Raw genomic sequence first — 144,179 nt, forward strand, 5'->3', positions numbered from 1 at the left:
CAGGAAACTGGACAATGAATCGTTTCGCGCCTTCTGAATTTGAAAATATTACCGTTAATATCGTCTTTCTGTGAGTGAGGCGGCTGACTGTGAGCTGCTGCTCGTTGTAACTGTTTGGTCGGTCCCACATTATTTTATATTTGCCTGTAATTTATTTAATTTTACTTATTTATTTTGAGCGAATTTGAATCATGATATGTCAATGGAGAACAAAAACTGTAATGTGAACACAAGAAGGGTCAGATGTGTTCTGCGAGGTGCTGCAAACATACTGGCAAAATGAGGTAAGAAAATCGGAATCTTTATTATCTTTTGAAAATAGTAAAGTATAACCAGAGTTTACAAATGGGTAGCTTAAAGGACCTGTAACTGCAGAAGATAAATAAATACTATAAAATATATTTTTGTATTGCTTTATCACAGATGATCAAGTTACACTGTAAAAAAGTGAGCATGGGTCTAAGATGGATTACTAGAACTATTTGAGTCTATTTACTTCATTTTTCTGCATTACTAATCGTAATTGATTATTGTACTCTCATTCAACTTGAGCGCATAGAAATTCACAGATACTCAAATATCTCACTTTCACCCAAAGTATAATTTCCCTTTAAAATTATCTCCTGTCACGAGCCCGATTTCAACTTCTGTTGCTCAACTGACAACCGGCATTTTTTCTCTCCGGACTTGGATGAAAAAGGTATGTTGAAAGTTTATTTTAAGTAATATACTCGAAAATTAAACTTTTGGACATGTGTTTTAGTTATTTATGAGTTTATTGATGTTGTTTGTGAACATGAATACTAACAAAATCATAATTAACCGAATTTTTTAACGTACGTTTGCGATATAGCGTTACTGAACATGTTCTATGTATACAATATGTTGCATTTACTCATTTGTTTGATAAAAATGTGTTCAGTTTGGATCTTGGGAGTGTGTGTATAAAATTATTTTTTAAATTGAGGCCTCCTTAAGTTAACCTTAACCATCTGTGCGCGCGAGATATTAGAAATGCGTTGGGTGGGAAGTGCTCGGAGAGCGGGATAAAATGCTCGAATTTGATTTCCTGCAGTAAAGTATTGAGTATGCTTTTAATGTAATGTTTGTCTGTTTTTTTATTTGTCTTTGAAAACGTTAGCTCTGATTTATTCATCGATAAATTTTTTCGCCCAGAAATATGATGATGATGAAAGTCATTGGGTTAGGGTGACCATACGGAACACGTCCCAGCCATTATTTTAATAATGCCTAAAACATCCAGAGCAGTTTGACCAATAACATGCAGGTATTGTACATAATCGACGAATCGTAGGGCTGCGTGTGTGAGAAGGTGAAATCTAGAGGGAACAATCAAAGTGATTAAAATATGCGTTTGTTCGTTCGATTTTTTTTTTGTAGTTATGAATGAAAAATGTTAAAATAATAATAATGTACACTACTCTAGGAGAACCAGCAGATGATTGCGAGGGTGAGTTGGAGCAGCTCACCATGGCGGTGTATGTTATTCGGAAGGAGGGGGGAGAACATCATGAACCACAGGCTGACATAGGTGTTATCATCAAGGGTGTTAAAGTTCTGAATGAGCTGCCTTCGTCCACATCAGCTTGTGCCTTGCTTATCGGGATGATATACATCAGTCTGGCTTATCCAAAACCACTTCAGTTTACATTCGAGGTATTCCAGAAAGTTCTCTTGCAGCTCGATCAGAACAAGTTGACACCAAAAGTTCAAAGTCTTTTCGGTAGACTACAGTGAACTTGCAATAATGTTTGAATGTGCATGTGTTTGAAAGAATGTCTCTGTTTTAGTTGAACGGTTCATGTGTTCTTATTGTAAGACAATCTATTTGTTCAGTCAAATGTATAGTGTGTATTTGTTCGGATCTGTAGTTGATTTGTTCCTTTTACATTGGTGAAAGGGTAATTAACTAGCTGTCAAAAACATTTTCCATGAGCTGTTTAAGGTTTATATATATATATATATATATATATATATATATATATATATATATATATATATATATATATATATATTATATTTAAACATGGCTCAGTTTAGGGCATTATATATAAATATATATATATATATATATATATATATATATATATATTATATTTAAACATGGCTCAGTTTAGGGCATTAACTGTAAGCTGTTCTAAAGCACTTATAAATGCACTTATGTGGTTCTATTTTAAGAATATTAAAGGGATAATTCACCCAAAAATGGTTCAAGTTGTTCCAAACCCATTGACCCATTGACTTTCAATCTTTTTTTTCCTGCTGGAAGTTGATGGGTACGGTTAGGCAGTAAATAAAATCTCATTGGCACAACAAATATGAACAGTTTGTAATGATTTCTCAAAGTTTGTAATATGGAAAACACTGTTAGCGTATACATGAATTAATGGTAATAAATATCTCTAAAGCATTTTTAGTCTTGTGTGATTGACCTAGTGAAATTAAGTTGAGAAAATAGAATTATTTAAGTTGAGGAAACATAATTTTTTTAAGGTGTTACCAACTGAAGTTTTTTTTTTTTTTTTTTAAGTAGATCTAACTGTAGTACAAATTAATATATTTAAGTTGGAATGCAGTGAAATTAAGTTTGACTAATTTCAATAATAGGATTGAATGACTCAAATAATATAAGTGTGATTAACCTAGTGAAATGAAGTTGATAAAAGGTGATAATTTAAGTTGAGAAAACTTAATTTCTTTTGGTGTTACCAATTGAAGTAATTTTTTTACGTTGATCCAACCGTTCACTTTTTACAGTGTACATGAACGACATGAGGGTGAGTTATTAATGACACAATTTTGATTTTAGGGTGAATTATCCCTTTAAGTAATGACAATTGAGATGTTATGTCAAATTTTTGTACATTTTTGGTATTTAAGTGTTAAAAACAACACTGTAATGGGGAGACATGTAATTATATCCTAGGCTGTAGTCATATGTGCTATATCACAACTGTTGCAAATTTTATAACCGCCCTAACAATCTCAAATTCTCACCACATTCATAAAAAACAAAACAAAGGATTGAGTTACAACCACTGATCTATAATATAGAGTCATATAGTTATATATAGATCAGTGGGAACAACGCAGATCCTACTCGTGTTTGGCATTTTGTATCACATGAATGCGTTTAACTATCCTACAGATGGCGCTGCAAGCTCGTACAGCGTCCTCAGGAGCACTCCGTCCAATATGTTTTAGAAAACAATATTTTGGTAGTTTATTTAAGAAAATAGCTTAAGACCATTTGCACGGTTTCAATTATCATGCAGTAACCAACCGAACCATTGTAATATATTTTGCTGTCAAGCTAAAAATAAACTCATAACTAGCAGGGATAAACCGTACATAATCACAGGTCACCTCAATTACACACATATAACGTTTATATATATATATATATATATATATATATATATATATATATATATCTCCCCTCCACACACATAAATGCCCAAATTCTCAAAACAAAAACTATCAAAATCAGATTGTGAAATAGCAGATTTGACGTCAGTTAAAATCTAACAACTACCCAGATAGCCACTGGACGCTGTAACGGAACAGGGCCGCAACCGCAAAACGATAGAGCCGGGTCTGGCACGCATCCGCCTCACGGACTCGTTCCTGAGTCCAAACGCACATCGGGCCGAAGCCGTTTCTGGTCTGTTTTTAGGGATTGTTGCGGATATGTGCCAGCGCCGATCCAGCACCGCCTGATCATCCCGTTAAAGATACGTAACAGGTGCGTGAAATGATTCCGCCTACCGGAGCTGTGCCGGATGTGTTACGAATCCGCTTAAATCACCACTGGATTGACCTTTTGCCTTATTTTCGGCATTTGTCATTTGTCATACTAAAACAACGTGAAAAAAGGTAACAAACACAGAATTAATGACCACGAAATCATATATTTAATTATAAAAAACGAACAAAGCCATGAACAAAGTCAACAATTAACACAAAACACAGTCAACAACATACACAGAATTAATGGATAAAAAAAACCGCACAGGCTATAAACACAACGTGGAAGAAAAACATGCACTTAAACAAAATCACTAGGTGGTTGCTGTGGCTGTTGCTGCTCCTGCTGCTGACGCGCCAGTCTCTCCTTGCGCTCTCCTCTCCTGTCCACCGAAAGGGCAAACCACCTTATAGCATGCCTCCATATTTCAGCTTCAGCACCCGGAAAACAGCATTACTGATTAGGATGAATGAGACCTTTTGATCAGTGCTGGTCCTACATGACGACAAAACAGGCAGACGTATATTACATTTGCTCAAAATGAAGATATGCCCATCCTTCTCGGCCTTACTTCTATAACGATTTGTGCATTAGTTGATGGAACTGTAATAAAATAATAGCCTAATAATAAAAAGAATAAGAAGAATAACAGAATGCATTATTGTTGGTCTATGCTGTTTTACGAAGACGTCAAAACTCGAAGAATTAAATCAATGGAAATCAGTGGCGGAAGGATCGATTGTCATCCTCTTTTGTATGTCGTTTATCCTTGTACTTCTTAGCGAGTAAAAGTAGGCTACTTCACTCATCTCCATACTACTAGGTCTGTCACTTTTGTGAAAAAATCATTTTAAGACATAAAAATCGAAAAATCGAAAATCATTTTATATATGATAAACATATGTCTAAAAAAAGACGTTTCCTTTTTCAACATCAAATAACAGACGAACGTAAAGAGAGCGCTGGAAATGCACAAGTCAGCAATAAGCTATTTCTTATTTATTGCCATGAAGTTCCGTGCAGAATAACAGCAACAGTGCAACATTCTCGAAAATATATAGCCTATACTGCCATAACAAAAGAAAAACATCGCTGCAGGCTTATGGCTGCATTTATGATTTAGGCAATTCAAAAATCTCCAAGATTATTTTAAATAATGTTTCAATCCATTTCAAACAAGTTCAAAAAATGAAACTTGGACTTGAGAAACAAGCCATGTGTGGGTTTTTTTTTTTTACGTAACCGACAGTGCGCAATAGGCAAGCATACTATTAAACTGCGCAAAAAGTTTTTTACTCGTCTGGACATCGCTAAGACTAATAATTGTCTATTCTGTGCTACACTCATAGGTTATTTGTATAGCGCAGTAGCGCAGTAGCGCTATAGCAGATGCGGCTTTAACATAACACAGACTGGTGCGCAAATAACAGCCTGTAACTGCTTTCTACAGAGCAAACAGCATTTCATTTGCACGTTTAAGTAATAGACAGTAAATTAGAATAAACGCATAAAAATAGATGTACATAATAAACACGTAGACACATAAAAACTTACGTGTGATAGCCTAGCTGGTCAGATAAATCTCCGTTGACAGCTTGGTTTGATGATATTTTTTATTCTTTTTTGGTGCTTCTGATTGAAGTCCGTAGTACGGATGTGGACCGTATCTGCAAGACGACAGTCAAGCGAGACCCAACGTTCACTTGGCACTTTTGGCGCTGTCGTAAAACGGACCTAAAACGGAGCTCAAACGGACCTGTGCTGTAACGGACCTTATAGCATCACAAAATGTTGCTGTATAATTTTTAAACACTGATACTATTGCTCAGCGTAAAGACAATGCATTTATCTCATGCTCTAGATAGAAAAAAAATGCAGACAGGTAACCATGTTGTTTTGAAAATGTTTATTCCACGGAGTTCTTCACACAGTTTGAGATAAGTATTTCGGATGTGGTCCACATCAGGTAGTCTCTGACAGTCTATGATCAAAAGAGTGTTGGCTCAAATCTGTTTTGCAGATATGGGCCAGAGCAGTTTTGAGCCCTTTTTTAAATGCAGTCGGCTCAGATATGTATCACAGATTCGGGCCACACCAGTGTAGCCTATGTGAAAACAGTATCGGCTCAGATTCATATTGCAGATCTGGACCAAATCAGTGTCAGACACAGCTAATGTCTTTCGGTTACCTATGGGAAAAGTGATCTAGGCCAGATCTGTAAAATGATATAAATACTGAACTGATGGCAGTTAGAATGTTTAAGCTGAAACCTCTATCTGGCACGGATCTGGTTCACAATCAGAAAACGTCTCTAAGATAGAAACGGAGGCAATGGGCTTAAAACGGATCCGGGCCAAATGTAATTGCTATCTGGGTAGCCTTAGCAGTTCTTTTATCTCCTAATAACACTTTTAATACTTAATATAGCAAACTCATTGCAATTGACAATTTAGCAAGATAAAACCACATACCTCATCAATAATAATTAAATTAATCATCAAAACTCACTGTGTCCTTTGTCGTTGTTGTTCTTGATCGCGTTAATGTCAAATAACTTACTTGAAAATGAGCCGTAAAATTTCAGAAGTATCTCCATTTGTGTCATTCTGAATTTGCTGAAAGCAAAAAGGAACATAAAACTAACAGCAATTGACTTTTAACCCATAGTAAGGAGTGTCTTTTAAATTTTAAATTAAGCAAATTAGACATGCCATAAAAAAGAAGGCGGGACATGATGAGAATTCCGAATCTTTTTAGGGAACCGGACCATTTAGCTCTGCTCAATAATAGGATCCGACTCTTTCATCATTCCAAAGGCGATCATTACCACCTCTAGCTTTTTTAAATTAACTCAAATTTAGTAGTGTTTGGCCAAGGATTAATGTGCATATTTCACTTAATTTATTCAGTGTAATATAATATTAAACATGAATTCTTTTTACATGTTAATAAAAAAAAAGCTAATGTAAAATCGAACACCATGTACATGTGTTTTGAATATTACATTTACGGAATATTGAACTATACAAAGTAAATGCCTTATGTTGTCTATTTTATTAAAATGCATCCAAATGCTAGTTCATTTTCTTTTTACTCATCTTCTTTTTTTGAACTGATATTTAGAGTGATCACTGACTATGATAATTAATATATAGTGGCCCGCTGGACTAAAGTTAGATGCGATACATTATCATACAGTCAGTATTTACCCTGCAGTTCAGAAAATAAGACGATTAAGACACAAACGAAGTATCATTTTAATAAAGATGAATTTTAATAAAATAGACAACATAAGGCAGAAGTGTCACGGTTGGTAAACCGTGATCTCGGGTTGTTTACACTCTGTGGTGAATTCTGTGTGTTCTGCGTCTGCACTGATTAGTTGTGGGCGTCTCCGTTAATTGTGTCACGGAGTGACTGTGACGGGGCAGATTAGTTCCGCCCGGACCTTATATCGCAAACACAGTGTTATTGGGAACAGGTGTCTTGTTGAGCGTGGCGATCACTGATTGGGCAATTCGGTGAAGAGGAGACACATAAATAGGGCATCAGAAACACAGGAAGTGGTTGGTGATTCCCAGTAGTTATTGTGGGTGCAACGGAGCGGAGGAGAGAGTCGGAGAGAGTCAGAGAGAGAGTGTATGGTGTACTGTGGAGCTTGGGCAAAGAGAGATACACACACACAGGGCTGAGTATATGAATATCTTTATTGGAGCATTGTGTTCAGATGCATTGTGTGATGTGAAGTTAACACACATTGAAGATCTGCTAGGATTGCAGGAAGGAGATCGTGCTGCCAGTTGTGTCGGATGTCGGTTATCTGGAAGAGAAGTGGAAAGATCCAGTGTTAATGAAAGTGTGAATACACTGAAATATTCATCGAGTCAGTTATTTTGCAAGTGTGGAATATCCATATACCTCTTGTGAGTTGTGACCAGTGTGATCGGCCCCACCGTAATAGGATTGGTGGGTGAGCCGGAATCCGCGAAAAAGGAGTCTGGTGCCTTGTCGTGGCTGTGACGTTTCCTCTGGCCATCTGCTGCATCGGTGCCCCCAACGTCCAGGAACTAATCCCCGGTCCTATGTGGTTTTGACCCTAATTCACTGTGAGTGTGTGGAGTGCAGTGGGTGAGTCCTTTTCTTTGCTGTGTGTACACTTGAAGTCTGCAGTGTCGTGCTGTGTCATGTTGTCAGTAATCACCCTCTAGGATGGGAGAGAAAACCCTGTGGAGAAGAACGTGCACCGGTGTTGTGAGACGACCGTCTTTTATATACATGCCCGCTCGTGGCTTTGGACCCCTACTCCGCCGAGTGGTGACGTGTCAACAATAGCAAGTAAGGAACAGTGTGCATATTGTGGGGGACGACGACTGAGAGAAGTGTTGGCTGCTATATGAACATCCAGCTGTGTAGCCCTTGTGTATGAATACCTGCTTGTGGAGCGCTTTCAGAGGTTCGCCCCTGTCTAGATCTCTGGTCCGTTGTCTGGAAGAGAGGAGAGGGAAGCGTTTGAGTCATTCCTGAGGTACATACCCGGTGGCACAAACCTACCTGAAGTCACCCAGCATGGTGGCCCCAGCTGAGGCCGTGGAAGGCCCAACGTGCAGCAACTTCAATCTGTACTCCTGTCCACTCTTGGTCAAATTCGAGAGGTGGTGTGTCTTTCTCCATATATTCACTGAAGCTAAGTAAATTTGTGAAGGAACTCTGTCTGTCTGTTACCAGTCCTACAGGTCTGAGCTTGAGGCTCTGAGTCGTCGTGGAAGTGTTTCCACGGTTTGAGGTGACCGTGTTGAGTGTTGGTCTGGGAAGTCTGCCCCGGTGAAGAAGACCACAGTTGTCGTGACATATACACCTTCTCTAGACTCCCGAGCTGAAAAGGGCTAAAGCCTGATGTCCACGTCTTCGAGGGTCTGTGAGTTGTATCCATTCAGTATTGTCATTGTATACCCACCTGCATGCCCAGAGCAAAGCTCCAGTTGCTCTTTGTATGCCCACAGCTAAGAGCCAGCATATTGCCCTTGTATACTCATCTGTACGCCCAAAGCTAAGAGCGAGCGTATTGTCCTTGTATACTTACTTGTATGCCCAGAGTCAAGCTCTAGTTGCCCCTGTACGTCCAAAGTAAAGACCCAGTTGTCCTTCTGCATGCATACTTGTACGCCCCGAGGGAAATACCAGTGAATCGCCCTTGCATACTCACCTGCAAACATCATCCGTAGGGTTTACCTGGACGAAAATCGAAGTAAAGGATTGTGTATCTTTCTTGCATACTTACCTATACACCAAAGGCCAAGACCCCAATATATTCACCTGCATACTTACCTGTGGACCTTTTAGGCGTTTCCAACCGTGGACCCAGAATCTCGTGGCGAACGGCGTCAGGTACGCACCCCACCCAATTCATCAGAATTACTTACCTTCTTTACTCTGTGTGCAGGGACTGGAAGGGCCCCACCGACGGTTCTCCTGCAGGAGAAACACAAAGGCACTACTGAGAAAAACCCTGTTGAGTCATGTGAAGGAAAGGACACAAATTACCTACAGGCTTACCTGAGAGTCCCCGTGACAGAGTCAGAAGCGACTCGGACCTATACTCTCTGGCCCCGAGAGTGGATTTTAGATTCCCTTTTTCCTTCCCTTCACACCTTTTAAATAATTTAAATCAAGTTTGTTTTAATTATACTCCCTCTCTCTCTCTCTCATGTGTCTGGTCATTGGGGTGTTCTTGGGACCTCCTCGAGGTGGAAACTAGGGAGGGGCGAGACTCACGACATCTGTGGTCCGCTCCGACCTGTGACATAATTTTAATACTAGAAATTCTAAACAGCAGTCAAGTGTGGTAGGCTACAAAGGCTTTAATTTGTCCTTTCTACAAGATGACAGATAAGTAATATTAACCAATGACATTGCAAGTAAAATTACAGCTAACTTTTAAAAGAGTCACTTTAAATAAGAAACTGGGCTGACATTTTTTGCATGTATTTTTGTCTACGGAGGGATCAAGCAAACAGGTTGTGCATGATCTGCTTCCAAAGAGAGTTCGTGTTTATAGTTATGGTTGTATTTTATTATAAATGCATGTGTCTAGTTGGTCGCGAACAGCGCAATGCAATAAGATAATCGCTGATATCGCCTACACTGGAAGCGGGCGACTTGACAAATCCCCGTCAGAAAAATGATTCCTCGTTATATTTCGGGCACAGCTCTTTGCAACAACGGTCGCGTCTGTGTGACATGGTAGTGCTTTAAAAACTCTAGTTTTCCTCATTTATTTGCTTGCTCTGATCGGCGCTGCGTGGCAGTAATTTCAAATGTTGACTTATATGACATCGTATAGAGGTAAAGACGGCTCATTAACAGCTAAAAACATTCGATCGAATGCGATGTTCACCAGATGCTACGATCTTTCACAGACATCTCCGCGACTTACCTGTGCTATCTGGGAACTGCACAGATGCAGATATTATAACAATCTATCGTCAAACACACCTTAAAAGTTGCACTATTTTGAACTTTCCGCGGTATGTGCGCTTTCGTCGGCGCAGCAACAAAGCCCTCGCACGGCGCAGCCATTGAAATCAATGGGTTTAATAGCGCAGCGCTGTTCGCATCCTGTGTGAAAGCCGCATTATCCTCGGTTTCTCGCTCTGCACTGCCGCGGTCTGCGATTGAAAAAAATCGAACTGCAGTTATTTCTACAACTAGAAATCTCAGTGTCACAGACGCTCAGCTGATTTACTCCAAAACACCTTCGCAGTTTAACAAATCAAAGCTTATTGTAAAAAAACATACTGCGTTTTCAGATACATTTCGGATGGATTTATTTGATGAATGAACAGAGTTTGAGTCTCTTATAACACACATAACACACACACAACACACTTCAACCATCTTCACACATTTGTGATGAGAAGAATTTATAAATCTGTTGAAAACAAACCAGACGCGTTATTAATATTAACTACATATTCAGTTTACTGTTTTTATTATATCAAATCACTAAAATGGAAACTGATGCAATAAACATATAGTACTGTAAATAGATCAGTATAAAATAATAATAAAACTGTTATAATTAATTTTCTTTTATGTTACAATAGTATAATTTCAAATATTTATTATAATTAAAACACTGAATTTTTATTTTACAGTGGAACAGGATTATTGTAATAATTCTTATAATTTAAATAATAAAAATATATAATTCATATTTTGGTTATTATAAAATATAAAATTATAATATATTATAGATAAATATTATTGATATTTATGTTATTATGTCATAGTACAACATAACATTTATTTATTTATTATAATATTTGTTATAATTTCAATTATAGTAATAATCTGGTATAAAATAAAAAGAAATTACATTAATATTTATAGTTATAAAAATAAAAATTCAGTATTTATAAATTAAATAAAATGATTATATCGGTTAAGTGCTGTAAGAAATATTTTATAAACTGGTATAAAATAAAAAATAAATAAATTACATTTATATTTATTCATAATTTTCATTGATAACGACAATACATGCATACACACTTTATTTAAGAGTACAATAGTAGTATTGTAATCATGTTTCTTTTGATTTGTTATAATTTAAATAATTTAAAAATCATATTATTATCAAATCAGCATATTATACACATTTTATCACGTTTACATATTTTAGTAAACAAAAAACAGTAAATAAAATCACCGCTTGAAGAGATCCCATAGTAATTTAATACAGTGTTTCTGTAGTTACAGTATATTTTATGAAATGCTATGATGAATGTTTTATTGTATAATGTCAGAAACTCTCCTGAAGCTCATGTCAGTCTTGTGATGAATCGATTATATTCACGATACAAACATAAATTCAGATCTGATCTCAAGTTCATTTCTCGTCCTGTTTTATTATTTATGCACAAAAACAATAGAGAAATATTAATTACATGTATTGATGTCATGAAGAGACTCTATAACGTCTCACTGTCACTGATTTATCATGCAGCTCAAAGCATTATGGGTAGAATCTCTCGTCAGTCTCTGATTCATCAACACAGTTTCACTGATCCATGAAAAACAGTAAACCCAGGATAGAGCGGCTGAGTGAATGTGGTCTGGACTGTGTGGATGAGGCTCATTGTGTTTTCAGAGACGCTGTAGAAGGACAGAATTCCTGCTCCGTGATCCACATACACACCTATTCTCCAGCTGGTGTACTTCACAGGGAGATAAGTCTGTTTGTTATCGTGCATGAATAAATATCTGCCAGGAAAGAAGATCAAACTCCAGGACTGATCATTATTTCCAAACGCACACTCACCACCCACTCCCTTCCTACTGATGCTCTTATATGACACTGATATACACACACCAAAAACTCCACTGCACTCTATCTCCCAGAAACAGCGTCCACACACACTCTCTCTACACAACACCTGACGCACATCATCAAATCTGTCTGGATGATCAGGATACGACTGAGACTCTTCAACCTGTGTCACCTTTCTGTTCCCCTCAGACAGACTGAGTTGAGTGTGTGCGGTGTTTGGATCCAGTGTGAGAAAACAGCCATCTGAAAACAAGAACAGAGACATTAATGACAACAACAATCACTACTGCTGTGTGTGTGTGTGTGTGTGAGAGCGAGAGAGTGAGAGAGAGATAGAGAGTGTGTGTGTGTGTGTGTGTGTGTGAGTGAGAGAGAGAGAGATAGAGAGTGTGTGTGTGTGTGTGTGTGTGAGTGAGAGAGAGAGAGATAGAGAGTGCGTGTGTGTGTGAGAGAGAGAGAGTGTGAGAGAGTGTGTGTGTGTGAGAGAGAGAAGTGTGTACTTGTTTTTCTATTCTGGTGGGGACTTAAACCTGAATACACACAGACTCATGGGGACTTGTGTCACGGTGGGGACCTAAATTGAGGTCCCCACGGGTAAACAAGCTAATAAATTACACAGAATTAAGTTTCTTGAAAATCTAAACATGCAGAAAGTTTCCTGTGAGGGTTAGGTTTAGGTGTAGGGTTGGTGTAGGGCGATAGAAAATACGGTCTGTACAGTATAAAAACAATTATACCTATGGAGAGTCCCCACAAGGATAGCTGACCAGACGTGTGTGTGTGTGAGAGAGAGAGAGAGAGAGAGAGAGAGAGAGTCTGTGTGTGTGTGTGGAAAGTCATGATCCACTTGAGCTCCTAAATTTTTGGCAATCTTTTATCTCTAGAGTGAAGCGGGCCTTACAAAACATATATCAAAAGAAGAAAAAAGTGAGAGGAATATTAGTGAGGCAGGACTAAAGTTATTTTCGTTACACTGAAATATAATAAAGTATAGATGACTAGCAGCAGTCTGTGAGTGACAGTTAAAAAATGACAGTTACAGAAAAAAACAAAAAACAACAACAATGGAAGCCATTGCAGGAGAGCCCCTCCCCCACTGCATAACTTACCCACAGACTATCAAGAGAGCAAAAGACAAGAAAACCTACAAATACAGTCTGCTAAAGAACAACCCAGACACCCTGATGTTTCTCAAAGAGGGGACAGAGCCATCATCACTAATCTGCTCCTCTACACAACTGACTGCAGTCTTTGGCACACGGTCATCTGTAAACACTACAAAAGCTATAGAAAACTAGGCATCTGTAACGGCAGACAAATCCAAATCTTTGAAGAAAATGACACTAACATGGCATTTCTAACAGTAAATATCGACCATAATGGAGCCATAATGTTCTAGGGGACTGAAGCATGTCTCAACTCTGTCCAGGCAAACTTCCCCATCCTAAAAGCTCTGGCAGAGGCTATGAAACAAGCACAAGCAGCAAACAGTGACAATTTTATCTTATCTTAATTTGACTATCAGACAATTTTCTAGGCAGAATTTATCCTCACAATTGATATGGCATCAATCTAGCTGTGGAGAACATAAGTTATGTATTTAAATATTTGGCCATTTTATCTAACCTCACATTCTCTAAGAAAATCCATAAAACAACCCAAGAAAATGAAAAATGGCTTGATTTAGGCTGTAAAACCATGAGGAAAAATTAAGACAATTGTCAAATCAAAAACACAGACATCCAAACAATGCAGATTTACGCCATCAATATTGTAAAGAACTCAAACAATATAAAAGTACACTCAGAAAAAAGAGAACAGTACATCCAAAATCAACTCAAAACTACTGAAGTATGTCTCAACTCTGTCCAGGCAAACTTCCCCATCCTAAAAGCTCTGGCAGAGGCTGAGAAACAATCACAAGGAGCAAACAGTGACGCTGCAGGAGACTGTGACCCCCAGAGCTCAAGAGAGAGGCTCGAGGAGACTGAGCATAACCCTGATGAACACGATCACCTGGTCTGTTTGTCCAGTGTTATGGCTCTTCAGGATAATTTTACAATTTATATAAGTGCCCACTGGAATTTTAAAATTGTAGAGATACATTTTAAAGATTATAATATTAAATCATTTAGGCAGAGGTGCTTAAAGGGGGGGTGAAATGCTCGTTTTCACTCAATATCCTGTTAATCTTGAGTACCTATGGAGTAGTACTGCATCCTTCATAACTCCAAAAAGTCTTTAGTTTTATTATATTCATAAGAGAAAGATAGTCTGTACCGATTTTTCCCGGAAAAACATGACCGGTTAGAGGCGTGACGTGTGGGCGGAGCTAAAGAATCACGAGCGCCAGTAGGCTTTTGCGTTGAGAGCGTTTGGAAGCTGTGACACCGTGAGGACAAAACCAACCAAAACAAACCATGGCTAACAGTCAGATTCAGCGTATATTTATGATCCAGAATCAGATCCAGAGGCTGAAATTTAACAAAAGCAGCAGCAACAATGACGTCTCTATGTGGTATGTACTGAAACTGTATATATTTGCTTAGCGGTTTTGGAAAATGACTAAGTTTCACTTTGTCGTCTTTTTTTTTTTTTTAAGCTGTACATGTGGAAAGTGCAGTTTGAAGACAACATCGCATGTTGTTTACTTGATGTGCTTACGCGCCGATAGCTAAGTTAACAACACAGAGATATTTTAAGCAGTTTTACTCACCGCCTGTGGTTCCAACACACGATAGTGACCCTTTTTCGTTGGGACTGCATTATCCTTAAGAAATAAACGATATGCAAATCCGGCATCAAACTGGACCTTGTTTGTAAAACAAGCATCTTCGAAATGCAGGGGAACAAACACAAACACTTGCACAACTCCGTTGATGCTCTGTAAAAATAAACTCCATCCACTGGTCCCTTAATGCTGTTTTTTTGGTAATCTGTGCAGGGTTGTCTTGCCCTGGCAACCAAAAACACACTTCTTTTGTGACATTTCGCGACGCTCTCGCTCTGATCAGTGAAGTCTGTTGTGCTCTCAGTGCTCTGCTATACGGGAGCGCGCGCTCTTCCAGCAGAAGTGCCCTTAGGACCCATATAAGGAAATTCCGCTCCATCTAACGTCACACAGAGCCATACTCGGAAAAAACTTTTTTGGAACAGAAATACTCCTTCAAACGTACAACTTAATTTTTGAAACTTTGTCCATGTTTAGCATGGGAATCCAACTCTTTAACAGCGTAAAAAACTCAGTATGCATCAAATAGCATTTCACCCCCCCCTTTAATTGTTTTATTACTTTTGATCTCTGGAAATGTTCAACCTAATCCAGGCCCAGTCTCTGACTCTGTGTCAAGTTTAGAAACCCCTGCAGATTTTAGATCAAGGTGCAGACTTGGTTTTATTCATTTGAATGTTCAGAGTTTAATCTCTTAAATGGATATGGTTCGTATTTGGGCACAGTCCACTGATGCAGATGTAATTGTTCTAACTGAAACCTGGCTAAGCAAATCTGTTTTAGACAAGGATATTTGTATTAATGGTTATAATGTATATAGGTCTGACCGACCAAAAAAGGGTGGGGGCATAGCAATATTTATAAAAAAAAGGTTTTATGTTAAAATACTGCTTTTTAAATCCGTGAGTAAACAATTAGAATTTTTAGCTCTCGATCTTGAGGTTTCTAAATCTCTCAGTATAACAGTTGTTGGTTGCTATAGAGCACCGTCTGCTGATAGAAGTGCGCTGCCTTCTTTATTCCAGCTCTTTTCACCTCTTAACGCTAAAGAATTGGTAGTTCTTGGTGATTTGAATTGGAATTGGTTGCATTCAGCAAGTGATGAATTTAAAACCTATTGCGATGCAATTAATCTTTTTCAGATTTTTGACAAGCCCACTAGACCGAACCTCAAATGTCCAGAAAAATCATCACTAATAGATTTAATCTTAACAAACACTCCCCATAAGTATTCAACTCCATCCATATTTGCGAATGACATCAGTGACCACTGTGTCATCGCAACAGTTAGAAACACAAAAATTCCTAAAACTAAGCCAAACGTCATAACCAAGCATGACATGAAACAAGGGTTTCTACACGATTTGAATAATTTGGAATGGGAACAAATTAATTTAATTCCTGACCTTGAAATAACCCTTTTTTTAATGTAAAATTTTCTGCTTTAGTCAACAAACATGCTCCTCTCAAAAGGTACAGGGTGAAGGGTCGGAATAATGCATGGTCTTCTCTTCCTTTATCAATTATGCTTCATGAGCGCAACCTGGCATGGGCAAAAGGTAGAAAAACTGATTTAAATTCAGACTGGCTTGATTTTAGGCGATTGCGCAATGCATGCACGTTGCAATCAGAAAAGCTAAAACGGAACATTTTCTTATACAAACATCTCAAAATCTAAATAATTCATCCAAATTTTGGAAAAGTGTTAAATCATTAACTGAAAATACTAAAGGTATAGAACTCCCATTATGTATTAATAAGGGCTCTAATACAATCATTAATGAAGTAAACATGTTAAATTGTTTTAATGAACACTTCATAGCTTCTGGTATTTTGTTTGATTCAGTTAACAGTGCTCATGTGAATCCTTTGATTGTTCAATCAGAGAGCTTAGTGTCTGGACAGTCTTTCAACTTTTCACCAATTGCAATCTCTGAGGTTTGCATAGCCCTTAAATCTTTAGATGTTTCGAAATCGGCAGGTCCCGATAATTTAGAACCTTATTTTTTAAAGCTAGCAGCTGATTTAATTGCCCCACCTCTGACTCATATTTTTTACCTTTCACTTGACTTAAATGAAATTCCAATTATATGGAAATCAGCTTTTGTCCTTCCCCTGTTTAAAGGTGGAGATCCCACACACCCAAATAAGCTGTCAGTTTTGGCCAAAGTCCTCGAAACATTTGTCAACAATCAATTGAAAGAATTTCTGTCTGTTAATAATACCCTGTCTGATTTTCAATCTGGTTTCAGAAAACAACATAGCACAACTACGGCAGCCTTAAAGGTACTAAATGATTTTATTGAATCAGTTGATTGTAAGAAACACTGTGCAGCCTTATTCATCGATCTATCAAAAGCATTTGATATGGTTGATCATACTTTACTGATACAACGACTTGTCAGTATTGGATTATCTAAACATACGATTGGTTGGTTTAAAAACTACCTTTCAAACAGAACTCAGTGTGTACAGGCAGAAAGTTTTATCTCTGGTTCACTCAATGTCACTAAAGGTGTGCCACAAGGGTCAGTCCTTGGACCACTCCTATTTACTCTATATATAAATAATATTGATCATAATGTTCAAAATGTAAATTTTCATTATTACGCTGACGATACAGTTATATATAGTTCAGCAGCCACACCCAATCTGGCTCTTTCTCAGTTACAGCTTGCATTTGATATTGTTCAGCGTAACTTATTTGAATTGAAACTAGTTTTAAATGTTGATAAAACAAAATTCATGTTGTTTTCTAAATCAAACTCAATCCCCCATAATAATCTTCTGCCTATTATTACGTCCCAAGGTTCAGAAATTGAATTTGTGTCTCAGTACAGGTATCTGGGGATATTAATTGATGACGCTCTCTCCTTTGGCCCTCATGTTCAGCAACTGGTGAAAAGATTGAAAGTGAAATTGGGTTTTTACTTCAGAATCAAATCGTGTCTTTCCTTTGAGGCAAAAAAGAGGCTTGTTGCAGCCACTTTTATGTCTGTACTGGACTACGGTGATGTTATATATATGCATGCACCTTCAAAGTGTTTACATGCTTTAGACACTGTTTATCATGGTGCACTGAGTTTCATAACAAATCTTAAAACCCTCACTCATCATTGTGTGTTGAATGCTCGGGTTGGCTGGTCTATGTTGTCCATTCGAAGACAAAAACACTGGCATGTTTTTATTTATAAATCTGTTCCATATGGTCTGTTCGAGTGGTACATACAGAGTTGGGGAAACAACATTTAAATTTGCTGCTCCCTCTGCCTGGAATTCTTTGCAAAGTATATTGAAACTGAAGGAACTGATTTCGTTAGACACTTTTAAAGTAGTTTTAAATGATTTGGAGAATGAAACATCGGGTTGTAAATGTTTTAGCTAGTTATGTATTGATATTGAAATTAGATGGATTTGCTTGTGTGTGTGTATATGTGTATGTATTGTTGGATGTTATTTGTTACACTCAAACGTGCTGTGTCTGCCAGTCTTGGCCAGGATGCTCTTGTAAAAGAGATTCTTAATCTCAATGCGCTTCTTTCCTGGTAAAATAAAGGTTATAATAATAATAATTTTATCTAACCTCACATTCTCTAAGAAAATCCATAAAACAACACAAGAAAATGAAAAATGGTTTGATTTACGCTGTAAAACCATGAGGAAAAATTAAGACAATTGTAAAAAAAAAACACAGACATCCAAACATTGCAGATTTACGCCATCAATATTGTGAAGAACTCAAACAATATAAAAGTACACTAAGAAAAAAAAGAGAACAGTACATCCAAAATCAACTCAAAAACTATTGAAGAATCTGTAAATTCTAACCATTTCTGGGACAACTGGAATCATAATTGCAAGCATAAAAAACATCATGAACAAACAGCCATACAAAACGGAGACACCTGGAAAAATCACTTTGAACAACTTTATAGTGACATAACAATGAACCCAAAACAAACCAAAAAATATGAAAAAATTATTCATATGGAACAAACAATTGGTAAATATCAAAACCCATTAGACTACCCAATTGAAGAAAACAAACTGATTGATAAAATCCAGGCCCTAAAAAACAAAAAAGCAAGTGGACTAGATGGCATCCTCAATGAAATGCTCAAGAACGCAGAGCAAAAATCAAGATTGGCCCTACTAAAACTGTTCAACTTGGTTCTGAGTGTTGGTCATTTCCCTGTAGCCTGGAATCAAGGACTCATAACGCCCATATTCAATAGTGGACACAAATCAGACCCAAACAACTACACAGAGGCATCTGTGTGAGCAGTAATCTGGGGAAGCTGTTCTGTAATATCATCAACACAAAACTCGTACACTTCCTCACTGAGCACAATGTTCTCAGCAAAAGTCAGACTGGATTGTTACCAAATTATAGAACATCAGACCACATCTTCACCCTACACACCCTGATTGACAAATACATCAACCAAAACATTTGCTTGCTTTGTAGATTTCCAGAAGGCCTTTGATTCAATTTGGCATGAAGGTCTACTGTCAAAACTTCTAGAATCAGATATTGGTTGGTAAGACTTACAATATTATAAAAACAATGTATTCAAAGAATCATTGCGCAATTAAAATTGGAAATAAACGAACAGAGTTCTTCACTCAAGGGCGGGGTGTGAGGCAGGGCTGTCCACTATCACCGACCCTCTTCAATATCATTAATGAATTGGCAACACTCCTAGAACAATCAGCAGAACCTGGCCTCACACTACATGACTCCAACATAAAGCCCTTGCTGTTTGCAGATGATCTGGTTCTGCTGTCTCCAACAGCAGAACCTAGACATTCTGCACACGTTCTGTCAGACCTGGGACCTGACCATTAATACTAACAAAACTGAAGTACTAACATTCCAGAAAAGACCCAGAAAAGAGTTCAGGGAAAGAGACACAACTTCACCCTTGGAATGACCAAAATTGAAAATGCAGCAAACTACACATACCTCGGGCTGAAGATAAGTGCAACTGGTTAACTAAATTTGGCTGTAAATGAACTGAAAGAGAAAGCGAGAAGGGCCTTTTATGCCATCAAAAAATCTATTTAAATTGAAATACCAATTCGAATCTGGCTCAAAATATTCCAATCAGTTATTGAACCTATTGCATTTTACGGCAGTGAAGTGTGGGGTCCTAAATCACGAATTTGAAAAATGGACGGATTGATCTGTCCACCCACGGTTTCTGGTTTGAGAATGTCCTTATAGTTATTGTATCCGTAGCTTGTTCGGCTAGCGTGTTTACAAAACTTAACGCTACATCCGTGAACTCGCTGACGTCAGATGAACTTGCGCGAAACATGTCCCAGTCTACGTCATCAAGAGCAGCCTGTAACCTTGCTTCTGATTGGTCGGACCATCGAGTCACCACCCTCTGCACCAGGGGGATCTTGAACGAGCCGTTGTTTATATTCCGGTGTGAGGAAAATGGCGGCATGGTCCGATTTGGCGAAAGTGGGTAGTGAGCCTGCTTTGTAGGCATTCTTAAACTGAGTGTAGCAATGATCCAGTGTATTAGGTCCTCTGGTCGGACAGGATACATGTTGATAAAAATTAGGCATGACTTGCCTGAGTTTGGCTTTGTTAAAGTCCCCAGCAATGATAATAGCAGCGTCAGGATGTTTGTTGATGTTGCCGCTGAGTGCATCGTGAAGCTCAGACAAAGCCAAGCCAGTGTCTGCTTGTGGAGGGATGTAAACACCAGGTATGATGATCGATGAAAACTCCCCAGGCAGATAGAATGGGCGGCAAATAATGGATAAATGTTCCAGATGAGGCGAGCAGGAGAGCGACAGAGTGGAGATATTCCTGGGGTCACACCATTTCTTGTTAATCATGAAACAAACTCCTCTGCCTTTGGATTTGCCGGCCTCGGCTGTCCTGTCCATCCGTAAAACAGAGAAGTTTTCAGACGGCGTTACAGCAGCGTCCGGGACCAAGGGCGTGAGCCAAGTTTCAGACAAACAAAGGATGTTACAGTCCCTAATGTCCAGTTGTCCCGTCCCTATTTGGCCCTAAACAGAGACTACACAACTGCAGAATATCTGAGTACAGTGAAAGAGTGTAAATTAGGACGACAGCTTACGAGGTACAGACTGAGAAGTCATACTCTGACTCAGTGGCATAGCCACGGGTGTGCCAGGGTGTGACTGTGCCACCCACAGTGGCATCTGGCACGCCTAAAAATGGATGCAGAATTATTTTTTATAGTCCCAATAAATTTTTTTTACTAAATTTGGGCTATTGTTGTTTACTTAGAAAAAAAAAAAATATATATATATATTTTTTTTTTAAATCAACCCTTTCACACGTAAGTTACAAATATTTTAACTGACCCCTTGTTTCCATGGCGACACGTCATGATTGTCACGTGACACTATAACAGATGTATCGCTATTCGTTTTATTTAGTTTTTCATTTTTTATTAAAAAATATTCACAAATTTGCTTACCATGTCAACTATCTGATATTCAGATTCTTCGTTTAAAAACCTTTATAAATTATCTTGATCGAGATGAGCGCTGCAGTTCGAGCGCTCAAGATGGGTCCTGTCAGCCGGGTTTAACGTACAGGATTTGAATTTCCCAGTTTCTCCCGAAATACATGAAAGTAAGTGGCTGTTGAACTGGACGAAGAATAGAGTTAACTTTATTGTTCTGCTATGTGTGTCTAATATATGAATGAACGTTGGCAAATTACATTTGAATAGATAGATAGTTTTTGCTGCTTCCATAGACATCAGTGTGTATTTTACAAACTACCAATGTATTTTTTTACTAATGATTATGTATATTTAAATGTATGAAACCTAAAATAAACATTGTGTGGTTGAAAACACTGCATATTAATTGTGATATATGACAAGCGCTGAGTCAACGAATCAGTGATGCGCCTACACACACACACACACACACAGACACACACCACACCACACTGAATTATAAATTGTTAGTAGAATTTTAAAATGCATGTTTTTTGTTGTTTTTTGTATATATGTCTGTTTTAAATTGAGTGTAAACTATACTTTGGCGATACATTGTAACAACTGTCATGCCAATAAAGCACATATTGAATAGAATTGAGAGAGAGAGAGAGAGAGAGAGAGAGAGAGTGTGTGTGTGTTTGTGTGAGAGAAAGTGTATGTGAGAGAGAGAGAGAGTGTGTGTGTGTGTGTGTGTGTGTGAGAGAGAGAGAGATTGTGTGTGTATGTGTGTGTGAAAGAGAGAGAGTGTGTGTGTGTGTGAGAGAGAGAGAGTGTATTTGTGTGAGAGAGTGTGTGTGAGAGAGAGAGTGTGTATGTATGTGTGTGTGTGAGATAGAGAGAGAGTCTGCATCTAAAACCCAAAACAAATGTCTCTGCAGAAAATAACTCATCAAAACAATTAAAAAGCCCATTTAAAACCACAAATAAAGGTTCCGACCTGAAACACTGCACAAAAACATAAAACACTGTTTCTCTTTTGGAGCAGAAAGGACATGTAGTACAAACTTCTAGGTATAAAATAGAAATAAAAAAGTTCACTGCAATAAAACCATTAAGTACTTGCCACTATATGTCCCCTATCCTTTTAGATAAATGTGGCTCATATTATTATTATACAAGGATCTCAATTCAGGTTTTACAGTATCATCTAAACCAAGAAAAGATCGCCATGGTGTATCAAATTTATTTTCAAGACTTTTCTTGTTAAAAGCAATAACGCAAGCACTATACAAAGTTTTACCTTTACCTGTAGCATAGACTACAGAGGCTTGAATGACATAACAGTTAAGAACCGGTATCCGTTACCCCTTATGTCATCTGCCTTTGAGATCCTGCAGGGAGCACAAAACTGGACCTCACCTTGTGCGTATCAGGGAGGGTGACGAGTGGAAGACGGTGTTTAATACACCCCTTGGGCACTTTGAATATCATGTTTTCCCGTTCGGGCTAGTTAACGCTCTATCCGTGTTTCAGGCTCTTGACCTTAGTGACATGTTAAACCTGTTCGTGTTCGTTTACCTCGATGATATTTGGATTTTTTTTCAGAATCTCTAAATTCACATGCAACATGTTAGACAGGTCCTCCAACGACTATTAGAGAACCGTCTTTTGTTCAATGTTCAATGTTCAATTTATTTATAAAGCACACAATAATACAACAGAAGTTGACCACAGTGCTGTACATAGAATAAGCTAACAATCATAAAAACACATCCAACTTCTAAACATTGCCGTAGACAACCTTATAATCCAAGCGGCATTAATAATTACCTATTATACCACTAGCACAGCACTCATGAATGATCAAATGCCAAAGTGAAAAAGTAAGCTTTCAGTTGTCGCTTAAACTCTGTAAGAGAGGACCATTCTCTGATATAAGGAGGTAAACTGTTCCACAGCTTGGGAACAGCGGCTGCAAAAGAGTGATCTCCTCTCATTTTCCTATACGTCCGTGGGACTACCAAGAGGTTTAATGACTCAGAGCGCAATGCTCTCTTTGGTTTATTTACCTGGATTAGATCAGCTATATATATCGGAGCATTACCTAGTGCCTGTCAGTAACCTTGCGGCCGCATTTTGGACTAGTTGCATTCTGTTTAAACTTTTATGTGGAATACCATAATACAATGCATTGCCATAGTCCAATCTTGAGAAAATAAATGCATGAACTATCTTTTCCAAGTCCTTCCGTGTTACAAAGGGATTAATTTTAGCAATTAATCTTAACTGGAGAAATCTCATTTTGACTACTTGATTTATCTGTTTATCAAATTTCAGTGCACTATCGCAGATTATACTTAAGCTTTTTCCATGAAGCCTCAGATAGGGGGATAGTGTGTCCAAATTTAATTTTTGATATGTCATTGGACTCTGAGGGACCAAATAAAATCATTTCAGTTTTTAATTAATTTAGACACAAGAAATTTTCAGACATCCACCTTTTAATCTCCCCAAGACACTCTGCCAGCCTTTCAACAGCAGCAGGGCAGTTGGTTTTGAGGGTAGATAGAACTGAGTATCATCTGCATAGCAGTGAAAGGAGACATCATATTTACTCATGATCTGACCTACAGGAAGCATTTAAAGAGAAAAAAAGAGTCTTTTTGTCAAGGCGGAGAAATGCACCTTTCTCGCTCAATCGGTCATGTTTCTCGTTTCCGTTATCTCTTCCCAGGAGATTAGTATGGACCCTGTCAAGGTTCACGCTGTTATTGAATGGCCCAGACCAGAATCTTGTGTCGCTCTTCAATGCTTTCTGGGTTTTCCTAATTTTTACCTACATTTTATCCGAAATTTTAGTCACGTAGCGGCCCCCCTAACTGGGCTAACATCGGTCAAGACCCAATTCTCATGGACGGAGGCTGCCCAGACAGTGTTTGAATGTCTTAAATCACTCTTTTCATCCACTCCTATCCTTATCTCCCCCGACCTAGAGAGACAGTTCATCGCCAAGGTAAATGCTTCAGAGGTGGGTGTTGGGGCAATCCTCTCTCAGCACTCCTGGTCAGATTCATCCCTGTGCCTTTTTTTCGCATCGCCTTACTACTGCTGAACAGAATTATGATGTAGGTGACCGAGAGCTGTTGGCTCCCATTAGGGGAGTGATGGCACTGGTTGGAGGGAGCTGCGGTTCCATTCGTAGTCGGGACTGACCATAAGAATCTCGAATACATTCGGTCAGCCAAGAGACTTAAAGCGCATCAGGCTCGTTGGTCCCTTTTCTTTACTCGTTTTGATTTTACTATCTCCTACCGGCTGGGGTACAATAATCTAAAGCCTGACGCTCTCTCTCGCCAGTTTCCTTGTCTTGAGTCCATACCATCTGCAGAAGGCATCCTTCCTCAGCGGGTCATAGTGGGCGCGGCCGTCTAGGGTATTGAACGCCTGGTTAAACGCGACCTTGTCTTGCACTCGCACGCCTAGATTCTGCCCTAGGGGGCTTTTGTTTGTCCCTCCGTCCGCTCATCGCGCTGTCCTTCAGTGGGGACACTCATCTAAATTATTCGCTCACCTGGAGGTCAGGGGCACCATTGCCGCCATTCGCCAGAGATTTTGGTGGCCCTCCTGTGAACGAGACATCTGCCGCTTTATCGCGCTTTATCTGGTCTGTGCCCAGACAAAGGCCAGTATTAGACCTCCTGCTGGGTATCTAAGACCCTTGCCCTTGCCGTCTCGACCCATGGGCGCATATCGCACTTGATTTCATCACTGGTCTCCCCCCCTCCAGGGGTAACCAGGTTATCCTCACCGATATAGATCGCTTTTCTAATGCTGCGGAAGCCCCATCCTTCCCGAAGGAGGTCTCGGAAGCAAATACACATAGAGCATCTGTTTAGGTGTATATGGAGAAATTTGAGGTGATTAAACCCCCTTGGGAAGGCAGAAGTCTGCCAGGGAAACACGAGTTATGGCATCCACAATCCAGTGGGGCATCTTCTGCTTAGAGAGGGCATTCCCCTTCTGCCGGCCTTCGTAACAGACAAAGAGCTGGTCTGAGGTCCTGAAGCTTTTTGTCCGGTCCACATAGCATCTCAATGCTCGGACGGGACAGAGCAAAGCCAGGGCTGGGTCTACCTCCTCTAGGGGCAGCGCTTGCAGGTTCATCACTTGGTCTTTGAAGGGTGTAGTGGGAACCTGGAACCTCTGCGTCCTGTCCAGGGAATAGACATGGAGTTTCCAAAGGTCCAGACGCAGGTGCCAAACGTTGCCCCGTCTCTGAGTCAGGTGATCCTTCCTCAGAGGAATCGGTCAAGGAGGGGCTGTCGCGAGGAATATATGCCCGTCCTACGAATGTGAACCGCAGAAAAGGTCTGTGGTATGGAAGGATGGATACATGAAAGAACATGTCCTTCAGGTCGATCGCTGCAAACCAATCTTGGGGACGGACGCACCCGAAAATGCGTTTCTGCGTCAACATCTTAAATGGTAGCCGATGAAGGGCCCGATTCAAAACTCACAGATCCAGGATCGGACATAACCCACCCCCTTTCTTGGGTACAATCGGTACATCGGATGCTTTCACTGTAGTAAATCGGATAGCACTGAACTTGGGGGGACGCCGGGCAAACTGAATCGCATAGCCGAGGCTGGTGGTTGGTTTCACCCACAGACGAACGGTTAGGCCGAATGCGCTAATCAAACTATTGGTCGACTGTTGCGTACTCCTGCATTTCGTAACCCCGCGTCTTGGGTAGAACAGCTTCCTTGGGCTGAGTATGCATACAATTCCGCCCCCCGCGTCTGCTACCAGTCTGTCCCCTTTCCTGGGTTGTTTGGGTTACCAGCCCCCCCTCTTTCCCTCTAACACTGAATCCAAGGTGCCTTCCGTACGTGCGTTCATTCAACGTTGCAGACGAACTTGGAGATAGGTCCGATCCACCCTTTGTAGATCGCGCTCTGTTATGTGCCGCTCCGCTAACAAACGCTGTGTCAGAAGCCCCCGTTATGTTCACGGACAGAGAGTTTGGCTCGCTACTACTAACCTTCCCCTTCAGTACCCATCGCATAAACTGGCTCCTAAATTCATTGGACCTTTTTGCATCATTAAGATTCTTAGCCTGGTCTCTGTCAGGCTCCGGTTACTGGCCAATCTCCGACGCGTTCATCCCGTGTTTCATGTCTCTTGTTTGAAGCCTGTTATTGGCGCCCCCCCTCATCCTGTTGTGCCCCTGGTTCGTGTTGAGGGCTCCCACGTCTACAGAGTACATAGGTTGCTCGATGTTCGCTCCAGGGTGAGGGGCCATCAATTTCTGATAGATTGGGAGGGTTATGGTCCTGAGGAGAGATGCTGGATCCCCTCCCGGGACATCTTGGACCGCTCGCTTATCGACGATTTTTACCGCTCCCGTCAGTCCCCATCTTCTAGTGTGCCTGGAGGCGCACCTTGAGGAGGGGGTACTGTCATGATCCTGGCTTTCCTCCCTTTTTCCTTTCCTCCCTCTGCTGGTTGTTTTACGCCCTACTCTCACTCTTACCATTCATTACCACCAGCTGAATTCCATTCTCTTATCAATCACACCTGTTCGCTATCTACCCCTTTGCCTTCGCTATATCTAGCTCTCTTTTTCGTGTCTGTGTTGTCAGATTATTGTTAATACTTGATGTACGGAGCTGTGTGTGATCGTTTTTTTCCATTATAGTCTTGTCTTGTCCTGTCTAAGTCTAGTCCTGCATTGTTTCAGTGTTTATTGTAGAGCCTAAGTTTAGCAGTCGTGCTTTCCTCCTCTGTGCTGTGCCCAGTGGGATTCGTAGAGGGTTGCAGAGAACTGCGCTTCTCACCTGTGTTCCCGATCTCGCCGCTCAAAAAGTCGCTCGGACCTCCGGCTGTATTCCTGAGTTTCCCTTTGAAGAAGTGGTCAAGGACCCTGTTTACTTTGTGTATCCTGTGTATCCTCAGTTCTATTAATCAGCCGTGCGGCGCATCCTTATTTGCTTCATTAAAGAACAAGACTGAACCTGCCTTTGTCTCTGGAGACCTCTCTGTATCACAGAATCCTCTGCTACTAGGCTTTTTGTCTTTTCAACAAACTGTTTGATAATCCAGAACATTAACACCTCTCTTATTTTTTGGCGCTCTGAGGAACAGCTTTATGTCATCAACATCATAACTATGAACAGAAAAATCGCTCTGGGAGAGTGCCAAACTACAATCAGAATCACGGTCACTTTCTGTCTCATGATCCTCACTAAATTTGGAGTAATTTTTTAAGGCTGATTTTATTTCATGATACTTCTCCTTTTTTGCTTTTTTTGAGGCACTTTAAACAAATTCTGTCCTATTTCCTAATCAACACAATCCATCTCGCAAACACTCTGCTATACAGTCAGAATAGAGTTTTCTAAAGTACCACCTACTTTTTTTTTCATTTTTTTTTCCTTAAAACTGCCCTCCATTAACTGAATTCTCAATACCATTGTTAGCAGCGGTCTGTCCCATTTCTGAAGGGTCTTAAACCGCCCCAGTTGAGCTAATCTCAACCAGGCCAGCAGCATTTGGTCTACTACCAGGAGACTCATTCCCAGCCACAGACTCCGCCTCAGCCCGCTCTCACCTAACGGCCTCAAGGCCAGCAGCTCAGGTTCCACTGCGCATGGAGCAATATTGCTTTCAATATTGCTATCACTTTCCCCAGTACTTTCCGCTACTTTCAATTTATCGAGACAATTTTTTATTAGATGTCCCGCTTTCCAACACCCGAAATACTTTGTTCTTGCAGTTGTGACAAAAAGTAACATACTCTGCGTCATCAATACAAAACATAAGTGACAATAATGAGATGATATGTTTCAAAAGAGGGGACTCAGTACTTATCAGGATTTATTTAATTAGCCACATCAGTTTTCCATAACGGGACAGGACCGGAGTTAAAATACCAGCACTCACGAACTGGGGAACATTCGATAAAGTAACCCCATTAGATGCTAATGCGAGGGGAAGTACAGAAATAAACTCGCCTCCAACAGTAACAAAAAATATTTGCTTAGCTCCGTTATTCACCGACAAGGCTGATAAAAAAACCTCTCCAATAATCTTTTTTTTTTTTACTGTTTTTTGTTTTATTTTCCAAAGCACCTAAATGCCAATTCACACTGCCATACTCCAACAGAGTTAACACACCGGCAATCAATGAAAGAAGTCCAGGCATGATATTGTTTTTTTTTATTTTGTTTTTTTAAATGGTGAATAACCAGAAGAAAAAAAGAAAAGATTTTGCTTATTTTCACTTAATTATTTGAAGTGGGTTGGTTAGCTGATGTATTATTGTGGAAGCATGTGATTAGTTGCTGAATTGTGTGCATGGTTACTGATGGCTATTAAATATGTAAATGCAATGTGTTGAGTGCCTACTAAGACTTGCATATTTGTGCATAATATTTTGACCCTGGATGCTTACAGAAGGACCTTTTTTTGTGCCAGAAACATCATGAGCATTCAGAATTTTTGTTGGTTCATGGTGAACCGGTGTTGATAAATGTACTTTTTATATTAATAAATAAATTAAGTTGACATTGTCACTGTTTTTAAGTTGCATTGTCTGAAAATTTTTACTTTTTTTCAGTGTCCAATTTCTGTTTGATTTATTATGAAGAAGAAAATTATAATTTATATAAAATGAAAACATTTACATACAAGTAGATGAAATTTATTTACACTGTTGAGTAAACAGGAATATATTGTAAATATATTGTGTGAAAACATGTTTAGGTTTATTTACTTATATGCAATGTACAGTATAAAGTAGCATTAATTGAATATTTGAAAGTTTTAAAAATATATTTACATTTATAGAAATTTTATATATTTACATTTACATAAATGTAATGTTAATAAATATTAAAAATTACAATACTTATGTTGCAGGTTAATATATTTACATAGTCTGATATCTAAATGTATTTTCATACAAAGGAAATAAATATATATATAAATATTTCCAATAAAAATATATTTACATATGTTTAATATATGTGAAAAATATTAAAAGGCAGCAAAAATCAAATATTTATATATTTTTTGTATATATATATATATATATATATATATATGTGTGTATATATATACATATATATGTATATATATACATATATATGTATATATATATATATATATACATATATATATATACATACATATATATATATATATATATGTATATATATATATATATATATATATATATATGTATATATATACATATATATGTATATATATATATATATACATATATATGAAAATGTATTTATTATTAACATATTTCAATCTATGTGACTTCTGTATGGGGTCCCCAAAATGTCACTTAACAGAGTTTGTGTATCCCAGAGTTTGTGTTTTTGTTGTATTCCGAAACATTTATAATGGAGACACAATAAGTCATTGATAATTGCTATAGAGCGTTTCAAAGAATTTATACTTTTACAGAAAATTATGCCTTAATGTCTTACAGCCTTCAGGGAGCGGAAAAAGTCACCTTTCCTGAGATAATACCTCCACAAGATACTAAATTTAGTATGATGCAGGTAGTGGTCAGTGAAGTGTCATCTGTCATGCAGACACCTGATTTCAAATTACTAGTCTGAAAGAACATAGGTTGCATTATCAGTGATCTTGGAAAAAACATCTCGGTTACATATGGTAACCGTCGTTCCCTGAACGAGGGAACGCAGACGCCACGTCGGTGACCGACGAAAATGGGATATCGCTTTGATAGACCAATCTACTTTGAGTGTAAACTAAACGAGCCAATGCACATTGGCATGCAATTATTGCATCCAGCTGCCGCTGATCACAGCGTGAGTATAAGAAGGCAGCAGGTGAAATGCATACCAGTCGAGCCGGAGACCCGGCAGCTCAGCGGCGGTACAGCAACCATGGCGACAGGACGTGGCTTCTCCATTCCCTCCTTCAGGGAACAAGGGTTACTATACGTAACCGAGACATTCCCTTTCAGTCGGACACTCTCGACGCCACGTTGGTGACCGACGAAAATGGTCTAAGTGCCCTGTGTGAGCCACCTGCGCCCCTATTAGGCAATTGATGTGCCAATGCAGCTGCGGGCCCGTCCAAACCCCTAAAACTGTATGCCCGTCATACATGACCCCCCAGCCGGTGGTAGAGGCCACCGTGTAAACCACAGCATGCCTGGAGATCTGCTCTAGGGCCACCCTTACCCAGAGAAAAGCAAGATCAGACCACGGGGTGAGGGCTTGGCGACAGGCCGGTATAACTTGGACCCAGTGAGTGCCGTGCTTCCACACCAACCTTGGGACTCAGCCATAAATCCAGTGCTGGAGCGGTCTCATATGCAGCAGGCCGAGCGGTGTAAGTGCCGCTGCGGCAGCCATATGTCCCAGGAGCCTCTGATAAATTTTCAGTGGGATCCACTGTCCTCCCCTTGAACGTATTCCAGCAGGCTAGCACCGACCACGCACGTTCCTCACGTTCCTAGTATCAGCCAATCGTCTAGATAGTTGAGAATTGCGAATACCCTACTCTCTGAGGGGAACAAGAGCCGCCTCTTTGACTTTCGTGAAGACACAGGGAGACAGGGACAGCCCGAAGGGCAGGACCTTGTACTGATATGCCCGTCCTACGAACGCAAACCGCAGAAAAGGTCTGGGGTGTGGAAGGATGGATACATGAAAGAACATGTCCTTCAGGTTGATCGCTGCAAACCAGTCTTGGGGACGGACACCCCCGAAAATGCGTTTCTGCGTCATACATCTTAAACATCTTAAATGGTAGCCGATGAAGGGCCCGATTCAAAACTCGCAGATCCAGGATCGGACATGACCCAACCCCTTTCTTGGGTACAATGAATTAAGGGCTGTAAAACCCTGTCCTCAAATCAACTGGAGGGACCGGCTCTATCGCATCTTTCGCCATTACGACTGCAATCTCTTCCCGCAGAACAGGGGTATCGGACGCTTTCACTGTAGTAAATCGGATACCACTGAACTTGAGGGGACGCCGGGAAAACTGAATCGCATAGCCGAGGCTGGTGGTCCGTAGAAGTCAGCGATATGGGCTAGGTAGCACTGACCAGGTGCTTAAAAACCATACAAGCAGGACTAGCGGGACCACTGCCTTGTCCACGGTGGGGCAGCGAGGTGGAACCCAGGGACCCAACTCAGGCGGCTTGTGAGCAGGTCAGAGTGTGGTGTGAGTGTGGGGTGCAGGGCTCACTTGATTCTGATGATTGGCAGAGGGTGCATGAGTAGGGCTTTCGTTGACGCTCTGAACCGCCTGCTGCTGTCATCTGGCGAAGGTGGAGGATGAGTGAGGTCCGGTGCTTGGCTGTCCCCAACTCTCTGTGCCCTCCTGGGACCCAGAGATAGAGAAAACCGCTCTCGTTGAGATTTCTAGATTCTCACCCTGGCCTTCCTCCAGGGGAGGGAGAGGTGCCTTTACCAGGTGACCACTGTAATCCTCAAACCACCTGCGCTACTGCTGGAAGTGGTTATCGTCTGTCAGCCGCCAGAACGAGCCCCAGATTGCGGCAGCTGCAACGGGACTCCGCGCCCCCTGAAGGTAGCAGAGCCTGGTTCGCAACTCCGAGACGGTCATCTTCCCACAGTGGGAACATGACCCATCCACAAAGGCCTCCTCAGCGTGCTCGATGACCAGACACGCGAGGCAGCAATCGTGACCATTACCCGTTGCCAGGTAACGACCCCACCCAGAAACGCATGGGTGAAACGGCATCCTTATAAGGACGATCCTTCGTTTTTACAAAGACGCACCCGTCGAGCTGTTTTAGAGAAATTTGCTCTTAGGGAAATGCTCTTTTAATGGTGAGGCGCACAGGGGAATTGCCCACTTGCAACACGACAGGGGGTAGTGCAGCCTGAAGTGTGCAATCCACTCGACACTGGAACTACCACCGCTGAAGCGCTGTCTCGCAAATACAGAAAGCTTCAGAGACAACCGTAGACACAGTTGAGCAGAACGATACTAACGCTCGGCTCTGAAGCGAAAAGCTGAATTCAATAATTGCATGTCAATGTGCATTGGCTCGTTTAGTTTACACTCTTAGTAGATTTGTCTATCTAAGCGTTATCCCATTTTCGTTGGTCACTGAGGTGCCGTCGAGAGTGACTGACTGAAAGGGAACTAATTATTCTGTGTATTATGCATCTCTGCACTAACTTGTTTTTTGTTTTTTAGAAAATATTGACACTTTAAATTGTTATTCTACTACTTTTTCTTGTTAGGATGGCTCATTTGTAGCAAGACCACAAAGTCCTTATAGCACTCTAAATATTTCTCACTCATTTTGTGTGTAGTTTGTGAATTATTTACACTGTTTGTATTGTTCTTGAGACAATTTGTGCAATTGTTTTTACTTCTTGCTGCATGGTTTGTGTTTATTGCTCATACTCAGATTGAAAATATATTTATATCTAAATTGTAGTAGTTTCTGTTTGAGTACGCAGTAAAAAACAACAACACCCATTTATAGCTAGCGTTTTTCTTAAAATTCTGTAATTTAATTCATTCTTAGAGAAAACAAAAAGACAGTTTGGACTTTAAATTAGTTAGACTTAAATTTCAAGTTCTCCTGTTTATAATGATATATGACACTTGATGCTGACTTCTAGAATAGTTCTGAAAAGCAGAGAAAACTGCAGGTGTGTCAGGCGCCCCAAAAATGTTCTAGGTCTTTAAGGGTTAAAAGAGTAATGGAATACAGTAACAGTATTTTTTGTTATTTGAGCTATAGCCTTTGTTTATTTAGACTACTGTTTTTCATACAAATACCTAGAAGCCATATAGTCATATTTTTAACATGGTATTGAGGTGCTATACAGTATGTGTGATTGCTCATTTAAAACCCCCACAGGTCATGTTTTCAATCTCAAGTTTGCTTTTGATTTGACATAAAGTGTTAATTTCTAAATGGGTGAGTTGTTGTTTAATTTTCTTAAGGTTTATTATTGACATTTTTGTCTTTATTTGAATAGAAAAGTATAGAGCTGACAGGAAGTGAAATGAGAGGGGGGCGAGATCAGGAAAGGTCCTGGTGCTGGAATTTAAACTCAAGATGGCTGTAGCACAAGGGCACTATATGTTGGCGTCGCTACCCACAAGACTATTCGCCGATGGTATCTTTACTTTTTAACTAGTCCTCCTATTAACAACCATAATTTTTTTCATTCAGACTGATTGGTGAATACAGAATGATTTATTGTGTGAATCAGTAATAATCATATCCAATCTTGTGATGGAGGCATTTCCTCCTGTCACGTGACTTTGCCCCATTCATTCTGAATTACCTCCCACCAAACCCAGCACATGCTGTAGGAGTCTGTACAAACTCAATAAACAGAATACAATGTTTATGTAATGAAGGGTTATTGAATTTTTCTTTTACACTCAAAGTAGTGTTTCAACTTGTCCAAAACGCTGCAGCCAGACTTCTTTTAAAGTGTCGTAAACATGAACACATCATTCCAATTCTTAGATCCTTTCACTGGTTGCAGATTTGTCAGAGAATTTACTTTACAATTATCTCCTTCGTATATAAATCCCTACATAACAAAGCTCCTGTCTATTTATCTGAACTTCTTCGTCCTTATACTCCATCTAGAAGCCTACAATCCTGTGACCAGGCTTTGTGGGTGGTCCTTTGCGTCAGACTAAAGCATTGGGGGGAGCGTGCATTTGCAGTGGCAGGGCCATGACTCTGGAATACCCTGCGTTTAGAGATTATTTTTATTTTTCCTTAGTGTACTGACTACTGTGATATGTTACATTTTTAAATGGATGATTTTAAATTTTTCTCTGGTCTGTTTTCCATGTATGTGTAATATTTGGTCAGCCTGGGGGCTGTTGTAAATGTGCTATACAAATAAAATTTTAATTGAAAGTGACATTTTTTTTCCTTTGAACACAAGCATAAAAGAGTTTTAGTTGTTTGTTGATTTGCTGACTAGCTACTAATATATGAGTTTTCAGAAATGGTTTAGATTACAGATGACATGTTTATCAAATGTTCCCTTTCAGTCGGTCACATTCTACATTACGTCAGAAAAAAACTGACGAATGGGGTCTCGCCTGAGAGCCCAATCACCTTCGAGTGCTAACAAAACGAGCCAATGGTACACAATGTACCTTGGTCTGCGGGATTTGGATCTCGAGCTCCGCCCCGCTGAGTGGGTATATAAGGAGCAGTGCAAGCAACTCGCACTCAAGGCTTTTGTTTACATCGCTTGCTGCTTTCACCCTGGAGTGTTTTCAAGCGAGTGAACTGGTGTTGGTGTGACAGCACGATTCTGCAGTTCGTCTGTGTTTCCTGCATTTAGCTCTCGCGTTCCCTTGAGTGCTTCAGCACCACTAAAAGAGCTTTTTCCATCTCTAAAAGAGTAAACGGGTTGAGTTTGCGTCTTTTTAAAGATGTCGTTCCATCCGTGTGTTTCTGGGTGCGGTCGATATAAGGCTCCTAGCGACAGCCATGATCGCGGTGTACACGTTGAGAATGTGTTTGTGGATGACTCAAGTTCTAATTGCGGGGACATGACCATCTCTGTGTTAAGATTGAGACTAGACTACCTTAAAAGGTATAGAGTCCCCTCTGTCACACGCCTTCTCGTAAGAGGTCTACTTCGACTGGTGGCCAAGGTGATCTGAGGGTTACCGTGTGGGCTTTCCCGACAAGCCAGCCTCCTCGGGCCACACCCCCCTCACAAATGCAGCTGCTGGTTGAGTTTCTGGAGTTTCTGGTTTGCTGGACCCTCTCAGGCTCCTGACATCTCATTCAGGGCTCGGGAGGAAGACCTAATGTCGATCGCCGCATCACAAGGCGGGCTTGAGACCTCGGGAGATGCGGATTCAGCTGCGTTGCCTCCCTCGGGAGTGCCAGCATTGCCAGAGTCTGATCACGAGCTGAAGGCTGCTGAGAGCATCGGGCTTGAGTGGAATCCTCCACCCTGTCCCGATTGCTCGAGGCTGGATGATTGGTTCCTGTGGGCTGCTCATGTAGATCGCCAGCTCAAGTCTCCCTGTGTCTTTACTAAGGTTGCGGAGGGAGCCCTGGCTCCTCTCGGGAATGAGGTGTCCGTATCCCCAACTACCTCAGTGACTGGCTGATTCTAGCTCACTCTTGAGCACGGTTGTGTGAGCACAGGGATCTGGTGCTCAGGCACCTCATTCAAAGGGTCCCTCCAGCCATCATGAAGTCCAGCTTTTACAGCCCATACTTCATAGTACCCAAGAAAACAGGTGGGTTACGGCCAATCTTGGACTTGCGTGCGTTGAACCAAGCCCTTCACAGACTTGTCCATTGGATTGGTTTGCAGCTATTGACCTGAAGGATGCATTCTTTCATGTCTCTATTCTTCCTTGACACAGACTGTTTCTTCAGTTTGCTTTCGAGGGGCAGGCATTTCAGTACAAGGTCCTCTCATTCGGGTTGGCCCTGTCTCCCCGTGTCTTTACTAAGGTTGCGGAGGGAGCCCTGGCTCCTCTCGGGAATGAGGTGTCCGTATCCCCAACTACCTCAGTGACTGGCTGATTCTAGCTCACTCTTGAGCGCGGTTGTGTGAGCACAGGGATCTGGTGCTCAGGCACCTCGCCCGTCTGGGTCTTTGGGTCAACTGGGAAAAGAGCAAACTCTACCCTGTGCAGAGGATCTATTTTCTCGGTATGGAAATAGACTCAGTCACCATGTTCATGCAGCTTACGAATGAGCGTGTGCAGTCACTGCTGAATTGCTCAAGACAATTCGATGGCAGGAGATCGGTTCTACTGAAACTGTTTCAGAGGCTCCTGGGGCATAGGGCACTCGCAGCGGCATTCATACCGCTCGGGTTGCTCCATATGAGACTGGATCAGCACTGGCTTCACGACCGAGTTCAGAGATGGGCATGGCAACAAGGGCATGGTCCGAGTTACTGTCACTCTGGACTGCCTCCGAACCTTCACCCCGTGGTTGGACCTCTCGTTTCTAAGGGCTGGCGTTCCCCTAGAACCAGTGTCCAGACATGTCGTGGTGTCAACAGATGCCTCTGCCACGGACTGGGTTGCTATTTGCATCGGGTATGCTGTGTCTGGTTCCTGGACAGGACCCCGACTTCAGCGGCATGTCAATTGCCTCGAGTTGCTAGCAGTTCGGCTTGCTCTGCACCGCTTCCGGGCCCTGCTGAAAGACAAGCATGTTCTGGTTTATATGAACAACACTGCGACCGTAGCGTACATCAACCGTCAGGGTGGTCTACATTCCCGTCGCATGTCGCCACTTGCTCTCCATCTCCTCTTGTGGAGTCAGAAGCATCTAAGGTCGCTTGGTGCCATTCACATCCTGGGCAGGGGACAAGCTTTCACGGCAGCAGTCTTGCCACGGGGAATGTAGACTCCACCCCCAGTCGGTTCATTTGATTTGGGAAAACTTCGGAGATGCTCAGGTAGACCTGTTTGCCTCTCCAGAAAATTCCCAATGCCAGTTGTTTTACTCCCTGAGGACAAGTAGCAGGTCCTCATGGTTGTGCCTTTTTGGCCCAGCCGGACATGGTTCCTCGAACTTGTACTCCTCGCGACAGCCCCTTACTGACCAATTCCTCAGAGGAAGGACCTTCTTTCTCAGAGATGGGGCACCCTCTGGCACCCGTGTCCCGATCTTTGGAACCTACATGTGTGGGTTCTGGACAGGTCACAGAGGGTTTAGGTACCTTGCCACCTCAGATGGTATCTACCATCACTTCAGCTAGAGCCTTGTCTACCAGACATGCCTATGCTTTGAAGTGGAACCTCTTTGTCACTTGGTGTTCTTCACATCGTGAATACCACTGGAGATGCCCAATCAGGCCAGTGCTTTCCTTTCTGGGTTCTTCCTGCTCTGTTGATGTCCAGCACTTGCGTGCATGCCCTAACAGTCAGGCACCTAGTCCCTGTGTGGGACTAGGTGCCTCCATGTGTTGTGATTCCTCTTTCTGGGTAATCCCACGTGTGTATTTCCACAACAAGTCTCCTCGTAGCATGTGTCTCTTCGTAGCATGTGGCAAGCACCTTACCAGCTCTGTCGTTGAAACTTCCACCCTGCGGGCTAGGTACCTCAGAATTAATGTGTATCACCTCCTTCGGTTGATACCTACCTTTGTTAGTCCTCCTACAAGCAGGCAACCTGCTAGCATACATCCAGCTTGTATATGTTACCCAGTGGATTCTGTGTGAGCTATGTGGCGTTCTGTAAGGGACCCCATTCATCAGTCTCTTTCTGACGTAACATAGAAAGTAAACGACCGAAAGGGAACGTCCAGGTTATGTATGTAACCCTCGTTCCCTGAAGAAGGGAACGGAGACGTTACGTCCCTTTGCCGCTGCTCCTTATATACCCACTAAGCAGGGCAGAGCTCACGATGCAAATCCCGCAGACCAAGGTACATTGTGTACCTCATTCCCCACATCGACTATAAACCGGTTGTGTGTTTGGAGGAGCCCAGATATACCCAATACCTGGAATGACCCACAAGTAACCACTGCGTCAGGTTTATAAATATGTAGTGAAATATTTGAAATTTGAAGTGAGGAAAACAGGCTTTGTAGTTTTTGTCACATAATATTGTATAGGTCTGCTGTAGGATCATAGGAAAGGGTGATTCCCGCTATGTAACAATTCTGACATGTGACCCCCACGATGCAGTGTGTGTGTGTGTGAGCGAGAGAGAGAGTGTTTGTGTTTAGGCATACATTTCCTTAGTCCTGCTTTAATCCTGGATTCTCCTCCATGATCCACACTAGAAAACACACAAAGTCACATTCAGTCAGTGAACAAATTGCTGTTGCTATGCAGTTACTATAAAAGGTACTCGGGGTGGTTGCTAGGGAGTTGCTATGTGGTTGCTGAGATATGTGATTTGGTTGATTTGCGGTTGATAATATGTTCAGGGTGGTTTACCACTAGGGTGTTGCTGTGCAGTTGCTAGAGTACATGTGATGGTTGCTAGTAGGGCCGTGTATCACCAGAAAAATTCTTGAATCCAGTTTGTTTGACAATCATCATAAGGATGCAGTTTTCTCGGTTGGTTGTGAATCTTTTTCTTCCACACTTTTTCGTTCCACTCAACTTTCTGTTAACATGCTTGGATACAGCACTCTGTGAACAGCCAGCTTATTGGCAATTAATTTTTGTGACTTACACTATTGTGAAAGCTGTCAACAATTGTCAGAGACCATTTTTAAGGCTCAGGAAACCTTTGCAGCTGTTTTGTGTTGATTAGTTGATTGGCATGTCATCATATTCTAATTTTTTGAGATCGTTAATTTGATGGGGTTTTGTGAAATGTGAGCCAAAATCATCACAATTAAAATAACCAAAGATTTATCCTACTTCAGTCTGTGTGCAATTAATTAGTTTAATACATGAGTTTCCAATTTGAGTTAAATTAATGAAATAAATTTACTTTTCCTCAACATTCTTATATATTGTGAAGCACCTGTATGAAGTATGTAGTACTAAAGAATCATACCAACTTGTGGAAAATGGGCATTTGATGTTTGGGCTTTTTTGTTCCTTCATTTACAATCTGTTAATATTTGCAACATAAGTTATCTTTTTGAATATGTTTATTTCTACCTTTTATGGAAACTGTAGGGAAGAGGCTACTATTTTTATTGTGTTTCCACTGTTTGCTATGGTTTTGTGGTCAGTTAGAGGGTGAATTAAAGTACTGTTTTGTTGTTCATTTGTTTTGTCTGAGCAGCTTAGTTAAAGGGGGGTGAAATGCTCGTTTTCACTCAATATCCTGTTAATCTTGAGTACCTATAGAGTAGTACTGCATCCTTCATAACTCCAAAAAGTCTTTAGTTTTATTATATTCATAAGAGAAAGATAGTCTGTACTGATTTTTCCCAGAAAAACACGAGCTTCTGGAGGCGTGACGTTTGGGCGGAGCTAAGGAATCACGAGCGCGAGTAGGCTTTTGCGTTGAGAGCGTTTGGAAGCTGTGACATTACCCTGAGGAAAAAAACATCCAAAACAAATCACACGATAGTGACCCTTTTTCGTTGACCCTTTTTCTATGTGGTATGTACTGGATCTGTATATATTTGCTTAGCGGTTTTGGAAAATGACTAAGTTCCACTTTATGTTTTTTTTTTTTTAAGCTGTACATGTGGAAAGTGCAGTTTGATGACAACATCGCATGTTGTTTACTTGATGTGCTTACGCGCCGATTGCTAAGTTAACAACACAGAGATATTTGAAGCAGTTTTACTCACCGCCTGTGGTTCCAACACACGATAGTGACCCTTTTTCGTTGGGACTGCATTATCCTTAAGAAATAAACAATGTGCAAATCCGGCTTCAAACTTGGCCTTGTTTGTAAAACAAGCATCTTCGAAATGCAGGGAACAAACAAAAACACTTGCACAACTATGTTAATGTTCTGTAAAAATTAAGTTTATCCACTGGTCCCTTAATGCTGTTTTTTGGGTAATCTGTGCAGGGTTGTTTTGCCCTGGCAACCAAAAACACACTACTTTTGTGACAATTCGGTCTCTCGCTCTGATCAGTGAATGTCTCTGCTCTGCTATACGGGAGCGCACGCTCTTCCGGCAGAAGTGCCCTTAGGACCCATATAAGGAAATTCCGCTCCAACTAACGTCACACAGACCCATACTCGAAAAAACTTTCCGAAACTTGTGACAAACCGGAAGAGGTATTTTTGGAACAAAAATACTCCTTTAAACGTACAACTTAATTTTTGAAACTTTGTCCATGTTTAGCATGGGAATCCAACTCTTTAACAGTGTAAAAAACTCAGTATGCATGAAATAGCATTTCATCCCCTCCTTTAAGATTTTACTCCTCAGACTAGTGGCCTTTAAATTCTAAATATTGTTGAATCCTCTAAAAACATAGACTCATATACATATACCCAGAGATACTGAAAAGTTTAAACAATACAACCTAAAACCTTTTCCTGCTGGACATACTTGATTTTATCCAGTTTTTCTGAATCTCCAGGGTGATTATAGCTGAGATCCAGCTCTCTCAAGTGTGAGGGGTGTGAAGTCAGAACTGAAGACACATAACAACATCCCTCCTCTGTCACCATACAGCCAGACAACCTACAAAAACATACAGCAACAGTCCACATCACATTAATTTGTTTGTTCTGTATATCACATTATGTGTTGTATCCTTTTTGTGTATTGAACTGATTATTCAATAAAAAGTATTGTGCATATTTGATGTTATTCTGATCTTGTCAGTCGGGTTACATGTGTAATACTAACAGAGAAAGAACAGACTTTATGACTATGTGCAATTAGCTTGTTTGTGTACCGACAATTTGATTATTCTATTTTAAAGAAGACCAAGCAATGTGCTGAGGAGGTAGGAGCATAGAAATATGCTATTCACACAAGCTCATATGAGTGCATCCTCAGACCATAGCATTAGTTCTCAGTCATCTTTGATAAACCTTAAAATCACAGATAACCACCTAAAGGGACCCAAAAGCAAACCTTACGTAGGGCCCATTTAATTTTTTCCAAAATTCTGGGGGTTTTTTTTCGTTTAATTTTTCTATACTCTGTTTAATGGTTAAATACATAATTTTAACAATAAAAAACATGTCTAATTGGTAGAAATCATTAAACATAGACAATTTAACAGAAATTTATTACAAGTTTAACAAAAATTTAATTTTTAAGGTCCTATGAGTTTTTGAGTTTTTATTGAAAGGATCTCCATTAGCTACAGCCATGCTGCAGCTATTCTTCCTGGGGTCCTGAAAAATATATACATAAACAAAAAGAAAAATAAATCATTAAAAATACAACAAATAAATGGAAAAAGATAAATACACATACACATACACATACATACATATATACACATACCAAAGTACATATGTACCCTCATACGGGCATGAAAAACACATTCATACACATACGCCTATATATATATATATATATATATATATATATATACCTACACATGTTCACACACGAAAATAAATAAATCTAAACAGTCAAATGTATTATTTTGATAGATGCTGCTTTACAAATAATTTAAATGTATTGACATTGTTAGTAAGTATAATATGAGTTTGTAGTTTATTCCATTCCTTCATACCTCTGAACATAACAATGTTTTTTATGGCATTTGTTCTTGCTATGGGTAAGGTGAAGTTGCCTTTGGTTGCATGTCTGGTACTATACTGATGATTGTCTACACTAAAAGAAAGATACTTAAAACAGAAGGAAATTTTGAAATGGAAATGTTTCTTATGAAAATTAACAGTGAATACAACAGTCTATCTTTGACAAACAACCAGTTAAGATCTTTGTGCATTAATATAATATTTCTCCTATAGCTGCACCTAAGTGCTACACGAGCAGCTCTATTCTGTATAAGTTGTAATTTATTCATATACTCACCAGTGGCATTTGACCAAACTGCTGGGCAATAGTCGAGGTACGTCAATATTAGTGCTTTCATTGCATAATTCATAATATTTGAAGTTAAAAAATGTGCATGTCTTCTCATTATAGATATACCTCTTCTCATTTTTGCAATAATATTCTTAATATGTTCTTTCCATAATAATCTAGAGTCAACTGTTACACCGAGCAGTTTGGTCTCATGCACCTGTTTAATAATTGCGTTATTAATTTTAATATTAATTACAGGATTTTGATTAATGTTATAATTTGAACCTGAAATCATGCAGTTAGTTTTTACTGTGTTTAATGCCAGTTTATTTAATTTGATCCAATCTACTACATATTGTAATTCTATATTTAAAACAGTTTATAGTTCCATTTGTGTACTTTCTCTTTCTGATGTATATATAGTTGAATCATCAGCGTACATGACAATGTTAGCCTTATGTAAAGTGTACGGTAAATCATCAGTAAAAATATTAAATAATAATGGACCCAGACAACTGCCTTGGGGTACACCACATGTGATATTTCTGATACCTGAGAGACTGCCATTAAAAAACACTGTTTGTGTTCTGTTTGACAAATAACTGTACATCCATGTGATTGCTGACTGCTCAAAACCATAACAAGATAATTTTGTTAATAACAGTACGTGATCTATGATGTCAAAGGCAGCAGAAAAATCTAAAAATACAGCACCAATAATATTTCTCTTTTCAGTCTCTCTAAGCCCATCATTAGACATGTGAGTCAGTGCAGTGGCAGTGGAGTGACTTTTTCTGTATGCTTGCTGAAAATCTGTTAATAAATAATTTGTATAAAAATAGTTGTTAATTTGATCATATACCATAGATTCCATTATTTTAGATAATACAGGTAATATACTTATCGGGCGACTGTTGGGACCAGAGAAAGGCAATTTGGGTTAGAACCAGACCTGAAGTAGCACTTGCAACTTGTCCATAGAGGATTTGTTTAAACAAGTGTACAGTACATTGCAAAAGTCAAGACGAGAAGAAATAAAAGTGTGAATAAGCATCTCCATCTCTTTTTTTAGAAACCACAGATCTAATCTTAGCGATGTTCCTGAGATGGAAAAAACAGGAACGAACCACAGATTTTACATGACTGCTAAAACACATAGATTTATCAAAAATGACACCCAAATTTCATAACATTTGAGTCCGAAGATGATAGATCCCCAATTTCCTGCCTAATCCTAGGAATAATGTTATCCGGTGCAAAAATCAGCACCTCAGTATAAACTAAATGATAAACTACAATATGAAATGCTCGTTTTCACTCAATATCCTATTAATCTTGAGTACCTATGGAGTAGTACTGCATCCTTCATAACTCCAAAAAGTCTTTAGTTTTATTATATTCATAAGAGAAAGATAGTCTGTACCGTTTTTTTTTTCCGGAAAAACACGAGCGGCTGGAGGCGTGACGTGTGGGTGGAGCTAAATAAACACGAGCGTGAGTAGGCTTTTGCGTTGAGAGCGTGTGGAAGCTGTGACATTACCGTGAGGAAAAAACATCATCCAAAACAAACCATGGCTAACAGTCAGATTCAGCCGTATATTTATGATCCAGAATCAGATCCCAAGGCTGAAATTGAACAAGAGCAGCAGCAGCAATGACTACAGCAGGACGTCTCTATGTAGTTTGTATTGAAACTGTATATATTTGCTTGGAAAATGACTAAGTTCCACTTTATGTCGTCTTTTTTTTTTTTTTTAAGGTGTACATGTGGAAAGTGCAGTTTGATGCCAACAGCGCATGTTGTTTACTTGATGTCCTTACGCGCCGATAGCTAAGTTAACAACACAGAGATATTTGAAGCAGTTTTACTCACCGCCTGCGGTTCCAACACACGATCGTGACCCTTTTTCATTGGGACTGCATTATCCTTAAGAAATAAACGATATGCAAATCCGGCGTCAAACTGGGCCTTGTTTGTAAAACAAGCATCTTCGAAATGCAGGGAACAAACAAAATACACTTGCACAACTCCGTTGATGCTCTGTAAAAATAAACTCCATCCACTGGTCCCTTAATGCTGTTTTTTTATTTTTGGTAATCTGTGCAGGGTTGTCTTGCCCTGGCAACCAAAAACACTTCTTTTGTGACATTTCGCTCTTGCTCTGATCAGTGAATGTCTCTGCTCTGCTCTACAGGAGCGCACGCTCTTCCGGGAGAAGTGCCCTTAGGACCCATATAAGGAAATTCCGCTCCATCTAACGTCACACAGAGCCATACTCGAAAAAAACTTTCCGAAACTTGTGACAAACCGGAAGGAGTATTTTTGGAACAACTTAATTTTTGAAACTTTGTCCATGTTTAGCATGGGAATCCAACTCTTTAAGTGTAAAAAAACTCAGTATGCATGAAATATCTTTTCACCCCCCATTTAGCATTATCGTGATGGTCACTGATACTAGTAGTACAGTAGAACATTTAGATGTTTGAATGAAACTTCATAATGTTTCACTTGATTATACAATTAGTCTGGAATTATAGTTTGGAAAAAGTCTAACTAGTAAAATGTACACACGTCATGTGAAAACTAATAAAAGTAAATAAAAAAAGACTTTCTCATGTTTATGATCTCTGCTGGATAAAGCGCTTCATTCTTTTTTTCTGAAGGAATCCAAAACTCAAATCCTGAGGTAATCCTCAGCACATCTTCTTGGGGTGATTTATGCCTTATTCCTCTCAGCCTGAAGCAAACAGTAAAATAAAAAATCGAACAGTCTCGCTGCTTTGTTTTCTGTGGTATGGGCGTATACATGCTGCGTACTTCACGTGAAATATTAAAATATCATATATCAATACCGTGTTCAGCGCGTGGGCGTGGTTGCATTAGATATAATGAAGGGAGATGTGAAAGACAGACATCGTGTTGTTTTCATATGGATTACTTTATCACAGAATATTTGTTTTCGGTATCACTTGCTTAGTTTTAAAGTAGACATGTCAAGCATTCTATAGATATGTCTCTCATGTCTCTTCGTTGAGTACAGTTCATTTTAATGGCACGTTTCTAAATGAAGATCACCGCAGACCAAGGCTGCAGACAGTGCACCTTTTTTGTTTTCTTTATTTTCTAAAGGCACAAAGTTTTGGTGTTACTTTGTGTGTATACAAATAAAAGTAGACCCTTTACAGTGTCACATCATCAACTGGTGAATTTAAATCTGCTTTCATCCTTTGGCTGGTGTGGAGCCAGATTGGATGCGTTGAGCACTTGTCATATTATCATAGATATAACACTAATACACACAATATCTAAAGTGTTTAGAACTACCAATTAGATTTACTTGGACATTATCAGAATCAGAGCATCAGATATTTCATACTATAGTGAGCATGTTTGTGAATATTTAGAAGAAAAAAAAAAGAAAAAAAAAAAGTGATCCATGTGTCATACAGATCTATTGTGGCTGCATTGTGTCACATGACAAGCATGATGCGTCACCATGGAAACAATAAGGTGATACATTCTAAAATAACGGTCGCCTAAAAAAAAGGCAAGGCAAGTTTATTTATATAGCACATTTTGTACACAATGGTAATTCAAAGTATTTTACATAATGTCAATGTCCCCCACAAGGTCAGGGGGAATCTTTCCCTGATTATGCATGGAGGTGAGGGACTGGAAAGGGCAAACCAGCTTAACGCCTTCTTCTGTCGTTTTGAGGGTGACAGCGGTGCTGCCCCCTCCATCCTCTGTTTCTGCATCTGCATTAAATATCAGACAATTGGATGTCTTTCACTTTTTTAGATGTTGTAATCCACGAAAAAGCCCTGGCCCTGACAATCTGTTGTAACATCCTGAAGCACTGTGCTTCAGGATGTTGTAATATCCTGAAGCACTTCATCTTCAAGAAGAAGATAAAGAAGAAACATCTTCTTCTAAAATGTCAGTGAACAGTTAGCACCTGTGTTCACTGACATTTTTAATTCTTCTCTTAATCTCTGTAAAGTCCCCATCCTGTGGAAAACATCTACCATTGTACCTGTGCAAAAACTGCCAAGACCCACAGAGTTAAATGATTTCAGACCAATTGCATTGACATCATTAGTTATGAAGTGCCTGGAACGCCTGATTAAGCAGTACATTATATCACAAACTCACCATCTTATGGACCCCTTGCAATTTGCTTATCAGTCTTCCAGGGGGGTGGACGATGCAATTCTGACATTAATGCACCTTTTGCATACTCATCTTTAGAAACCAAAGACCCATGCTAAGATTCTATTTGTGGACTTTTCAGCTGCTTTTAACACCATGCAACCCAAGATACTTGCAGAAATTTTAGCCAGTGAATTCTCTCTTAACACAGGTATTATTTATTGGATCATGGATTTCCTTACCAGTAGAGTCCAGCGTGTTAGAGTGAGTTCGTTTCTGTCTGATGTGAAGATAACATATATAGGCTCCCCACAAGGATGTGTCTTATCTCCTTTATTATTTATTGTATATACAAATTCATGCACTAGCACTTTTCAAAACAGGCATCTTATTAAATATGCGGATGACACAGCTCTTGTGAGTCTGCTACAGGATGGGGAGGTAGATCATGGGCCAGTTTTAGATTTTTTTTTTTGATGGTGCAATAATTCACACTTAATTCTAAATACCACAAAGGCCAAAGAAATGTCCATAGATTTTAGAAAGTCACAGCAAACAATCGATACTTTCATCAATGGGGAGATCATTCAGGTCGTTACAAACTATAAATATCTTGGCATTGTACTGGACAACAAACTTAAATGGGATTCTTTGACTGATCTTTTGCACACTAAGACACAGCAAAGAATGTATTTCCTAAAGAAACTGTTTGTTTTTAATGTCAATAACAAAATGCTTCAGATGTTTTATACTGCTTTTATTGAAAGTATTTTAACGTGCTGTATCATTTGTTGGTTCAGAAATGCCACACAAGCACAGAAAAACATAATTAGAAAAACAGTCACTACTGCTAGAAAGCTACTTGGGATAACATTACCAAGCATCGAACACATTTACAAGGACAGAATGTTGAAAAAAGCCAATAATATTGTATGCTATCACACACACCCATTAGCATCCCATTATAATTTATTACCATCTAGGCGTCGTTTCTGCCACCTCTTATGACCAAGAACAGATCAAAATTTTATTTTGTACCACAAGCCATTAAGGCGTTATATCAATTAAAATAAGCTATCTGTCCAGCTGGCAGGGTTAGACCAATGGTATTTTTATTTGTATGTATGCATTTTAGCGTTTTGTAATGCATCGTATTGTTTTTGTTATATGTTGTCATGTAGTGCCTTGAGACTGTGCCGCAAACCCAATTGCCCCACGGGGACAATAAAGTTCTTCTACTACTACTACTATAAAAGAAAGTAAAATAATCGTGAAGAAAAATAATAACAAAAAATAAAACAAGCAATTTTAAAACTTTGGAAATCATTTAAAAATTTACTTATTTTAAATGAATTTAAAACAGTTAAAAATGTAAAATGATTTTACATAAAATACAGTCAATACGTTAAATACAGTGCAATCAGTTTGGACATCGCACAACTCAATAAATGCACAGCTAAATAGATGGGTTTTGAGTCTAGATTTAAATGTGACTAATGTTTTAGCACATCTGATCTCTTCTGGAAGCTGATTCCAACTGTGGGAACTGAGAACTGGTGTGATATGCTCAGATTTTCTGGTTCTTGTAAGAATCCTGGCAGCAGCATTCTGGATGAGCTGCAGCTGTCTAATGGTCTTTTTGTGAAGGCTGGTGATAAAACCATTACAATAGTCCACCCTGCTGGTCATAAAGGCATGACCAAGTTTCTCAAGTCTTGACTGGAAACAAAACCTCTAATTCTTTAAAAATGTTTTTTAGATGATAGTATGCTGATTTAGTTACTGCTTTGACATGACTACTGAAACTAAGGTCTGTCTCCAGAATCACACCAAGATTCCTGACTTGATTTTTAGTTGTTTGACACCTTGAGTCAAGGTATGCATTCACCTTGAAAACTTCATCTTTGTTTCCAAATGCAATAACTTCATTTTTTTTTCCTTGTTTAACTGAAGAAAGTTCTGGCACATCCAACTATTAATTTAATCAATAGATTGGCAGAGGGAGTCAATGGGGCTGTAGTCATTTGGAGATAAGGCTAGGTAAATCTTTGTATCATCAGCATAGCTGTGAGAGGCAATTTGGTTCTTTCTCATTATTTGACTTAGTGGGAGCATATACAGGCTAAACAGGAGCGATGCAAGAATTGAGCTTTGTGGGACTCCGTATATCATGGACGTCCACTTAGACGTATGCTCTCCTAGACTCACATAATAGCCTCTGTCTTCTAAGTATGACCTGAACCATTTGAGTACTGTACAAGAAAGCCCGACCCAGTTTTCCAGTCTCACTAGTAGTATGTTATGTTTGACAGTGTCAAACGCAGCACTGAGATCTAGCAATACCAGCACCGATATTTTGCCAGAGTCAGAATTTAAGCGAATATCATTTATTATCTTAATGAGTGCTGTCTCTGTGCAGTGATGCAGTCGGAAACCAGATTGAAAGTTGTCCATGTATCCATTTGAGTTTAAGTATTTGTTCAGCTGATTAAAAACTTTTCCATTTCTATAATTTTGCCTATAAAAGGAAGATTAGATATTGGTCTATAATTGCTCAAAATGCTGTTATCAAGATTGCTCTTTTCAGGAGGGGCTTAACAACTGCAATTTTCAGGGAGTTTGGAAATGTCCAAGAAAGAAATGGGGCATTCACCACTTCTAAAACATCTTCTTCTAAACAGTTAAGCATACTTTTGAAAAGATGTGGGAAATGTGTCAAGATAGCAGGTTGATAGAAGGGTGCACTATTTCTTCGAAAATTTTGCTATCTATTGCTTCAAAAATAGACATAGTATCTTTTTGATATTGGGGCCAAATCTGTCTGACCTCTGCATTGCTTGAGGATGTGCTAATCACCTTCCTGACATTGATGATCTTCTCAGAAAAGAAGGAAGCAAACTCATTGCATTTGCTGTCTGAGAGCATTTCACTGGGAATCTGGGGGTTTGTCAGTCTCTCAACAGTGGCAAAAAGAGTATGTGTGTTGTTTAAGTTACTGTTGCTGTTGATCTTCTCCAGACTGATTTCTGTCTGTTTGTTTTCTTACTGACTATTATTGAAGCAATATCATCAATAACATTCTTAACTTTTGAGTTAAAGGAATCAAGGAAAATATCAACAGAGTCTGCAGACATGCTTGGTGTTAAAGATATAGCCTCCATAAACAGCACACTAGTGTTCTCGTTATTGCATCTCCATCTGACAGAGACAGATCTAGATTCAGTGGTAGCAGAGATCAATATATCAAAGAAAATACAGAAGTGATCCGATAGGGCAAACTCCTTAATAACAATGGATGAAATGTTTAGACCCCTACTGATGATTAAATCCAGAGTGTGTCCACCTTTGTGTGTGGGTCCATGCACATGCTGAAACAGGTCAAATGTGTTTAGAACAGTTATCATTTCTTTTGTAGTTTTGTTTTCTACATTATCTATGTGAATATTAAAATCCCCTGCAATAGCAAAACAGTCAAACTCTGAGGAAATCATTGATAACATTTCTGTGACCTCTTCAACAAAGACTGGAGAGTATTTTGGAGGCCTGTAAATAATGATAAACAGAATGCTTGGAGCACTTTTCAGCACAATCCCTAGATATTCAAAAGACAAGTACTGACCAAATGACACTTGCTTGCATTGATAGACATTTAAATAGTGCAGCTACACTCCTAACAGTCCTGTAGACACTCATGAAAGTAAAGTTAGGAGGGGCTGCTTCATTGAGGACTGTTGCACTACAGCTGTCTTCTAGCCATGTTTCGTTTAGAAACATAAATTCTAGACTTTTTGTGGTTATGAAGTCATTGATTAGAAATGATTTATTTTTTAGTGAGCGAATGTTTAAAAATGCTAACTTGATGGCAGTGCTTTGTGCCTTTACATCAATCTTAGTTTGATGCATAATAGGCCGCAGATTAGATGAGTTTGCCCTTCGGCTTGAAAAGGCCTTTCTATTACATGATAAATCTGAAATAGAGAAAGCTACAGGCATACTGGGATCCCGCTTGTTCTGTAAACATTTGTGAATGTTGCTGCTATTATAGCAGGCACCGACACATATCACTGAGAGCTGAAAAAGACACGCTGGGGGCTCAGAATATTTTAAACTCTTGTGCAAAAAGGTTAATTATGGGCCCTAGGTAAGACACTAAGGGTCTGCACATGGCTGCTAGATAGTGCTTCTAGCTTGTTCATTGAGAAACTATATTTAGAAATGCAGCAGGTTTGTAGTTTGTTTAGTACCGTATTTTTCGGACTATAAGTTGCACCTGAGTATAAGTCGCATCAGTCCAAAAATACGTCATGATGAGGTAAAAAACATATAAGTTGCACTGGAATGTAAGTCGCATTTATTTAGAACCAAGAGAAAACACTACCATCTACAGCCACCAGAGGGCACTCTATGTCTTCAGAGTAGACTACAGGAGAACTGAGCAACATAGTGCGCCCTCTCGCGGCTGTAGACGGTAATGTTTTCTATTGGTTCATTTCTCTCGGTTCATGTCATATTAATTTTGATAAATAAGTCGCACCTGACTATAAGTTGCAGGACCAGCCAAACTATGAAAAAAGTCTGGAAAATACGGTAATTGTTTCAGGCCATTTCAATCTTACAGTCCACATTTACAAACATCTGCATAAATATGAAAAAAAAGCCTGAAAATTTAGCTTTTGTCTCTATTCCTGGAATTCCATTGAGAGCATATGCAACATTTGTTGACAAAATTAAACAGCCTAAATGGTAGCATGTGTTAATTATTATATGATAAACCATTTACCTCAGTATCTCCAGCTGACAATTTGGACTCTTCAGTCCATCAGAAAGAAACTTCACTCCAGAATCCTGCAGGTCATTGTTACTCAGGTCCAGCTCTCTCAGGACAGAGTGTGAGCATTGTAGAGCTGATGACAAAATCTCACAAGACTGAGCAGTGAGGCTACAGATGGAAAATCTAAACAAGAAGAACACAGTAATTACATACAGGATAAATCTTAACAGTGTGATTTTTTTTAGTAATGACTTATTTTGCATCATTTTGCAAGTTTTTTTAAGTATTTCAAATTCAAACCTCAATATCTTCAGCTTAGAGTATGGACTCTTCAATCCTTCAGAAAGCAACTTCACTCCTGAATCACGCAGGTCATTGTTATTCAGGTCCAGCACATTTAAATGGGAATTTGAGGATTGTAGAACTGAAGACAAATTCTCACAGGATGAAGCAGTGAGATTACATCCACATAGCCTGTGTAAAGAACAAAACAAACATCTATATTAATGTGAATGTATGATTTTATATAGTTTATAATCTGCAGTGCATGTTTGTGCTAAATACAGTGCAATATGACTTTATTGGTAACATTTTATAATAATTATACAATAACATAGCACTTATAATTCATTTTAAACTATTGTAGTTCATTAGTAATTATTGTAGTTTATAAACTTTAGTTAATACGTTAATAGACTATGTACAAATAGTGAGTTCATCATTGTCACTGTAATTAACCTTCTAAGTGCCAAAGTCACAAAATTGTGACAAGACGTCATACTTAATAAAATAGACTGTAGTTCCTATTATGGTGTAATATCTCATTTTTATTCTGTAGTTCCTATTATGGTGTAATATCTCATTTTTATTCTCTACCACTAGATGGCAGACATGTAGTACTTCGATTCTAGACCAACATTAAGTCATGTTCCTATTCAAAGTGTTTGAGGAAATAGCAGAGCATGTCAGCTATTATGTCATTGATGCAAAAGCAGTTCAGTTCATACCGTGCAAGTAAATGGTGTGATTTGTGAGAAAAAATCGCCAAATGGCTAATAAAAATTTCAACCATGAGGTTGAGTTGCAAATGTTATTCGCTGATTCTGCCTCTGAAGGGGAATATTTGCCTTTTGGAAAAGACGGTAGGTCGTTAAATATTTGCGCTTCCCCCCATACATCTTTGCAGTGTAGTGTTCACAAAGCACAAAAACAAATGATCATTTCGACCCTCTGCCCAACGGGGATGTGGGTGGCAGGGGAGAACGTGGTCATAGTGTCCATAGGAGAGTTGTTGATAACTGCGCACTCTCTAAGGACAGCTGGCACATAGTACAGCAGCAGTCAGTGTGGAGTAGGTGCTCTCTGCGCTGTGCCATGCAATGAGAGGTTGGTACCATACTCTCAAGAACTAGCAATATCAGGATGTTATGTTCTTGGCATACAAAGTTAAATCTTTATTATTTTTCTTAAATTATTCTTATTGTATTTTTCTTGTGCTCAAAAAAATCACTTATATGATGTCTAAGTTTCTGTCTAGTGTTTTATAATTGAAAAAACTATTCAGTGGTATGTTTAATGACTAAAATAGTTTGTAGAAGCCTTCAATACAGTTTTTATATGTGGGGGGTGGGGGACTAGACATAGTCACAGAAAAATATTTGCAGGAATCTCATGGTATCTTCTTCAGATTTGAAATAGAAGCTATGAGACATGTGACATTCAAGCCATTACTTTTTCTAGATTGCTCCAGGACTGATTTCATGTATTTTTATATCAAATAAAAAAAATTCAGTGTGGTAGAACAAAATTCAAGGCACTTCAGTGTCTATAACTTTTAATATTTTTGAGCATTATCAAGTCTGGTTGTTACAAAGTAAAGCCCTGTAACACGGAGTCAGAGACGTTCGGATCCATATGCAGTAGTTTATTAAAGAATGGTCAGACAGGCAGAAATCAAGAACAGCATCAGGTGTGACAAGGGATATCCAAAAACAGCAACAATACCAGGCAGTGGCAGTGACGGGCGGCAGAGAATCACAGGCAGTATAAACAATCCGAAGTCAGACATGGGAGAAACAAACACAAGGAGAAACGCTCAGAATTGACAGACTGGGCTAGAACAAGTCCTAATTGAGAGTCCAAACACAGTATATATAGGGGAGTGGTAATGGGGAACACCTGGTGGTGATTAGCTCTAAGCACGGGATTATGGGAATTGGAGTTGGAAATGGGTCCTGAGTGGGTCCTGAGTGGAATGCCCTCTACTGACGTTCATGGGCACTCCAGCTGATGTTCGTGACATAGACCCCCCCCACCCCAAGGAGCGGCTTCCAGATGCTCTAAACAATCTAGGAGGGAGGTGGAGTGGAGGCGGAACAGGGGGAGGGATGGAGGGCTAGGTCCTTGTTTAAGTGGAGTGGCCAGGGACCGGGCCAGAGCTGGCAGAGCTGGAGTCCTTCCTGGGCCTAACATGGGGAACAGGAGCCCTTCCTGGGCATAACATGGAGAACAGGGGCCCACTGTGGGCTTAACTTGGGAACAGGGGCCCGCAGTGGGCTTAACTCGGGAACAGGGGCCCGCCGTGGGCTTAACTCCGGAACAGGAGCCCGCCGGGGTGGAGCAGGTGGAGCTGGAGCCCACCTGGGCAGAGCAGGTGATGTGGGAGCCCACCAGGGCGGAGCAAGGAAACCCCCACGCCTAAGCAGACAGGATAGAAGTCCACCAGAGAAGAGCAGGTGGAGCTGGAGCCCACCAGGGTGGAGCAGGTGGAGCTGGAGCCCACCAGGGAAAAGCAGGTGGAGCTGGAGCCCACCAGGGTGGAGCAGAGGACCACCACAGTTGAGCAGACGAGACAGTAGCCCTCCAGGGCGGAGCAGAGGATCACCACAGCCGAATCGATGGCACAAAAGAGCAAGTCTGGTTAGATTGGACTGGAACAGATAACTTAGAGAGATTAATGGTGGCCTCTGTGCCATGATAAGGCAGGTAGAAAGTTCACAGATGGCCTCCATAGCCATGACAGGAATGAATGATAGATCATAGACAGCCTCCATAACAATGACGTGACCGGCGGGGAGTTCATGGATGGCCTCCGTAGGCATGAAAGGACAGACAGTGAGTTTGTGGATGGCCTCCATGTCCATGACAGGATAGGATGAGAGTTTATGGATGAATACTACTGACACCTCAGAAGGTTCTGCAGCAGTTGCCGCCACCTCTGGAGATGATCAACAGTCTCCTTGACAGCAACACAACAGGCTGAGAGAACATTACTGGGTGCAACAGACAGGATGTGACGAGGCTCTGGAAGTTCAGCTGATATGTGACAAGGCTCTGGATGATCTGTTGCGGTATGATGAAGCTCTGGAAGATCTGTTGAGACGTGATGAAGTTCTGGAAAATCGAAAACAAACAAGGCGTGTGATCTTCATTTAGAAATGCATCATTAAATGAACTGTAACTCAGTGAATACTCAACGAAGAGACATGAGAGATTTATCTATAGAAAGCTTGACATGTCTACTTTTAAGAAAACAAACAAGGCACGCTGTTTGCAGCCTTTGTCTGCGGTGATCTTCATTTAGAAATGCATCATTAAATGAACTGTAACTCAGTGAATACTCAACGAAGAGACACGAGCGATTTATCTATAGAAAGCTTGACATGTCTACTTTTAAACTAAGCAAGTGCTACCGAAAACAAATATTCTTTGATAAAGTAATCCATATGAAATCAACGCGATGTCCAGTCTTTCACGTCTCCCTTCATTATATCTAATGTGACCACACCCACGCGCTGAACACGCTATTGAGATTGTTTCACTGAAGCTCGCAGCTTGAATACGCCCATACAACAGAAAACAAAGCAGCGAGACTGTTCTTCACGGTTTTTTTATTTTACTGTTTGCTTCGCGCTGAGAGAAATAAGACATAATTCACCCCAAAAAGATGTGATGAAGATTACCTCAGGGTTTGATATTTCCTCAGAAAAAAGGAATGAAGCGATTTATTCAGCAGAGATCATAAACATGAGTAAGTCTTTTTAAATTTATTTACATACTTGTATTAGGTTTCACATAATGTGTAAACATTTTACTAGTTAGACTTTTTCCAAACTATAATTCCTCTGAGTGTATAATTAAGTGAAACATTTATGTTATACCATACTCGCATATGCCCTTTCGAAACAAAAAGTGTCTTAGAAATTTTAAATCAATCTGTTGTTTTCGGTGAACAAGTAAATATGATGATTTTCACATCATTTTGAAGCAAAAACTCTAGGCTACAAGGTCCATGTTTTTAGTCTTGTGAACAAATGTTCTGTATGTGTTTACGATCTTATTTCAGTGACTTCAAAATGGTAGTTTTCCACTAACCAAGCATAAACGTTTTCTCAAAAACACAATTATGTACATACATGCTATTTACATATTATTGTAGCACAGTTTGTACTGAATACAGTGTCTTACATTTATATATTTATAAGCAAATGATAAAGCACTAAAGTCAGGGCATGTCAAAACTTCTCCAGGCCCCCAAAACCCCCTTGGACTTAATAGGGAAATGCTTGATCAGTGTCTTTGTAAACATTTTATGAACACTTATTTATGGAATTAATGTATAATAAAAGTAGGATTAAAGCAATTAAAGGTGCAGTAGGACATCCTGGTAAATGCTAACTTTAGCCTGATAGCACTTAAAGCATACATCTTGCCCTCCCTCCAAATTACCGTCCAAAGCCAACTTTACTCAACTCAAACTTATAATACTTGACGTTGGTTGTTGAGAAGGAAGGTCAGGTTGTTGATGTTTGTCTGCCATTCTCACTCATATGTGAACTCGCTGATGACGTATCCTATCTACGCGAACAGGGTGCAAAGCAGTATGCAAATACATACTGTGGCAGGGGGGTGTGGTTTAGCAAAGTCTGCAGTGGGAGAGAGAATCAGGAGACGAACAATGAGTGAGTGGTTTGAGCGGAAATGGTCACCTCTCGCCGTCCCAACTCACTGATCTAACGAAATTACAGGCAGAATTTGCCGATGTGTTCTATCCCCTACCAGGCCATATGAACCTGATTTAGCATCATATCGAGACGGAGCCCGGCGTGGTAGTTCTCAGCTGGCCATATCGCTTACCTAAGCAAAAGAAAAAGGTAGTTCACGCTGAATTAGGTGCAATGCTTGAAATGGGAGTAATAGAAGAATCCAATAGTAACTGGACGAGCCTGCTCAGTCCGGTTCTGTGTGGATTACCGCAAGGTGAATGCTGTGTCGAAATTCGACGCATATCCAATGCCACAGGTTGACGAGTTGCTTGATCGGCTAGGCACGGCTTGTTTTTATTCGACATTGGACTTAACAAAGGGATATTGGCAGATCCCATTGTCTCCATTATCCAAAGGAAAGACAGCTTTCACAACGCCGTTTGGAGTACACCAGTTTGTTACCCTTCCATTTAGGTTATTCGGGGCACCGGCTACCTTTCAGCGTCTCATGGATAAGATTCTGCGGCCCCAGAGGTCTGTCCTGGGGGCTGTCCTGAAATCGCTGAGGGGGGCTGGACTCAAGGACAACTCAAAGAAGTGTGTGATTGGGCGAGTGGAAATAAGGTATCTGGGCTTCCACTTGGGGCATGGACAGGTACGTCCCCAAATTGACAAGACAGCCACTGTTGTGACCTGCCCACGTCCCAAGACCAAAAAGGAGGTAAGGCAGTTCTTGGGGCTGGTGGGATATTATAGATGGTTTGTTCCTAATTATTCGGACCTCACCAGCCCCTTGACTGACCTTACTAAAAAGGATGTGCCCAATATGGTCCACTGGACGGAGCCATGTCAGCAAGTCTTTACCCTGATTTTTCTCTCCCTTTTCTGTTGCAGACGGACACGTCGGACAGGGGGCTGGGTGCAGTCCTGTCGCAGGAGATAGAGGGGGAGGAGCGGCCGGTGCTGAACGAAGAGAGAGGCTAAGTACAGCACCATAGAGAAAGAGTGTCTTGCCATCAGATGGGCCATCCTCACCCTCCGCTATTATCTCCTGGGACGGGAATTCACCCTCTGTTCGGACCATGCTCCACTGCAGTGGCTCCAATGCATGAAAGATAACAACGCGCTGATCACTTGTTGGTATGCATTTGTATCGGACAAATAGTGTTTTGTTTCATTTTTTCTTCAAGAAATTCAAAACGGTCTTTAATGGGGCATGACAGATCGCTTTATAAACGCCTTGAAGCTGCTTCTGTGACGGTTCAGAAACCGAAAAATCCAAATCCAAATCTAATTGAACATTGTCATTAGTGGCAATTAAATTCTTGATATCAATAATTAAATTGTTGATATCAAGAATAGACGTCTGTACTAGAAACTAGTGATTACTAATATCAAAAATAATGGTTTTTACTAGTAAGAATTTTATTTCTGATATGTGAAATTGGAATTTCAACTAGTAAGAATTAATTCTTGATATCAACAATTAAATTGGAATGGCAGTCTATGTTGACATTTAACTAGTGATAATACAATTACAGATATAAAGAATTATAGTTTTTACTATGTAATTCCTGATATCAAGAATTAGCATTTTAATTTGTGAAAATTGAATTGTTGATATCGAGAAATAACATTGGTACTAGTAGAAATCCAATTCCTGATATCAAGAATTAACATTTTAACTAGTGGAAATTGAATTGCTGATATCAAGTATTCGTATCCTGCAAATTAATAAAAGTCAATACGGCTTGCCTATTGCAATTCCCAGTATATAACTGTTATAAAATCATATATATATAATGTGTAATATGTTGTATAATCATATGAATATTTTTAATGTATTATAATATTTATTTATTAGAGGTTATAGGTTTTAAGAGTGTGATGATTTAAAACACACAATGAAGTTGTTGCATCCACTTAAGTAACAATTAATTACATTTCTCAGTTATAATGTATTATAAGTCATTATTATATCTTGCCATGTTAGTTATGTTACTTTACATAAATCAGACAAAATTCACTTGGTCCACTAAAATAAAAAATGACTATAAGTAAGTTTGTGAGTATGTAAATATTCTACCAACACTTATCTGAAGTTAAGCCTAATAATATTCTAACGGGAGTTAGTTGCTATGTAGTTGTAAAGTTGCTTATAGTCAACACAATATAAGATAGAGATCCTGAAATCTGGACCAAGAAATCCACTTTCCTGCAGAGTTTAGTTCTAACCGTAATCAAACACATTTGAGCATGCTAATCAATGCCAGTTAATGTCTTTGGAATCATTAACACAGACAGGTGACTTTGATCAGGGTTGGAACTAAACTCTGCAGTGCATTGGACCTCCAGGAAAAGATTTGAGGGAGGAAGGGGGCTATAAGAGGACCTGGAGGACATCTTACAACGCCTCGCTGAAGTGAGCATCCGCCAGCAGCAAATAGTGGAACACCTCGCCACTTGCCAGGGCAGGACGGAGGTTGAACTCGCTGCCTTCCGGCCGCCGCAGCCCAGCGCATTCCGTTACCTGAGCCTCGGGCACAAGCCACCGTGCGCTGGCACCCCTCCTCACCGGTGAAGCGCAGAGGGCTTACTTCTTGCTCCCCTTGACGACTGCCGACAATTATGCCGAAGTTAAGCGAGAGATCCTGGCGAAGCTGGGCCTCTCCCCTGTGTGCCCAGCAGTTCCACGAATGGGAGTACAAGCCCCAGGTGCCAGCCCGTGCCCAGGCGGCCGAACTCAGCCTCATCGCCCAGCACTGCTTGTTGGAAGGAGACCCCACCCCAACACAGGTAGCGGAACGAGTGGTGGTTGATCGCCTCCTGCGCGCACTACTTCGCGCCCACTGACAGGCCATTGGCATGAGGAACCCAAGTAACGTCCGGGAACTAGTGGAGACAATAGAGCTAGCAGATGCTGTCCATCACAGTGGGGCAGGGGACCGGCTGCCACCATTCTCCCAGAGGGTGGTCCAGGAGCGACGCCCGCTCGAAGGCACCGCGCGACCAGTCAGCAGGCCAACGGTTCCCCCACTGCGAGATGAGCCCATGCCAAGTGCAGATCCACCATCGCCATCGTCCACCAGCAATCAGAGGTGAAGGTGGATGGAAGACGGTTCCGGGCCCTGTTGGACTCAGGCAGTGCGGTCACCCTCATCCAGTCGCGGCTGTACGCCCCTCGAAGCGGCCGGAGAAAGTTCCTACCGATTACCTGTGTGCACGGAGACACTCGCCAAGTACCGGCCTGTGAGATGGTCATTTCGTCCCCCCAAGGCACCTGGCCGGTGGAGGTAGGCCTGGTGGAGGACCTGCCGGTGGCCGTACTGCTTGGAAGGGATTGGCCCGGCTTCGAGAAGCTGCTTTCCGCCTCTACTCAGCCTGCCAGCCTCAAGGGGAACCGTCGAAGACCGAGATGGCCGCCTGGACCTCCTGTTGGAGTCAAGTGCGAGTCGTAGATGGAGAAGACGTCCTCCCTCGGCCCCACCCTCTCCCAAATTTTGTTTTAGAGAATGGCCTGCTGTATTGTGTTGCCCAGCGGAGGAGGGAGGAGAAAAAGTTAATAGTCGTGCCTCGAGCCAAGACCAAGATCATCCTAGAATTGGCACCTTCCCACCCCAAGGCAGGACACCTCGCCGCAGCCAACACCGCTCAACGCATCCGCGACCGCTTCCACTGGCCGGGCCTGGAGGCCGAAGTAAAGAGGTTCTGCCAAGCCTGCCCGACCTGTCAGGCCACTGACAAGTAGCTGCCCTGAGCCTCACTGAGCCCGTGGTTGTGAATGTCAACCCCCACCTCTCGGCTGCCCAGAAGACGGAGCTGCAGCACCTGGTCAGTCAGTTCCAGGATGTGTTCTCCTCTCAGCCTGGGTAGACCAACGTGCTTCAGCACCACATCCAGACGCCCCCAGGAGTCGTCATTAGGCAACGGCCCTACCGAGTCCCGGATGCTCGTCGGCAGGCTATTGAGGAAGAGGTCCAACAAATGCTAAAGTTGGGGGTAATAGAACCATGCCGGAGTCCATGGTCCAGCCCCATTGTGATGGTCCCAAAGCCGGATGGCACCCTCCGCTTTTGTAACGACTTCCGCCGCCTGAACGAAGTCTCCGAATTTGACGGGTACCCCATGCCTCGGGTTGATGAACTGCTGGACCGCCTAGGAAGGGCCCAGTACATCAGTCTCCTGGACCTCACCAAGGGCTATTGGCAGGTACCGCTCTCCGAAGCCGCCAAGCCGAAGACCGCCTTCTCCACCCCCAGTGGCCATTGGCAGTACTGGACCCTTCCTTTCAGCCTACACGGGGCCCCCGCAACGTTCCAGTGGATGATGGACATCCTCCTGCGGCCCCACCAGGCCTACGTGGCCGCCTACTTAGATGACGTCGTGGTCCACTCCGAGGCATGGGACGAACATCTGGATCATCTGCGGAGGGTGCTCTCGGAGCTCCGGCGGGCTGGACTTACCGCCAACCCCCGAAAATGCCACCTAGCCCTCTCGGAGGCCAAGTCCCTAGGCTTCCAAGTCGGCCGAAGACTCATCCGGCCGCAAGACAAGAAAGTCGAGGCCATCCACACTACCCCAAGACCCCAGACAAAGACCCAGGTACGAGCCTTCTTGGGGTTGGCGGGTTATTACCTTTGTTTTTTCCCCAACTTCTCCTCTTTAGCCGCCCCCCTGACAGACCTGACCAGGAAGGGGCAGCCGGAGAAAGTATGTTGGACCCCGTCTGCGGAAAAGGCCTTCACCCAGGTTAAAGCGGCGCTCACGTCCTCACCCGTACTCCGCGCCCCGGACTTTAGCTGCCCCTTCCTGCTGAAAACGGATGCCTCTGACACAGGACTGGGAGCGGTCCTCTCCCAAATTCAAGAAGGTGAGGAGCACCCGATCATTTACATCAGCAGGAAGCTGTCCCCAGCCGAGAGGAAGGACGTCGCCGTGGAGAGGGAAGCCCTGGCCATCAGGTGGGCAGTCCTGGAGCTCCGGTACTATCTCCTGGGCCACAAGTTCACCCTGGTAACCGACCACACGCCCCTACAATGGATGGCCCGCGCCAAGGACACCAACGCCAGGGTGACTCACTGGTTCCTAGCGCTCCAGGACTTCCACTTTGAAGTTCGCCATCGAGCCGGGGCTGCCAACGCGAACGCCGATGGCCTCTCCCGGATCTGGACAGCTTATGTTGGTCTGTCAGGGGTCATTCCCCACCCACCCCTAACTTCACCCCTACTCTCTACATATGTTCACAGGACCAGAATGACGCTTAGGGGGGGGATGTGACGAGCGCTCCCAGAGGAATCAGCGTTGCCCTGGCAACCGACAGAAAGCACCTGCACCTACTCGTCACCGGCTGATCGGTCACAGCTGCTCCCCATCTGCCTACACACTCTTAAGCAGCACACGCTGCACTCAAACAACGGTCTCGAACCGAATGCAACGCTGGTCTAACCCCTGTCTCATTTCTTCGCAGAAAGCAGCGAGTGTCCGACAGCCCACCTACTTTGGAATACGTCAGGACACCCACTTTCACCTTAACTGGCACTGAAGAGCACAGAGAACACACGGGAAGCACCGGCCACCAGAAAGCGGAGCAGCACACTTCACCAGGCACCCCACACTTTTCAATAAATCCACTCTCCGGGGCATTTGATTTCACACTCCTCTTGTCGAGTGACTCTTCACCCCGTGACAATATTAAGAATTAACATTGTTATTAGTGGAAATGTAATTGCTGATATCAAAAATAGCAATTATCACTAGTAGAAATCTAATTCTAATTTAACCTAAATAGAGAATAATAGAGAGAATCTCAATTAGCCCTTATTTTCCATTTCTGAAGTTAATTGGCAACTCTAATGATGATTTAATTATGAATTGACTCTCCTGACAGCGGCTCCTCCCTCAAAAAAACAAAAACAAAAACCTGGATATTTTCATTTCATTTATTTATTTATTTTACAGGTACAGGCTAATTTTCATCTGTTGTTCCTGGCCAGTTATTATAAAGGCATATGTGAGTGAATAATAGATTTATGTGCTTGGTTTTTGAAATGGAAAACGAATACAGCTCATTAAAACTTATATGATAAACAAGTCATTTCATAGAAAAAAATTAAGCAACTATAACCTTTCTTTATACTAGATTCAACTTGAATTTCAATATTATTAAACTGACTTTGAAATCTCACAGAATTTTTAAATAACCTAAATGAACTTCTATCTTATATAGTATCCGAAGAACTCGATTGCACATAAAACGTACAAATGTAATTAGATTTTTTTTTATGAACAATTCCTGTATAAAATGGGGCAGCAACCTTTATATCAAACATTTTTTAATCGTCCACAGCTGAGCAACGTGGGAGGCATGTGCATTCACAAAGTAATTTTCAGATGCAATGAAAAAAAATGGATAAAAACTTGTAAATAGTTAACAACATAGCCTAGATTAGGCCGAGACTCTGTTCCTAAGTATATAATGTAAATTTTTTAACTCACAGCAACAAATTTCCAGCAAAAATGCAGCAAACTAAAATAGGCGATTAATTGGTTAAATTAATCACCTGTTTTCATTTGCTGCATGTTTTTTAAAAACACGTAAAAAAATAGATCGCATTTTATTACATTCAGAAATAATAACGGCATGCTTAATAATGTTATAATGTACAGTAGGTTGACAGCCTTTTTGGGCACTGCCGCCGTGCTTACTATTAATTGAATTCAGTTGCGTGTTAAAATTATTTGCTTAACTATCGCCAGGTGGCGCAAAGGGACGAATTTTGAACTGACTGTAATAATAAAATGAGGATTTTTAAACGAAGATGAAAGGACAAGTAAAACATCAATAGCATTATATTATAACATTTTAACATCTTAAAAACCATTATAAAATTTAATTAATAAAAGTAAGAGTTAATTTAAAAATGAGGAATAGTTTTAGGCTGCAGTAAAAATGTAAAAGAAAGACCTTTACACAAAGCCTCAAATAATAACGGCATGCTTAATAATGTTATAATGTACAGTAGGTTGACAGCCTTTTTGGGCACTGCCGCCGTGCTTACTATTAATTGAATTCAGTTGCGTGTTAAAATTATTTGCTTAACTATCGCCAGGTGGCGCAAAGGGACGAATTTTGAACTGACTGTAATAATAAAATGAGGATTTTTAAACGAAGATGAAAGGACAAGTAAAACATCAATAGCATTATATTATAACATTTTAACATCTTAAAAACCATTATAAAATTTAATTAATAAAAGTAAGAGTTAATTTAAAAATGAGGAATAGTTTTAGGCTGCAGTAAAAACCTTTAAAAGACCTTTACACAAAGCCTCACTGCATGCTATTGTCATTAAACAGTTATTACTAGGTGCATATATATATATATATATATATATATAGGAACACACGCACAAGGATTAAAAATATATATATTTTTATTCTGGTTTGCTCTTAGTTCCATATGCGGAACGAAATGAGAACGGTCCAGCATTAGCTTTAATAGCAAAACATTCTGGTACATCTGGTATTATTAACTGGTATTGTTCTTGATTTTTCAAACTGTCCCCAATTATGCCTTAACCGTGTAAGCAAAAATTGAGTATGGTATATTTCAGCTGTTTTATGTGTTGGTGCCTCACGTGCACATATTCATTGTAAACAGCGCAGTTCAGCATGAGCAGCGGTCTACTGTGGCATATTTTTGCTCATTTTAATATTTTTCCATCGATACTGAAACACACATGAACCCCAAAGCCTATTTTACCTAATAAATAATAGTTTAGCTGCAAATACGCAACATCATGAATATGGAAACATTTTGATGTGTTCAGAATGAGAGAGGTAAACCCAACAGGTAAGCTATACTGTATATCAATTTATTTTATTTACTTATTTATTTCGTGTTTATCCCATTTTTTTCATGCTTATGAACATTTATGAATAAAAAAATCCTCCTACCCCCTAAAAATTCTCTTCACATTCACTTGTGCGCTCTTGCGCAATACCTTCCTCTGGAGTTGCTCAATTTTGGACAACGTAAAAGTGTTTGATATAAATGTTGCTGTGCCATTTTATACATGAATTGTTCATGTATAAAAAAAATATTCTGTTAGTTTCATTTTAACATGCAATCAAGGTCTTCTGTTATTTAGGCTATATTTAACATTCACTGTGGCATTTTCACCCGTTTAAACTTAAAATTCCATGAGATTTTAAATTCCGTTTAATAGTATTAAAAATTCAGATTTAAACTAGTATAAAAACGCATTTAATTGCTTAAATTATTTCTATAAGTTTAAGTTGCCAACCTTAAAAATTAGTTGTCATGACTTTTTCATTGTATTTTTTACAGTCTGATAACGAGCTGTATTCGATTTCCTTTTTTTATTATTATTTATTATTATTATTTTTGTTTTAGTTTATTGAAAATAAATTGGCTAAAATAGAAGCAGACACGTTTAAATTTAAACAACCACAAAAACATGACTAGGTCTTGAGGGAAATATAGTTTTTTATTTATTTATTTTTTTATAGAAATCGCCAGATAAAATACAACTACTAAAATATAATATTAACAGATTTTTAAATGTATTTAAAAGAAATGTATTTTAAAAGAAAGTGTCTTCAAAAGTGCAGACATCGGTGGGCAACAGAGTTCCTTGGGGAGCGTAGGAATTCGTTGACCCGGTCCTTTACCCGCTTGCTGTCAGTGCTGGACATATGGGGAAACCTCTGGGAGACAGTGCTTGTAACATACTGTCTTATGTTCATGGGCAATGCAAATTTACCTCTCAAACCATCCCAGTTAGTTGTGGTTGCCCATTCTGCATATCGCTGTTCTGGCACAACAGCGCGGAACAACAAGCAACCATACCGATCTGGACGTCCCCGACTCTGCATCATCAGTATGTCAGTATGCTCTAGAGTGGGAGGGCAGAACTGGAAATCTGGATGACAACTTCCAGGTTGAGCACGATTCAGATCCACAGAAGCGATGGAGTAAATGGCTTGTTGTAAATGGAACACAATCGGGGGTTGTTTTTTTTAACATTTCTATTTCTTTGTCTTTCCGGGACATATTATGGCAGTAAATATTCTGTACAGTTATTGTTCTACGTTCTACCAATACGGTGCCATAATGTTAAATATCTTGGTCAATTATTTAGAGCTGGTTTACAGCTTAACCACAGTTTACAACATCATCAGTTATTAAAAAGATCTGAATCAACAGATATGCTGATATAAATAAATAGGCCCAAATAAATAGCATAAATCAAGACTGTGTTTGTACGGTTCATTTGAACTATTATTTAATAATTTGTTATGATGTTATACAGGATCTTAAACTTCCAATGTTAAACATGTTCTCATCATTATGCTCTTAACTGCAGGCAAAATACAAATACAAAATATTCATATGCATTCATTGTGGAGGGGCAGATTAAGCGCAACTATAGCAGAATTTTTTTTATCTTAATAGCCTAGCACTTGTTGAATAACAAAATGGTTTTTTTTTCGTAATTGTATAGCTTATGGCATGAGATCAGATTGTTACATACAATAGCTACTGTATAATTGCACGATATAGTTGAAACATTAACACAACCATATCAACTATATCGTGAAATTATAACTATTTTGTGGTGTGACATCATTAGGATTAGTTTAATGGTAGTACATCGCTTACAAAGGGTTCATGTTAACTACTGTATGATTATCAGATGATTTTAATGTGTTAATGCAGGTTGATAATCATACAGTAGTTAACATGAACCCTTTGTAAGCGATGTACTACCATTAAACTAATCCTAATGATGTCACACCAATGATGTAACATACTGTACTAGAACTGAGCTGTAGCCTATTAATTAATCGCAGAACGTTCTCTATTCAGTAGACTAAGGATCTCCAACTCTTGGAAAGCAGACTTTCGGCAAGACATTTAGCCATGACGAAGATTTCTTTCAAAATGAGCGACAAAATCAGGTCTTTGTGGGGAGCAGGGCACTTTCTTTCTGACATCAGGGCTTTCCTGTTGCAGTCAGGTGTGCATGTCATATACAGGACGATGAGTGGTCGGCAAAAAACATTCAGGACCAACTTCAGTCCAGACTGCAATTACAAGTATCAACCCGCACAATCAGGAGATCTCGGAATGGACATACGGTAAAGCCAGGTAACTTTTCCATATGCAATTCTAGATATGCTACTGTATATTAATTTGAACATTGTTTCTTATTATCTTAATTTGTATAATAGGACGGATCCTATGATTCGTGACAACAACAAGGCCGTGCGTCTTAGTCAAGTTCAGCAGTGGTTATCTGTCCAAGAGACATTTGACAACGTGATCTTTTCTGAAGAAACTACCGTGGCTTTGGAGCGCTTTGCTCTGATGTGCTACATGAAAAGGGGTCATCGGGTTGTGAAACAAAAAGCTAAGCATCCTGTAAAGCTTCACGTTTGGGGAGCCATATCCCGTCAGGGACCGGGACCGATAGTTGTGTTTGATTCATCAGAGGCTGAGTTTGTAAACTTATAATTTAATCTTTGTACGTTTTCAGGAATTATGGACAAGCATTTTTATCAAGATAACATCATAAAATCTAATTTGGCGTCGTACATAAGACAACACTTTAAAGAACCTCATTGCTTATTTACGAATTGTGTTGTGATCTTTTCTTATTTTAATGACTGAAAGTTGAATAAGCACTATATATATATATATATATATATATATATATATATATATATATATACATATATGTATATATATATAAAATTTATAATTTATTTTTATTATTTTTTATTTTTTATTTTTTACAGACAATGACCCGAAACAATTTTGTACATGTATTGTAAACTTGCTATTATTTAATAAACTTTAGACTTACAATAATCTGCTGTCACTTATTTCTAAGCATTTCTCAAGATATCATGTATATGAGACACCGCAATCTAAAATAAATTAATTATCAGGAAATATTCAAGTGATCAATAGGGTGTCTCACTGTCATTAATGTGCATTAATAATTTTCGCACAAACACTTCAATATGAATATTAATACACATTTTGCAAATGCATTACAAATTAAATTATATTAATTATGCAATTATACAAACAAGTAATGAAGATAAAACAAATGAGAATAAATTCTGCACATCGCACTCAGCATCACACGAACCACACACATTTTACACACCTGCATTTAAATGTGGCTGCAATTTATTATTATTGTTATTTTTTAACTTTAATTAAAGCAAGTAGGGCTGGGCAATAAATCTATTTTATTGTTTAAGTAGAATGTGGCATTTACATCGGTTTGTTTGAAGGAAAATCGGTTTTCTTTTTAACATCCACTGATGCACCACTCAGGGCTCCCATTGTTCTGAGTGGCTCAACTCGTGCATCTGACAGAGACGTGAAATGAAATTTCAAACATACTGAACTAACTTTATCCGCAGAGAGAAGGCTGAGTGTGTTTAAGTAAGCGTGCAGCGGAGTGAATATTAAATGCTCTGAGCACAGAGGAGGAGTAGCTGCTGCTTCACTCTGCTCACAGACTCTGCTGCGGAGTGAGAGAGATGATTCACCCGACGAAATGAAGACCAAGGCAGCACAAGCACTACATATCCGTCAAAAAGCAACCTGCAGCAATGCTCGTTGCTCGGATCACAATCCTTACTTTTGTAGGTCGCATGGCATAAATAATAGATGATATGACCACCATAAGACCAGTTTAATCTGTAATCTATAAATTTGACTGCCCTAAAAGCACGTTAAAAAGTCTACCTTTAAAATCAATTAAGTTGTAAGTTAATGAAGCTATTTTTTACGTCATGTGCATTTTGTTGATTATAATGAGAGAACTTGAGTTTAATCATGATGACGTTTTATTTATCAGTCCATTCTTTAGAGTTTCAATTAGTTAAAGGGGGGGTGAAATGCTATTTCATGCATACTGAGTTTTTTAACACTGTTAAAGAGTTGGATTCCCATGCTAAACATGGACAAAGTTTCAAAAATTAAGCTGTACGTTTGAAGGAGTATTTCTGGTCCCACTTTATATTAGGTGGCCTTAACTACTATGTACTTACATAAAAAATAAGTACAATGTACTTATTGTGTTCATATTGTATTGTAAATCACTCTTGCTGCTATTGAGGTGGGATAGGGGTAAGGTTAGGGTAGAGGGTTGGAGGTATGGGTAAGTTTAAGGGTGGGTTAAGGTGTAAAGTATGGGTCAACAGTGTAATTATAAATTTAATTACAGAAATTAAATACAGATGTAATTATATGTAGTTTTTTTTAATATAAGTACAATGTAAAAACATGTATGTACACAATAAGTACACTGTACTAAATTATTAATTAAAATGTAAGTACATAGTAGTTAAGGCCACTTAATATAAAGTAGGTCCGTATTTCTGTTCCAAAAATACTACTTCCGGTTTGTCACAAGTTTCTTAAAGTTTTTTTCGAGTATGGGTCTGTGTGACGTTAGATGGAGCGGAATTTCCTTATATGGGTCCTAAGGGCACTTCTCCCGGAAGAGCGCACGCTCCCGTAGAGCAGAGCAGAGACATTCACTGATCAGAGCAAGACCGAAATGTCACAAAAGAAGTGTGTTTTTGGTTGCCAGGGCAAGACAACCCTGCACAGATTACAAAAAAAAAAAAAACAGCATTAAGGGACCAGTGGATGGAGTTTATTTTTACAGAGCATCAACGGAGTTGTGAAAGTGTTTTTGTTTGTTCCCTGCATTTTGAAGATGCTTGTTTTACAAACAAGGCCCAGTTTGACGCCCTGAAGACGACATAAAGTGGAACTTAGTCATTTTCCAACACCGCTAAGCAAATATATACAGGTTCAATACATACTACATAGAGACGTCCTGCTGTAGTCGTTGCTGCTGCTGCTCTTGTTCAATTTCAGCCTCTGGATCTGATTCTGGATCATAAATATACGGCTGAATCTGACTGTTAGCCATGGTTTGTTTTGGATGATGTTTTTTTCCTCATGGTAATGTCACAGCTTCCAGCTCTCAACGCAAAAGCTTACTCGCGCTCGTGATTCTTTAGCTCCGCCCACACGTCACGCCTCCAGCCGCTCATGTTTTTCCGGGAAAAAACGGTACAGACTATCTTTCTCTTATAAATATTATAAAACTAAAGACTTTTTGGAGATATGTAGGATGCAGTACTACTCTATAGGCACTCAAGATTAACAGAAGATTGAGTGAAAACAAGCATTTCACCCCCTCTTTAAATTGTGTAGGTTTATTTTATTCATTTTTTGTTTTAGTCTAATTAGGCCTAAATAATGGGAACTAAATTGTACGTGCTTCACTTTTACTAAAATAAAGGAAATAATTAATAAAACATGCAAGAATGTCTATATCAGTGTACATACAAAAAATAAAAATTCCCAAGAAGTTATCTGTCAAAATAAAGGACAGGTAACGAATAACAAAAAATCAATGTTGTTTTATTAAATGAATTTTAAAATGTAATGTAAATAATATATATTATAAATAATACTGCACACCTTTCAAATGGGTCAAATCTAAAAATATGATTTAATACTATGTTGCTTAGAAAAAAAATTAAGCACAGGCTCAGGCACAGTCTTGACATTTATCCTGCTTGAATTCGTTCTAAGAAATACACATAACTTCATAAGTACCAAACTCTCGTCTGTGAATATTAAATATATTAAATATTTTAACTACAGTGTTTTTCTTTCATTTTCCCTGATTGAAGCGATCAAATCTAACACATCAGTGAAGCAAAACTGACGTCTATTAGCGAAAATGTGCTTTGATGCGCTTGTTTGTGGTTGAAGCGCCACTCAGCGGTCAAATGCTGCAAATGGACTTTATACCGCCGCCGCAGCGGTACGTGTGGCGGTAAAAGAGGCGTTTTGGATGTCTACTTAGTGTAAAAATATATAATTCTAATGGGATAAATATAATTGCAGTATATAATAATATAGGCTTAGCTATAAACAAACAAACAACACAAAAATTATATTAATTTAAAGCGAAACATAAGGTAATGTTGGGTTCTCTCATTTGGGACAAATCCAAGCGTTTTCATATTCGTGATGTTGCCCATTTGAAGCTGAACTATTATTAATTAGCTAAAATCGGCTTTGTATTTCAAGCATGTTTAAATATCGACGTAAAAAACCATAATAACAAAAAAAAAATGCCAGTGGACCGATGATCACGCCGAATGGCACGGTGAACGGCTGCTGTTTCCAATGAATATGTGCATGTGAGGCACCAGCGCGATCAAACAGCTGAAACAGAAAATACTAAATTTTTAGTCAACAGTAAAGGTGTAATTCGAAAATGCAAAGTGTTAGCAGTTTAAAAAATCAAGAATAATAACAGAGTTAATAAGAATTATTTCTAAATGCTGGACCGTTCTGATTTCGCTCTGCATATGGAACATGAAGATTTTTTAATTTATTTTTTTAACCAAGAATGAACCGAAATGAATACATTTAGCTTTTAATCTTTATATCTATATAAATCTATATATATATATATATATATATATATATATATATATATATATATATATATATATATATATTTATATTTATATAGGCCTATTACAGTGGCATGCGAAAGTTTGGGATCCCCTTGCAGAATCTGTGAAAATGTGAATAATTTGAACAAAATTAGAGAGATCATACTAAATGCATGTTATTTTTTATTTAGTACTGTCCTGGGTAAGAGATTGTACATAAAAGATGTTTACATTTAGTCCACAACACAAAAAATTGCAGAAATTATTAAAATATCCCCATTCAAAAGTTTGGGAACCCTTGGTTCTTAATACTGTGTGTGGTTACCTGGATGATCCACGACTGTCTTTCTGTTTTGTGATGGTTGTGCATGAGTCCCTTGTTTGTTCTCACACCGAGGACAATTTAAGCACTCAAACACAACTATCAAAAAAGATTCAAACATTCACTGATGCTCCAGAAGGAGGGGGGGTTCCCAAACTTTCGCATGCCACTGTATGTAATGACTGTTTAATAACAATAGCATGCAGTAAGTGCCTTTGTGTAAAGGTCTTTCTTTTAACTTAAGCACAAACATCAGGGCCTGTCACATCTTCAAGGCCTGCAAAATGCCTCAGCATGAACTCATGAGGGTTAAATTCATAACTCATCTGAGCATTTCTGCTCAACAATGTAGCAAATCTTTCTTGAATCAAACTGCCAACACGCTTTTGAGTCAGTCACAGCGGTTGTCAAGCTGTCAACACACTGAATCTGTCCTACTGAAATGATGCAGGAACAAAGAGGAATATTATCCCGTGAGCTTAGGATTACACTCATGAAGTGAAAATAAAGCTATTGTAATAATCAAATTTTTAAAGAAATGGAACATGTTTTTTTATTGACACAAAACAGTTAATTGCAACTATACAAAGAAGTCACTTAAAGAAATGTCTGTATTCATGTTTTTGATTAGGTATTGTCTGCCTTGTGTCCTGATACATTCATACTACAAAATAGATAAGGATATGCAATTAGGGGGCTAATGCGCAAATGGCAATTTCATTGGCTGGCGCTCATCTATTACCATCCCTGTTTTGATTTCAGCAAATCAGCTTGACCGAACACAGACAACGTGATTAATATTCTTGAATCCAGCAGTTCATCAATCCATAGTGCATTGTATATTTTTAGTATGGTAGTAGAATTGGAAGTAGTATTATCTTTTAATAATAATTAATATGATATGTTATTTTGTTTTTACGGAAACCCTGAAGGACCAACAATATCTTAAGCATCACCACCAGTCTTAAGTTGATGACAAAATGACAAATATGCATTCATACATGGTTACCAAGTTTTAGTTCTAATCACTAAAGTTCTATCATTAAATTGTGCTTAATTATCATAATATAATGCTTGACTGACTGATTAAGAAGCTAATATTTAAGAAGCTGTGCCATTTTAAAAAGATAAGCTGATTGGAATCATATATGTGTGTGTGTGTGTGTGTGTGTGTGTGTGTGTGTGTGTTTGTAAATTAGTATATCAGTCTGGTGAGTAAACTGAAAAATTTACTAGCCAATGGTGATTATGTTGCCAAGGTGTGCATAGAGGGTTGAAATATACTAGCTATAGTTATTATAACATCTATTCATCCACATATTTGAACATAGTGATTGAGTGAATGTCAAACCTCAGTATGTTCAGTCGACAGTGTGAACTCTTCAGTCCATTAGAAAGCAGCTTCACTCCTGAATCCTGCAGATGATTGCTACTCAGGTCCAGCTCCGTCAGATGACAGTTTGATGATTTTAGAGCAGAAGACACAGTTTCACAGCATGTTTCATCAAAACCACAGCCGTCAAATCTGCCAAAACAGAATGCTTTTATTTTCTGATGTTCAGTGTTTCTGCAGTAATTTATTATACCCTTCATAATCCAAACAGGAACATATTACACATATTATTTTGACATTTAATCGATAAGTGATAAAGAACAAAACATTTAATTAAACAGCAGTCAGTGAAATTACTCACAGTGCTTTTCTGCAGCATCTCACAGCTGGAATAAGTCTCTTGTAGTCTGCTTGTTTTGACGTGAACCTCTTTGGACTGAACTCATCCAGCACCTTCTCTGACATCAGCAGTATGTAGGTCAGCACTGAGCACATTGAAGATGAGAGGTCTCTTCCTGGATGTGCATCTGAACTGAGATAAGTCTGGATTTCCTCATATAATGAATTATCTTTCAGCTCAAGTAAGCAGTAAAATAGGTTGACTGAAGTTTCATCTGAGATGTTCTGTTTTTGTAATTCCTTAATGTGTTCAGTTGTTTGTCTGATGCTCACACTGGTGTCTTTAGTGTGTGTGATCAGGCCTTTGAGTAAGTTCTGACTGGATTCCAGTGAAATGCCCATCAGAAACCGCAGGAACAGGTCCAGGTGTCCTCTCTTACTCTGCATTGCTTTATCAGTGGCCCTCTTTGTTAAGTCATGAAATTTGACATTTCTAAAGAAGATCTGACACTTTTGTCTGGCTGTATTTTGTGAATCTTCAAAGAAAAACTGAAGCTCTCGCTTGTTCTTTTTCAGGTAGCAGATGAACACATGCAATGCAGCCAGGAACTCTTGAACACTCAGATGTACAAAGCAGAAGACCTTTGTCTTATAAAGTCCATCTTCCATCTTGAAAATCTCAGCAATCATTCCTGTGAACTCAGTGTCTTTACTCACATCAATACCACATGCTTTCAGATCCTTCTCATAGAACACAATGTTTTCCTTCTTTAGCTGTTCAAATGCTAACTTGGCTAACTTCAAAATCATTTCTCTATTTATTTTTAAATGGTCTGAATGTTCTCTTTCTTCTTGTTCATCATACTTCTGACTCTTAATGTTCATCTGTATCCGCAGGAAGTGAATGTACATTTCAGTGAGTGTTGTGTTTATGTTCTCTGTATTGCTTTTGATGAGAATATCCTGAAGTACTGTGGCTGTGATCCAGCAGAACACAGGAATGTGGCACATGATGTAGAGACTACGAGACGTCTTAATGTGTGAGATGATTCTGGAGGCCAGACTCTCATCTGTGATTCTCTTTCTGAAGTACTCCTCCTTCTGTTCATCAGTGAATCCTCGCACTTCTGTGAACAAACCCACATGTTCAGGAGGGATCTGATTGGCTGCTGCTGGTCGTGATGTCACCCAGACCAGAGCTGATGGAAGCAGCTTCCTTTTGACCAGACTTGTAAACAGCACATCTACAGATGCTCTTTCCTCAACAGTGTCAGGCGTGTCACTTTTAAAGTTTAATGGCAGTCGACTCTCATCAAGTCCATCAAATATAAATGCTAGCTTACATTCCTTATATAAATTTGATTTCTCTAGGATCTTCAGTTCAGGATAAAATTTCAGCAGAAACTCATGGAGACTGATCTCTTTATCTTTAATCACGTTGATCTCTCTGAATTGAAGCAGGAACACACAGTTTATATCTTGATTGGTGTTTCCTTCTGCCCAGTCCAGGATGAACTTGTGCACAAAGACAGTTTTTCCAATGCCAGCGACTCCCTTGGTCAGCACAATCTTCTCCTCATTTTTTTTTCTCAGTTCAGTAAATATATCATTGCATTTGATTGGTTTGTCCAGTGTTTTGTTGTTCCTGAAAACATCATCAATCTTCAGAATCTCATGTTCATGATTGACATCTTTCATCTCTCCCTCTGTGATGAACAGTTCTGTGTAAACAGTATTGAGATCTGTATCGTTTTCTTTGTTGCCCTCAAAAATATATTTTGCTTTCTTCATCATGTTGTTTTTGTGAGTTTTCAAGAAGTTTTGCAGTTCTATAGTGAAAAAAATCAATCAGATTGATAAAGCATTAAGCAAATTGGAGAAATATTTTTCTTTTCAGCATGATCATTATTATTAAAACTGATGCAGACAGACTAAAGTCATACTGCTAAAAACAGCACAGACCATCTCTAACAGCTTGGTTTCAATTTTAGAATTTCTGAAAGTTTCTTTTTTGATAAATGGTTTCCAACATCATCTAGCACATCAAACAGGATGTGAGACTGTATTTACAACATGCTTTGACCTACTTAAATAAACTTTGCATGTGTGATTTTAATCATGCCTTGATGACATTGAATCAATTTGGTGACAGTGCCACCTACTGGTCAACTTATATAAACAATTGTATCACAATATAAGATGTTCAATTAATTTTTAGACATTTGTGAACTGGATATCACTGGGGACATGCTGTAACACTTTATTTTAAGGACCAGCTCTCACTATTAACTAGTTGCTTATTAGCATGCTTATTAGCATATTGGCTGTTTATTATTACTCATAAAGCACATGTTAATATCTTATTCTGCATGACCACATTTTAGATCCTTTAATCCTACACTAGGGTTGTGCTGATAGACAGAGATATCGATGATAGCAGATGTCTTTGTCGATAGTGAAGACGATATTAGGGCTCATTCTCCTATTAATGTATTAAATTATTATAATTATAATTATTTTTATGTTTATTAGATGGCCTTTTATCATTCGGCTATCAAACTGCCCAGCTATTTCACTTCAGCACCACATTTCACACACACATACGCGTGCGCAAATGAGGATTAGAACCTATAGCTAGAGAAGAAGTCTCTATCCACAAACAGACATACATCGTCTGCAGATATTACTGATTAGGTATTTAATTGCACTTTAACAAGTAATCTGAACGGCCTATATGTATACTAACTTAGTATAATGCCACAGTTATGTTAGAAGTCTCATTGTTTCAGTGGCAGTGCATCAGACTCATCATGAGGAGCATGGCGCAGAGCGATGTATGACTGGTGCATCACTTCAATTCAACTTTATTCCAAATATAGGAACTTGTTTTGAATGCTTTATATTTAACATGTACATTTATGTCCAATATTAGTGTTAAACTGTTGGACTTTATATGAAATCTATTATTGATTTTCACTGTTGACTGATTTTGCAGAACATTTAGACTGATAACTTCCATGCACAGATGCGGCTAATTTGTAACATGACATGCGGTATGACAGTTGCGTCTGACTATATATGAACTAGCTGTTTTATATTTAACGTTAGTTTATCAGTTTGTTTGAAAGTATATATTTTTTTATTATTGGTGATTCCATAGGCTCTTGTGCACACTTGCTAAAACACCAAATAGTTATGGTATGACAAAAACAGAGTCGCTCTCTTGCTCCACCCATGCACAATAATATTATGTATCGTCGATCTCACAGGTTGACAATATGACGATTTGAATAATGAACATATCGCCCAACATTATCCAAAACCTTACCAAAACTTAACAATTACCTTACTAACTTAATAAGCAGCAAATTAGGAGTTTGTTCAGGGAAAACTTAGTTAATAATGAATGTGTTCCTTATTCTAAAGTGTTACTGGACACGCTGTTCTCAGGGGTTAGGGGAAAAAAAATCCTGAGTCTGAGCTTTTTTCCGGGGCGGGGCAGCACATGGAAAGCATGCAATGACTCTGACAACTTTAACATTTGAAAGGATACTAAGGATACTTTTCAGAAATCCCGGTAATTTTGTTCTGGCAATCATATAATTTTTATGGAGATGGCATGATTACTCTGAGCTGTTTACAAAGCTCTGCTGCTTTTTAATAAACGTTAGTTACTCTATATAAATATGCGCTAGATGGCCATCTTTGAGCATTGCGGCTTGCAGCTTGTCAAAGTTGGTGTGACTGGCCCTGTAATGCTTGCAGTTTATCTAGTTTGTATTTACAGACAGTGATTGATATTTACTCAAGATATCTTGTGAATTACCTCCAACAGGGACAGATGTCTTTATATTTCCCTCAGTCTGAGCTGTGAGAGAGAGAAACAGAGAATTAATCACTGGGAAACATTTATCACACATTAATCACATCAGCAAAGCAAAGAGGAAAAGAGGTTTAAGTCAAACCATCACACTTGTATATATTTACTCACATTATAGTCACGGTGAATGAAATGTTACCTTGCTTGTGTTCATTCTCCAGCTGATCAGCCAGATCATTCTGTTTCATCTTTCTCAGGATGTCCACCATGATCTTTACAGCTCCTTCTGGTCCAAAACATGCCACCATCTTTTCCACTGTGTCGAATATATCTGCCTTTTCCATTTCAGACTTTGATATACACTTATGATATGCATTCATTAAGCGCCAATGAAACTCCTTCAGTTCAGCTTCTACCAGCTCCTTCAGTGAGTCCACAAGCAGTTCTTTAACAGACGCCATTGTCCTTCACCAACTCACAGCTGCAGCGTAAAAAGGAAAAGATCTAAAGAACTTTCACTCTTAATGTGGACCTTAGTGCTCAAATGTTATTTGGATTATGAAGCTGTGAATGAAGATTCTGATATGAATCATCAGAAAGTTGTTTAAGCAAATCTAATTAGTAGCATATTGCCTTATTCTGCATAAGCATATTTTAAATCCCAAAATCCTCCCTCATACCTAAACTTGACAACTAGCTTACTATTAATAAGCAGCAAATTAGGAGTTTACTGAGGCAAAAGTCATAGTTAATAGTTAATGGTGAGAATTGTTCCCATTATTTATTTCCTTTATTACATGTCAAACTAGCCTTAAAGTTTAATCAGGATGCAAAGAAAGATATTTCACATTTAGTTTAGGCAGTTTTTTTTCCCTGTTACTTAATAATAATAATAAATTGTCATTTTAATCAGATAGTATAATTTCAAAGATTTATATCAAAAACAGAATTGTCTGACTTCAGCTTTGTGAAATCATGCTATGTAAATCATTCCAGCAAAAAACAAAAGCAGCAGACAGACTGAATGAAGATGCAGATTCACTCTCAGCTTGTAGGTGGCGCTCATGGAATGAAGCATTTCCTTGGTTACCGCTGTAAACAAAGCAGCACTGCGCTTATAAATACTATTTACTAATACTAGTTTAATAATATTGTTTTGGCAATGCCATCCAAAACTTTTCTAAAGACAGTCAGTCCCCTTCAGTGATACATGCAAATTTACATTTTCGTCCTAGAATTCGAGCATCTTGAACAGTGAGATTTAAACCATGAAAATGAGTTTTGTGTTTCAAATATTTCACATGGTTTTAACGTGATTGCAAATTGTTTTCCAGTAGAATCCAAAAATAACAGAAAAATAAGTACAACAAATACAGTACAAAGACTAGAGAATGTCATGTATTTTTGTACTTATTTTCTGTTATATTCGAGAGCTACTGGGACATTGATAAAGATCTACCAGTAGACTAAGATGGACGGGTTGGCAACCATTACTATAGAAGAACATAGCATGAAAGACAACAAGCCATTGGCTTAAAACACAGTCCTGTTCAATAATTAAATAGATTGACACATACGGCCTAATTGAGTTAAATGGAGATGAAAAGTCAATAATAGACTGCCATGACCTTGTTTTGGGGTCTCCAAATGTTGAGCTACTAAGTGCACCAGAGTTGTTACGGCATCTTCAACAGCCCTCTCTGCCCTATATGCAAACTGAAATGGATCTTATCTTAACTAAAACTCATCTCGATTCTCACGATTTTTTCAAGTGTTTTCATCACCAGAGAAGTGAGGACTACTGGTCAAAAATCATTTAACCTTTGGATTCCAGCATTTGCTACAGGAACCACTATAGCATGTTTCAGATTTGTGGGACAATTTGCATTAAAAGAGACATGTTAAAAAATCTGTGTAAATCTGGTCCAGGGCTTTTGTTTATCTTTATCCTTTCAAAACGCCTAGCCACTGCAGGAACAACAATATGAAACATTGTTGCTTTGCCAAAACATTATCATCATTCACATTAAATCTTTTCTTTACATGTTTTATTATTACACAGTCTGATATAAAACACAGAACAATACAGTAAAGAGAACATTGCATTTTTTCCCTTATCCCCATGTTTAACCCTACTGAATTAAGTGAATCCAGATCAAAACTAAAACATTACATAACCTCCCCCAACCCAGAAACCCCTCAGGTGGATTGACAAGAAACTGGATTATCTATAATAATACTATATGGAATAAATATAATAATTATGAAATGTATATAACAAAGTATGTATTCAAATAAGAGAAAAGAAAAAAACTAATAAAACAATTATACAAACAACACACAACCATGCTCTAATGTACAAAAATGTAAACATTTACACACTGAACAAACTCAATCAGAATGGAGTGAGGTCTAAGGGTCAAAGAAATTTAGAATTTGGGGTTCCAAATTTTGTAGAGTTTAGCAGTTTAGCCCTGAATAGTGTACTGCCCTTTTTTTTAAAGGACTGACATGAGATCTTTTAACCTAGAGGTAGTTGGGGGTGGAGTTGGACTCTTCCATTGTAGCAACATACATATTCTAGCAGTCAGGGAGGCAAATGTAATAAAATCTTTTGTTGTATCAAAAGAGTAGAAGAAAACACAGATACACCAAAGATAGCAACCATAGAACTTGGAGGGAGAAAATATGCAAAGCCCTTGAAAGAAAATCAAAAAAGGAAGCCCAGTATGAGGCCAATTCAGGACAACTTAAAAAATGCATGAACATGGTCAGCTGGAGAAGATGAGCATCTGATACAAAAGTCATCTGTTTCTGGGAACAACATTTGAAGGCTTTAGTAAAGTGGGTTCGGTGTAAAACTTTTAACTGAATCAGCATTAACCAGGCACAAGCAGAAGTAGAATTAAATAATTAATTCATTAACAAGAGCCTCGATCATAGCTCTTCAGAAAAGCTGAGCTTGAACTCTTTCTCCCACAATGACTTGAAACATAAGAGAGATGAAGATCTAGATCAGGGGTCAGCAACCTACGTGCCAACAGTGGCATGCAGAGAAATAATCGCTGGCACGCAAGCAATCCCATCAAACATTTGACGTCAGACTGAGACACTATTGGTACGTCCGTGGACATGCAAAACTGGTTCAATATCTGATCATCTGACTGAGACCCTATTGGTAAGTCCATGGAAGTGCAAAACTGGTTCAGTATCTGAACATCTGACTGAGACCCTATTGGTACATGCGTGGACGTGCAAAACTGGTTCGATATCTAAACGTCTAATGGGAACACCTTTTGTATGTCTGTGGATGTGCAAAACTAGTTCAATATCTGAACGTCTCTCTAGGGACCCTCATGGATGTCTGAGGATGTGCACTATAGTAGTAATTCTCATCCAGCACCCATATGCGTGCTCTCCTCACTGCTCTTCTCTCTGTACACCAATGTCTGCACATCTACTGACCTCTCGGTCAAGCTCTAAGTTGATAGATTATATCACACTCAGCCTCATTCTGGACTGTGACAAGTCTGCTTACCAACAGGAGCTCAAAAAGCTTTCTATCTGGTGCAGTCACAACAACCTGGAGTTGAACACACTCAAAACAGTGGAGAGTATTGTGAACTTCAGGAGAACCCTCCCTGCTTTCTTCCAACTCACCATCATGAACAGCACTGTGACTGCAGTGGAGTCATTCAGGTTCCTGTGAACCACCATCTCTCAGGACCTGAAGTGGTACATTCACATTGACTCCATTGTAAAAAAGGCCCAGCAGAGGCTATACTTTCTTCACCATCTGAGGAAGTTCAACCTGCCACAGGAGCTGCTGAAACAAGTCTACTCCGCCATCATTGAATCCATCCTCTGCACTTCTATAACTGTATGGTTCAGCTCAGCTACCAAATCTGACCTCAGAAGACTACAGAGGGTAGTCCGGACTGCTGAGCGAATCATTGGTACAACCCTCCCTTCTCTTCAAGTACTGTATTCATCCAGAGTGAGCAAAAGGGCAGGCAAAATCACTCCGGACCCCTCACATCCAGCACACTTCCTCTTTGAACTGTTGCAGTGTGGTTGACACTACAGAGCTCCGAGCTCCAGAACAACAAGACACAGGTTTCCTCAGGCAATCCATCTGTTAACTTTACAATAAATGTGTAATACACAACACTATTTATAGATTTATGTAACACACATTATTTACATTTCCTTGCATTTGTACTTAACATATCTGTACACAATTTCTTTGTATACAGTATATTGTAATTTTCTATTTACTTACTTTTATTATTTTTGTCTTGTCTTGCCACTTTCAAAAAGTGAAGTGACATTCAGCCAAGTATGGTGACCCATACTCAGAATTTGTGCTCTGCATTTAACCCATCCGAAATGCACACACACAGAGCAGTGAACACACACACACACTGTGAGCACACACCCGGAGCAGTGGGCAGCCATTTATGCTGCGGCGCCCGGGGAGCAGTTGGGGGTTCGATGCCTTGCTCAAGGGCACCTAAGTCGTGGTATTGAAGGTGGAGAGAGAGCTGTTCGTGCACTCCCCCACACACAATTCCGTCCGGCCCGAGACTAGAACTCACAACCCTTCAATTGGGAGTCCAACCCTCTAACCATTAGGCCACGACTTCCCTAAAAGATGGAGCGCTTCACGGATTTGCGTGTCATCCTTTCGCAGGGGCCATGCTAATCTTCTCTGTATCGATTCAATTTTAGTATATGTGCCGCCGTGGCACATATACTTTCATTCTGTTTTTGTAGTGTGGAGTGTTTAATATTCCGAAAATTGTGCAACCCAATTATGTAATTATTTATTGCACTAAAACCCAGATTTGGCATAAAGATTGCATAGCTGGCATTCATTCAGCATTGGAAGAAGGCATGAACCAAGGAGATGTGGTATGCTGCATGATGTAGGCCAAATGTTGTGAATACTATTTGGACCAAAATTTATACTTTGGGCCACATATATCCAGTAATTTCACAAAATTGCAAATAATTTAATTTTGGTGTTTAAATACGGTCACATTTAATGCAGGTTTCATCATTGCAGCATTAAATATGTTTGAAGGTCATGAGCAATTTTAGTCACTAAAATTTCATTCATTTTCACATGCATAGCATGCATAGCAGATTGTCATCACTCAATGGCTGGATGTCTAAGTGTTGCCTGCAGAATAACATAGGTTTCATAGACAAATGAACGAGCTTTTGGGGCAAACCTGACCTGTTGAAAAGAGGTGGTCTTCATCCCTCCTGGGTATGTGCTGCTCTTCTCTCTAGAAATATGGCACATAGTCTTAGAGTTTGTACTTGACTAACTGGGGCCCAGGTCAGGAAGCAGACAGACCTGTGACAGCAACATCTCTCTGCTAAACGAGCTGAACACCTTTCTTTGCTCGCTTTGAGCAACAAAACAGCACCACTGCACAGAAGACTCCACCTCCTCCCAGCGACCAGGTGATGACGCTGACCCCAGACAGCATGAGGAGATCCTTCAGCAGGAACAATGGACGCAAAGCTCCGGGTCCTGACAACATTCCTGGGTGTGTACTGAGAGACTGGGCAGCGGAACTTACTGATGTCTTCACAGACATTTTCAACATCTCACTAAGTCAGTGTGAGGAAATAACAGGAGGATCCAAGATGCAAGTAAACGCAGTTTATAATATATCTGGTCAGAGGTAAAGACACAGGTCGAGGACAAACACTCAGGTGGCAACCGAAGCAGGGATGAGATGGTGATCCAGTGGTGGTGGTGAAGTGATAAGCATGCTGAGGAAAACCCAGGAACCATGGAACATCCCCAGATGACACGAAGAACTGACGAAATCCAGACGAAGAACTTTGCAGACGAAGCACGAGAACAGGACACACACAGAGGAACAACCACAACAGTCTGGCAACATGAGAGGGAAATCCTGGGCATATAAAGGAAACTGGAATCAATAACAGCTGGTGACACTGATCAACACGATGAGTAACCACACTCACGCAGATACATCAGCATGAGACAGCTGATTCATGAACCGTGACAGTACCCCTCCCCCTAGGAACGCCTCCTGGCATTCCCAGACAACCTTACCTGAGCATGCGTGAGGAGTGAGCATGCGTGAGGAGTGAGACACGGCATGAACGCCAAGCTCTGAGAAAAAGTTTTAAAGTGACTAAAATAGAAAGGAATGGAAAGAAATGATCGGCAAAGATGATAGAGTGAGGAGCAGTTGTAGTTAAATGTTTGTTTAGAAGAAATGAACGAGGAAACCGCAGGCGGGAGCAAACATAACAAACGGAATACAAGGTCAAAGATAAAGAATCTGAGCCTAAAGGAACAGGCAACCCCTATAGAAGTTATGGCTGGAGTTGATAAACAAGAACTGTCGGAGTTGATCCGCTCAATTATGAAGGAAGAAATTGCTGTAGCGCTGACCACACTTCAACCACAACTGAATTCTCTTAAAGTACAAATGGAGGAATGTGGTCGGAAATTAGATGATGTGGAGAAAAGTCTGGGTTCCATGGATGAGTGTGTTTCTGTACTAGAGGAGAACATGAAGAAATGTGATATGGATGTAAAACAATTGTATAAAGAGAACACTGAACTCCGTGATAAATTGGAGCGATTAGAGGCGCACAGTCGGAAATTCAATTTAAGAGTACATGGTCTACCAATCGGTGTGGAAAAGGGGAATCCGACAGCCTACATGAACAGTCTGGTGAGGGAGTTGTTTAAAGGGAAGATTGGGACTGAGCCTGTGGTTGAAATTGCCCACCGTGTTGGCCCTGGGAACAAAACAATGATTATGAGGATGCAACGTTACATGGCGAAGGAAGAGATATTGGCGCTGTCTAAAAAGGAACGTATATTCAGATACGGGGAGACAAGGCTTCAGTTCTTCCCTGATCTAACGTCAGATATGGCCAAGCGGAGGGTAAAATTCGGCAAAATTAGGGAAAAACTCAGAGCTGCTGGTGTAAAACATGGAATTATTCATCCAGCCACTTTAATTATTACCCATGGAAGCGAGACGCGGAAATTCACGGATCACCAGAAGGCGGAAGCTTACTGGGAAGCTGTTGATAAACATCTGAAACTGAATTAAACCGTAAGAGGTCTATGGGTTATAATAGTTTCATAAAGTCACACAGAAACATGGGACTTTGAATAGTTGGAGATGGTGTTAAGCATATTACATTTACTGAGATAATATGTTGGTTGTTGTTGTGTGTTTGTGTGTGTGGGGGGTGGGAGGGAAAGGGTTAGTGGGGGAGTGTTTGTGTTATGTGTTGATGAGATTTTGTGTAGAAGATGGCTCTATTTTTGATGTAATGATATGTTGGTTAACTGTTAGCCTACTGATGTAGAATGCATGGTCCCATTGTATCACAAAAGGGATTGAGGTTGGGTCATTGAATATTTGTAGCTTACGTAATAAAGTTATTGATGTCGCTAAGATTCTGACTGAATATAAATTACATATGCTTGCAATATCAGAAACACACCTGAATTCATCAATAAATAGTGATGTATTGAAAATAGAAGGTTATAATTTGTTCAGACTGGATAGGGGTACAACTAAGGGAGGTGGAGTAGCCATTTATTGTCAAGAGCATATACCGGTTAGAATCAGAAGTGATCTAGGATGTAAAGAGGTGGAAGTTTTATGGCTGGAAATACAACTTCCTTATATAAAATCATTATTGATGGGATGTTGCTATAGACCCCCCAGTGCCACCTCATTGTACTTGGATAATATATGTAAAGTACTGGACAAAGTATGTGATACAAATTATGAGGTGTTTTTCTTAGGAGACTTTAATATAGACTGGTGTGTGAGAGACTGTCCACTTAAGGCGAGATTACTTTCTCTAGCTAATACATGTAATTTATCACAAGTAGTCAAGAAGCCTACCAGAATATGTAGAAGAGGGGATGGAGTTATATCTGCAACTTGTATTGATTTGATATTTACAAATGTTTCTGAGCTGTGTTCCAGTGTAGCTTCCATTCCAGTAGGCTGTAGTGACCACAACCTTATTGTTATTGGAAGAAAAACAAAAATACCAAAAAGGGGTCAGAAGAATGTTTTCAAGAGAGTTTTCAAAAACTTTAATGAAAACAATTATTGTAATGAAGTAAGAGAGGTGGACTGGTCTGAAGTTCTACGAAAAGAAGATCCGGATATTGCTCTGGGTGAGTTTGACAATGTATTACTACCCATTGTAAATAAATTTGCACCAATCAGGAAGTTTAATGTACGGAATTTTGTTTCTCCTTGGTTAGATCAGGAATTAAAAACATATATGATTGAGAGGGATAGAGCTAAGGCAGATGCTGTAAAATCCGGTAGTGAAAGGGAATGGGGTAAATATCGTAAATTAAGAAACTTTGTTACAATGTTGAATAAAGCCAAAAAGAAAAAGTATTATTATAATAGAATTAGTAGTAATAATATTGACAGTAAGACAATTTGGAAGGTTCTTAATCAGCTAAGAACCCATGTATACTTATAGGGTGAAAAAACTTTTACTTATATAACACCTTTTTAACAAAACAGAAGTAAAAAAAACAAAACAAAAAATTCATATAAAAACTTGTGTAAATAAATACAATTTCAATTTAATTTTAAAGACAATCTTACTAGCTTCATGAACCAAAAAACTAGGTAAGGAATTCCATGCTACCATGGCCCTATAGTGTAATGTTCTCTGTCCGGCTCCTGTTCTATAAACAGGCAGGAGAAATCTTCCTACTGATGACTGACGTGTGACATATTCGTATCCATCCTGAGAAAACTTAAAATTCTTAAATAAAATAACAGGAGTCCTTGTTGTTATAACCTTTCTTGCAAAACCAAGAAGAGAATAATATAACCTACTTTTAACTGGTAACCAGTTTAACATACTCAACATATCACAAACTATAGTTCTATATGAACAATTAAGCACTATACGGGCAGCTTTATTTTGAGCCACCTGTAATCGATTGAGATTACATTCTGATGTATTGGACCATATGACTGTACAATAATCTAGCTGACAGAGAACCAAAGCTTCCATTAATTGTTTAATCAAATGTCTTGGTAAATATATTTTACAATATCTAATTGCAGCCATCGCTCTCCCCATTTTCTTCAACATTTCATCAATCTGTTTTGTCCAGGACATACGGCTATCAATCAATACACCAAGTAACTTAACCTCTGTAACCTGTTCTATTTCTATGTCATCTAGTTTTAATTGCAGTCTTGGCTCTACTCTCCCTACCCTTTTAGAACATAATACAATACATTTGGTTTTTTCTATATTAAGTACCAATTTATTTATATTAACCCATCTCCTAATATGCACCAGCTCTTCATTTAGAGTCTCTTCAAGCTATCTTGACATAAACGCTGATGAATATATGGTAGAATCATCTGCGTACATAGCAATGGAATCATTGTTTAAAACAAAAGGTAAACCATTAGTAAATATTGAAAATAAAAGTGGCCCCAAACAACTCCCCTGTGGCACTCCACAGCTCATAACCCTCATTTCTGAGAAACTTCCATTGAAATATACACAATATTTTCTATTGGTAAGATAACTATTGATCCATGCAACCGAATCCCTGTCAAAACCATAGCAGTGCAATTTCTTAATTAACAGTTTGTGGTCAAGAATATCAAAAGCGGCACTGAAATCTAGTAAAACAGAGCCCACTATCTTTCCTGCATCGATTTCTTTCAGCCATTCATCAGTCATTTGTGTTAACGCTGTAGCTGTAGAATATCCCTTCCTATAGGCATGTTGATGAGCTGTGTTCAAATCATTTATACAAAAATAGTTTTGAATTTGCTCATATACTATTCTTTCCATGATTTTACTTAGGGTGGGTAATATACTTATCGGCCTACTATTCTTCCCTGAAAAATTCTCTTTAGGATTTTTAGGCAGTGGGATAATTTTTGCAATCTTCCACTGAGCTGGGCAGACTGATTTCTCCAAACTTAAATTAATAATATGAGAGATAGGTAGGGCCAAAACATCTGCTACAGGTTTAAGCAATCTAACATCCAAATTATCAATCCCTGCTGGTTTATCCTTGCTTGATCTTGTTAATTTTTCTACTGTATACACCGTAACTTTTTCAAAATGAAAACTACAAGATTTATTCATCATCAGTTTTTTGGTAATAAGTTTAGATGAGTACTCTACATAGTTATCATTTGTCTTCATACCATTTTTTAATTTCTGAATTTTATCACTAAAATAACGACTCAGATAATTAGCAATTTCACTTGGTTTAGTTATAAAATTACCCTCAGCCTCTAAAAAAGATGGTGTCAATCTACCACTTTTACCCATAAGCTGATTAAGAACCTTCCAAATTGTCTTACTGTCAATATTATTACTACTAATTCTATTATAATAATACTTTTTCTTTTTGGCTTTATTCAACATTGTAACAAAGTTTCTTAATTTACGATATTTACCCCATTCCCTTTCACTACCGGATTTTACAGCATCTGCCTTAGCTCTATCCCTCTCAATCATATATGTTTTTAATTCCTGATCTAACCAAGGAGAAACAAAATTCCGTACATTAAACTTCCTGATTGGTGCAAATTTATTTACAATGGGTAGTAATACATTGTCAAACTCACCCAGAGCAAGATCCGGATCTTCTTTTCGTAGAACTTCAGACCAGTCCACCTCTCTTACTTCATTACAATAATTGTTTTCATTAAAGTTTTTGAAAACTCTCTTGAAAACATTCTTCTGACCCCTTTTTGGTATTTTTGTTTTTCTTCCAATAACAATAAGGTTGTGGTCACTACAGCCTACTGGAATGGAAGCTACACTGGAACACAGCTCAGAAACATTTGTAAATATCAAATCAATACAAGTTGCAGATATAACTCCATCCCCTCTTCTACATATTCTGGTAGGTAGGTATCATGAGTTTGATTAAAATTTTTTTACCAACTTAAATCAAGGAATATTTTCAGTTCATCTTCTACAAAATGTCTTTGTTTATGGTTGTATGTTGTATGAATGTATGCTTATTTTGTAAAAATTGATATGTAATAAGTGATTTTGACCACAGGAAGACCAGCACTCATATGTATATGAGATAGCTGATTGTTGGATCAATAAATAAACAAACCTGTCGATTGTAATCATCAATAAGGGAGTGATCCAGAATGTCTCTAGCAGGTACCCAACTTCTCTCCTCCAGACCAAGACCCTCCCAGTCCACCAAGTACTGAAATCTGCTTCCCCTCCGTCAGGAGGGAGTTTGAGTCGGACTGTCACCGGACTAATAATCTTGGTGACAGGAAACGGGCCAATGAATTTGGGAGCTTACTTGTTAGACACGGAGCGGAGAGGAATATTCTTGGTAGAAAGCCACACTTTTTGACCCACGACATAAATGGGAGACTTTAACCGGTGGCGATCGGCCTTGGCCTTCATGCGCCCCCCCCCGCCGCTTGGAGTAGAGTCTCACGGGCTGTAGTCCAAGTATGGCGGCACCTCTGGACGAATGCGTGAGCGGATGGGACCGCAACCTCGGATTCCAGACTCAGAAAAATTGGTGGCTGGTAACCTAAACTACACTTAAATGGCGAGAGGCCCGTGGATGACACTGGTAACGTATTGTGGGTGTACTCCACCATAGAAAGCTGTTGGCTCCAGGATGACGGATTCTTGGCAACCAAACATCACAACAATCTCTCGAGGTCCTGATTGGCTCAGTCAGACTGGCAATTACTCTGGGGATGATAGCCCGAGGAAAGACTGACCGTGGCCCACAGTAACTTACAAAATTCTTGCCAAAATTTGGATATGAATTGGGAACTCCTGTCAGAGAACACGTCCATCGGGAGGCCACGTAACCGAAAGACGTGATCTATGACTGTGACCGCTGTCTCCTTGGCTGAAGGTAATTTGGGCAAGGGGATGAAATGTGCCGCCTTCGAGAACCGGTCCTCTACAGTTAAAACAACCGTCATGCCATTGGAGGGCGGGAGGGCAGTGACAAAATCTAGAGCGATATGGAACCAGGGTCTCGAAGGGACAGGCAGCGGTCGAAGTAGCCCATGTGGGGGTTGGTTAGATGTCTTACCAGTGGCACAGACTGAGCAAGCCAAAACAAAATTGTGGATTGCGAGCCATTAATGGCCACCAGAATCGTTGCTTAACTAGAAAACTAGTGCGAGTCGCTCCTGGATGACAAGCCACGTTGGAGCAATGACCCCATCGAATAACGTCCGATCGTAACCCCTCTGGAACAAAAAATGACTCTGTGGGCAACCAGGCGGGGGCGTTACCCCTTCTAAGGCTGTCTTGACCTTCGATTTGACCTCCCATACCAGAGTGGAAATGACAACTTTCTCAGGTAAAATACACTCGGGAGTCACCGGGCGTTTGGATGGATCAAAAATACGAGACAAAGAGTCGGGTTTGATATTTTGTACCCCGGGCGGTAAGAGAGAACAAAATCAAAACATCCAAAAAAAAGAGCCCACCGAGCCTGCCTGGAGTTGAGTCTCTTAGCAGATCTAATGTATTCAAGATTCTTATGATCGGTCCAAACGATAAAGGGCACCCCCGAACCCTCTAACCAATGACGCCACTCCTCCAGTGCTAACTTAACGACCAACAACTTTCTGTTACCAATGTCATAACTGGTGCAAGTGGTGAGTCCATGAGTAAGAATGAGATGAGTTCTGTGTGATTGCCAGAAGTAATGAGGGTGATAGTTTCAGTAGAATGTGTAATTCGGGGAAGTTCTTGACCATTGAGTGTGTTGACGGTAATCTGGTGCAAGAGAGAAGTGACAGGGATCTGAAGCTTAACTGCAAGTTTGAAGTCCATGAAATTACCCTCCGCTCCCGAATCCAGTAGTGCATTGGTGCAATTCGTCGACGTTTGCCATCTCAGTCTTGTTGGGAGGAGGGTCGATTATGGTGATGAGGTCTTCTCGGCGGAGATCCCACCTGATAGTAGCCTCGTACTTACTACCGGACCTGGTCTTTTACCGGGCAGGAGTGGCCCGCCCAGCCACAGTATAGACAGAGTCCTTGGGATCTCCGCCTTTCCCTCTCCTCCCGGGAAAGCCGAGCTCTCCCCACCTGCATGGGCTCATGGTCGAATGCGGGACTGGCCGCGCTCGCACCACCGGGCTGGTGGTCCTCCGTTCTGGGCTGTGGACGGCTGGGGTGCGTCAATCTGGTCACGCGATTCAGTCGAGCGTCTACTCTCAGAGAAAGTTCCAACAGTCCGTTCAGCGTCTCCGTTAAGTCCATTGCGTAAATCTCCTTTTAAACACAGTCAGCCAGCCCTTGCAGGAACATATGCCACTGTGCTTCCTCGTTCCAACGGCACTCTGCGGCCAGGGTGCGGAACTGAATAGAAAAGTCCACCACAGAGCCTCCCTGTCGCAGTTCGGCGAGTAATCTGGCCGCCTCCTTACCCGCCACTGCACGATCGAAAACTCTCTACATTTCTTCGGAGAGTGCCTGGAACGAGGTGCAACAGTTGTCGCCGTTCCCTCTCCTTGACAGCAGGGTTAATACAAATGCCCCTTTGCCTGTTCGCTCTGGAAAGTGCGTGGCTGCAAGGCGAAATGCATGGAACATCTCATGAGGAACACTCTGCAAAATTCAGGCTCACCAGAATATCCCTCTGGTGTGGTTAGGCGTGACTCCGGCCCCTATGCTGCTGCAGGCGCTGGTGGTGGGGGAACGGACGGTGTGGGGGGCACAGTGGGAGTCTGTAGAAGTTGTACCTGTTGAGCTCGGACACCTGCTTCACGAGTGCTTGCACCGCACGGCCTGTGCCCGAGATGTTGGTCCATACGTAAGATGCTGTGAGTGATGAAGTCTTTGAGCTTGCTGCATCCATGGTCAGGTCAGATCGTTCTGTGAGGAAATAACAGGAGGATGCAAGATGCAAGTAAACAGTTTATTATATCTCTGGTCAGAGGTAAAGACACAGGTCGGGGACAAACACTCAGGTGGAAACCGAAGCAGGGACGAGATGGCGATCCGGTGGTGGTGCGGTGATAAGTGTGCTAAGGAAAACCCAGGAACCATGGAACATCCAGACGACACGAAGAACTGACGAAATCCAGACGAAAAACTTTTCAGACGACACACACCGAAGAACAACCACAACGATGTGACAACATGAGAGGGAAATCCTGGGCATATATTGGAAACTGGAATCAATAACAGCTGGTGACACTAATCAACACAACGAGTTACCACACCCACACAATTACACTCACGCAGACACATCAGTCAGGCTGTTGTTCCCACATGTTTCAAAACTACCACCATCAATCCAGTACCGAAGAAGCCGTCTCCATCCTGCGTCAATGACTACCATCCTGTAGCACTTACTCTCATCCTCATGAAGTGCTTTGAATGGCTAGTCATGCACCACATCAAGTCTTCAGACTTCAGTTCAGCATTCAACACAATCATCCCTCAACAGCTCATTTACAAACTGGTCAAGTTGGGGGTCAACAGTTCACTGTGCAACTGGCTGTTGGACTTTCTAAATGGAAGACCTCAGGCAGTACGGGTCAGCAGCAACACATCCAGCACCATCACACTGAACACTGCCCCCCCCCAAGGATGTGTGCTTAGCCCCCTCCTCTTCACTCTGCTGACCCACAACTGCACACCGTCACACAACTCCAACCTCTTCATCAAGTTTGCGGATGACACGACTGTGGTGGGTCTCATTAGCAACAGAGATGACACAAACTACAGGAGTGAGGTGAGCCGTCTGGCCGGATGGTGCAGTGACAACAATCTCCAGCCAAGATGTTGTATTCCATGCCTCACTGATATATGTATAGCTGTCTGCAGGCAATAATATTTGGCTGGAAAAAGTCAACTTACTATCTTGACAAAACCTAATTAGCTGTTGGCAAAAAACAACGACTTATTATCAGAGGTATCAGCATTCAAATCCCCCAATATAAATATACTTGTATATGAACTTTCCTTTATAAAAGAACTTATGAAAGCAAGCCTATTCATATATTCATCTTCATTATGACTGCATTCATATGGAATATACACGTTCAGGATTACAAAGACCTTCTTATTATGTTCCACTTTGATTGCTATACACCAGTCTACCTCTAATCTAATTACATTAATCAGAGGATCGTATTTCTTATGCCAGAGTATGGCCACACCCCCTGGTATCCTGCCACGCAATATTCTCATATTCAAATCAGTTGTTGATTCTCCCACACCTTGAAAATCCTCATGAAGAGAATTAAGTTTATCAAGATCTTGCGTTGATAAAATAGTCTCTTGTAAACATAAAATATCCACATTCCCCAAAAGTTTGTCAATAACAATCCGTTGTGCTTTATCACCAGCATCCCGACCCAAATGTAACCCTCGGGAGTTATATGATACAACTCTAAGAGTAAAATATGGAGTGCCACAAGGATCCGTCCTAGGTCCCCTTCTATTTTCAATATATATGTTGCCCCTTGGTAATATTATTAGAAAATACGGAATTAGCCTCCACTGTTATGCTGATGATACCCAGCTATATATCTCAACGAGACCATGAAACTTCTCAATTGTCTAAGCAAAGACTGGATGACAAATTATTTTCTCCAATTAAATTCAGCTAAGACAGAGATATTAATTATTGGACCAAAAAACACTACACAGAATATTGTAGACTACAATCTGCAACTAGACGGATGTACTGTTATTTCCTCTACAGTCAGAAATCTGGGTGTTATATTAGACCACAATTTGTCTTTTGAAAATCATATTTCAAATGTTACAAAAAATGCATTCTTCCATCTTAGAAACATTGCCAAGCTACGAAACATGTTAACTGTTTCTGATGCAGAAAAGCTAGTTCATGCATTTATGACCTCTAGACTGGACTATTGTAATGCACTTCTAGGTGGTTGTCCTGCTTCGTCAATAAACAAGCTACAGGTAGTCCAAAATGCAGCAGCTAGAGTCCTTACGAGGTGAAGAAAATATGATCATATTACCCCAATTCTACAGTCTCTGCACTGGCTACCTATTAAGTTCCGTATCAGTTACAAATTATCATTACTTACCTATAAGGCCCTAAATGGTTTAGCTCCTGCGTACCTAACTATCCTTCTACCACGCTACAACCCATCACGCACCCTAAGGTCACAAAACGCTGGACTTTTGATAGTTCCTAGGATAGCAAAGTCCACTAAAGGAGGTAGAGCTTTCTCACATTTGGCTCCCAAACTCTGGAATAGCCTTCCTGATAATGTTCGGGGTTCAGACACACTCTCTCTGTTTAAATCTAGATTAAAAACACATCTCTTTCGCCAAGCATTCGAATAATGTATCTCTTAAATTGTGAGTGTAGTTGCATCTGAACAAATGTGCATTTTTATTCATTAGCTTGGGTTAAACTAATTTTAGTTGGTTGGATCAGCAGCTATGCTAATGATGTCTCTATTCTGTTTCTATGTTTTGCCACGGGATTTACATCCCGTCGTAACTAGGATTTACACAAGCTCCAGTCTGGATCCAGAACACCTGAGAAGAGATGATGCTGACCCTCAGAGGACCTCAGATGATGCAAACCTTGAATCAACAAACAGAACTAACAATTATTGCTACATGTGTGACTGCATCACATAATAATTATTATCGTCTAGCTCAGTGGTTCCCAAAGTAGGGGTCGCGACCCCACGGTGGGTCGCGGGACCCCGGCGGAGGGGTCGCGAGATGATTTCGATATAGGCTTTATATATTTTTGTTTCAATTAATTTAACTCTTTCGCATCGCACGTACGATCACACCGGTGTGATCAGTCTAGGCTAGTCCCTGGAGTGTACGACCACACCGGTCAGTGCATGACGTGAAATTCAAATGTGCTCTCGCGAGTTGGCTGGCGCTGAGCCAGAGACAAGTGCGCTCAGAGCTGTCATCACAACTTTTCAGTGTTTTCAACCACATAATGTTTATTTTAGGTTTCAGACATATAAGTACTAGAAAAAACAATACATTTAGAGTTTGTAAAATACACACTGATGTCAAAGGAAGAGGCAATAATAATCTTTTTCATTATAATTAGACACATTTTATTCATATCAGATACACATTGTGTAAGTAACTTTAAAGTTTACTCCATTATTCTCCCAGTTCACCAGCCACTTACTTTTATGTATTTCGGGAGAAGTGGATGAATTCACGTGTTGTAAATCCAACAGATCTGATTCTCTGAACTGCGTCTGTGGCACAAACTAAGATGGCGGCGCCCATCGCGCATACAGCTCAACTAACGCGATCGTTATAAAGGTGTTTAAACAACAAAACACTTCCACTTGCATATATTTGACAATCGGAATATCAGCTATTTCATGCCATATCTAGCAAATGTGTTAATATTTTGAATAAAAAAGGAAAAATGACAAAAGCAGATCATTCATTCAGCTCTGTTGTTGCTGCGGTATGTCACGTGACAAGCAATGACGCGTCACCATGGAAAGCATAAAGTGACACATCTAGCGGATTAGCATGAGTGTGTGTGTGTGTGTGTGTGCGCGCGCGCACGGGTGTGAGCACGCGTGTGAGCACGCGTGTGAGCAGCTCAGACTTACTCGACTGGTTCCTGATGGCAGAATAATGAACGAGTTCGCAGAACAATAAAATATAACTGCTGTACATTTCACGCGACCAGAGGTGGTTTTTTTTGGGGGGGTGGGGGGGGGGTCGCGGGGCAGCAGCGCATTTATCATGGGGTCGCGGGCTAAAAAGTTTGGGAACCCCTGGTCTAGCTGACTACAGTATTGTTCAAAATAATAGCAGTACAATGTGACTAACCAGAATAATCAAGGTTTTTCGTATATTTTTTTATTGCTACGTGGCAAACAAGTTACCAGTAGGTTCAATAGATTCTCAGAAAACAAATGAGACCCAGCATTCATGATATGCACGCTCTTAAGGCTGTGCAATTGGGCAATTAGTTGAATTAGTTGAAAGGGGTGTGTTCAAAAAAATAGCAGTGTGGCATTCAATCACTGAGGTCATCAATTTTGTGAAGAAACAGGTGTGAATCAGGTGGCCCCTATTTAAGGATGAAGCCAACACTTGTTGAACATGCATTTGAAAGCTGAAGAAAATGGGTCGTTCAAGACATTGTTCAGAAGAACAGCGTACTTTGATTAAAAAGTTGATTAGAGAGGGGAAAACCTATAAAGAGGTGCAAAAAATGATAGGCTGTTCAGCTAAAATGATCTCCAATGCCTTAAAATGGAGAGCAAAACCAGAGAGACGTGGAAGAAAACGGAAGACAACCATCAAAATGGATAGAAGAATAACCAGAATGGCAAAGGCTCAGCCAATGATCACCTCCAGGATGATCAAAGACAGTCTGGAGTTACCTGTTAGTACTGTGACAGTTAGAAGACGTCTGTGTGAAGCTAATCTATTTTCAAGAATCCCCCGCAAAGTCCCTCTGTTAAAAAAAAGGCATGTGCAGAAGAGGTTACAATTTGCCAAAGAACACATCAACTGGCCTAAAGAGAAATGGAGGAACATTTTGTGGACTGATGAGAGTAAAATTGTTCTTTTTGGGTCCAAGGGCCACAGGCAGTTTGTGAGACGACCCCCAAACTCTGAATTCAAGCCACAGCACAGTGAAGACAGTGAAGCATGGAGGTGCAAGCATCATGATATGGGCATGTTTCTCTTACTATGGTGTTGGGCCTATTTATCGCATACCAGGGATCATGGATCAGTTTGCATATGTTAAAATACTTGAAGAGGTCATGTTGCCCTATGCTGAAGAGGACATGCCCTTGAAATGGTTGTTTCAACAAGACAATGACCCAAAACACACTAGTAAACGGGCAAAGTCTTGGTTCCAAACCAACAAAATTAATGTTATGGAGTGGCCAGCCCAATCTCCAGACCTTAATCCAATTGAGAACTTGTGGGGTGATATCAAAAATGCTGTTTCTGAAGCAAAACCAAGAAATGTGAATGAATTGTGGAATGTTGTTAAAGAATCATGGAGTGGAATAACAGCTGAGAGGTGCCACAAGTTGGTTGACTCCATGCCACACAGATGTCAAGCAGTTTTAAAAAACTGTGGTCATACAACTAAATATTAGTTTAGTGATTCACAGGATTGCTAAATCCCAGAAAAAAAAAATGTTTGTACAAAATAGTTTTGAGTTTGTACAGTCAAAGGTAGACACTGCTATTTTTTTGAACACACCCCTTTCAACTAATTGCCCAATTGCACAGCCTTAAGAGCGTGCATATCATGAATGCTGGGTCTTGTTTGTTTTCTGACAATCTACTGAACCTACTGGTAACTTGTTTGCCACGTAGCAATAAAAAATATACTAAAAACCTTGATTATTCTGGTTAGTCACATTGTACTGCTATTATTTTGAACAATACTGTACATCTTGTATTATTTTTTTTCTAAAAATCCTGTCAAACATGCACAAACTGACAGTCACCACCATAAGCTGCTACTAAATATTGTAGAAACATAATTTTCTGTAAAGTTGCTTTGTAACGATTTGTACTGTAAAAAGCGCTATACAAATAAACTTGAATTGAATTGAATCTTTCAGATTGAAGCACAAGGATTAAGAAGTTAAGTTTCTGTTCAAGCAGAAAACTATATATATATACTCAGTGTTGAGTACTCGAGACACGGACTCGGTCTTGAACTCGGTCTCGAAACCATATTTTAATGGTCTCGGTCTTGTCATGGACTCGTGTGCATTTTGGCTCGGTATTGACTAGGACTCGAACATATTAGGAATTCGAATTATTCCCGAGTCCACTCGAGTCCCAATCAAAATATTTCATGATTATTACTTTTTGTTAATATTTCTTTAAATTGATATATGATTGAATTTATATGAATATGATATTTGAATTTACACTTTAACCTTGGACATCGCCACAGAATATGTCCAATTTTGAATTAATTAATCAAAAGTAGGTCATTGCACTTACATCAAATCACGATATGGAATAGTACCTGTAAATATTAAGCCGGAAAAGTTTATTTAAATATGAATCCTGCATGTTCTGCATGTCTCTGTTAATGAATGGAGCAGAAGCGCGATTTCGTTTATTACACACACTGAAGCGTGCGTGACGCTCACGGTGATTTCAGCGTCTGTCGTCTCTCTAAATAAGGATGTTAACACATGAACAACATCTCCAGGACTGCTCTGAGAGTCACTTCATGAGCATTTGATTGATTTGAGTAAAACTAGCGTCACATCACATACAGAGAACTGTAAAGGTATTCACAGTATTTGCCAGAAATGTATTACTATTGTTCAGCAGAATGTACAAAGCCTACTACTACTACTATTAAATGAAACAAACATTATTTTTTAAGGAATAATCACACAACATTTCCTCCATATTTTATTTTTAATAGTAAATCCCCTGTTTACCAAAAAAAAAAGTTTGCTTAATTTTCAATAATTAAAAGAAAAGATAAATTAATGTTTTATGTCTTCATTTGCCAGAAAAATGTAAATACACAACAGAATTTTTGAAGGGAAAAAAAATTCATAAAGCTATTTAAAAAAAAATTAAGTTGTTTTTATGCATTTAAATAATTAGGTAACAATAAAACATATGGTAAAGAAAATAAATTACATTTCATAGGCCTTAAACTTAATTTTTGTTAAACTTTTAATAAATTGTTGTGAAAAAGTGTGTTAAGATTTTCATTAATTAGACATGCTTTTTTAATACAATCAAATTCAAATATTAAAAAGAAGTTGAGAAAAATGTAAACAGAAAAAAATGTAATCCAGAATTTCATAGGGCCCTATGATTGACATGATCAATGAATGGTGATTTTCTTGTGACATGAGATGTTAGTGAAATGTTAGTGCAGAGGCAGCAGGACTCATGGTCAGAATGTCTCATGAACTTAACACATTCATTTTTTTAAATGTCTGTTACATCATCTATTATTCAGTTTGCATATAAGAGCCACTAAGAGTTTTATGCAATAAGACTCTAAAAAAGAAACATTCTGTTATATGTGGCCTTTTTTACCCTTAACTGATAATATTTTTTTAACTTATACATATGGTGGGTAAGTCGTGGCCTAGTGGTTAGAGAGTTTGACTCCTAACCCTAGGGTTGTGGGTTCAAGTCTCGGGCTGAACACAAACTCTGAGTATGGGTCACCATACTTTATGTATGGTCACTCCAGACTGTATGTCACGTCACTTTAATCAAGTAAATAAAATACAGTGTACATGACATGTTATATTTTATATACTGTTCGAGTATGGTACCAATTTTATTGTTTCCACCAAACATTTTAGATAATCATGAAGATTTCTTTAGATCTTGTCTCAGACCCAATCTCTCTGGACTCGGTCTTGACTCGGACTCGAATGAGCTGGTCTCGACTACAACACACACACACACACACACACATATACATATATATATATATATATATATATATATAAAGCAAGGTACACTGAACAAGTTAGACACTACATATCATGAATGTGACAGTTTAGAGTTTCACCAAATGGCTGTCCATAAATATAATCGGATGACATCTAATTGCAACTTAAATTGCAAAAAAATTCAATAATATTGTGTGTTAATAAACTGTAACCAAATTAAATGTAATAGGAACTAGTTTTGTTTGAGAACACACTGTACCCCTCTTCATCATCATAAAGGATTGATGATATTTATGTGTTTTAAGCTGAAAAAAAAAAAGTAAAATCAAATGAATTTATAGTCTGTTTACATCTCATAAACCTTGACTAGTGCTTGAATCTGTGAATGAAATTCATACATACAGTTAAAGCTTTCAGAACTGGCACACCAAAACATTTTTTAATTTCATTTTTTGAAAGAAGCACAGTTCAGAATCTGACTCAGGATAAAACTGTATTACAGATAGCTTATTTAAAAATATGGCGAAAAAGGAGGGCTGAAATGGATCTGTTTCTGCTTTCTGACATACCATGAACAGGACAGACACAAAAATTAGTTGATGAAATGTGAAATAACTGCTTGGACAAACCACTATAGAGTTGGCGTCACTATACAATTATAACAGTTACAACAATCTAATACTTTAATGGTTGTGGATGAAATGGCTTAAGAGAAGGGCGAACTAAATAATATAGGAAATAAAACGTTATCATGTTTTAATGAATAGTGGCTTGATTAAGTGATGGAAATGGTGGACGATGGGCACATATCCGTAACAAAACTCTGAGACATTTACAGTTAAACACAGGTGACTGTAATTATTTTTTAGATGACTAAAATAATTCTCGTTTACATCTTTTGAAAATATATATTTTTAATATTTTTATATTATATTGTAATATTATATTACATTATATTATTAGACTCATAATTAATGGAACTCAATAACTGCTTATTTTTTCATATATCATATTACCATAAAGAACTTACCTGTTCTGTGTGAGATTTTTCAATGATTTTTAATAGAGTTTCCTGGTAAGTGTAGCGTATGGACCAGATCATGATTGTTTTAATCTACTGACTGACCTCATGTAAATCACAGCTTAGAGCCAATGAGTCTGCATCAAACTGTGCCATTGACACCCTTAGGGGCCTGTTTGAGCATCACCAGGAACATCTCTACATTCCTAGCTCAGACTCATAGGCGTCAAAGAGATCTTAATCAGCTTCAATGGCCCAAGCATGCAGAGAAAGAGACCTTCACATGCCGCTCACACACACACACTCAAACCTTCTTGCATTTAACTCAGAATATAAGCCATTCCAAATGTATACGATATATTCCTGTGTGTTTGTATGTTTCCCAGCTAATATTAGCATAGTTATGATTTTCTAGTCGTGTTAGTTGACCTCTAAGTGCCTATATTCAAGCATAAGAATTTATCTTTATGTTTCTATCTTTCTTTCATATCTTTCTTGGTACCTAATTAAACCTTTCAGTTTGCCGTAACTAATTATCTATAGTATGTTACAATAAAATGTATCATTCTATGTGTACCATCTTTCTGGAGTAGATATGAATAATCCTAAAACATGAAAATTCAGTGCCAAGGAAGACAAAGAAACTCTTTCCTGCTCACAGATCTCTAAGGTGATTGGTCCGTTCATCCAAGGAAGGTGTGAGCTAACATTTCCTTAAAAGATGTGACCAGCGGCTTTCTTTAGTCTTTTGTAATGTCTTAGTCTGTCTTTTTAATCTTTGTCTTTTGTTAATGTTTTTAGTTAGTTTTGTTCCAGTCTTTTCTTTCCATCTACGAGTGAAATGAACTTGAATTATCTGGCAACTTTACTTTCATGTGGACATTTAAACTAGCCACGATGACACTCGCTCCGGAAGAACCGAGGGAACCCTTTAAGCCTACGAAGGACTGACACACACACAGTCCTTCTTCCTCAGCAACACAAGAGAACTATGCAAGTATTATTTCTATCGAGCTTTAAATGCATTTAAGATCGTTTGCCCCCGATTAGGGTCATTTGATTCGGTGCTGGCTCTCTGTTTGTGATTTGCCATTCTGTGACCTTTCTCATTCATTCTCGCACTTTCTTTATACTTTCCCTTTCAGTATTTCCTGTCACTACTCTTGTTTTATGTATTTCTTTTTTAAATGTAGTCATATGTTTTTATAGTTTCATTTATTAAAACTCATTATACACTTGATTTCCTGTCTATTGCTCACCCGATGAAGTCCCTTAAATGTTCGATCTAAGCTACAAGCTTTACAATTTGTTGCTATGCTACATAGTATTCCTATAAAACAGGAAAGTTATTTTTTTTATGGCCAGAAGAATAACCTTTCATGAGAATCTATAAGAAGGATATTTTTTCTTGAGAGTTGATAAGCAGATCTTACTGTCAGTTCACTGGACAAACAGATTATTCAATAATGAAATTAACTCTGTTAAAGGAACACTCTGACTTTTTGGGACTTTAGCTTATTCACAGTATCTCCCAGAGTTCGATAAGTCCATACATACCTTTTTAATTTCTGTGCGTTCTGTAAGTGTTATTTGACGCACCCACTGCTAGCCTAGCTTAGCACAAAGACTGGATGTAAATGTATACGGTTAGCATAGTAATCCCAATAAGTGACAAAATAATTTACATGTTGTGATCTGTAAAGTCACAGCTTGTACAAATAACAAGGCTATATGAGACAGAGACCATTTTTAATCGTATAAATACTGGGAACTATATTCTCACTAGGCGTAGGAGCACAGCTAACGTTACTTGGGCGGAGTGGCTACTTGGGCAGAGATATTAAAGAATCCCGTTTTATGCTGTATTTCTGCTCTCTAAGATGATGACTTCATAGTGTGTGAGTAACGAACCATACTGATAAAATTCTAGCTAGGACTAGGCAGTCTTGAAGTTCTGATAAGTTCTCTGTGTATGTGTGTTAGTATCTGTCTGTACAGGGAGAAGCTCAGACAGTCCCAGGACAAACGATCAACTACCAATGTCCAGCGTATCAGATATACGTCTTTGGAGAGTTTATCTAGGTTTTGGAACCAATCAGAATTTTGTTGACTTATGCATTGACGCAATTAGTATCCTCTGTCAGGGTATAACTGTTGTTGATTTTGAATTGTACGCAGATCGGCCTACGAAGTCCATTGAGAGTACTGAAGCTGACTTCCGAATTTGGGACGCATCTGCAAGATGCGCTGCGTGATCGCTTTGTGTGTGGGCTGAAAACAGAGTCTGTACAGAAGCGGCTATTGATGGAAGCAGCTCTCATTGCAGTGTCTATGGCAGTGATCCTCAAATCTGGCTAGCGAGATCCAGTTTCCTGCAGAGTTTAGCTCCGACTCTAATTAAACACACCTGCCTGTGATTTTCTAATGATCCTGAAGACACTGATTAGCAAACTCATCCGTGTTTGATTAGGGTTAGAGCTAAACTTCGCAGGAAAGTGGATCTCGCGAGCCAGATTTAAGGATCACTGGTCTATGGAAACGGGCGCGAGGGAAAAGTAAAGTAGCTCTTTAAAAGTGCATGCACTGTCTGTGAAAGAAAAAGGAGGAAATAAATGCTACCGTTGTGGAAGAACAAACCATAATGAAAAAGACTGTTATATCAAAGAGCAACTGTGTCATAATTGTGGTAAAAAAGGCCACATTTCCAGAGTGTACAGAATTAAAGGGAAACACATGACTGAATGTACTAAGGCCAAGTCAAAGAAAGTGAAAAATTTCCAGCAGAAAAAGAAAGTGCATCAGATGGATGTGAAAGACTCATCTAGTGACAACACTACAGATACGGAGCTTGCACTACATGTGATGACTAAAAAGGAGAAATTGTCACATATTCGTCTTAAAATTAAGTTAGAAGGAGAAATTATGGAAATGGAATTAGACACGGGAGTGGTTGTCTCTCTAATTTCAAGAGAACTTTACAATGAACAATTAGCTCAAAAACTGCTGTGCACAACAGATGTGATCCTGAAAACATATACAGGAGAATTGGTGTCTCCAGTAAGGGTCATTGAAGTTAAAGTGAAAATGAACAAACAAAATGTTAATTACCACTTTATGTGGTGGAAGGAAGCGCCCCACCTCTATTCAGCAGAGAGTGGCTCAAGAAAATCAGGTTGAACTGGCGTGAAATTAAGAGTGTGAAAAAGGATGCACTTGAGACAGTGCTATCTAAACACAAAAATGTTTTCAGGAAAGGATTGGGCTTGTTAAAAGGTATTGAAGCCACAGTGTCCCTCGGGCCACTGTCTCAGCCATGATTTTGCCAAGTGTGCAATGTCCCCTATGCTTTGAAGCCAAAAGTGGAGGCTGAGATAAATCGACTATTGGAGCTGGGGGCCATCTCCCCTGTGACATGCAGTGATTGGGCCTCACCTATTGTGCCTGTTGTAAAAAGGAAAGGTCCCGTTTTTCGCGCTTTTTTTGAAGCTTTGATTGTGTTTACAGTGTGCAACATAACGTGTTCATGTTTCGCGTGTAAAAAAACATCGGAATTGGAAATTATGAATAATTTGTAATATCTAATTATTTGCGGTATTTATAAGTGCCTACGATAACAATATAGTGCATATTCATTACCATGATATATCGCATTACCGAATACCGGCACAAGTCTAGTCATAAGTAATGGAGATGGTGGCAACTGAGGATTAAAATAATGCGCTTGCACCATGTGTGTGTCCAGGAAGGATGAACTGACTATGCAGTAAGGTTGCCTGAAGGTGTTGTAAGGATGAAGGCAGTTGCACATAGTTATGTCTGGTGGGCTGGAATTGACATTCAAATTAAACTGTTGGCGAAAGCCTGTCAGACATGCCAGCAGACACAAAGAGCTCCTGGACCCTCACCCTTACACCCATGGAAATGGCCAGTGTCACCGTGGCAATGCATATATGAATGGCTTGGCAGAGCACATGGTTCAGACAGTTAAGCGGGCTTTACATTGTTCAAAAGGATCAACTTCTATTCAACAAAGGTAGGACACCTTTCTACTAGCATACAGAAACACCCCGCATGCCATCACAAAGGAGTCACCTGCTATATTGTTTCTACATTGTAGATTGCGATCTCGCTTTGATCTGCTGAAGCCCAATGTTGCCTATGTGGTCGAAAAGGCTCAAGGAAAACTGTATCAGCGACGGCAAGTTCATGTGAAAGAAAGAACATTTGCAGTGGGTGACAAGGTTTCAGTTCATGATTATCGGCGAGGAAAGAAGTGGAAGCCTGGAGTGGTGTCAGCAAAGACTGACCAAGTATCATACACTGTCAATGTGGGACTTTCAGCTCACTGGAGGCATCATGTTGATCAGATTTTGGCACATCAGGATGATTGTGACAATGGAGATGAGATAGGTCCAGAGACCATTGAAGTCCCTGAGGATCTGACAAATTAGTGTGAACATTCGTTTTCAGGAGAGACATCATGTCCAAGTCTTGATCAATTCCAACAGGATTACCACAATCGGAAGATTCAGCCACTAGGGACAATGAGGTGGTGTTAGTGAAAGTGAAAAGTGACGTGACATACAGCCAAGTATGGTGACCCATACTCAGAATTTGTGCTCTGCATTTAACCCATCCAAAGTGCACACACACAGCAGTGAACACACACCGTGAACGCAAACCCGCCATTTATGCTGCGGCGGCCGGGGAGCAGTTGGGGGTTCGGTGCCTTTCTCAAGGGCACCTCAGTCGTGGTATTGTGTTACGTACAAAGAGACTAAGGACTATCCTGAACTTACCATGAAGCCCCCAGTACGGTTTAGTCCATAAGGCTTACCTTGATGGTATAAACCAATTCCATTGTTTGCATGTTAATAGTCATGGTACTGAGTTTAATTTAAAGAATAAGCACAACACAGTTCATGGAATGATTCTATTGTTTAAGATTCTAGTGTTTAATCATAGTTGTTCTTTATTTTGGTATTACTGTGTTACATTATACAGGCAAATCTATGTGCACTTATGTTTATGTATAATTATGTGGACATAAAAAAAGGAAAAGAAAGAGATTCATCTTTGTCTATGTTAAGTGTATGCAACATTGTTACTGAAATGATTACAACAACACTAAGTGGGAAAGAAAATTTGATGTATGCAGTTATTCATTGATGGCTTGTGTATATATTAAACAACACTTTTTGTTTGTACCGCAGGATGTTCTCAATGGGAAACCATCAAAGTGGTTCCCCCTAAAGCCACGTGTACCAGTATACATGGACAGTGAGCAGCAGTGTGCCATTCTTTTTGAACACCTCAAAGCTCTGCTGCATAATTCTAAAACTCAACTGAACTTCACAGATGAAGTGGAGTTCATTTGTAGTTTTCTTTTTCCTGAGGTAGGCACGAAACTGTTTGTCAATTGGTTTGTTCCAATTATTGCCATATATGCAATGTGTGGTAGGGCAGTCTAGGTACCGCCCTATTAAATGTGGTTTTCACCTGAATGACAGGTGCGACAGCTTATTGGCTGCCGCTCTGGGTGTATTTAAGGCATAGTTTGTCACCTGGGTATGCATCGTACAATCATTGGTGTGTGTGTGTGTGCGCGCGCGCAGCTCGTGGGAGCCAGGTTATAGTCATGATTGGTACGACATTGCTGTTGGGTACAGGCTGTCCTTCGCACCAGGTATGTAACTCCTATGGCTTAATGTTTATGTTGTGAAGCGTGATAACGTTCTCTGACCGTATTGCAGTGTGCGTGTGATCTAGAACGCCTGCATAATTGCCGTTCATCGATTATGGATAAAGCTGTGAGTAACTGAACCCTTGTGTTTAGTGATCTACTTTTGGGTATGTATTAGGGCTGTCAAAATTGCTCAAAAATGACGTTCACAATTCCCTCAAAAAAAAACGAATATTTGAACATCTGGTGGCGCATGTTGTCAATGACGCGCATTACATCAATAACAGGACAAAATAATACAAAGAGACATAACTGCTTGTATAGGTAGTCTATTTAAGTTTAAACATATTTGACAACGTATTACCTACATAAAAAACAAGGAAATCAACTAATGGCCAAGACTGCAGACCTCACGCTCTTTCACCCTCTCTGCGCATAAAGGTTTAAATGAACAAACAAATTTTTGGGTGCTGATCAAGAGTTTTGTGCGAGCTATTTAACCCTCTGGAGTCCATTAACGCATATATGCGTTTTGCGGGTTACTCCCCTGATAACGCCGAAAATAACTAAAATTGCACTTCCAGTTTTGATCGTACAGATAAGAGCAATACATCAATCGAATCTGTAAAGTGTTTACTGTTTTTCTTGCGAATTCTGTCCCAAATATAGCAGGCTTCATTCAGTGATTGAAACAAATATTATTCATATTAACTGAAGTTTTACAGCATGTAGAACTGACATTGAATGCTCCGAGCGAGCTGTGCTGTGATAAACATGGAACTTTTCCTTGACATGAAATGATAAATAATCAAACCTCTCTTCCATTGCTTGACAGAACTCCCTGAAGCCTGCCCCATCCACGACACTGATCGGTCTCATGTCCTTACAAATGAACGAAATTAATTTATCCATTATGGCCTCTCGTCGTGTTGCAGACAAAGAGCTTGTGGCGGGCGACGCAAAGTAACGTTAGGTGTCAAGACATGACTGTTTAGCTGGAGTTCCACACATTATGCCACGCTCATTTGGGTGCACATTTTTGAGCTGTGACCTCATGTTGCTAGTGGTCGAATGGTATGCTAACTGTATCTTAAATAGCTTGTATGCAACTTTATCTTGCGGGTCAACAATTTTACTTCACTTTCTCTGCTGCAGTCGAGTTGGGCTCAGCACCTGCTGCCATCTTCCATGAAGATGCGTCAACTTTCAGGAGTGATGCTGTGCCAGACAGTGTGACTCCTGTGACCTGTCCCTGAACCCTCAGGCGCGCTAGATTTTATTAACTTTTGTCCATTATAGTGCAGCTGCTTGTGAGCACTTCGTTGCTGTGTACAGAAGGGCAAAACTCTCCTTAGACCGCGTTAAGACTGCACTGTTTGTTCTGCTGCTATTTTTATGACTGTGACCTTTTTTTGTATTTGATTATTGCTTTGTTTGCTTTTTGTTTTTCACTCTCATGCTGGTGTTTTTGGTGAAGGGTGGCTAGTCTGAGCTGTCATTTAAAGAGATGTACCGTTAACGGTGCCTGCTTAGCCCCACCAGTTGTTATATTGCCACCAGCAGGGTGTTTGTGTTTAATGTTGACTTAAGTTTTGTTAGCTGAGTTCTTCAGCTTTGAGTTTTTTTTTTGTTCTTTAACTTGTTTTGTATCTCGTGTGATTTAATTTGAAGCCTGTTTTCACTTGTATTGTTTGCTTTATTTTCTGCTGCTCCATGATATGTCTAGGCTCATGAGCTTTTGGCACTTGTATCGGAGCGAACCAGACAGGAGACGTGCGGATCCATATGCAAGGCTTTTATTGACATGACATGGTCAGAAACGGGCATAGATCAGGTGATGGCAAACAGGCATGTAGAAGGAAAGGCTAGAGCAGTCCGAGAAACAAGCAAGGGTCAGTCCACGGCAAACGTAATCCAGCAGGGTGAGACGAGGGATAATCCAGGTACAAGCAAGAGAACACCGGGAAACAGGCAAGGCAGGACTAAGAGTAAACTTAAACCTCAAAAAAGCAGGCTCTGTAGGGTAGCTATCAGCTAACTAGTGATAAGCGCATACAATACTCGGCAGCCTGAAGGTGTCTGAGTGAGTGTTTATATAGTGAATGTAATCAGCATATTCAGCAGTGTGTGTGAGATCAGTTCCTTCAACTGTGTGTGCAATTAGTGCAATGGGTGATGGGAACTGTAGTCTGGGGTGAAGTGCAACAGTGGCTGTAGTGCCGGAGTCCATGTAGTGAGCGGGTGACCTCTGGTTGTGAATGGATGGAAGTTCATATACCAGATTTGTGATATAGCCCCCCCCCCCCAAAGGAGCGGCTTCCAGACGCTCAAAACAATTTAGGAGGGCGGTGGAGTGGAGGCGGAACAAGGGGAGGGATGGAGGGCCAGGTTCATGAGGAAGTGCAGTGGTCGAGGACCAGGGCCGAGCAGGCGGAACTGGAGCCCTTCCTGGGCCTAACTCAGGAAAACAGGAGCCCCTCCTGGGCCTGACAAAGTAAACGGGGGCCTGCCATGGGCTTAACTTGGGAACAGGGGCCCGCCAGGGCGGAGCAGAGGACCACCACAGTGGAGTCGATTGCATAGGAGAGCAAGTCTGCTCAGGTGGGAATGAAACCGAGAACATAAACAGGTTAATAGCGGTCTCCGTGGCCATGATGAGATGGTAGCCGGCCTCCGTGGCCATGACAGGACAGTCAGAGAGTTGGTGGATGGTCTCAGTAGCCCTGACCGGAATGAAAGAGAGCTCATAGACGGCCTCTATGGCCGTGACAGGATAGGACAAGAGCTCTGAGATGTGACGAGGCTCTGGTAGATCTGTGGTGATTTGACTGGGTTCATGAACTGTGACTTGACTTAGCTCATGAAGATCATTGATGACTTGACTTTGCTCATGAAAATCGTTGGTGACTTGACTTGGTTCCTGAGGATCAACTGTGACTTGACTTAGTTCACAGAGGTTAATGGTGACTTGACTTTGCTCATGAAGATCATTGGTGACTTGACTTGGTTCCTGAGGATCAACTGTGACTTAAATTCGTTCATTAAGATCATTGGTGACCTGACCTTGCTCATGCAGATCATTGGTGATTTGACTTTGCTCATGAAGGTCATTGGTGACTTGACTTGGTTCCTGAGGATCAACTGTGACTTGTCTTGGCTTATGAAGTTTAACTGTTGTTTTACTTGACTCTTGGGTGTTAGAGGTGACTTGACCTGTTTCTGGAAGGTCAGCGGTGACTTGACCCATCTCTGGATGGTCAACGGTGACCTGACTTGACTCTGGAAAGTCGACGGGGACCTGATCAACGGTGACCTGACTAGGTTCTGTGAAATCAACTGGGACCTGATCAACGGTGACCTGACATGACTCTGGAAAGTCGACGGTGACTAGTCCTGGCGCTGGAGGGCCATCGGTGACTAGTTTGAGGGCTAACAATATTCTTGCTGTGTCCAGGCCTGGCCAAAGTTCATCTGTGAAGCCGCTGGATCCTTGTGTGGCCGAGTATTCTGTAACGGAGCGAACCAGACAGGAGACGTGCGGATCCATATGCAAGGCTTTTATTGACATGACATGGTCAGAAACGGGCATAGATCAGGTGATGGCAAACAGGCGTGTAGAAGGAAAGGCCAGAGCAGCCCGAGAAACAAGCAAGGGTCAGTCCACGGCAAACGTAATCCAGCAGGGTGAGACAAGAGGGATTATCCAGGTACAAGCAAGGTCCAGGCAGGGGCAAACAGTATCCAAACAGGGCTAAACAAGAGAGGTAATCCGAGGCAATCATACAAAGAAGAGAACACAGGGAAACAGGCAAGGCAGGACTAAGAGTAAATTTAAACCTCAAAAATGCAGGCTCTGTAGGGTAGCTGTCAGCTAATTAGTGATAAGCGCATACAATACTCGGCAGCCTGAAGGTGTCTGAGTGAGTGTTTATATAGTGAATGTAATCCGCATATTCCGCAGTGTGTGAGATCAGTGCCTTCAGCTGTGTGTGCAATTAGTGCAATGAGTGATGGGAACTGTAGTCCGGGGTGAAGTGCAACAGTGGCTTTAGTGCCGGAGTCTATGTAGTGAGCGGGTGACCTCTGGTGGTGAATGGATGGAAGTTCATATACCAGATTTGTGACAGCACTAATCTAGTGGAGTATTTATATCTCTCTGTCTGACCCCTGTGGCCAGTAAATTTTCCATTGCTGTTCCCCTCCATGGTTTGAACTTATTCTAATGCAAGTTGTTGGATAGAATGGGAGTTGAACTAATTGTTTTATTTTACTTTTTTTTTTTTTAAGTGTTTTGCCATTTGATATCTGCGTCTCCCTCAAAGAGTTTGTGTGGTGTGAGTGTTTTGTGTGGGGTATAGCTGGGTGAGTGGTGCGTCTTTGGATACTCCCTGTTCAGCTACAGTAGGTGGCCAGCCTATCTGTGGCTTAATGCTGCGGTGGTAATTGTAATTCAGTCGCATGTTAAAATCATTCGCGAAACTACCACCAGGTGGCACAAAGGGACGGATTGCGAAATGAATGTAATTGTAAAATGAGATAAAAGAAGGCAGTAAAACAACAATAACATTATGATATAACATTGTAACATTTAAAAAAAACAACTTTTTTTTTTTAACAATTTGTTAATTTTTAATATGTAGGATAGTCTTAGACTACAGTCTACTAAACAAAAATTAAAAGAAGACCTTAACACAAAGGATCATATGCATGCTATTTTTATTAAACAGTAAATAAATATAAGGCCTATATATTTATATATAAGCTAAATGTTTTAATTTCATTTTCATTTCAGTTCATTCTTGGTTTAAAAAAATCTTCAGGTTCCATATGCAGAGCGAAATGGGAACGGTCCAGCATTTAGCAATAATTATTATTAACTCTGTTATTATTCTTGATTTTTCAAACTACCAGCATTTTTGAATTATGCCTTATGTGTGATCAAAAATTAAGTATTATTTGTTTCAGCTGTTTGTTTGCTGGTGCCTCGCGCACATCTTCACTGGAAACAGCAGACGTTCACCAGACATTCGGCGTGAGCACTTTGGCATATTGTTAATTATGATTTTTTTTTTTCATCCATACTAAAACAGCCTATTTACCTCATGAATAATAGTTAAGCTTCAAATGGGCAACATCACAAATATGGAAACGTTTTATTTCTCCCGATTGAGAAAGCCCAAGCTTACCTTATGCTTAGCTTTAAATTATTATTAGCTATTATTATTTATTATTATTATTTATTATTTTTAATTATTGTTTTGTTCTGATAAATTTGTTCAATTTAAAGGATTTGTTGTAAAATATTTTCTAATAGCCTATTTTTTTTTTTTCCTCTCACAAACTCAAGATTTATTTTTTTAGCGCGTTTAAAAAATAAAAAAGAAAGAAAACATTCAGCAAATGAAAATAGGCGATTAATCCGTTAAAATGAAACCTATACACGACTCTTTTTTTTTTTTTTTTTTTTTCTCTGACAAACTTAATTCATTTTTTAGCGTGTTTAATTATTATTATTTTACTTCAGAACAGAGCCTGGGACTAATCTAGGTTATCCATTTTTTTTTCATTGCATCTGAAAACGACTTTGTTCATTACATTCACTTCACGCGATCGGGCGCAGATCAGCCTCCCGCAAAGCTCAGCTGTGGACGATTTAAAAATGTTTGATATAAAGCAGTCGTTCTCAACCCGCGGCCCGTCACTAATTCAAATGCGGCCTGCACCACATGCTGAGTAAAAAAATAGAATTTTATTAAAAAATAAAATTTTGTTTACATCAATTAAAAAAAGAAATGCTACTAATGAAATATATATATTTTTTTTTTTTTCATATATTATTTTCAGACATGAGCACTGGCATAAGCATTTAACGAACACATACAAGCGCGCACTTTGGCAGATTTCAATTCAAATAGTCATCAACAGCCATTAGGTAAATTGGCTTTAAGGTAAAATTGCGCATCAGAATGGACAAATTAGTTTTTTAAGGGAGAAATTCAAAAAATGCCAGCGAATGAACGTACAAACTGTGAATAGTCACAGTATCAGTATTGAAGAAGTGCTGTTTTTTTTTTTTTTTTGCCCCGCAGCTCACTTGAAGTTCAGATAAATGGAAACACCATACACTATGTAGCCTAACAATCCTTAATTGAAGAAATGTGGCAAAATATCTCAAGAGAGAACCTCATATTATTAAATTAAAAAGTGCTTTGCCTGCATCTTAAAGCCTCTGTCCAACTTTCTGCGTCCACGAGTCCGCTATGGACCGCTACACTGTAAAAACTAAAGGTGCCTCAGGTATCCTTTTGAGTACTCCAGGAACCTTAAAATGTATTTTAAGTGCCTCAAAGCTCTTTTTCTCATAATATGGTTCCTGGAGGAACCATTATAGTCTTTGCAGTTCGTGCAGGAACTCATGGGATCCTTGAAGCACTTTGTTCCCAGTTCTGAGGTTCTGGAGTCACCCTTTCATTACACTTCATTACATTAGACCTCAAGGTGCTCTGGAGGTTCCTGGAGGAACTCACATTTTAAAAAAGTCACATTTGCACATAACGTACTTAAACTGGTTTTGATAATTTTCTCTCCTCAGAAAATCCAGTATGACTTCTCTGAAAGTCTCAAAAGCTTCACAGAGCAGCAATATGTAAGTTAAGTATTTAATTATTTATTTGACATTGAAATAACTGAAAAAGTGTTTCAGCTTGGCCTAATCCAAAATTATATATGACTATACACTGTTACACTGAACTGAATTAAACAATAAAAAACTACCCATATGTTACTTTTTATTCAGCAGTTAATAAAGAAATGCGGCTCTGTAGTGGACACCTGTGAGGCAGTGGACAGACAGCTGCTGAAGTCTGATGCTGGCTGACAATAAACAGACCTCTCTGGACGTACCCCATCTTTTGCAGGTGTGTAAATAAGTGAACGGTTGCAGACACACACCAGAAACCCTTCTAAAACATTCAATTATTTATAGGTTATTAACAGTTCTTTTTTTATTTTAGAGAAATTATACCATGTCCCTTCCTGTTACATGATGATCCTGCTGTCCTGGACTGTATATGATGAGGTAAGTATGAGTTTGTCCATGTGTGTAGACCATAGACTGTAAAAAAAATAGACATATGTAGTGTACACACAAACACATTATAGACACATTGTGTACTTAATTTGTCTACAATCATTAATCAATGCAATAATATGACATAAATAATTCCTGTGGTGTTCCTCATTTTTAAGATAATAAAAAAATACCTGTGCTAAATGAATAAATGTAAATATTTTATTATTTAATTTTATGTAAATCACACTTTTTTTCAATGAACAGCCTACACATAATCTCAGAACAGCTGTGGTAATAACAGGAGACCCATTAGATGAGAGTGGCACTGCAGACTTTCCTGATGGTGAGGAGCTTCTTGCTGATGAACCTGCAGACATGAGTTCACCTTACTATGAGTAACTGTGTTCTGTTCAACATTATATAGAAAAGCAATTTAAAGTTCACTAAAGCGCACTATTTTTCTGCTGTATCTGTTGGTCATTCAGGAGGAGATCATGGACAATTTTCACAAGACTGATGATGTGTTTCAGCTGTGTTTGTTTCGTAAATCCTCACAATGTTTGTATATTTTGATTTTTTAATTATGTGCATTTATAACACTATACTTTGTATTATATCACATTCATATAAAATTACAGAAAAAAAGTTAATGCTAATGCAAGGGTGTTTCTAATCCAGAGTCTTTGAGAGGAATGCTAAATTTGACATTGTTCTCTCTTCTGACTGCTGTTATCAGTCGCTGTCAGATTTTTTCCTGTCATTGAAAGTTGTGAAAATGCTATTGTAGTTTTTTTTGTAGTTTTTCCATTTTGCTATTTGAGTAAATGAGAATGCAAAAATATATTTGTGATACTCTCCCATTGACTGCTCTTGAAGTTAACCCAACTATAACAACTTACACTGCTGAGAAACTGGTTTATTAAGCTAAATACATCTATCTTGAGGCTTATCAATTTCTTGAAATGTCCTGTGTGAATTCTCCCAATCAGTCACCACTATTTAGAACAGGAAAGAATATGTTACTATTAATTGCATTGTGTCTAAAAGTTAAATCATTGTTTTAGGTACATAAAATGTTTTTTTTTTAAGTTCTAAGATTATTGAGCCACATTTATTTGTTTCTAATGTTTATAGCAGTATTAACACTGATGTTGCCATGAATGGGACTGTGATGTGCAGTATTGTGATTATGGATATTGTTGTTGTTTATCAATAAACTGTTTTATACGCATTTGTTTTATTTTGAATCATTAAAAAGGTCAATAGCAGGACAAATAAACCAGTGTGTGTGTGGGGGGGGGGGGGGGGGGGCATTAAAGAACTGAAATTAGGAAAATGGTGCCTTGAAGCACCCCAGGTGGTTCCTGGCCATCATAATAAAAGGGTTCCTCCAGGAACCATTGAAAGTTCCTCAGAGAACCACCCCCATTTAGAGCGGTGCCTAGAGGCTCTTCAGACGGTTCCGCCGGTGTGGCGAAGTGAAGAACCCCAAAAGGTGCCTCCAGGAACCTTTAGTTTTTACAGTATACATTAGCCAATAAAGCATTTTTTTAAACAACGGAACTTAAAGTTGTGAACTAAAATATTATTTCAACCATACAGCATGTGAATTAATAAAATGCATAATTTTCATAACATTTCATTATTCATAAAATGCATAATGTTTCTGGTGTTTGGATATGTACTTCAATATAATGAGCTCCAAGTTTAAGAATAGTCCTAGACTTCTCTCTCTCTTTAACAGCATTAGCTCAATGATATTACGTCTTCCTTCCGTTAGACTTTTCCTGCTTTCTAAATGTTGGGCTCATGATCAATAAGTTCGCCTCAATCTGATTCAGTGAAGTCAAACCGCAGACAGTGAAGCCTCGGAGACCCGCGCGCTGTGAGGCGGGAACAGAGGACTCCGCTTGGTCTTAAAGCCTCCCTTAAACATCCACGATCACAAATAACAATGATTTTCATAAAATAATGATTAATTATTAATTGATGATTTGTTATTATCATTATGGTCTTGTGAAAATAATAATATGGGCTGCGAGAAAATTATGAAGTGTAGTGCAGGCATGTTTCAGCCGAGTAACACACCGTTCCTCAGAGCCAAAACACAGACCGAATTCTGTTCAGCTGGAGGGGGTTGGGTTTTGGATAGTTATTCATGGCTTGTGGGATCGAGATAAAGGTGTGAATTGCTCTTTCATATGGACAGTGTCTTATGAGGCTTTCACTTGCTGAACCGGTTTATATAGGACTGTTGTTTTGGTTATATTCACAGTGCTGGCTCTCTCCGATGAGAGAAATGCAACATTCACAGATTACACAATTCGTTTTCGTTTAAAAACATTTCAAGCTTTCTGTAGATATATTTTTAATGTACCTATGTGAGACACCACGATATTATGTTAATTAAAAAATTATACATTCATTATCATGAAAAATTAAAGTGATGAGACGGCGCCTCCCTGTCATTAATGCACATTAATAATTTTTGCACAAACATTTGAATATAAGCTTCTTATCACGAGTAAAATTCATGCCAACAGCCAACATATTTAGCTTGATCAGAAGGTTGACTGCAAGAGTCGAGCGGGATGTTAAGAGTTTGTCTGTTTCTTTTACTGATTATTTTCGGGTTAAAGCATGATTTAAACAGATTCACACTCAATCGCTTTCGCAATAATGCGTTCAAACAAATGTAATCTACAGTGCTACATTATCAGCATGCTATCTGATTTTGAAATCTTGAAGTTAATCGATCTGTTTAGATAAAATAACTGACAAAGATGTTATTTTCATCACAAACAAAATTTTCACAGCAGAAAGCAGCAATTAAAGATTAGTTTGGCATGTGATATAGGGAAAAAAGTTTACACATAGCTTAAGCCACTTTGAAACTCTCCTGTTATTTTTTATTATTATTAATATTATTATTTTATATGAAATGTTATGAACATAACATTTCAAACATACTGAAATACTTTATTCATGGAATGAAGGCAGAGCGTGTTTCTGGTATCAGTTCGCGCGGAGGGGAAGTTGTTGCTCACAGACTCTGCTGCGAGTGAGAGAGATGTTTCACCCGACGAAACGAACATCCGCCAAAAAACAACCTGCAGCAATGCTCCTTCATCGACTCGCCAAGCTTTACTTTTGTAGGTCGCATGGCAGTAAATAATTAGATAATATGACCATGCAGTCAATACAGATATTTAATAAAAACATTAAAACAAGCAGGGCTGTAAAATAAAACAATAAAAGACGCACGCCAGATCTACACTGGACACAAGTGGAACGATCCAACAAAATACAGCAGAACCCAGTGATGGATACACTGGACACGATCCCTATCAGTGAACTGATGCTCGTTCTGTTTATGATGAAATGTTCTGACACTGCGTTCAGATGATTTGACACTATAGTGTGATGTCATCAAGTTTAGACACACTTTTCGCTGTGGGGCACAGATGACAACTCTGGCGTCCGGTGTAGACACAGACAGTGACTGCTCTATTTACAAATAAGTTCTTAAAAAAAAAAAAAATCTAAGCCAGCGGCATAACGAGATGGAAATATAAACTAGAAAAAATATTAACAGGTGCTCCGTCCATGACACTGACTCACTGTGGAGCAGCCAATTTTAATCTGAACAGCTCTTAAAGCTGAGTGGATGGCTAGATGCATGATGGGCTAGTATTAAAAATAAAAAAGCATCTTTCCAGCATTAAGGTAATAACAGTACTGTTTTTTTTTTTTTTACATCGTGTGAATGTTGTTGATTATAATGAGAGAACTTAAAGGGGGGGTGAAATGCTCGTTTTCACTCAATATCCTGTTAATCTTGAGCACCTATAGAGTAGTACTGCATCCTTCATAAATCTAAAAAGTCTTTAGTTTTATTATATTCATAAGAGAAAGATAGTCTGTACCGATTTTTCCCGGGAAAAACACGACCGACTGGAGGCGTGACGTGTGGGCGGAGCTAAAGAATCATGAGCGCGAGTAGGCTTTTGCGTTGAGAGCATGTGGAAGCTGTGACATTACCCTGAGGAAAAAACCATCATCCTAAACAAACCATGGCTAACAGTCAGATTCAGCGTATATTTATGATCCAGAATCAGATCCCGAGGCTGAAACTGAACGAGAGCAGCAGCAGCAACGACTCTCTCCGAGCGGGGCTCGAACCCGGGTCTCCGGCATGGGAGGGGACGCACTAACAAGGAGGCAGAGATATTTGAAGCAGTTTTACTCACCGCCTGCGGTTCCAACACACGATCGTGACCCTTTTTTCTTGGGATTGCATTATCCTTAAGAAATAAACGATACGCAAATCCGGCGTCAAACTGGACCTTGTTTGTAAAACAAGCATCTTCGAAATGCAGGGAACAAACAAAAACACTTGCACAACTCCGTTGATGCTCTGTAAAAATAAACTCCATCCACTGGTCCCTTAATGCTGTTTTTCTTTGGTAATCTGTGCAGGGTTGTCTTGCCCTGGCAACCAAAAACACACTCCTTTTGTGACATTTCGCGACGCTCTCGCTCTGATCAGTGAAGTCTGTTGTGCTCTCAGTGCTCTGCTCTACGGGAGCGCGCGCTCTTCCGGCAGAAGTGCCTCAGGACCCATATAAGGAAATTCAGCTCCATCTAACGTCACACAGAGCCATACTCGAAAAAAACTTTACGAAACTTGTGACAAACCGGAAGGAGTATTTTGGGAACAAAAATACTCCTTCAAACGTACAACTTAATTTTTGAAACTTTGTCCATGTTTAGCATGGGAATCCAACTCTTTAACAGCGTAAAAAACTCAGTATGCATGAAATAGCATTTCACCCCCCCTTTAAGTTTAATTGTGAGGACGTTTTATTAATTCTTTAGAGTTTCAAAGATTTAATCGTGCCAGTTTAATTTTATTTGTTTCTTGTTTTAGGCAAATTATGCCTAAATAATGGGAATGAAATTATACAGTGCTTCAGATTTAAACATGCAACAATTTCTTAATCTTAATTTCTCAATTTCTGAATAATATAACGCATAATTAATATAATATATATAATACTGCACACCTTTTAAATGTGTCCAATCTAAAATATGGTTTAATACCATGTAGCTTAGAAAATATAAGCACAGACCCTTTCTCTTTCTCGTTCTAAGAAATGCACATAACTTCATAAATACCAAACTTTCATCTGTGAATATTAAATATATTAAAGATTTAAACTATAGTGATTTTCTTTTATTTTCCGTGACTGAAGCAGTCAAATGTAACACATCAGTGAGGCAAAACTGATGTCTATTTGCGAAAATGTGCTTTGATGCGCTTGTTTGATAACTTGTGGTTAAAGCGCCTCTCAGTGGTCAAAAGCTGCATTTTTGTATTTATATCCACGTCTCTTGTATTAAGTGGTAACGAACCTGTGTGCTATATTTTGGGTATAAATTTCCCCATTCACAGAAACAGGGTGGCGTAGTCTGTGCTAATTATTGTATTCTAGTGTCAATTCTTGCCCTTTACCGCCCCGCCACATATGTTTTATACATTAATTAATTAATGTATTTATTTATATGGACAGGCCATCATTCATGGCCTATGTGAGCTGCAGGCATTATCTGGGCAGGAGGCTGAGGAGGTGTTCCTCCGTGGCCCTACTTATCACCCTAGGTATGCTTGTAATTTGTATTTGCAAAACAAAAATTATTATTACACTTTTTTTTTGACAATTAGAAGTGAGTTGACACTGCATTCGTCTCAGCATATTTAATGTTATATAACAGATAAGATATAACCGTTCTGGGAATTGGGGGAAACTAGAGAAAAGAGTTCTTACAAAATTACAAAGCTGGAAATATCTGAATAAGTCTGAGTAAAGAGTGCATGATGAGAAATACTGCAATCATAGACTCACTAACAAACAGAGTAAACTGAGAGATTGAACAGTGATTTCACTCGGTGTGACAACAATATGAGAATGAACATCTCTCCATGATTCCCTGACTTGATCAAAACATCAAGAGCTTTAAATAAAACCATCGAAATGACTTCAGTACAGAATTGCACTCTTAGCTCATAGTGATCAATGATATATCATAAGATTGCACTCATTCATGAAAATAACTAAAGAAAGATCAAACACTCACCTCAAACAATATTTCTATTTCTCCTGAACCTTTGTGTTGAACAGCAGCTCTGACATTTCTTTCACTGCTGTATAACAAGTGAAACCTGCTTCCTGTTTTTTTTTTTTCAGGAAGAGACATAAGAATCAGAAGAATGACAGGAAGACATCAACACACAATCACATATGTGCTTTTGTGAAAAGCTGGTACAAACCTGTATGAGTTGCTTTCTTAAAGGAGTCATGGTGTTCATTTGTTTCTTTTAATGGCAGCAGTGAATATATTCAAATAAAAAAATGAAGTCCGCACACTGAGAACAACTGCTCCAGAAGAATTTAATTATCCTTAATAAAGCAACGTTGCTTGAGCTTAATTAATTAAATTCTTCTGGAGCAGTAGTTCTCAGTGTCCAGACTTCATTTTTTTATTTGATTATAGTATTCAGTTGTCTTGCACCTGCATCCTATTTGGATGTTTGGGATGTGCACACCATTTGTGTTATTGAGTCTTCAGTGAATATATTAACTGAACAATTATTTTAACTGTACATTAAACTAAACATGTAATTTAATCACAAAGTGTGCAGCTTTTGTCACTGCAGTTTATCTTTCTGGGCTTCTGGAAGAACATTTCCAGAGCCTCTTGATATGGAAAGTCAGAAAGGTCTGGCCCATTTATTGAGATCCGCATGCATGCTGCAAGATGGTCTTTTTGCAGCCTATTGCAGATGTTTGTCTTGACCTCCAAATGCATTAACTGTTAAATGTGATAGCTTAACATATAGCTAAAAGCAGCAAATCCTATTGTAAAAAGTTTGTATTACCCTGTTCATGGTTGAGAAGTCCCTTTCACAGTTTACCTGGGTCAAAACCTGTCATCCGGTGATGACTGGACTTTTGATGCTTGTCAGGGGACTCTCAATTTCGTCCCCCATGTCACAATCTGTCCGAGTCTGGTTATCTGCACTACTTTTGGTGATGAATTTGACCAGTTATGTTTTAGGACTTTTCCTGTCTCAGGATAATACACATTAAATGCTGGACTATATTTATCATAGCCTACGAAGATCCCTTTTTCGCATCTAGAATCCAGCTTCTTATCCTGCTTATATACGTAGCATCCAGGGCCAAAATGGAAAAGTGTCTGCTCTAGCCGCTTACTGTAACACCTGTTGCGGATTTGAGCTGCTCTCTGTACAGCATATGACCATAATTGCTTTGGGAGGTTACTCTCCAATAGCATGCATCGTGACATCTCAAATAAGGTTCTCCAACCTTTTTCGGCAGTTCCGTTCTGATGAGGCGAGTAGGGTGCACTGGTCTTGTGCCTTATCCCGTTACTCCTAACTAGAGACTGGAATTCCTAAATTCTGTACCGTTATCAGATCTTATACACTTTATCTGTAGCCTTTGTCGTGTCACTCTTTGCTTTGATAAAGTATGGAAAAATCATTCCAGAGTAGTCCTCAGTAAATGCTGTCGCATATTTGTATCCATCTTTATCTGCTGGTTCTATAGGGCCACATAGGTCTGTGTGTACTAGCTCTAGTACGGTTATAGCTTTAGCGTCTGCCTGTCTGTTTCTACTTTGTGTAAATTTGCCCTGTGTGCATATTTCACCGTTTCGATTGGATCTCTTATGTTTCCCCCTTCTAATTTTGCAACATCAAAATTACAGTGACCAAGTATCCTATGCCACGTTTGAATGTCATGACTACCATACACTTCATCAACATTTTCATTTTCTACTGTGTTAAGGTAATAAAGCCTACCATACACATCCATTTTGAATTTGGTAACGTCCTTATGAATCAGCCAGTTATCGCCATCTTTGAAGTGCATCTCGGCTCCATTAGCTGTAGCTGATTTGACTGAATTTTTTTTTTGTGGAAACGATGGGATGTATAGTGCTTGCTTTAGCCTCGTTTTCACTTGTCGTCCCTTGCTGTCCAGCAAGTAGACTTTGGCTTCTCCCCTCATCTTTGCCATCCCGCTCACCTTGGTTCCGTCGGCAAGCTCGATCATGTGATCCTCGGGCCTGAAGCTCTTCTCAACTGTTATGAACTTTGTGGCATCGTTGATCATGTGTGATGTGGCGCCGTAGTCAACCATGAGACCCTTCTTGTTTCCTCTTTAAATAGGACAGTCACTCATCTTGAAGAAACAAAAAGATGTAGGCTCTGCCTCTGTGGGCGTCTCTGGTAATTGTCATCAGCAACAGCTGTCACTCATTACTCATCCCTATATATTGGCTTGTCTTGCGTTCGTGAGAGCGTTGTTTCATGTTTGTGACCTGTGTTTTGCTTTCTTGTGTGTTTCTGCATTGGAGATCCATGTTTCCCCGGAACCCCGTCCACTCTAAGCAACCCACCGCCAAGCAACACCACTTACCTTCGGCTCGCTTCCCCGCAGTTCCTGTGTCACTCTCTCCTGCTGCCAACTCACCTCCGCCTTCCGGATTCGTCATTCATCACCACCATCTTGGACTGTGCATTGCTTCCAGTATTATTTGTGTTCCTGTATTGTATTGTTTCATTGTCTTCATTAAATGACCTTAACCTCGCACTTGCTTCCTGCCACTCCTTCACCCCAGTCGTTACAACGAACCCTTAATCCCGATATACTTGGTGGTGGCACGGAATGTGTTGAAATGAGGTGTCGGCACCATGGAAATGACACCCATACAAAGTCAATGAGGCTAATTTGTCGTGGTGGACACACGGATTCCCTGGTTCAACAACGTCACACAGTGGGCGGCGGTTAATGTTGTTTTCTAGTTTACGAAACTTCCTCCTTTTATAATTTATTATGGTGTATTTGTTGCTATTTTTTTGTCTAAATAACAGTAAATTGTTTGTGATTACAACGATCAATTTATAGATTGAGTAGCTTTAAAGAATGGCCCGAGGAAGTGATAAATAGATTGTATACTTTATGATTTTCAAATGTATTTTCTGTCATAGCAGCAAATTTTATTAATAATTATTCTCACGAATCATAAAACATTCAGTGGTTACCGCGGCAACGATACGTCACTTTATGCACCGTAATGCAAGCTTCTTACCCATAATCACTTTTACCACTCATTTCACCCGCCAGTTGACTACAGTAAGTATCTCAACCCAATGGGTGTTTGTTTGTTAAAAAGCAAGCAAAACCTTTGCTGTTATTTATTTAGTTGTTGCCCGCTCTGTGTAGCATTCAACCCTGGAGATTAGGGTAGTGTTGGATTTTCATTTACACGGCTAACCGCCGCTATCCAGCTAAATGATCGCTGTCCCCGGCACAGCCAACCACAGCAAACAAAATCAGTTTAAACAACAATTAACAACGAGTTGTTGCAGTGGTTAAAGTTTCATTCAAAGTGCAAAGTAAATGTCAGAGAAGTGTAACTAAGGGGAATTACCGGAATCAGGGATGGATTGGATGGACCTGGAGTCTTTCCAGAGGATTTGACTGTTCAGTGCGACTTAATGTCAATGACCGTTCATACTTGATATAATCATTGCATAATTAAATAGAGAGATATAGATAGAATATTCTGTAACACCATGGTGCCATACTTTTGTAAGACACTGAAATCATCATGAGATAATTTAGGGTGATTGTTACTTTAGTTATGTGTGACATTGAGAGAGCAGTGGATAGTATGAGAATCATTTTACGCAACAGGACAGAAGAAGACCACTGTTGGCATTATTTGTAGGCCTAAATAAAAATAGATTTGTATATGTACTTGCTTGTGTCAAGTAACTTATGGCTGGAGGATCACAAAAAAAGACCCTTCACAAACTGTGGTGAAAAAATATACTGCGGAAAAATTTAAAGGTCAGCAGAAGCAGTGGGTGGCATCCATGAAAAAAAAAAAAAAAATTCCCACATTCTTGATGATGCTGCCATTCTGGTATGTAGTTTTCCGATCATCTCATTCACCAAAAGTGTTTTATTATTTTGACATAAGCAAATAAATGTCTTGGTATAATAACTGGTGTAATATATTGCTTCATACATCCACACTATTAATAATAATATAATTCATGTTTACTGTTTTTTCCAAACTATTATGTCTAGGGAGTTGAAACTCGTAAAACTCCAAAAACATTTATCTATCAAAAAATTATGTAAAAACCATAGTTTGATTGTTTGTAGATGTTTTCCAGCTTTGATGTAACTTCAGATAAAGCTTGAGGACAAATTCAGCTGTAAACCACAGTTTTGTGTATATATCCTATTGATCTCTGTACCTCTCTGTTCCAGCTTGAGAAGTTGTATGCCCTTGGCATGAAGCCCCTGCTGCTGATTGCACATCCTCCTAAGATGGTGACAGGGACGCACATGTACCAGACTAAAATAATGCTACCAATGCATGCCCAACTTAGCACATCCGCTAAGACATGCTTAAAGAATGTGAATGCCATCTACAAATTGATGGTTGAAGGTGAGATTGGATTTATTTAACCTTGTTTATTAAATTAATTATCTATCAATTTAACAATTGTTGGTGTTGTCCTGTACATTTCGAAACAGCAAAGACTAGAAATTCTGATCTGGCTGTAGCCTAGCTGCAACCTAGAGTCATTTTCAAGAGCTGGTATTGTGGAAAACAAGGACAAAAATTGCTTTGGGATGATGCCAGGGGTCACATGTGCTTTAAAATACCTCACTTCTATCTCCTTGGTAGTTTTAAGTTATTCAACTTTTGAAATCTGCAGCTAAAGTGGGAGCATTTTTTGAGGCTGAACTTTTTAATGAGTCACACTCACTGTCAAATCAAATATGCTGGAAACTCTAGCACAAGACCACCAGCAGACTTATGTAATTACAGTTTGCATTTCAGCCAGATGACAAGCAAAGCAGGACACTGGATGTGTGCTAAAGCTAAATTAGTGACCTCCAGCTAAATCCAATCAATAAAAATGTCAGTATTGGATTATGTAAATTGATGCAACTGTTTGTCGATAAGCTTTTGCAGGGTTTTTCCTGCATAGAGGCTGCATTGTTTTGACTGGGCCTAAACACTCAGATGGGAAGCTAACGCAAAAGGGAAACAGGACTTCCTGTAGTTTCTCATAAAATAAAAGCAGCGACTCTGACTCTATAGTAACGTAGCAACCAGGTAACATTGGTGTATACTCATTACTCATACTCATACTCATTCTGCCCTTTATGACTAACTTGTGTTTATGTTCATGTATTTTTTAAAAATAATGGTACTTAGTCAAAGTAAATCTACTACTTGTGCCACTGCGAATAGAGATTGGATGTGCAAAAAAGTACCTAACTGAGACCACAACCTGTCACGACCGGTGACACAAGGATTCACTGAGAGCGAACCAATTGCGAGTACGTCTTTATTAAGGGTAAGTCAACAGAGAATAAACAGTCCAGGCATGAGTCGAAAACCAAAACTTCAATCTAAACATAAATCAAACATGAACACAAGGCAAGGGCATGAACTGACGGACATGAATTAAACAAGGACTCCATGACACATGCTAAGACAGACCGGGTTATATACACAAGGAGAGACAAACGCTAATGGGAAATTGACAGAGTGTGATGATTGGTAACTAGTGACAGCTGGGTGCAATAATTAAGCAGAGAACCTGAGGAATGTGATTCATAAAGTGACAGGCACCGTGGGGAAGAAGGACACCTAGTGGATTCCCAGGGAACAACACCCAGACACTGTAACACAACCAGTGTTAGGAAAGTTACTCAGAAATTGTTACTCCTTCCTGTAAAAATTATAATATTACTTAACTTATTACAGGGAATTAAAAGTTACTAGTTACGTTACTTGTTCACCCCTTTCTAAAAAGTGACAGATAACCTTTTTAGTCTGCTTATTTTAGAAATGAATCAACTTTACTGGAACAAAAATTAACATTATGAGTCAACAATCAGCCAATCTTTACACATTGCTGCTTCTCCAACCAGGTGATGCCATACAGAGAAGCAGTGTGCATATTTAAGAATAATAAAGTCTCTCCCATCTAATAGATATCTAATGCTATTTAACTAATATCATTTTGATAAGAGCAGCATGGAGTGTGTTTTTTTTTACAAAACATATAAAATTTCCTAACATCCCTGGCTGAAATAAAAAATAAAGCAACTCAACCCTGATTTTTGAACTAATGTTTTTCTGCTCATGTATTTATAAGAGCAGTATTCGGTGTTTTTACAGAAGATTAAACTTTGTTTAATGCTACTCTCCCGACGAGTGCTTGCATCACTGGCAGTAGCATCCTACCGGTCAGCACCAGTGTTTTTTTTTTTTTTATACGTTTTAGATGGCGGTGCTTCAATAAATTAGATTTAGAATCGTTAGCGGTTGTAGACCTTTTGCTGGTCGCAAAAAGTTTACAATGGATGACAATGTTCTATGCATCTTAGACTGTGACACAATAATGGTGATACTTTATAAAGAACAAATATCCAACCAATTCTCCATTTTTCCTTGACTCCTCTGCCCTATGCCTTTCAGAATCCTGTGGGTATTATCACATTCACTGAGTCCATCTTTTTTTACCGTAAAGGTTGATTTGGGGTTGCATTTATTTTCACTTTGGCCCAAGTGCATATAATATATTGTATTTGTGTGTGTTCCATGTCCATTTATAGGTTGGACAATACTTAACCCAAACCAATTGCCTCAAGAAGATGAGGAGAACTTCATTCTAAATTTGGTGCCGTGTGGTTCACACATCAAGGAACCAGCACACCAGGCACCACCCATAAAAGAACCAGCACACCAGGCTCCACCCATAAAAGAACCAGCACACCGGGTTCCACCCATAAAAGAATCAGCACACCAGGCTCCACCCATAAAAAAACATCACACCAGGCACCATGCATTAATAAAAACCAGCACACTAGGCTCCACCCATCCAAGAACAACACACCAGGCTCCACTCATCCAAGAACAGCACACCAGGCTCCACCCATCCAAGAACAGCACACCAGGCTCCACCCATCCAGGTACCAGCACACCAGGCTCCACCCATCCAAGAACAGCACACCAGGCTCCACCCATCCAAGAACAGCACACCAGGCTCCACCCATCCAAGAACAGCACACCAGGCTCCACCCATCCAGGTACCAGCACACCAGGCTCCACCCATCCAGGTACCAGCACACCAGGCTCCACCCATCCGAGAACAAGCACACCAGGCTCCACCCATCCGAGAACAAGCACACCAGGCTCCACCCATCCGAGAACCAGCACACCAGGCTCCACCCATCCGAGAACAAGCACACCAGGCTCCACCCATCCGAGAACAAGCACACCAGGCTCCAACCAACCGAGAACAAGCACACCAGGCTCCACCCATCCGAGAACAAGCACACCAGGCTCCACCCATCCAGGTACCAGCACACCAGGCTCCACCCATCCGAGAACAAGCACACCAGGCTCCACCCATCCAGGAACCTCACCAGGTCTCAGCTGTGCAGCCACTACAGCGGGGTCAACAGTAACGTAAAAGACTACAAAAAATCAAAGGTGTGTTTCAGTCTATTCACGCCATGTATTGTACAGACATTTTACCCCTGCATAATTGTCTTGAAGTTAATGTGATTTTTGCAAACCCTCCAAAAATTATTGATTTATTATGGATCTGATCCAGAATTGCAATTATACTGTGTGCCTAGATACTATATTATTTTATTGTTTTTTAAATAATAATCGATGATTCTTTACACATCCCTGCTTCATGTAATTAGAGGGCTGCCAAGTTAAAGTCCAAGTGTAAAGAATACCAGTGTAAAAGATATCTGCCTTTGTGGCAAGCGATGGAAAATGTAAACAGTCCATTAGGAAACACAACATAAAGAAGGAATGGCAAAGAAAAAAGATTTTGAATTTTCTCACTAGGACGAGCTAAATGTGCTAATGACGAACAGTGGAAAAAATGCATACATGTGTGGATTGTGAATTGATTCCTCCACAAAAAGTACTACACATATATCCCTTACAATTACAGATTGCCCTCACAATCGGCTTGAAATGTTCCCAGTCCGTGAAATAATAAAGACAAGGAAAAGAAAGGTAGGACAATGACTAACTGGATGACAGTGTTTCCTCTCAATTAGTTAAATAATGCTATTGGAATTGTCATTTCAAAATCTTAATGAAGTTAAATTTCACTTTAAATGCAGCAACAAATATGTGATTAAAAACAATGCTTTTATTGCTTTTATTATTTATCCAAAAAACAAACATTACCCATAAAGACACCCAGCCACCCCCACCCTAAAAAAATACAAAGGAAACACTGGATGACATTCAATAACTGTTGGATAAATTGTTTTGCAATTACTTAATGTTACCTTGAAAAAATGCTGTTTTCTAAGACACAACATTGAGTTTTAATAGTAGTAGTAGTAGCCCTTTAATTGTCACTAGTCACAAGTACCAGCTAAATTAGCCATCAACCTGTCCATACATACACAACATACATACAATGGGGTAGACAGAACAGGAAGACAGGGAATTGAGGAAGAAATACAGCATAACCTCAGCAACAAAAGCACATACACCATAAACACACGACTTTGCAACTGGGGACGGAAATTGGGGGGGCGAGGTAATCCAGTGCAGGCAGCAAAGCGCTGGTCACGGACCCGCTTGACAGACTGGCGGTAGAAAGCGGCGAAGGCGAGGGATGGGGGTGGGGAGGTGAGTGCATATCTGTATATGTGTAGGAGTTTGTGTATTTGTAGGCCTGGAGAGCTGCAATTCTCTCTAGATGCCTCAGTCCGCAATTATACAGCGTCACAGCAAGTTGCCACCCAGAAAGCAATTACATTTGGCCCGGATCCGTTTTAAGCCCCTTGCCTATGTTTCTATCTTAGAGATGTTTTCTGATTGTGAACCAGATCCGTGCCAGATAGAGGTTTCAGCTTAAACATTCTAACTGCCATCAGTTCAGTATTTATATCATTTTACAGATCTGGCCTAGATCACTTTTCCCATAGGTAACCGAAAGACATTAGCTGTGTCTGACACTGATTTGGTCCAGATCTGCAATATGAATCTGAGCCGATACTGTTTTCACAGGCTACACTGGTGTGGCCCGAATCTGTGATACATATCTGAGCCGACTGCATTTAAAAAAGGGCTCAAAACTGCTCTGGCCCCTATCTGCAAAACGGATTTGAGCCAACACTCTTTTGACCATAGACTGTCAGAGACTACCTGATGTGGACCACATCCGAAATACTTTTCTCAAACTGTGTGAAGAACTCCGTGGAATAAACATTTTCAAAACACTGGTTAACGGTCTGCATTTTTTTTCTATCTAGAGCATGAGATAAATGCATTGTCATTAAGCTGAGCAATATTATCAGTGTTTAAAAAACTATACAGCAACATTTTGTGATGCTATAAGGTCCGTTACAGCACAGGTCCGTTTGAGCTCCGTTTTAGGTCCGTTTTACGACAGCGCCAAAAGTGCCAAGTGAACGTTGGGTCTCGCTTGACTGTCGTCTTGCAGATACGGTCCACATCCGTACTACGGACTTCATTCAGAAGCGCCAAAAAATAATAAAAAATATCATCAAACCAAGCTGTCAACGGAGATTTATCTGACCAGCTAGGCTATCACACGTAAGTGTTTATGTGTCTATGTGTTTATTATGTACATCTATTTTTATGCGTTTATTCTAATTTACTGTCTATTACTTAAACGTGCAAATGAAATGCTATTTGCTTGGTAGATAGCAGTTACAGGCTGTCATTTGTGCACCAGTCTGTTATGTTAAAGCCGCATCTGCTATAGCACTACTGCGCTATACAAATAACCTATGAGTGTAGCACAGAATAGACCAATAGGACAACCGAATCAACTTTTTAATATCATAGCATATATTTGCGCTAATGTGCTGAATTTTAAAAGTTAGTCTTAGCGATGTCCAGACGAGTAAAAAACGTTTTGCGCATTTTAATAGTATGCTTGCCTAGTGCGCACTGTCGTTTACGTTCAATAAAAAAAACAAAAACACATACATGGCTTGTTTCTCAAGTCCAAATTTCACTTTTTGAACTTGTTTGAAATGGACTGAATCATTATTTAAAAAATCTTTTTTGAATTGCCTAAATCATAAATGCAGCCGGTTGAAGCCTGCAGCGATGTTTTTCTTTTGTTATGGCAGTATACACTCTGTATATATTTTTTCCGAGAATGTTGCACTCCTGTTGCTGTTATTCTGCACGAAACTTCATGCCAATAAATAGGAAATATTGCTGACTTGTGCGTTTCCAGCGCTCTCTTTACATTCGTCTGATATTTGATGTTGAAAAAGGAAACGTCTTTTTTTAGACCTGGAAAATCGATTCAATGAACACTTATGTCTTAAAAATCGAAAATGATTTTTTCACAAAAGTGACAGCCCTAGTAGTAGGGAGATGAGTGAAGTAGCCTACTTTTACTCGCTAAGAAGTACGAGGATAAACGACATACAAAAGAGGATGATCCTTCCCGCACAGATTTCCATTGATTCAATTCTTCCAGTTTTGACGTCTTCGTAAAACAGCATACACCAACAATAATGCCTTCTGTTATTCTTCTTATTCTTTTTATTACTAGGCCTAATTGGGGCTATGTCTTAACTTCAATGGTTAGATAAAGTTCATTTGTCTTATTCAGTTTTACCGGACCAGTTTTTTATTATTATTAGGCTATTATTTTATTACAGTTCCATCAACTAATGCACAAATCGTTATAGAAGTAGGCCGAGAAGGATGGGCATATCTTCATTTTGAGCAAATGCAATATACGTCTGCCTGTTTTGTCGTCATGTAGGACCAGCACTGATCAAAAGGTCTCATTCATCCTAATCAGTAATGCTGTTTTCCGGGTGCTGAAGCTGAAATATGGAGGCATGCTATAAGGTGGTTTGCCCTTTCGGTGGACAGGAGAGGAGAGCGCAAGGAGAGACTGGCTCATCAGCAGCAGGAGCAGCAACAGCAACAGCACCCACCTAGTGATTTTGTTTAAGTGCATGTTTTTTTTTTCACGTTGTGTTTATAGCCTGTGTGTTTTTTTTATCCATTAATTCTGTGTATGTTGTTGACTGTGTTTTGTGTTAATTGTTGACTTCGTTGTTCGTTTTTTATAATTAAATGTATGAATTCGTGGTCATTAATTCTGTGTTTGTTAACTTTGTTCACGTTGTTTTAGTATGACAAAATGTCGAAAATAAGGCAAAAGGTCAATCCAGTGGTGATTTAAGTGGATTCGTAACACATCCGGCACAGCTCCGGTAGGCAGAATCATTTCACGCACCCGTTACGTATCTGTAACGGGATGATCAGGCGGTGCTGGATCGGCGCTGGCACATATCCGCAACAACCCCTAAAAACAGACCAGAAACGGCTTCGGCCCGATGTGCGTTTGGACTCAGGAACGAGTCCGTGAAGCGGATGCGTGCCAGACCCGGCTCTATCGTTTTGCGGTTGCGGCCCTGTTCCATTACAGCGTCCAGTGGCTATCTGGGCATGGAGACAGCCTTGGTCAGGTCCTAGACAAGAGTCAACAACAATCCCGGTGTCTGTGGAAAACGGGTTGAGGGACGCAGAGTGTCTCGTTGCCATGCTTTCCAAGGGGAAAATTTGTTATCCAGCCAAGGCCAAGCTGGGAGTGGAGCCGAAAGAAGATAAGATACCAGTTGTTGTGGTCTAGTAGCTGCATTCCAATTTAACGGTCACTATGATTGTCTTTTTGTTTGTCTTTTTTTGGTCTCCAAATCCTCCAATTTCCATTCCAAAGCCGTGAGCTTCACCTTGATGTTATCCATATTGCGGTTAATAGTCTCAGTCTCAATGCTGACCGCTCTGCCCACTGCTTCAATCATGACGGACAGCCTTGAGAGGCTTTGGACAGCTGTTCCCTTCTTCTGAATTTTCTGATAACCCAGGGTAAAGCCTAATCCAATCAGCAGAAGACCTGTTATCATGGTTCCGAATAGGTAGATATCTTGAATGTCCTCCACGGAAAGAGCCGCCAGACACACGACACGCCAATTTGCCCACGCGTCCATCGTGTGGCCAGCTGCAAACGTTCCAGCAGGGCAGTCAGGTTCCCCCGAACCCAAGCTCCTCGTCGAGAAGATGGTGTCAATTGCGTTGAGAGACCAATTTATCAAATCCATGTTTTTAGTTTAGAAAAGCAGTACAGAGAGTCTCTCAAAGTAGACAAGACAAGAGACAGGCGAAGCAGGCAAGGCAGGGGAGGAGAGGAAAGAAATACGACCGCCTCCATTGAGAGCTAAAGTAAAAAGGTCATCCTGTAAATACCTTTAGCTTGAAGTGTCAGTTAAGGATCTTATTTGATTACTATGATTCAAAATATGCAGTATATAAACTGTCAACAATTAATATATTTTCACTCCTTGTTGAAGTACAACATTTAAATAACATACAGTAATACAATTTTAAATTTAAATAACATACAGTAATACAATTTAAAATTGAAATAACATACAGTAATGTCTTTGTCTTCCTGCCACAGGGGAGGACAGAACATCTTTATGACTGGCAGCCCTGCACAATATGGTATGTTAAATAGCTTTTGGTTATGTATGATTACATTTTATTATTGGGCTCTTGGATCTCTCTGTACTGGCAGAAAGCATTCACACACTAATGTGTCCCTGAGTAAAACACTTAACCCCTAGTTGCTCCAGAGGTGTGCGACCTTTGACATAAACATCATTTGTAAGTCACTTTGGATAAAAGCATCAGCTAAATGAATAAATATAATGTAATGTCCTGTTTTAATTTGTGGGGATTGTTGACCAGCCATTGTCTTGGGTAGAGGTTATTAAAGAAAAATTGTAATGCAAACAGTTTTTGTATGCTGTTTACAATTGTGAGAAAACTGATATGTTGTACTGTGCATCCACAGTCATAAGAAACCAAAAGTGCATACATTTATTTGTCAGTTAGAGGATTTATTTTATTTTTCCACAACATTTTTGACATTTTAAGACCATGTTCGGTCCACCTGACATCTTTATTGTGCCTATTTACATTTTTTACACAATTATCTAGTTTTGTTTATTTTTCCATGAGCAACAGTTACTCTGAGTAATACTGACATACCATAATGACCTTGATGTTTTATATCTTGTTTTAGAGTAATCTTGCGCATATGGAAAGCAGATACACCAGAATGATAATGACCTTATTACTACAAGACCTTCCTCCAACTCTGGCACAGCTCTAGTGTAGAGATAGTCTAGTGTAGGTTAACAGTTACATAATTTTATCACCTCGTCCCCACTCTGGAACAACAAATTCTTGATGCACTGCACTACTCTACAAAGTAATGTAAAACAGTAAATGTTACAATCCTGACAATCAATTCATTGTGTATTATACTTACTAATTCTTCTTCAACTTCCCTCTCTTTATTTATTTGTTTTTCACAGTCGAAAGACCTGGCCTCCATCCTGGCAGCCAGCCTGATTCCCATCCCATGCAGCCTGCAAATTTTCCACACAGTTTGCAGATTTAATGCTTTTCTCTGGTGTGAATTCTCATGTGCCCGTTAAAGCTCAGGGGTGCAAACACATGTATGGTCAAAAAAGAGAGAGGTAATCGAAGCCCCCGCCCAGCGGCAAATATCCAGATACTTATTGCTATATAATACTAAATAAGATATGTATTAATATTAGGGCTGGGAATCGATTAAAAAAAAATTAACTAATTAATTGCACAATTTGCTGTAATTAATTGCATTTCCTCCAAGCTTGTAATCATCAATAATTAAACTTAGAATCACCGGGAAAAAAAAGGAACAGAAAATAGCCCTATATTAAAATAATATTAAACATCAATATATCAATGTATTATTCTTTTTCAATAATAATTTTGTTTTTTTAAATTAAAAAAAAAAATTTTTTTTTTACTAATTATAAAAATAAACTATAGTCCTAAAAAAAGCTATTATTTCCAGAGCATGTGATCAGAGCAGGTCATTTTAAAGGAATAGTTCACCCAAAAATAAAAATTCTGCCATCATTTACTCTTCCTCAAGTTGTTCCAAACATTTATGACTTTCTTTCTTCTGCTGAACACAAAAGAAGATATTTTGAAGAAATTCGGTAACCAAACGACTGATGGACCCCATTATTGACTTCCATAGTAGGAAAAAAAAAAATACTATGGAAGTCAATGGGGACCAGCAACTGTTTAATAACCAACCTTCTTTAAAATACATTGTTTGTGTTTAGCAGAAGGAAGGATATAATACAGGTTTGAACAACTTGAGGGAGAGAAAATGACAATTTTCATTTTTGGGTGAACTATTCCTTTAACATTATTGTCCAGCATGACTCTACCAGCTCAGCAAACAGAAGTCTACAGAGAAATGTCACCTTATTTGAGCAGACTTTGCTTTTCCAGTGCTTGATTGGTACATGATTGGAGCGTTTGGGCCGTGAACGACAGAGCAGAACGCGCAGCGCAAACACGGAGTCGGACATTGAGCAGAGAGCGCAGCGCGCAGACACCTATAGGGCTGACACACACACACACACACGGAACAGAGAGTGCGGCGGCACACACGGAGCAGAAAAGACCAGCTCATGAAAGCTGCACAAGAAAGAAACCCGATCCACATATTTTCGGCTTTTCAATAGCAGCCGCAACAGGAAATCATTAAAACGAGGCAAAAAAAAGTGCTGCGTTAAATGCGTTTTTTTTTAACGCGTTAAACATTTCAAATTAATTGCAAAGATTAACGCGTTAATTCCCCCAGTCCTAATTAATATTAATAAAACATCCTAACTATCAGCATTGGCGTGTTCTACCTCTTTTACTGACGGCTTAGAAAATGAAACCGGTAACGTTAGCACCACAACCATTATTTGCACTTGCACAAATTAGCAGTAACTTACTCCCGAATATAATTTTAGGTTACCGTATATATCGACGGATTACATTGTTCACGGGCACATGCGACCAAAATGGTTGTAATTTCGAGCCTAACAACTTTTTCTATGTAGCTACAGTCATCCATAATTTGATCTGCTAGCTAGCACTAACGTTAGGTCTTAACATGTGAACTTGATGTAGCTAAATCGTACTGATAGCAGGTTACACACAGACACACAACATATTACCTCGGCCTAGTTAAAATGTTTAATAAATTACATGACTAGTAGATTACATAACATTATAAACCAAAAATATCCTTACCTCCAGTCATTGATGATCTCACCAGTTTCCAGTAAAACGGGAAGGCGTGGCGCCGAACTCGGGTCTCAGGGAGAAATAATGCTGCAGTGGCAGATATACCGCAGCGATAAGAAACATTGGGGTTCACACCAGCGTGCATTTCAATTTTCATTTTCATATATGTTCTACTAGATTTGTAAAATTTGTAATTTAATGCACAAATAAATGTGAACAGTACACTTAAACTAGTATAAGTGCACTGTGATCACATTTATCTATGCATTAAATTACAAATAAAAATACATATCAGTTTATGAATTATAGAATATATTTTAGTGCATGCAATTGAACGACGTTCTTGCATGCTGCATATACAGGCAAAGTTTGCAGCTTTAATCATCTTTTTGGAGATTGCATGACTGACGATAGAACTGGGTATGTACGCTCATATTTCTTGTGCGGGTTATTTATGATGAAGTGATATAGAGCGTGCGCAACATATCTGCGTACTGTTGAAGAGTATGCGCCGTGAGCAAAGTAAAACAGCTTATGGGACAGGAAAGTGTGTTTTATTGACATATAGGCTTGTCTTACAACAGCTCATCAGACCAAAGTTCACAGTTGTTCTACTTAAGCTGATTTGTAGGCTGCTGTAGCTTTTTTTGTAGCTCGTTTGACTCGTCCCTGACGCTGAGGTGAAGATGAAGTGGGCTTCTGAAAATTCTCACGCATTTCTTGGTAACAAAAAAAAGGGACAAAAACTGCAGTTCTGAGTGGATTGGCCATGCTTTCATCAGTGGTGGCCATGAACACCCCTGGCCATCCCCTGGCTCCGTCCCTGCTTCTCTCCAGTGTGAACTCTCTTGTGCCTGTTAAAGTTTCCACTTCGATTGAAACTCTTTCCACACTGAGAGCAAGTGTAAGGCTTCTCTCCGGTGTGGATCCTCATGTGCCTTCCGAGGCTTCCTTTTTCAATGAAACTATTCCCACACAGTTTGCAGGTATAAGGCTTCTTTCCTGTGTGAATTGCCATGTGAACCTTCAAAGTGCTTTTATGAGTAAAACTATTTCCACATTGAGGGCAGGTGAAAGGCTTCTCTCCAGTGTGAACCATCATGTGCCTTTTAAAGTTTCCCTTTTTAGAGTAACTAATTCCACACTGATGGCAGATGAAAGACTTTTCTCCTGTGTGTATTGTCATGTGGTTTTTGAGGTATCTTTTTTGATTGTAACTCTTTCCAGACTGTTGGCAGGTGAAAGGCTTCTCTCCGATGTGACTTCTCAGATGAACTTGAAGTTTTCCTTGTTGATCGAAACTCTTTCCACACTGTTGGCAGGTGAAAGGCTTTTCTCCTGTGTGTATTGTCATGTGGTTTTTGAGGTATCTTTTTTGATTGAAACTCTTTCCACATTGATGGCAGGTGAAATGACATCTAGTTCCAGTATTTTGATCTCTTTCTCGTGACAAAGTCTTTGCAATCTGTGAGCAATTAAATGAGTTTTGTCCATTTATGAAATCATGTTTCTTACACTGATTTTTACCCTGTATTTCATTCAGTTCTTCACTCTCTTCTTTCAGATCTAGGATGAAAAGATATAAATACAAGTTAACACCCATTTAAAAGCAACAGTAGAAGAGAAATCAATAATGGCCAAATCTAACATAAAAAAAACGTCAAACTCAGCCATAGTCCTGCAGAACTCAACTCCAACCCGCTCAACACTCCTACCTTTAGTTTTCAAGAAATTAAGCCCCAGACTGAGGTGTGTTCAGTTAAGAGTCGGAGCTAAACTCTGCAGGGTTGTGGTCCTCCAGGGACCCGTTTCAATAAGTAGTTTCAACCAACTGAGCCAAGTCTGAATTGACTTATTCTGAGATGGAAACAGTTTTGGGCTCAGAACAGCTGAATTGAGTTAGTTCAATCAACTCTGAGTAGGTTGACCGAGTTTAGAGAGTGCACAACTACTCTGAAAAGCCATGATCAATGGAGCTCAGAAATTAGGATTCACCATGTTAACAGCTCCTGACAAAAATACATCTGCATAGTTCCGGATCAATATAAAACTTATATTTTTAATCACTGTTATAGGGTACTTACAGGCAAAGGTCATCCTTACCATGAAACAAAAAAATACAGACATGTTCTTAAAATGATGTGTTGTACTGTTTTCAAAATTAGAAAAACCAAATAATATATTTCTGATGTGCAGCAAAATATAATTGGCCTTCACAAATTAGTGAAGTAGCTTTAAGGAAAAAGCTAGAGCAGTGAAAATTCCCATTTCCAACATCAGGGCAATAATTAAGAATTTCCAACCAACAGAAAATGTTATGAAACTGCCTGGAAGAGGATGTGTGTCTATATTGTCCTAATGTGCAGTGAGAAAGAGAGTTTGAGTAGCAAAAGACTCTCCAAGGATCACAGCTGGAGAACTGCAGAAAATAGTTGAGTCTCGGGTTCAGAAAACCTTTTTAAATAATGGTCAAACAGTACCTACATTATTAATCGAAAAGTAATCGAAACCGAAATTTAGAACCTCTAACTGACGTAATTTTCCCATGTCGGTTATTTCATGTGAATACTTCCACCTTGAAAGCCTGTGTAGCCACATGGTTCTGCCAGCCAGTGGCATAAAAGCAAAACGTCGGAGAACACCGGTTCTACACATAGTGATGGTGCACGAGTCTTCACTTAACTTTGTCAGTTGTATTTGTTTTATGGTTTGGACGTTCAAGCAATTAGACGATCGGATGTGTATTATTATATCCAACTACCATGTTCGCACAGCTGCATTGTGGCATGAAAACTCATAGCTGTGAAGATCGTGCGCTCAGAGGAACGCAGAAACTAATTGTCAGCGCTGTCCTGTTATTTATCACTAAAGTATATTAGAATCTCAAAACTTATAGCATATTTTTCTACTTTTGAAGGAACTAGGCTATTTACAACCCCCAGCTTCACAATAATACAGAGACAGTATGAATAATTCACACATGCAATCACATTGTACTGGTACTGTTTACCTTTAATCTTCATTTATCTTTTACACAGAGCAATAATATGTAAGAAATGTTACGAACATAGATAAAATAACTGCTGGTAGTGAGCTATGATCGCTCTTTCAATAGGAAAAAATATCCCACCTTTAATAGTCGATCTCAACCGTCTGGCTGAGGTCAGTTTAAAAAGACGCTCAGGACAGTTGACAGAACACTGCTGCGTGTCGACACGAAAGCATATAATTTTCACGTGTTATTAAGCCTTGCCACATACAAATGTAACCTTTCAAAATACTTTAAAACATTCAAACACAAGACGCGGAAAAGCTGAACTGAGTAGCTGGTTACTCACGCGCTGTGCTTGGTGCGCACGAGAGAGATCAAGAGTTGCATCTCAATGACAGTAACACTGAACCGAGCTCTCCTTTGCGAAGTTCTCCTTTAAGTTCCTCCTGCACCTCAACGAACAAAAACAAATCGCAGTTTAAACAAACAGAAAAGGATGTGTAAGAGCCCACTTCAGCACTGTGGTGTTCTAGTGTTCAGGCTCACGCAGAGAGAGGCGTCTCAAAACACTTGAACACCGAATTTGTCTGTTTTTGCTTGTTCCGACATATAGGATATTGTTCCATCTTGGATAGAATGCTCGAAAAAACTGCCAGTTATGTCTTAAGTTAAGGTAAACAGTTGTGAAAAATTTTATGTGTGTATTATATTGGATGCATTCATTGTCCCTTAAAGTGACCGCGCCTTATAGGGCTTGGGCGCCGCGTTCATTCTGGGATGTGGCGGGCATGTTCATGAACAAATAAACAGAACGAACATACAAATTAAACACTTTCAAACAGGGCCCACTGGTACAACCTGAACCAGGGCCCACAAACCCCAACTATGGCCCTGTTTACAGTATAAACCTTGTAAGTGAACTATGAGGGCAAAAATACAAAACAGAAACAAAATAATCGTTCATTAATCAAGGTAAAATGTTCAATTATTCGGGTTTTGAGGTTAGGCCATAATCATGCAGCCCTAACCTACATCAGCACATGTTGTTTTGGAGTGTTTCAAGAAAAATTATCCTAGCTCATCCAAAAACAAACTAAAGCATATTCAGTTATCAGACATGACTGGAGCTTCAGATGGGACTGGCTTCTATGGTGAGATGAAACTAAAAAATGAGCTTATTAGCAGCAAACACTCAAGAAGGGTTTGGTGAACACTGAGAAAAAAAGTACCCCATGTTTACAATGAAATATACTGCTGTATTTTTATGTTGTGGGCCTATATTAGGTCCTGGACATCTTGTTTAGATACATGGCATCTTTGATTCTATCAAATACCAACAGATGAAAAATCAGTGACTGACTCAGAAATCTTATGATGGACCATGTTTGGATCTTCCAACCGTACAATAGTCCAAACACAAACCTCAAAAACAACACAGAAATGGGTCACTGAGCTCAAAACCAAGCTTCTGCAAAAGCCATTCAAGTCCTCTGACCTGAACCCTATAGAAAATGAGAGGAGTGAACTGAAGAGGAGAAGCACCAACATGGAGTTTAAAGGGAATTTAAAGGGTCTGGAGTGATTCTGGATGAAGGAATGGTCTCTGATCTCTTGTTCTCTAACCTCATCAGACATTATAGGAGAACATTTAGACCTGTTAAACTGGCAAATGGAGGTTTCAAACAGTATTGAATAAAAGGGCGCTGTTAATTGTGGTCAGTGTGCATTAGAGAAAACATTTATTTCATAATACCCCCCCCCCCCCATTTTTAAATCTTATTATCCAATGAAAGGATAAATTAAAAAAAAAAAATAATAATAAAAGATCAAAAGGATTAACTATGCAGATTAATTTTCACAGCTTTCTTTGATCATATTTACCAAGGGTGCCAATATTTTTGGCCTTGACTGAACATGGACCACATGTTTTCATCTAGTGTTGTCAAATGACCCGTACTTCGGTACCAAGTCGGTACTAAAAAAATTTAAATGTGACGGTACCAGGTTTCTTTAACCCATACAAAAATTTTATATATGGCCATATATGTACTTATATTTTAAATAGCATGACATATATGTATACATATATTTCACTTATCTGAGAACACAATATATGCCTGAAACATATATGTATACATATATTTGACTTATCTGAGAACACAATATAAGCCCGCCACAGATATGAACATTTATGTGTCCAAACATGTGAAGAAAATATTTGAGTTCCTCCATATATAATACCATATATCTGCATATATTACAGTATAGTATTGGTTTCTCGCATATATGGACAACATTAAGTATAAATATGTTTTATGGCAGTTGGCACACAGTGTCTGGTTGCCGCCACCTTCTGAAATGTGTGTCAGAATAATATATTTACCTACACTTAAATTATCTTTATTAAACCAGTTCTTCTAAAAAATAAAAAATAAAAATAAATAAAAACCTTAATCTCCAGAATTAATTTGGAAAATATAATTTAATATCAAAATGTATCTCTTCGTCTATATTTGAACCTTGCCTGACCTTGCTTTTTTTTTTTTTTTTTTTTCTTTTACTTTTATTAATTAACAAGATCAAAATTACATGTATAAAACAAACATTATACATGATATAGACAAACATTACACATGAAATAAACAATTTCACACTAGGGGGCTGTATCTACATACTAATTTATATAAAAATATTAAAGCGTTTACAAACTTTCACTGTTTTAATTGCTTTTTGTTTCAATGAAAATCGTATAGTATCAATATAATGCTCCATTTCCTTCCTAAAAGAAATAAAACAAGGTTTTTTCAATGAGAACTTACATTTGTGAATATGAAATTTTGCATGTAAAACAATAAGATTGATCATGTAAACGTTTTCTTTGCTGTTTTCCAACATACCAAATAATACATATTTCCATAACAAAACAAAATGATGATCAATATTCTGCACAATAAAATCACACAGATTTTGCCAAAATAGTTTTACAAAAGGGCAATGCCAAAACAAATGTACCACAGTTTCAGGGCAACTAACACAAAAAGAGCAACTAATATCGATATCAGATTTGAATTTTACCAAATAATGTTTGGCTGGGTAAATCCTGTGTATAATTTTGAATGATACTTCCTTAACCTTGTTTGTAATCAAATATTTATTAGGTATTAACCAAACCATTTTCCAATCAATATTGTCTGTCAGGCGATTCCAATATGAATTAACGTAAGGCAAAGACACAATATCTTGTTGAAATAAAGCTCTTATGGAACTGTTGTGTGATTTAAAAGAAAAACAGATGTTACCTATATAAGAGCTCATTACATTAGGCAGAGACCATTGTTGGATGTTGATTCTTGTCTGATGTCTAAATAACATGCAAACTTCAGGAGAAATAGCCCCAAAAACTTTGGCATAGTCCCCTGGTGTAACAGGAATCTTATACTGTGCCAAAAACTCACCATAAGTTAAAAGAAAACCATTCAAATTAAATAACTGATCCACCAATATGATGCCATTATCAAACCAGTGTTTCAGATAAAGCGATTTGTGTTTATATATTATATCCTTATTGTTCCATATATAGTACCTATGAGGAGAATAATTGTGCTTGTGGATCAAAGACCATGATAAAAAGGCCTGACGGTGAAATTCAGCTAGTTTTGCTGGTATTTTATCAATATTATAATTACAGCTAAGAAAAAAATGAATACCACCCAGTTTTGATAGAATATGGGAGGGAATAAAACACCAAATGGAATTAGGATTTTTAACAATTTGTTTAAGCCAATTAACCTTACATGTATTATTCAATGTAGCAAAGTCCAAAACATTTAAGCCACCATTCTCATATGAATTCATAATAACTGTCTTCTTTATGTAATGTATTTTATTTTTCCAAATGAAATCAATCAATATTTTGTCAATTTCTTTACATAGTTTTTTATCAAGATGTAAAGCCATTGCTGCATAAATAAGTCTAGAAATACCCTCTGTTACCTGACCTTGCTTTCTTGCACATTTACTTGGTGGATTACGTAGCCTCCGGTAACGGCCATCTGATTTTTAAAACTAAGATAATAATAATAATAATAATAATAATAATAACAACAATAACAATACCAATAACATATTGGTTTTGATTTTAAAAAAATAAAAAAATTTCTTATTGAGATTTTTTTTCAGTATTTCAAACCAGTTCTGTCACTATAGCAACACCCGCGTAAACCTGATGAACGTTAATGAAGAAGACACGACAAGGAGAAGTAAGACATGTATGCGCTTGTGAAATGGTGTGCCGGGGTTGATGAGGGGAAATTTAGTATTGTTCACATTAAATACATACGAAATTTTGATCTGGAAAGTGATTACATACGAAGACGAATTTGCCGTCGAGTGCGGTGTGGGATAACGACCAAAAGGTGGATTCCCCATTTAACGTTATATGGCTACCGTTCAATCAGTTGGAGGTAAGTAAGTGCAACCCTAACGTTTTTTTACTGCTTTGTATTAGTTACACAGGGATATAATATAAGGGATAATGTAATACGAGGCGGTTTATAACTTTTAGACGTTAACAAACCCAACTGGCTGAATGCAGAGGGGTCTTGCATCAGCCTGAAGGCTTGCATTCTCAATAATAACCGCCTCGCTATAGGCTACATTATTCCTCTTATTACATGGCTAACGTTACGTACAAAATAAATAAATAATTTGACACAAAATATTGATTTAAAAAAAAAAATGTATTGCTTCCGCAAAAGAAAATAGTCCGTTCCGCGTCCAACGCTCTGTTTTTCATGGCAACGGCGTAACGTTACTTCGCAGCGGTTTGTTAACAGTTATCAATAAATAACAGGCCGCATACTAAACCAAGCCATGCAATAAGCTATATTAACATAAATAGATAACTTAATACGAAACCACGTTGTCAAGGAATGTGTTTGTGTTGTTTCAAACCTGTATGAATTTCTTCTGCTAAACAGATAACAGAAAAAAAGATATTTAGAAGAACGTCATCAGACAGTTTTTGGTTTCATTGACTTCCATAGTATAACGTTATCTTTTTTCCTACTATGGAAGTCAGTGAGACCAGAATCTGTCTGGTTACTGACATTCTTCTAAATATCTTCCTTTCTGTTCAGCAGAAGAAAGAAATTCATACAAGTTTAAAACAACATGAGGGTGAGTATATGATGACAGTATTTTCATTTTAAAGTGGAGCATCCCTTTAACTCAGACCCTTGTTGGTACTATCAGTGTGTTAGTGGCAATGGTGACTGATATTTCTCTGCAATAGACATGAATACTTTGGAGCGAAAGTTGGACAAACGTTCAAAGAAAGATTCCGAAGACAACGCCATTGTGGGAAAGAGAATCCGTGTTGCCAAACATCTGTGGGAGGATGAGGATGAGGATGACCCCCCTACTGCCGTGGCCACAGTCAGTGGAACCAAAGTGAGTTTTTTGTTTAATGTACTAACTCTTTACCCCATAATGATATATATATATATATATATATATATATATATATATATATATATATATATATATATATATATATATATATATATATATATATATATATATATATATATAACTAAGGCAATAATTTGTATGTTTAATTTAAAATAATTTAATTTATATGTTTCCACAGGCTGCCATTCACAATCAAGGGGCTGAAATCCTAGATTCCATTTCCTTGGAAGAACAAGCAGAAAATAGTGACAACGAGCTCTCACTTGTGCGTCAAGAATTGCTAGAAATAAAAAAATTCATCTTTACAGGTAAATGTATTATATTTCCATTCTGCACACACATACACACACACAGTAAAACTTAAATACTTAAATACAGGCTTTTATTTTGTCAGATCATAAAACTTGACCTGCCAATGTTTCTTATTCATTGACCAGACTGCTGGCCTGCCATCCCACACAGTAAAATTGGCTGGTGTAAATTGTTTATGGGGACTTACATCATCACATCATTATTTTTAAAGGACTGATAAGAAGCGTGATGTTTTCAACAGTTTGTCTCACTAATACATAGATGGAATAAATGCAGAGACTGAATTTCCCTCACAGGATCAAAAGAGTATACTTCTATTCTTATACTTTTTGGCTACAGTCTTTCACACCCTTTTTTCCTGTTGATGCAGAGATACCTCAGATAAAAGAAATGCTCAACAGAAGCTCCATGCACCTCGGCAGTCCAGGGTCTCTCCCCAGCCCTTCAAACCCTGTTCAAATAGTGAGTACTTTTGGTAACACTTTAGAATAAGGTTCCATTAGTTAATGTTAGTTAATGTATTAATTAACATGAACTAAGCAAGAACAATCCTTCTACAGCTTTTATAAGTCTTAGTTCATGTTAATTTCAACATTTACTAATGCATTATTTAAATCAAAAGTTGTGCTTGTTAACATTAGTTAATGCACTGTGAATTACCATGAACTAACAAGGAATAACTGTATTTTCATTAACTAACATTAACGAAGATGAATAAATACAGTAATAAATGTATTATTCATTGTTTGTTCATGTTAATTAACACATTAACTAACATTAACTAATGGAACCTTATTCTAAAGTGTTACCGTACTTTTTTATGCAGTGCTGTTGGAACGTATGTGAACTGCTTGCAATCACTTTGTCTTATATATCAGGGTAGCCGCGGGGTCTTAAAAGTCTTAAAAAGGTCTTAAATGACATGTTCCTAAATTAAGGCCTTAAATAGTCTTAAATTCCGTTGTCCAAGTCTTAAATTTTTTAAACGAAGGTCTTAAATTTCATTATACTAGCCTATTTATTCAAAGTCAACCAGACTGCAACGCAAGGTGAAATGGGGGAAACAACAACAACGTGAAAATTCAACAGGGTTTAGTGTAACGCCAGAGAACGTCTAATTTCTAGTATTTATTTGTTTTTTAAATCAAGTGATCAAAGTGCTCGTTGCCGCTGTGATCGAGAAGGGTCTTGTAAAATGTGCTGAGGTATTATTAATTCGTGGCCACAAAAAATTCACCTGAATATTCACCAATTCACAAAAACAAACAAAAAAAAGGAATAAAAAGCTGTACGAGAATAGTCGGCCTTCACAGGTAAGAAAAACAGTTTAATAATTATTATTAATTCGTGGCCACGAAATAATTCACCTGAATATTCACCAATTCACAAAAAAATAGGTCTTTAGCATTCACTAATTAATAGTATCAAATTGTTTTTGGCCATGTTGTAATTCGTTAAATCAAAATGAGGGAGGGAATTAGTTCAACGTGTCCACGATTTATTAAAACAAGGAATAAGTCGTCGTAACAATGAATTATTTAGATCAGTGGACAGGGCGCATAAGAACAAACAGTGAGAGAGCCCCGGCCGCGCACGCCTCACTCTCGCCATCTTCAACGAGCGCTGTATTGCTCTCTCTCTCTCGCGCATATCAACACAATAGTAAAAGGTCAGAAGACCGATTGTGTTTTATAGATTAGTGGTTTGTTCATACAAAGTGTTTGATTAGCATGTTTAGGAAATGCATAATACAAATTGTATGGGTTAATGTAACGGTAAACGGATAAAACTGCGCATGGAAAACTGGTCTAGCGGTCTCTGGTAGTGCAAAAATGTATTACAACTAAATTCAATGCACGCCATTGACGCCACTTAACCGAGCAAAATGTTTCACTCGGTTACGCAATTTTTAACGTTTAATCGGTTAACCTCTAGTTTTCGCGCCGGCGGCAATGGATCAACATTCTAATCAACCAGTCAAGAGGAGAGACATCATGGGGAAGTGTCGTTCGGTTCGGTGTAACTGTTTATTTTCTAACTGAGCGGTTCGTTGGACCATTTTACCTGCTGACCAAAATTTCATTATTTCAAATGTAGGCACGCTGCACGTGGCAAGCGCGCTCATAAAGAGCCGCCGGCGCGACCACAACATTGTCCAACATCAAATGTGCAAACGTAATGTAAGCGGAACGAAACTGCTCGTTATTGTGTGGTTGAAGGACTGTTTATCAGTTTGGACGAGTGCAGCGCGAGCCGATCGTGATCAAGCGACACTGTTACTACACAGCGCTAGGGCTGCACGATGTGTCGTTTAAGCATCGATATCGCGATGTACGAATCCACGATAGTCACATCGCAGGATGTGCGATGTAGGCTGTCGTAGTTGATCTGTTATTCATTAACTGTACGGGACAGCTGCTCCCCGGCCCTTGACGAATGTGATTCGCGGATTAATTGGACAGCTTAACCATCATAGAGGGAAAGTTTATCATTGACAGGACTGAAAAACACATGCAAGTTTAACAGGGCAGAGAGAGAGAGAGAGACAAAGAGAGCGCGCGAGAGAGACAGTGAGAAGAGAGTGTGCGCGAGAGAGACAGAGAGAGAGCGATCCGTCTTCAAACAACAAGAGCGCTGTCTTGCTCTCTCTCCCTCGCGCATATTAATCAATTGACACGATGGTGTCGATGTTTAAATCATTTAAAATGAGAATGTAAGTGTGCTCACCCCATTTTTTTTGTATGAAAAAATATCGCAATACATATCGCAGAAAAATAAAATATCGCAATGTCATTTTTTCCAAATAACGTGCAGCCCTACACAGCGCTAATAAGAGATCCATTAAAGAAAGCATTTGAATTCGCCACAGAAGTAAAAACATC

General features: G+C 39.3%; 3 protein-coding genes and 1 non-coding gene across 4 annotated transcripts in view; 1 reads left to right on the forward strand and 3 right to left on the reverse strand.

Annotated features, from left to right (window-relative positions):
• Positions 1-11,431: 11,431 nt before the first annotated feature.
• LOC127969071 (NACHT, LRR and PYD domains-containing protein 3-like) lies at positions 11,432-76,444 on the reverse strand. Its single transcript, XM_052570710.1, has 9 exons — positions 76,167-76,444; positions 75,974-76,015; positions 72,170-73,976; positions 71,827-72,000; positions 50,931-51,104; positions 50,640-50,813; positions 40,261-40,395; positions 38,014-38,060; positions 11,432-12,341 (listed from the first exon to the last, which is right to left on the reverse strand). Exons 1-9 carry the CDS (start codon positions 76,426-76,428, stop codon positions 11,818-11,820), a joined length of 3,339 nt encoding a protein of 1,112 aa, XP_052426670.1. The 5' UTR covers positions 76,429-76,444; the 3' UTR covers positions 11,432-11,817.
• A 4,171-nt stretch (positions 76,445-80,615) lies between these two features.
• Positions 80,616-80,718, reverse strand: LOC127981804 (U6 spliceosomal RNA). The gene has a single exon (XR_008160429.1). It is a non-coding gene; the product is annotated as a U6 spliceosomal RNA (small nuclear RNA).
• A 52,335-nt stretch (positions 80,719-133,053) lies between these two features.
• LOC127969726 (gastrula zinc finger protein XlCGF49.1-like) lies at positions 133,054-134,391 on the reverse strand. The gene is made up of 2 exons (XM_052571798.1): positions 134,237-134,391; positions 133,054-134,087 (listed from the first exon to the last, which is right to left on the reverse strand). Exon 2 carries the CDS (start codon positions 133,873-133,875, stop codon positions 133,300-133,302), a length of 576 nt encoding a protein of 191 aa, XP_052427758.1. The 5' UTR covers positions 133,876-134,087; positions 134,237-134,391; the 3' UTR covers positions 133,054-133,299.
• Positions 134,392-139,527: 5,136 nt separating this feature from the next.
• LOC127970548 (uncharacterized) overlaps positions 139,528-144,179 on the forward strand; it is an 11,214-nt gene continuing 6,562 nt past the window's right edge. The window contains exons 1-4 of the mRNA XM_052573160.1: positions 139,528-139,976; positions 140,807-140,964; positions 141,164-141,293; positions 141,668-141,759. Coding sequence (XP_052429120.1) covers positions 139,952-139,976; positions 140,807-140,964; positions 141,164-141,293; positions 141,668-141,759 — 405 coding nt within the window. The 5' untranslated portion in view covers positions 139,528-139,951. The remainder of the gene's footprint in view (positions 139,977-140,806; positions 140,965-141,163; positions 141,294-141,667; positions 141,760-144,179) is intronic.

The sequence above is a fragment of the Carassius gibelio genome, chromosome A4, assembly GCF_023724105.1.
Source record: "Carassius gibelio isolate Cgi1373 ecotype wild population from Czech Republic chromosome A4, carGib1.2-hapl.c, whole genome shotgun sequence".
NCBI classification, from domain to species: Eukaryota; Metazoa; Chordata; class Actinopteri; order Cypriniformes; family Cyprinidae; genus Carassius; species Carassius gibelio.

What these genes read in the sequence shown, in the direction of transcription:
- LOC127969071 (XM_052570710.1), bottom strand. Translation starts at nt 76,428, where the DNA reads ATGGCGTCTGTTAAAGAACTGCTTGTGGACTCACTGAAGGAGCTGGTA. An exon ending in TCTAAGCTGAAGATATTGAG is followed by an intron (nt 50,814 to 50,930) that starts GTTTGAATTTGA and finishes CTTCTTGTTTAG; the next exon opens with ATTTTCCATCTGTAGCCTCA. An exon ending in TAAAGCAGGACTAAGGAAAT is followed by an intron (nt 12,342 to 38,013) that starts GTATGCCTAAAC and finishes TCTTGTTTTCAG; the next exon opens with ATGGCTGTTTTCTCACACTG.
- LOC127969726 (XM_052571798.1), bottom strand. Translation starts at nt 133,875, where the DNA reads ATGACAATACACACAGGAGAAAAGCCTTTCACCTGCCAACAGTGTGGA.